Source organism: Elaeis guineensis, chromosome 1, assembly GCF_000442705.2.
Source record: "Elaeis guineensis isolate ETL-2024a chromosome 1, EG11, whole genome shotgun sequence".
In the NCBI taxonomy this organism is placed as follows: domain Eukaryota; kingdom Viridiplantae; phylum Streptophyta; class Magnoliopsida; order Arecales; family Arecaceae; genus Elaeis; species Elaeis guineensis.
Window position 1 is genome coordinate 144,331,929 of NC_025993.2, and position 144,179 is coordinate 144,476,107.

Below are 144,179 nucleotides of genomic sequence, written 5' to 3' on the forward strand. Positions count from 1 at the left end.
TTTCCTTAGATGAGATGGCTGGTAGGGGATGGGTACTCTATGGGCATCCCACATGATCTATGGATTAGAGACCTACTCTTCAGTCAGTGATCGACCTTCATTAGTGCTGAGGTGACGGACTTCATGAGAGTTGTGGATCTTCTTCGCATTGATAGTGGAGGGTGGGATCGAGCAGTGGTGTTCTATTTATTTGGAGAATAGTTGGGGGAGTGGGTGTCATCCCTTGTGACTCCCATTTGCAACAGTCTAGACGTCAGGGCTTGGGGACACTCCTGCATTCTGAGGGTTGTTATGCTGATCTCTATTGGATCTATTGGAGGGAGTCCTCCAGACACAGGGATGTTAGGTGGCTTTAGAGAATTGTGGTGCACTCGAGGGCGAGCCTTTTCCTCTAGAAAGTGGCTTGGGGCCAGCTCCTGACTAGATCCCTTCTGCCAGCTCGGGGTATGGACATTCAGCTAGCATGCCCTTGCTGTGACTCTGAGGAGGAGACCATGGAGCATGTTCTTTTTTGGCATCCAAGGGCGAGATCTGTGTGGTCCTTGGTGGGGATGTATCTACAAATCACTTAGGCAGAGGACCCCACCCAGACCTTTCTGGAGTTCCTACAATATGGCACTGGAGGTGATGTTCTAAGGGCAACGGGCATTTATGTGGCCCATATGGTCCTCCACATTTAGCTGGCTAGGAATAGCTTGGTGTTTGATTCCAGACGATCATTAGCAATGTTTATTTTTAAGAGAGCTTTGATCATGATAGTGGAGATCATCGATGTGACATCCAGACCTTCGAAGACTTGGAGCTCTCATCTTGCTCATGTAGTGATCCATCGGAAGTTTATCTCTTAGGAGTCCCCTCCTCTATTGTACCTGAAAGTCAATTTCGATGGGAGTGTTAGAGGCAGGCATGATGGGACTAGTTTTGTGATCTGTGGGCCTAACTCCAAGCTTGTGGTAGCTGGGGAGAGTCATTTATTAGAGCCTAAGGTTCCTGGGGTAGAGCTTCATGCAGCCTAGGCGGAGATTATGTTTGCTAGATGGACTTTGGGGGTGGGTCAGCTTGTTGTGGATGACTTAGCCATGGTGGTGTCCTAACTTCAGAGCTATATCCACGATGGAGCTACTCCCTAAAGGAAACCGTAGGTGTTTCATGCATACAATTTTAAAAATTTTTTGGTGGAAGCATATCAGATTAAACTATTTAATCTTATTAGCATGCTATAAATTAGATTTAAAAAATCTACTCTAGAATCTATGACATGATATAATATGCATATATAAATCTAAAAATAAAAAATCAGCAAGCATGATCATATCATTGCATGCAGTAGATCATATCTACAACAAGTATGAGTTCAAAACTCATCACCTGGTAGCTGATCTCCATAACTGAATCTTATGGAATTGAGGTTCTACAGTTGCTCACAGCCGCACAGGATGTCCGATCTCTATAGATTGTCTACTCAAAGTCCTATGCCGATCGGTCTCTTCGGAAGTGCTAGCTCACACGAAGACCTTCTTGACGGTCGAACTCTCAACTTCTTTGATTCTCTCAGACTCTTCCGAAAATGAGAAGGTCGCTATGGAGGAAGTGAGGTGCTGGAAGAAGAAAAGGAGAAGACACTCTTTACTCTCTTTTCTCTCTTCCCACAAAACCCTAGATGAAACTCTAGGGAACCCACACTAGAACCTCACACTCCAGAGAAAATGTATATCCACTTTCACATGCATAGAAGGACCCGCCCCCTCTCAGATTTCCATGCCCCACTCTCTAGAATTTTTCATAATAATTCACACACATAATTTGTTGCACAAATCTGATCCTTTTTATGGTTGGCATGGAGATGAGGACAAGATCAAGTTCAAATCAAATTTGAACTTGAATTTAAACTAAGATAAGGATCATCATCCAAGTTGAATTCAAATCCAATTTGAATTTAACTTGAAGCAAATTTTATCCTCATCCAAGTGGTGTTGAGAAGGGGTGAGAACTTTAGATATAGCACACAAAAGCTTCATGCAAATTCATAATTTGTGTGAAGAACTAATGGGCATGGGCAAGGATGTTGCATGGGAAGAAGTCCAATCACTTTGGACTCTAGATTGTTTCAATTTAGTTCAAACCAAAATCATTTGGTTAAACTCAAACACCTAATCTAATTAGACACTAACCAACTTGATTAAATCTTAATCTAATCAAAAATTAATCAAGCTTAAGTCTTGATCAAATCAGAAAATATTCTCCTTTAGCGATTAGGTTATCTCATAACCTAATCAGGTCAAACTTAACTGAATTCAATTTAATTAAACTTGATCCAAACCTCATTGCTTAATCAAATTGAACTAATTAGCAATCTAATTACTAATTAATTTTTCTATAATTCACTAATCCTTACTAAATTATTTCATTATAACCTTTGCATAAGGTCAATCATCAATCATATTGACAATTATACCCTTGAATGATTTTCAATCATTGATCAGCCATCTGATCAGATATAAATTTTTTTTGAGTGTGACCCCATAAGTTCGATCCTAAGCTAGTAGCATAGAAATAAATTTTTATACTAATCAAAATAACCATCTAGCAATAGTATCTGATGTCTGGATAGGCCGAATGATTGTAAAGCAACATTCAAGAATCCTGACATATGGTTACCGTATAATTCATCCCTTTGACCCTCAATGCTTAGGATGACTTTAGAGTTAAACTGTCAATTCTTAATAAATACATTCATAATATGTCTCAACTCTATAAATCCTATGACTCCTCACAAGAACTATCCTGACCAAGATTTTGCTGAATTAAAATATAATGTAGCATTATCTCTTGAAACCAGGAGTAGTCAATCCCATCTTGACTCACGCACCAACTTCATAAGCACTTGATTGTGTCCAAAAATATTTCATCACTGAATTAAAAATTTAGATAGTCTGACATCAAAGCACAATGAGTTGCTTGCAAGTCATCATGGTGATCTCAAATTAGAGAGATATTTATACCCATATCCTTCGCGAGCTACTCTTGACAGCTGAGTGCTCTGCAGTTGGATCACGTTTGGTGAGATGTATTCCTACATTTCATCTATATGTCATACCAGTATTTCTATACTCCTTGGTTAAGAGGACAACCAATGCATATGACACACAATGACCTATACTTGATAATCGTTATCATCCTAGTAATAGCGTATCTTTTGATCGTGAATAAGTTTAAGGACTAAACGATAAATCCTCCTTTATCAATTAAAATAGTCCTAAAGACTTCATCATAACATAGGAATTCATAAAAGAAGATGCACAACTTATGATGAAAAATATCAAATAATTTTTATTAATAAATAATTTATATATAATTTATAAATAGCACAATCGTCAAACGATTGGCTTTAGGATATAATTTCCAATAACTTTTTTTTGGACTAAAGCCAATCGGTACAGTATCGAATATCCATCTTCCACTTGTGATCATCAGACATCTTGATATCGAAAGCTTTAATGAATGGGTCGGCCAGGTTCTCCTGATCTTTTGAAGCTCGATGTCATCTCGATCCATAATTTTTCTGATAAGATGATAGCGGCATAGAATATGCTTGGTATGCTGATGGGACTTCGGTTCCTTCGCTTGAGCAATAGCTCCAATATTGTCGCAGTACAGCAAAATAAGACCACCAGTGGAGAGTGCCACTCCGAGCTCGTCGATGAACTTTCACAACCATATAGCTTCTTTGGTAATATCTGATGCTGCGATGTATTTCACCTTGCAAACTGAATCGGCCATAGTGTGCTAGTTAAAATTTTTTCAACAGATTATCCTACCATTTAGGATAAAAATATAATCCAACACGCTCTTGCTATCATCATGATCTGACTGAAAATTGAAATTAGTATATCCTATGAGTTTTAAGTCAGAATCTTCATAAATGAGCCACTGGTCTTTAGTATTTCTCAAATATTTAAGGATGGTCTTTACGATCTTCCAGTGGTTCTCATTCAGATCAGATTGGTGTCTACTCACTATTCCTAGTGAGTATGCCACATTCGATTTCGTATATATCATGACGTACATAATAGATCTCACTATCGAAGCATATAGAATTCTACTTATATGTTCTCTCTCTTGAGGAGTTGTCGGATAATTTCTCTTAGAGAGAAAAATTTTATAGCCTATCGGAAGATAGCTTTTCTTGAAATTCTCCATGCTGAATCATTTTAGCACAGTATCTATGTATGTAGATTGAGACAATCCAAGCAACCTCTTAGATCTATCTTTATAGATCTTCATTTTCAGGATGTAGTATGCTTCTCCCAAATTCTTCATGGAGAACTAAGATGATAGCCTAACTTTTATTCTCTGTAATGCAGGAATATCATTTTCGATTAAGAGAATATCATCCACATACTAAATAAAAAATATAATTGCAGAACCATTTATCCATTTATATATGCAGGGTTCCTCTCCATTCCTAATGAAGCCATACGTTTTGATTGTCTTATCAAAATGCATATTTCAACTCTGAGATATATGCTTCAATCCATAAATAGATCTCTGAAGCTTGCATATCTTAGACTCATCTATGGATGTGAATCCTTTAGGTTGTATCATATACATCTCTTCTTCCAGCTCTCCATTTAGGAAAGCGATTTTGACATCCATTTATCAGATTTTATAATCAAAGTGTGCCACTATCACAAGCATAAGCTGAATGAATTTGAGTATTGTCACAGAAAAAAATATCTCATCATAGTCAATATCAAAATGTTGATGATATCCCTTGACAACTAGATGGACATTATGGGTCTCTACCTTCTCATCTGTGCCCCTTTTTCTTTTAAAAATTTACTTACACACTATGGATTTTATCTCTTCAGGTGGATCAACTAATGTCCATACATCATTGATTTTTATAGACTCTATTTCAGACTTCATGGCTTCAAGCTACTTATCAGAGTCAGATCTTTGTATGGCATCTATGTAGGTGATTGGATCCTCATTATTCTCATTGAGTTCAACAGGATCACCATCCCGAAGTAAGAAATCGTAGTATCTATTCAACTGATGTGATACTTTACCAGATCTCCTCAAAGATGCCTCTACAATAGGCTCAGGATTTGATCTAATCAAATTTGGTTCAGTAGGTTTAATTGTTGGTGTCGGTTTTTCTACCTATAGAATTTTATCAAGCTCAATCTTAGTGGCATTAATTTCTTCTCCAAGAATTTTTTTTTAAAAAAGATCGTTCTAAGGCTGACGAACACCTTTTATTCATCAGTAAGGTAAAAATAATATCCCTTAATTTTTTTTAGATATCCAATAAAAAGATATTTATTAAACCTAGGTCCGAGCTTGTCTGTTTTCAAATGCTTGACATAAGCTGGATACCTCCAAATCCTAAGGTGTGAAAGTACAAGCTTACATCCTATCCATATCTCATATGATATTTTATTTACAGGCTTACTCAAAATCCTATTAAGTATATAACAAGTCAACTAGAGTGTATATCCTCAAAAGGAGATTGACAGACTAGCAAAGCTCATCATGGATCGAACTATGTCTAACAGGATCCGATTCCTCCTTTTAAACACTCCATTATATTGAGATATCCTAAGAGGTGTCCATTGTGAGAGAATCCTATTCTCTTATAGATATGTTAAAAATTCATTGAAGAAGTATTCACCTCCTCGGTTAGACCGAAGAGTTTTAATATTCTTCTCAGTTTGTTTTCCAACCTCATTACAGAATTGTTTAAACATTTCAAATGATTCAGATTTATGTGACATAAGATAGATGTACCCATATCTAGATAGGTCATCAGTGAACGTAATGAAGTGATAATACCCACCTCTATCACTTGTGTTCATGGGTCCACATACATCAATATGTATGAGACTTAGAACTTCACTGGCTCATTTAATCTTTTTTAGTAAAAAGTGAATTGGTCATCTTTTCAAGAAGACAAGACTCACAAGTTGGCAATGATTCACAATCATTGACTTCGAGGATTCCTTCTTGAGTTAACATATTTATCTTGTTCTTGTTAATATGACCTAGTCTACCATACCAAAGGTAGGTATCCATGATATTATCTAACTTAGGACATTTATTTGACATGTCATTACACTAACAAGCCATGATAAAATATAAATACCATTATTCATTTATCCATTTATCACAGTAATACTATTCATAATGATATCATAACGATTATTCTTTATTAAAATTTCATATCCGTTCATGGCCAAAAGGCCTACAGAAATTATATTCAATAAAAAACTAGGAGAAAAGTGATAATCACTCAAGATAATTACATAAGAATTAAAAATAAGCTTGACAATTTTTAAAGCTAGAACTGAAACTGATCTTCTGTCTCCAACATTTAGGAATCTCTCACCGTCTCCAAATCTTTTACTATCCTGAATGTTGGATGTATGTCCTAGAAGTCAATCTTGGCTGACACATATTATATTACTAGGACATAATTTTATACTTAATAGATACTTATATTATCATTCATATTTTATGTGCCTATGAATCATCCAAGAGATTAACAAGATGATGGCATATATTCTCAAAGAGTTAAAAATTTGAGACATGTGTCATTGATGGTTAATTCCTAAATTACTTCTGATCATAGGATTATCATGGAGATGGTGATTGATCCAGATAAATTGATGCACAGATCACTTCTTTCGGATAAATCAATCTCGAGTTTGCAGTGTAGTGATATTGGAGCGAGAGTGCAGGTGATTGTTAGAGAACAACTAACATTGTGCGTGACCAATACGAGAAGTCACATGAATATCTGCTTATTCATTAGTGACTTTTTTGATACCGCAGTAGTGTGACTGATCTTTTGACCTACGGTGCTACAGCTACTCGTAGTGAGGCTGCTGGAGTTTGACTATACATAAACATTGACTCAATGAGTCTTTATAATAGATGTTGGCGATAGTTGGCCTACTGTATGAGTAGGGTGTGCACCTAGATAGAATCTATCGATTCTAAAAGAAGAGAATAGTCCTATAGAATTTAAGAAGCTGAGTCTTTAAATCTATGGCCATAACAGTGTGATTGATGAAAAAAAATTTTTATGAGAATCATACATGGACTCAAGCTAATCTATCATATGATCGATGATAAGATTTGACGATTTATCCATGATCTGCCATCTGGTCGAAACTCACGATAAAGGGACTGTATCATACGTTAACAGCACCTAGACGTTCATTATCTTTTATTCTGTTAGATTGCCACTACATACTGCTAGGTGTTACTGATAGATTATGAGACCCACGAGTATCATCTCGATGATCGATGATCTTTGATGAACAGAGTTAGAATAGTTCCAACCTATTGAAAGAAGTTTTAATGATATTATGATAGGGATTACAATATATCTTACAACCAGACAGAATAAAATCTATGGGATCACACACAAAGAGACTTTTGACTGATCAGATGGTTGAATTATGATTATGAATCGTGATAGGATTTAATTATCAATTTGATTGATGATTAATCCAATACAAAAGTTGTAATTAAGTAACTCGCTAAAGAGTTAGTGAGTTATAAGAGGATTAATTAGCAATTAGATTGCTAATGAGCTCAAGTTGATTGAGCAATGAGGCTTACATCAAGTCTAATTGAATTAGATTCAATTTGACTGGATATGAGTTTGATTTGATCAAGCCTACTTGGGTTATGAGATAACCAAATTGTATGAAAGAATAAATTTTTTTTTGATTAGGATTTAGATTTGACTTAATTCCTAATCAGATTAGGATCTAATTAAAGAGTGTTTGGGTTTCTATTTGGACTACAAATTTTCTTCTTCATGGGTGCACTAAATCTTAATTAGATTAGGATTAAATTGAGTTTGACTCAAGCATTAAGAGAGAGTCCAAAAGGACTAGGACTCCTCTAATTGGGTGACATCTAATTTTTAATTGGATTAGTATTTTAATCTAAATAGTTTGGGCTCCTAATCAAATTAAAATTCTAATCTATTTGGGTCTAATTGGTTCCTAATATGATTAGAATTGATTAAAGTTTTATTTGATTTAACTCAACTACCTAAAAAGGAGTCCCATGTGGTTTGGATTCTCCCTCCTCTCATGCGCCAACTAGCCCCCCGCCTGTCAGATTTTTGGATGCCACATATACCCAATGCAATCTCCTCTTTTGTGTGTAAGAAATCATGTTAAACTTCTTTCTCCCATGAGATATCTTAGTGCAAAAGGGAAGGGTGGGCGGCATCAAAAATCGAGAGTCCAATGAGGTTTGGACTCTTACCTAAAACCCTATCCTCTTCCTATTTAAACGTGGGATCAATATAGGATGGTAACTAAGGTTGAGGTGATCAGTTTTGGATGCCAAAAATCAGAGGAATGTGCATGAAAAAAATCTTTGGGAGAGGGCGCGGCATGGAGGTGAAGGGCGTGAGGTATATATGGTCATATCTCTTCTTTCTTACCAACAAACAAAGGTTGGTTGTTAGGGCCTCTTCTCTCTCTCTTTTGTCCTTATTTTGGACATGGGTTTTTCTCTCCTTCTTATCCAAAAGTTGGACATATATTCTTATATCTCTAGTGTAGAGATTTGGTGCATGGATTTTAGAAAGAAAAGAAAAGAAAGTGTTCTTCTCATGATCTCTAGCGTAGAGATCATCATCCTCCTATTTTCTTCTTCTTCTCTAAGAGTATCTTGAGAGAAAAGAAGAATTTTCAACCATCAAGATGCGATCTCTGAAAGAGAGCTAGCATCTTGATGAGATCAAAAAACTTTTGATCAGATCAAAGTCTCATGTGGATATCCGTAGAGGTCGGATATTTGTATGATTTTAAGAGACCTTCAGAAGATATCCATGATCATCAGTTCATGGTGTAGATTGACCCACACCAAAGTATGAAGCTTAGATCTTCTCTATTTATTTTTTTATTTAATTTTTATATCTGAATCCTATCTCACAATGTCGATCTTGTTTTATGATTTTAAGATTTGATCTTATGCATGCTTAGATTAAATTATATTTAATCTGAATTTTAAATTTTTACTGCATACTCATTTTAAAAAAATTTTACATACATGAAATCATAAAATTCCAACAGTGATATTAGAATCACGTCATATGCATGAGATTAAGATTTAGATCTGAAATCTATAGAAAAAAATTTTAAATCTAAAAGTTTTTGATATCATTCTAACATAAGGTTGCTCTGGCATAACTTGTTATGCTGTATGGTTGTCCTAGAATAATATTAAAATTTTTAATTAAAATAAAATTTTAGATCTAATTTTTCAATATATATATGATATATATTTTATTGTTTAGATTTGAAAAGATTTTCAAGATCTATTTTGATTCATATATATGATATATGAAAATATGTTTAGGACTGAAATTAGTTTCTATAACCTGAACTTTATTCATGTATATGATATGTTTGTATGTATGATCTGAAAATTATTTTGAGATTAAAACTTACATTTTATATAAAGAATTTAGATCTAAAAATTTAGATTTAAGATATAAAATTAGTATTTATGCATGAGGGATTGATCATGGGTAGATCAAATTAGGTCATGTAATTGGATTACATCTAAGATTTTTGATTTGATCATAATGAGTCTAAATTGATTTAGCAGTTGATCAAACCAAATCAAGTGTTGATTAGAGTTAAGTCAATAAAGCTTAAGATCATACAATTATTGTTAATCGAATCAATTGACACCCATATATAGAATCGATTAACCTAAGGACCTAATTCGGCTCTATGGCTTGAATCTGATTCACCTAAACCAATTAACCAATTGATGTCTAAGGCAAGTAATTGAAAGGTGGTTATTTAATTGATTTTGTTCGCTGATCTGATCAATTTATTGGTGTCTAAAAAAAGTAACAGGGGGACCCCCACCAATCTCCACTTACCTAGCCAATATGGAAGATTGAGTCTCAAATATGGTTGCTTGGCAGTTTGGTTTAGCCCATGTCAATTAGATCAGTCACGTGATAACTAAATAGATGAGACCTAAACTCAAACCTCTCCATAAATATTAAGTCCAATGGTCTTCCATCGTTGTAGATGTACGGGCGTGCTATCGACGTTGATAGTTCATGGCTAGTCACAGTGGTTCAGTTACATCGAAAACATGCAACTACTCTATTAGCAAAGAGTTAATCTAGGATAAAGATGGGGTTGGTCTCAATAACTGTTAAGCGAGGGATCCAATGACAGCTTTGCATCTACTTGTGAATGGTGGGTCTGATTTAACTAAGGAGTGTGGACAATAACTGTTAGGTGAACCTATATGACTTAGAGATCAAATCGCTGCAACATATTTAGAGGAGCACTGGACAAAGAGTTATCCATGCATCGATATGCATGTTACCAATAACTATTAGGTGAGGTGCACGGCATCGGTGGAACTGCAGCACCCATTAAAAATTCAGTTGTTGCGTTAGGATTTTCGTTGCTCCATTTGGAGAGTGTGAGAGATCTAATAAAATAATGTGAGTTCTTTTGTATCTAAAAATTTTTAGAGTAAATTATAAAATAAGTACAAACATCTAACTAGAATCTTTGCTCTCTTCTATTTATTATGCCAGCTTTCAATCCTCTAGCTCAAATCCTAGATATCAACTGTTTAATCGAAACTAATTACATAGACTAGCTCATGAACCTAAGAATCATTTTTAATTTTAAAAAATTAAGCAATATTCTCTATCAGATTATTCTAATATTAACTGACTGTCTAACCTAAAGTTAACGAGCTATACTTAATGAGTGGATGGATAATGACAATAAAGGTAGATGCTATATGTTGAAGTCCATGTTAGATGAACTCCAATATATGCATGAGCACATGTTCACTGCCAACGACGTATTGATTCATCTACAAGTATTGTGAGGTGATCAGAGTAATACAGCGTATGAGATACATGATGGACAACTAGTCTATGATCACTATTTGATAATGATCAAAGATATTAAGGAGCTTAAAAGGCTCGATATGACCATGCACAAGGAATTACTTGTGAATTTGATCCTGTGATCTCTTTTTGATTTATATAGATAGTTTATAATAAACTACCATATGAATGACCATCTTGGCACCCTATCTGAATTGGTCAAAATATTGGTAACTAAAAAATCTTAAAAAGTTCAGAGGTACATACATGGAGAGCCTAAAGAAATAAGGACACGCCTTGAGTAAGCATGTCGAAATTGCTCAATACTATCCTTATAATTTTCTCTTCTCCCAGTTGAGTTTTAGACTCTAGTGATTTTTATGCACTTTAGTATAGAGCTATGGGAAGGTAGAGGGCTAAGGAAGTAACCCTTAAAAATCATAATAGGACAAGAGTTATTTTGTGGCCATGGGCATCTATCCTTTGTGATTATCGTTTGGATTTAGTTCTTAAAGATAGTCTATATCATTTGCATGGTGATGCATTTATGAATTTAATTGAGTAAGCAGTGAATGTCATTAGATCTGAAAGATCTAGAGTTGAGATAGACCTTAAGTATATGTGGAACCTTAAACTAGGTCGTATAGAAGAAGAAATGATTAACAGACTGAAAAAATATGGATTTTTGGGCTCATTGACTGTTGAGTCATGTCTAGTTTGTGTATCATCTCTTTGAGAAAAAATGATCAAGCAACTCCTGTGGAACAAGAGGAAAAGGACCACTGAGATACTTATCTTAGTACACATTTGATGTGTGTAGCTCATTTGATGTGTTAACAAAGGGAGTTGTCTCTACTTCATTACCTTTACTGATGATCAGTCATAGTATGGATAAGTATATGAGATACAAATCTAAAATTTTTGAAAGGTTCGAAGAATTCAGATGTAAAGTAGAAAAGCAAATCGAAAAAATTTTAAAAAGTACTTCGATCGGATCGAGGATGCAATATCAAAAAAAAAAATTTCTCGATTATCTCATAATATGATATCATTTCATATTAGACCCCTCTTGGTACATCTCAACTCAATGAGATAATTAAGAAGAGTCATGAGACTATATAAGATATGGTCTGGTACATGATGGACTTCACTAATTTATTTTGTTTCTTTAGGGACATGCTTTATTTTTATGAAATTAGGTTCTCTCTAAATCTTTTCTTACCACACTATATGAGATATGACATGGTGAGAACTGAATCTTAGTTATTTCAAGATTCAAAGATGTCCAGCCTGTGTCAAGGACAGCAGGTGGATATGTTAGAGGATAGATCTATAAATCTCATCATAAAAGAGTTTGGGATACTATTTTTCTTCTAAAAAGGTCATAATGTGATTATGATCCGACATACTATCTTCTTAAAAAATTATTTAACCAAGATGAAGTAGTGGGAGGAAAGTTAGCTCAAAGAGTGTCTCTGAAGAGCGGCAAGCCGTAGGACCTAAAGAACCTATTCATGATGAGCCAATATACGTATATTTTTTCTCCACCTCGTAGATACAGTAGGATCTTCCATCCTCTCGAAAGGCACTTGGGTATGCTTAATAGAGGATGTAGAAAAAAATTACTTCTCATGGGAGATAGGAAACACAGAGATGATCCCAAAATCTACGATGAGACGATGTCAGACATCGACTCTAAGAAAGAGATATGAAATAGCTTTTCTGAATGGATATCTTTTAAAGATTTTTGTATGGAGTAGCTTATGAATTTCACTTCTAGTGATAAGAGATCATAAAATCTACAATAGTCTTAGCGTTGGAACATTCATCTCGATGATATGATCAAATTGTTTGATCAAGAATGAGAAATTATGAGTTTCCAAAAGGATCAGTGGGAGTGTCCAATATTGACATCGGTTAAAATATGGTTGTATATAGAATTTTTCATGAAAGACCTAAGCAAGCATCTTATATTCTGAGAATATAAAGATCTATAGAGATAGATGCAATTGGACGCTTGTATTTTCACATATAAAATACAGAGAGTAGATGCTGAAAGGGTTCAGCATAGAAATCTCGGAGAGGGGTCTGCTACCCTTTTGGGCATAGATGTATACCACATAATGTACTTGAACTGATATAGTTAATGCTGTGAATGTCACAAGTAGATATCAATCGTATCCAGACTAAGAGTGTTGGATTGCTGTAAAAATATCTTTAAGTACTTGAGAATAACTAAGAATTTGTTCTTAAATTTTGAAGATGGTTCAAAGCTAGGAGTGGGAGGATACACCAATTCAGATTTTATGTCTGATGTTAATGGTAGAATGTCTACATCATGGGGTATGTTCTTGTGTAATCATGTTGATATCTTAAAAGGGTTCCAAGCAATAGATCGATGAAAACTGGGTATACTTTAGATGTGTAGAATGTATTTTGATTCCAATGTTAGTTGCAGAACTGAATGTCATACCATCAGATGCCATGATACTATACTGTAAAGATAATAACACCATCACCCTTGCCAAGAAGCTTAGGTCTCATCAGATATCTAAGTACATAAAGCAACAGAATACGCGACTACCTCAAGTAGAAATATATAAGAGGTGCAGAGAGCAAACTCTACATGAGATGTGGTTAACCCACAGGTAAGTCACTTAGCTAGCCAAAGACTAAAGTCTGTCTTGAGAAGATGGAGCTTGCTATATGACAGATTGGCTTTAATGGAAGTAAAAGATTATTGGATGTATATCCTAGAAACTAATCTTAGTTGACACATATTATATTACTAGGACATGATTTTATACTTAATGGGCACTTATATTACCATTCATGTTTTATGTGCCCATGAATCATCCAAGAGAATAATAAGATGATGATATATATTCTCAAAGAGTTGAGAATTTGAGATATGTATCATTGATGGTTAATTCCTAAATTACTTCTGATCATAAGATCATCATGGAGATGATGATTGATCCAAATAGATCGATGCATGGATTGCTTCCTTCAGATAGATGAGTCTCGAGTCTGCGGTGTAGTGACACTGTAGTGAGAGTGCAGGTGGTTATTAGAGAATAACTAGCACTGAGCATGACCAACACGAGAAGTCACATGGATGTCTGCTCACTCGTTAGTGACTTTCTCGATGCTGCAGTAGTATGACTGATTCTTTGACTTGCGGTGCTACAGCTGCTCGCAGTGAGATTGCTGGAGTTTGACTACATATAAATATTGACTCAATGAGTCCTTGTAGTGGATGTTGGCGATAGTTGATCTACTGTAAGAGTAAGATGTCCACCTAGATAGAATCTATCGATCCTAGCAAAAGGGAGTAGTCTTATGAAATTTAAGAAGCTGAGTCTTTAAGTCTATAACCATAGCAGTGTGATTGATGAAAAAAATTTTTTATGAGAATCACATATGGACTCGAGCTATATTGAATCTATCATATGACCGATGATGAGGTTTGATGATTCATCTATGATCTGCCATTTGATCGGGACTTACGATAGAGGGACTGTATCATACGTTAACTGCACCTAGAGGTTCATCACCTTTTATTCTACTGGGTTGCCACTACATACTGCTAGGTATCACTGATGGATTGTGAGACCCACGAGCATCATCTCAATGATCGATGATCTTTGATGGATAGAGTTGGAATGATTCCAATCCATTGAAAGAAGTTTTAATGATATTATGATAAGGATCATAATATATCTCATTACTAGACAAAATAGAACCTATAGGATCACACACAAAGAGGCTTTTGATTAATCAGATGATTGAATTATGATTATGAATTGTGATAGGATTTAATTATCAATTTGATTGATGATTAATCCAATACAAAAGTTGTAATTAAATAACTCGCTAAAGAGTTAGTGAGTTGTAGGAGGATTAATTAGCAATTGGATTGGTAATTAGCTCAATTTGATTGAGCAATTGGGCTTGCATCAAGTCTAATTAAATTAGATTCAATTTGACTTGACATGTGTTTGATTTGATCAAGCCTAATTGGGTTATGAGATAACCAAATTGTATGGGAGAATAATTTCTTATTTGATTAGGGTTTGGATTTGACTTAATTTCTAATCAGATTAGGATCTAATTAAAGATTGTTTGGATTTCTATTTAGATTAAAAATTCTCTTCTTCATGGGTGTACTAAATCTTAATTAGATTAGGATTAAATTGAGTTTGATTCAAGCACCAAGAAAGAGTCTAAAAGGATTAGGAGTCCTCCTCTAATTGGATAACATCTAATTTCTAATTGGATTAGATTTTAATCTAAATAGTTTGAGCTCCTAATCAAATTAGGATTTCAATCTATTTGGGTCTAATTAGTTTTTAATATTATTAGAATTGGTTAGAGTTTTATTTGGTTTAAATCAGCCACCTAAAGAGGAGTCCCATGTAGTTTGGATTCTCCCTCCTCTCATGCGCCAACTAGCCCCACACCTATTAGATTTTTGGATGCCACATATACCCAATGCAATCTTCTCTTTTATATGTAAGAAATCATGTTAAACCCCTTTCTCCCATGAGATATCTTGGCACAAAAGGAAAGGGAGGGTGGCATCAAAAATCAAGAGTCCAATGAGGTTTGGACTCTTACCTAAAACCCTATCCTCTTCCTATTTAAACATGGGATCAATATGGGGCGGTAACTAAGGCTGAGGTGATCAGTTTTGGATGCCAAAAATCAGAGGAGTGTGTGTGAAAAAAATTCTAAGGAGAGGGCACGGAATGGAGGTGAAGGGCATGAGGTATATATGGTCATATCTCTTCTTTCTTACCAACAACCAAAGGTTGGTTGTTAGGGCCTCTTCTCTCTCCTTTTGTCCTAGTTTTGGATGTGAGTTTTTCTCTCCTCCTTATCCAAGAGTTGGACATATGTTCTTATATCTCTAGCATAGAGATTTGGTGCATAGGTTTTAAGAAGAAAAGAGAAGAAAGTGTTCTTCTCATTATCTCTAGCATAGAGAACATCATCCTCTTATTTTTTTCTTCTTCTCTAAGAGTGTCTTGAGAGAAAAAAAAAAATTTAACCATCAAGATACGATCTCTGCAAGAAAACTAGCATCCCGATAAGATCAAGATGCTTCTAGTCAGATCGAAGTCTCATGTGGATACCTGTAGAGGTCAGACATTTATGCGATTTCAAGGGATCTTCAGAAGACATCCATGATCATTAGTTCGCGGTGTAGATTGACTCGCACCAAGGTTTGAAGATTAGATCTTTTCTATTTATTTTTTTTATTAAATTTCTGTATCTGAATCCTATCTTACATATGTCAATTTTGTTTTATGATTTTAAGATTTGATCTTATACATGCTTAGATTAAATTAGATTTAATCTGAATTTTAAATTTCTCTTGCATACTCATTTTGAAAAATTTTTGCATACATGGAACCATGAAATCCCAACACTGAAGTTTCTAAATAAATTATAAATATTAATAGGACTACCGGTATCTAATACTCAGATCATAGTATCACAAATAGAGAAGTTGCAAAGTGTTATCATATAATTACTTTGACCAGCAACTAATTGCTTCTTTCTTTTAGTCGGCCTGTTTGGATCAAGAGAGAATGTATTGAGGATAATTCCTCTTTCAATGACCTAGCTTCTTATAGTAAAAACACTCTGCCTGACTCTGGTCAGATTTGAACTTCTTGGTTTGACCGAGCTTAGACGCTCCAGCACGCTGCACCTTCTTATTTTTATTTTTCTTTTTTTCTTTCTTAAAGGGATGATGTCCCATCGAAAAAGATCCTCCCACTAAATTCATTGGCTCCTTGTGGAGCTGGTGATCCTTTTTGAAAGTCTGCAGCAACCCCAGCAAACTATGATAGTTGACTTTAGGCTTCATTATTTTATAATGATTGAGAAAGAGCAGGTAGGACTTAGGCAGAGAGTTCAGTATCGTATCTTTCTCAAGCTGCTCATGTAAGAAAAAGCTGAGCTTGCTTAAGCATTCAATCTATTCGATCATGTATAATACATAATCGGTGACTGATGTCCCCTCCCTCATTCATGCATTGAAGACGGCACAACTAGTCTTGTGCCTCTCAACATCATTAGGAGTGCCAAAGGATTCGTTCAACACTTGTAACATCTCCTCCGACTAAGCATTCTCAAACTAGCGGCTGAACTCATCATTCATGGCTGCCCGCACGATGCAATGCACTATGGTATGATCGTTGAGCCATTTTTTTATAAGTATCTCAGACTGCACCACGTGCGTTCGGGGTAGGCTCCTCTGATGCCAGATTTGTAAACACATACAAAATCCTCTCATGCTTCAGGACTATTTTCAATTTTTGATACCAGCTATCGAAATTGGATTCTGTCAGTTTATCACTATCGAATAGTGATCGGAGTGACAAAATAGTAGCCATAACTGAAAAAAATAAAAGCCTAATTAGTATATGAATTATTAAATCTTAAAGATTTGGACTTTAGTCTATAGGTTCTCCCATTATTTTATATGAATTGGTAGCCTCTACCTCCAATTCAAAAAATTATATTAATTTTTTAGTAGATACTAGAATTCACATAGACGGCACTCGGGTCTGAGTTTTACTCAGTCAACCCATGTGCACCTATGGATAGGTTCTTAACCAATTATTTTTCTAAATAATTTTTAGTAATTAGTTTTACCCTAGACATTTCTTCAGCAGGTGTTTGTGCCTCCACTAAAAATTTTGATTAGGTCCAATCATTAACATGATCATACTCAGCACATCTAACTAACGAATGATTAAGCTCAAGTTTGTTTGACCAACCTGACCACTCATTAGAGAGACACAATCTGAGTTATCATATTATGAATGATAATTCCATTAGCAGATAAGCACCTGATGTTTGCGTCTCCAATGATTATCAGACTAATGGACCTATTATTACCCAACTTAATGAGAGGCAATGATCTAGTTATCTCCATAACTATTTCATTTTAAGGACCTAATAATTTAGAAGATTTAATTAATATATTTTAGAAGATAGAGAAGAAATCAATCAGTAATCAATAATCCTTCCACTAACTTCACCAAGTCAGTGAATAGGACTAGAGACAAGCTGATCGAAAGGTACCTAAATCAGTCATATTGATTAACCTATGTAGCATGGGCTAGCTCAAATCAATGAGCAACTTAATCAAAAACTAATTGATCACATTGGCCAGGTAAGTGAGATCAGTAGGAGGGTCTGTCAAAGCTTGCCTTAGACACTATCGAAATGATCAAGTAAGTGGGCTATCAATTAAAAACCACCGGTCAAAATGCTAAACTTATCTTAGGCACCAATTGGTTTATCAATTTTGATTTGGTCTATCAAAAGACTCAGGTTTGACCACTGAGCCACAATCAGGTCCATTTGGTCTAATCAAAGGCATGGACTTGATTAATTACAACTATTGTATTTGATCTAGAGAAATTCTAATTTAATTTAATTCAATTTTTTGTTAGATGTAATCAATTTTTCTAATTAGTCTATTAACTTTTTGATTCTAATCCTAGGTCTAACCCAATTAAAAGAGACATGATCCAAGCTAACCCATTACATCATGTTTTATGCAAATATCATTAGATCTTAAATTCATAATTCTAGGTCTAAATGTTCATCTCTTAATTCTCAATTAAGTGTAGTATTAACATGGATCAAGGTTATTAATTGAATCTATTTTTATTTGTAATATAATTTTACAAAATTTTCATGCAAAATTTTTTGTTCATAAATGTGAGTTGACCCTATCTTGGAATGAGTCGACTCATCACAATGAGTCGACTCATTCTCAAACAGAGTCTACCCCCTGTAACAAACAGAAAGCATCAATTTTAGCCTACAAAGATTGAGTTGACTCATCTAGAAAATGAGTTGGCTCAACCAGAGTTGGAGTCAACTCCAATCAAGGATGAGTCAACTCTCTAGGGACTGGAGTCGACTCGAATAGGGGATGAGTTGACTCCACAGATGTGCTAGCAACAATTGCTGAGTTTCAGATCAGAAAATTTTTGCATGAAAAATAAAAATTAAATCATAAATCACTTTTAGATCCTATCTAAACTTATTTATGATTTATTTTCAATGATTAGATGTTACTTCTTTATTTACAAACAACGTTTGCATTACATACAACAAATCCTAGGATTTTACAGAAAAGTCAGTTCTCTTCCTTTCACGGTTTTTCTTCATGGAATATAATCACATAGCACCCATACACGCCATAAGAGAACTCCATCGAATGAAAAGTGAGGGTCTTTAAATCCTACTTGCTCTTATGACCGGACAGACCTAGTGACCAACCTAATCAGAGTATTTTACTACTCGGATATACAATCTAATATGACATATGAGACTGAACAAATATCAGATCTGAATGTAAAACCATTTAGATCAAATCTAAATAATAAGAAATCAGATTTAAAACTATATACATATATATACATGTTATAATGAACCTAGGGCTCTGATACCAATGAAGAAAATCGTAGGTATTTCATGTACGTAATTTTAAAAAATTTTTGACAGAAGCATATCAGATTAAATTATTTAATCTTATTAGCATGCTATAAATCAAATCTAAAATATCTACACTAGGATCTATAACATGATATAATATGCATATATAAATCTAAAAATCAAAAATTAGCAAGCATGATCATATCATTGCAAGTGGTAGATCATATCTACAACAAGTATAAGTTCAAAACCCATCATTTGAGCATGGGTAGCTGATCTCCACAATTGAATCTTATGGAACTGAGGTTCTATAGTTGCTCATAGTTGCATAGGATATCCAACCTCTACGGATTATCCGCTCAAAGTTCTACATTGATCAGCCTCTCTGGGAGTGTTAGCTCGTGCGAAGACCTTCTTGACGGCCGAACTCTCACCTTCTTCGATTCTCTTGGACTCTTCCGGGAATGAGAAGGTCACTATGGAGCAAGTAAGGTGCTGGAAGAAGAAGAGGAGAAGATACTCTTTACTCTCTTTTCTCTCTTTCCACAAAATCCCAGACGAAACCTTAAGGAACCCACACCAGAACCTCACACCTAAGAGAAAATGTATATCCTCATTCACATGCATAGAAGGACCCGCCCTCTCTCAGATTTCTACACCCCACTTTTTGAAAATTTTCACAGTAATTCACACACACAATTTGTCGCACAAATTTGATTCTTTTTATGGTTGGTATGGAGATGAGGATAAGATCAAGTTCAAATCAAATTTGAACTTGAATTTAAACTAAGGATCATGATCCAAGTTGAATTCACATCCAATTTGAATTTAACTTGAACTAGATTTTATCTTCATCCAAGTAGCATTGAGAAGGGGCAAGAACTTTAGATATAGCACATAGAAGCTTCACATAAATTCATAATTTGCATGAAGAACTAATGGGCATGGGCAAGGGTGTCGCATGGGAAGAAGTCCAATCACTTTGGACTCTAGATTGTTTCAATTTGGTTAAAACCAAAATCGTTTGGTTAAACTCAAACGCTTAATCTAATTAGGCACTAACTTAATGAAATCCTTATTCAACCAGAAATTAATCAAGCCTAAGTCCTGATCAAATCAGAAAATAATCTTCCTTAGCGATTAGGTCATCTCATAACTTAATTAGGTCAAACCTAATTGAATCTAATTCAATTAGACTTGACTCAAATCTCATTGCTCAATCAAATTGAACTAATCAGCAATCTAATTACTAATTAATTCTCCTATAATTCACTAACCCTTAGCTAATTATTTCATCGTAAGTTTTGCATTAGGTCAATCATCAATCATATTGACGATTATACCTTTGAAAGATTCTCAATCATTGATCAGCTATCTGATCAGGCAGAAATTTCTTTTGAGTGTGACCCCATAGGTTCAAATCTAAGCCGGTAGCATAGGAATAAATTTTTATACTAATCAAAGTGACCATCTAGCAATGGTATCCGATGTCCGGAAGGTCGAATGATTGTAAAGCAACATTCAAGAACCCTAGTATATAGTTATCATATAATTCATCCCTTTGACCCTCAATGCTAAGGATGACTTCAGAGTTAAACTATCAACTCTTAATAAGTACATCCATAATGTGTCTCAACCTCATAAATCTTGTGACTCCTCACGACGACTATTCTGATCAAGATTTTGCTGAATTGAAAAATAATATAGCATTATCTCCTGAAATCAGGAGTGGTCAATCCCATCTTGACTCGTGCACCGACTTCGCAATTACTTGACTGTGTTCAGAAATTTTTCGTTACTGAATTAGAAATTCAGGCGGTCCGGTACCAAAGCACAGTGAGTTGCTTGCAAGTCATCATGGTGATCTCAAATCGGAGGGACACTTATATCCATATCCTTCACAAGCTACTCTTGACAGCAGAGTGCTCCACAGTTGGATCACGTTCAGTGAGATGTACTCCTACATTTCATTTACATGCCATACTAGTCTCCATACTCCTTAATTAAAAGAACGACCAACGCATATAGCACACAACGATTTATACTTGATAATCGCTATCGTCTTAGTAATAGCATATCTTTTAATCGCAAACAAATTTAAGGACTAAACTATAAATCTTCCTTTATTGATTAAAATAATCCTAAGGATTTCGCCGTAACACAGGAGTTCATAAAAGAATGCACAATTTATAATGAAAAATATCAAATAATTTTTATTAATAAATAATTCATATATAATTTACACATAGTACAATCGTCAAATAATTGATTTTAGGATACAATTCTCAACAACCTCCTTCTGCATGACACCTCAATTTTGCTAGGAGGATGCACTACATTGATTATTAAGCATGTCTTCCGTGAGGTGAATACTATAACTGAGCATACTAGAGAAGCACTTTGGACTGGGGCAGGGATGATTCCTAGGCAACTTCGAGATATTTAATTTTTCGATTTTTTTGATTGTATTCATACAAGATTTATTTAAATGAACCATCTATCAAAAAAAAAGAAATTACAAAGTACTTGTACATCTGGCAGATTTAACTTGTGTTGCAAAGGTATTTAACATTAGAGATTTTAGATCGGAAAATCACCCAATTTCAAAAGAATCATTTTGTATTGACGATACAAGCCAACAATTTCCCTCAGGACAACAATTTTATGAGTAACAATTTCCTTCGGGACAACTAAGTTTATAAGCTTATGCGGCGGAGCAGTCCCGAAAGAATCACCTTCCATCACGGAAAGCTTACCATCTCTCCAAGCCTCAAAAGAACCTACTAGTCAACCTTAAACAAAAGGACCGAATGTTTACCCAAAAAAATAAAAAACAAAATATTACAAGGCAATCTGCTATGAAATACAGACAATACAACATTCTCTGTTTTTATAGGCAGGTTAGTCCCTCAAATAGCACTTTTTATTTACCATAAATCAGCGATATTGTTGGTTTTCTGTTCATAGGGCAATCCATGTCTAGAAAAGGTGGGGAAGGATGAACTTAATTTGAACAATGATGAGCATTATATTGAATTTCAACCGTTATGACCCTAGAAAAGGTGGGGAAGGATGAACATAATTTGAACAATGATGAGCATTATATTGAATTTCAACCGTTATGACCCCCAAAATGGGAGAACTTTCGGATAAATAATGTTGCGACTTTTTGACCATGATATGAATAATTGTACACGGTGTGAAGGCCGGTGGAATTGGCATGACTTGCAATTAAAAACCAAACTTGCTAGAGTCATGCAAATTTGCCAACCAAGCCCATGCCAAGCTACAACCCTGGCAACTGCTAGGTCACAAACACAGCCTTCCTGCCACTGCAAAGATGCCCCAATATGACCTTCAAGACATTCTTATACCCCGACTTCTCCAGGCCCCATTGAGTCATCCCAGAAGCCAAATGGGACTTTCTGCCGGTATTCTCAGATGAGTCATCCCCACAGCTGATGGAAAATGGTACATCACTGAACACCAACTCAACCATTTGGTTGGGGAGGTCTACTGTTTGGTGGGACATATGGGTTGACTTCATTGACAATTGGTGCTTGGAGACGTGGACTCCGCCGGTCAAAGATGATCCTTCCGCCTCGCCCTATCCTCCCTTGGAAGCGGTAAGGTGGTGCAGCTGGACCATTCTCGGCAGGAGGATCTGGTGGCTGCACGATGCCAGCAGAAGCCAACTTATCTCGATCTAGAGGTCTTGTGAATAGCAAAACAGGTTCATCCAGGTCCTGCATTGACACCACATTTCATATCTCCAACTAAACTGGATCTAAAGAAGGTTCCACATGAAAAGTGGAAAGGAAATACGTGATAGCTTTGGAGCTATTATATGACATAACAGAAGATCATGGTACCTTCTTGTGAAGCCATCGATGCGGTAAAGGTCTTCGTCTCATTTCATGCTTCATTCGTCCTGCAGGGACCACTATCAGCTTCGAATCAGTGAAGGGTGGCTTCTGCAATGCAGCTGATGGTGCATGTCGGTGACCACTTGTGGTGTCATCAGAGTCAAAAAAATCATCCTCACTTGATACAAATTTCCATGAATTAGATGGGAAGCCAGATAATGCAAATCCATCTTCGACAAGCTGTGCCTGATGCTGAAAGAAGTGCAGAGGTTGTTAATGATCCAAATGCTAATTCAGATCATCTCCACCAAAAAAAAAAAAAAGGGAAGAAAGGAGAAGAGGAAAGTTTTTTGAAGGGGGGGGGGGTGGGTGTGCAGAATTTATGACATATAAAAAAGAGGCCTTCCTACAATTACATCACAAGAATGAGAGAATGCCCCCGTAACTTCCATCCTCTTAATCTAAAAGCTGCATTGACATCCTCAGGAATTCATTCGGTGCATGTCATGACAAAAATGGCATTTCACAAGATAGGTTGGCATCATTGATGAAAATTATCTTTGCTTCATAACATAATAGTGGACTATAGGTGCATCATGCCCAAGAAAGATGCCTATAACCATTAATAGATATCTCAAGCTACAAATCATACCAAGGTGCTGTTTGGATGTGTGGTTCCCCAGTTCTGTGTGATAACCACCAGGGTGCAATGGTCAAAGAGAGGTGGGGAGTGGAGAAGTTGGCATGATAAATGGAGACTGCAAATCCCACAATCCTAGGGTTTTAGGCTCTACTGAAATGCACTTGTAAATTATGAAATTGCAGGACTAATGGCCTCCCCTTCTTCTACCGATTTCTCCCGCTACCCTCCTATTCCTTCAGTGATTCATTCAAGACAGACCCTAATGCAGAGGTAAGTGATATCATTATGCCCTAGTTGGAGAGGCTCTGATTGTCTATGCGCTAACCTATGTTGCTGGGTTCGATACATTTGAAGACCCAGAATACTGAAGCTTGAACATATTTTCTAGAAGAAATGAAGGCATATGATCCATGAACAGACAGATAAAGAATATAAAAACAGCACTCAGGATTTCAGGAATCAGGAGCATCCATCATTTAGTCCAGTGTAACCAAGTTTCCTTTTTAACACTCTTATGCAGTCCTTAAACTGTCAACTATCACTTCAGATTTTAGAAAGCTACCATGCCTAAAAATGTGCCGTGGGATAATATCAACCTAATCAGGATACCCAATTTCCATTGTGAATACATTTGTTTTCACCAATTGTGTACTCTAGTTGTCTTTATCCAACCTAATTAGGATACCCAATTTCCATCATGAATACATTTGTTTTCAGCTAGTGTACTCTACATGTCTACTGAAAGTACTACTACATGATGGAACCACATGGTTATTATCATGCTGATTAATGCCATCCAGATACATGAAACATAAGGGAGCCTTCTATTCTTCTAGTGCTATCAAAAGTGAACTACAAAGAAACAAGATTGTTGTGCAGAATGTAAAACTTGGAACATGAACTAAATGCTGATGCATTTATGCAACTTGCTCAAGTCTTGAGTCTGAACTCAATCTCACAAGTCATACATGATAATCATGAAAACTCTCATTTTCATTGCATGGGTCCATGACACTCCAATCTCTCAATGTTCTCGTAATTCAACTGTACTCTTAAAATTAAATAAAGGCACTCATGATCAACATTTGGTGTCCTTTAGACCACAGCTTGCAGGGTTCTAATCTTCTAAACATCTTCCTTACAAGAATCTCTACGATATTATTCAGTCACTCTGAATGAAACATTATTACACAGAAGAATTCCTCACATTTAACCTCCAAAAGGTAGTCATATTTTCCATCAAACTCTCTAAAATGAAAACGAAATACACTCCCAAGTTAAACAAACAAATAACAGATGCACTAAAAAATAACCATACAGCAAAACAAGACTAAAAAATATAAATGGTAAGCAAAGGATTCCAATTATATTTTGTTCTACAACAACCTCACAAGTGTAAATCGTGTTACTAAGAATGAAGGATCAACAACAGGAAGCATGCATTAGCCTATATGAAATAATGCAGTTACCTCAATGCTTTTTGACAGAATATGGAACTATGTGATCCTGAAATGAAAAACATATTTGCAATATATGTAAATAAGGGTCTCTATGTCCGGTCCTAATCTTATCATTCAAGGTAATGTCCCTAGAGTCTTGGAAAATGTGCAGGCAATAAAATCATATAACTATTTAGCCCTTGCCCACAAACTGCATGTGATGAAAAGATTTTTCTTACAAGAAAATAAAAGAGATATGACTCTGATTCTTTAATTTACATAGACTGACCAAATTGAAGAAAGCAAGAGACATACACAAGGGGTATACCTTATATTTGATTTGAATCCTTTGAAGGCTCACCTCACTCTCCATGACCTCTCGCTTCTTCTCTTCCCTCTGCATACAGAAGTAACATAAAAAAGTTGAATTTTGTGGGTTTGCATGACTAATTACCATTGCAATGTTATTAACTCTAGCACAATAAATAAATCACTGAAACTAAACCTCGATCAAAGCCCCCAATACTGTCCTTGCCTGATCCAAGTTACGCCTGACCTGAAGAAACTTTAAACATCAGCACTAATTGGATTTATGTATATTATTTAATGCTAAAATATGTGCACAGATGATGGATTATGTGATGAAAAATGCCATTGTTTGTGATGCTATTATTTCATATGAATAGTGTTAATATCCAACAACTAGCACTGAAAATAAGAGAAATATCAAAATAAGGCTAGTTTAGTCAACAAAATTGCAACCATATGAAAATATGATGGATGTGTATCAAGATTAAATTGCCATTATGAATATGTTTGCATGATCCTTAAAAAGACATTAAAAGAAGTCTTATGCCAAACTTCATGGTGTAAAGAAATAAACAAATAAGTTGTGAAAACAAATCTAAATTTAAAAATAAAGCAGCCAATTATTGAAGCCAAACACCTATAGTTTGTCCTTATTAATTTAAAAAAAAAATGACATTCCTTCAATAACAAACTTTAGAAAGGACTTACTCTTCATGAATAAGCAGGAAAAATCTACAAACTTATTAAATATGTGCTGAATATGAAGAGTTTGTCTGTAGATTTCGTAGAACTCAACATTTGCAAAAGCACTAGCTTGTTAAGAGGAAAAGCCGGAAAATCATTATGTCATTCCATAACATGAAATTTATTTTTCAATTAACAAATTTTACTTTTCATATGAACTTTGCAAAATTCTAATTTTGAGACCTAAAAACCACTATCAAAATTAGACTACACAAAGCAAAAAAGTGACAACACCTTGGCCAAAGTTTATTCATCTCTCTTTTGATTCTCTTGATTCTTTAATATTTTTCATTTATTAATACTGTGAAATTTCAAAAGTTTGTTTAAATAAAATTCTGAAGAGTCACAGAATCATTGCTAGTTGACAGAAGTCCCTTTAAATTGAAATGATAACATCTTAAATGTTTTAACGATATTATACATGGGTCATTCTGAAGTGATGAGATCTAGTAGATCTTACAAGTCTAAATTGAATAATAATCTTCTTTAGCAGTAGGTTCTGCATAGCTTTCTTCTTTGTCATGCCTTGCATGAACACCCACAACATTTATGTCATGTGAAGCAGGAATTTGTTGACAAGCAGCATTTTGACTCAGTGATAAAAAATACACATCCCAACACCAACATAAAGAATTGAAATTAATGGTTCATGAGATCCCAAGTTATGTAGGCAGCACAGTGAATAATTAAGCAGGTCACACCAGTTATAACAGTTACAACTAAAATAAATCCACATTATCAAAACCAAAACCAACAACCAAACTCATACGAGCAAAGGGCACACCGGTACCTATAACAAAGTCCGTGAACATTTTCGTTATTAAGCAATGTGCTGCAAGAAGGAAAAAAGTAGATTCTTCACCTGGCGAAGTTTTTCAAAGGACTGGACATTGTTCTCCCGCCTTTGCATCTGAACAAATTGAAAAACATGATAGTGTAAAATGACCTTAAAACTCTGTTTTGGGTTTAAGTTTGTACATGTCGAATGGGAACATTTAGAGGATACTGCATGGTCATCTTGGAGACCAATGAACATTTCAAAATTCAAATGAATATTTAAACCACTCTGCTTACCCTTCTTGTGTGAAGGCGGTGAGCTTTTTCTCTTGGTCTAAACACATTGTATGGATTTGTATCATTAACTGGTGGAGGAGGCTGCGCAAGCACAAAAAACATGATGAGAAAAGTAGGTTTCTCTTTTGCCAGAAGAGTTAAAAAAGGGATAAAACTCAAATTTGCTGAGAAAGTAAATGAATTAGATGAATCATCAACAACACAACAAGTATGAAGACTCGAGGGCAATGAATTAACATTTTCTTTTAGATTTAATCATCCATTTTATACAAGTACATCTGCCAAAAGAAACAAATCTAATAGAAAATAACAAATAAAGTGGAAAAAAATCAAAAACCAAACCTTAAAGAGAAGAAGGGATTAAAGCGAAGCCTTCAGGGTTAGCATCAACATAATCAAGCAATAAAAATATATTAGGAAAACACGATGATCCTGCAGGAAGGTTACCTTTCTCATGGAGATGGAGTTCGACTTTGTTAATAAGATAAAAAACAAGCTGAACTGATGATATTGATAGATGATAAAGGACAAAAACGGGTATATCCAGTAAACAGCATAAGAAAGAAGCAGAAATGTCAGAAACTACTACTGTTTGGCAGTTCTCTATTCACAGATACAAAAGTTTGACCAAATATTAGGGACGAAAATAGACCAAATAATATCCACCCAGATTTGTTTTCGTATTTGAATCTATCCAAATATAGATATCAATTTGAGCATCCGACTAATATCCTTATCCGTATCCATATCCGTTAAAGAAAAATGGATATAGATAGACAACCATCCAATCCATATCTAAATATCCGATTCTATTTATAATCCTATTTAATTTTATACAGTAATTATGAACTTTTAAGAGAAACAAATGACCACATTAATATGCCATTAACTTCATTTACCTTCCACTTAGTAATTTCTTTGATTCTGTGGGCATAATGTTTAATTATCTGACTTATATCCATATTTATATCTATACTTTAGTATTCGATGTATATCCATATCTATTTAAAACAAATATCCGTGTCCATATCTATATTCATCAAACAAAACAAATATGGCTATGGATATACTGGTATCCAATCTGGTTTCAGCCCTACCAAGCAAACTCCTTTGAAAGCATCTATTGGGCAAATATTGCCGAATTGTACTATAATTATTCAAAGCTGAAATGTAATGTATCTCCTTTTCTTTTATTGCAGGTCAATAATCATGTAGCAACCAACTTGATGTTTCCAATGTTTCTTAATGGCCTTCTCATAAAGTAGATTGGAAACATATGTCATCCTTGTTTGGATCTAAAATAGAACAATCAACTAGAAATGGGAATAATGAATGAAGAAATGATGAGTGTATTACTTAATAGCATAGCTACCCAGAGATCACAGAGCCCCCTACAAAATGAATTTATGCTATCTACATAAACGAAGCAGATGAGACTGGAAGAAATGGATTTATTTTTACATATTTAATAGTGGTCAGAAGACTCAGAACAAAGAGTGCATAGCTGCTATTTAAAGCAAAAAGTAGTATTTGGAGAGGGATGACTGCAGCTGCGAGAAACAACAAACCTGGCATCCATGCAAAATTTTTAACAGGTACTTATTGATGATTAAATGAATCATCCTAATTGATTCTACAATTTATTGAATACAATAATACTGCATTCCCAAATCTACTTTAACAACTAAAATTCCCTATATGTAATTTTTATTATTCATTTTGATTGGAAATGCTAACTTTCCGGTATCTTCTCCATACAACCTTAACCACGTCTCATATTCAGACAGAGAGGCTCGTTCTTCTTATCTTTTTGAGATTTTAGGTGACTGCTAAATTCAAATTCAGATTTAAGATATGCCCACCTTAATGTATTAGAGATGGAGTGAGTCTTTCTCTAAATACAGTGTTGGTGCAAAAATCCGCTTGCGTCGGAGAAGCTGGAGTCGGGAAAGTCGCGGTCGCCGCCGGGACCTGCAAGGGAAGTCTAAACCGGAGGTGGGGTTGCTCCGGCAAGACCCTCCGACGCTCAAGTCAGTTCTCTGCCTCAACAAGAATGGAGCACTCGAACGGAGAATTTAGCAAAGTTTTGAGATAAGAAATGAGCTTATAGAATAACGTATCTGGGTCCCCCTTTTTATAGGCGGGGGAGATAACGGATTGATGGCGGTATCTGTAACCGTCTGGCAGTGGGCTGCCCAGGGTCAGGCGGAGTTTGCTGCGAAGAGTAGTGAAATGGACCCGTGGCTATCACTGGGGCGTGCCACGTGGAGTCTGCCGCGTGAAGTGGGGCGGCGTTTGTTGTCGTGACTTGCCAGCGGATGGGAGAATCGCGCAGTATCCGTTGCAGGAGGTGGAGCAGGATCGCGGCCGTTTATCGTGGCCTGTCAGGTAGTAATGGAGCCGCGTGGGATCCGTCGTAGGGAGTGGAGCAGTGCTGCGATCGTTACTGCGGCCTGTCAGGGAGTGATGGAGCTGCACGGAATCCGCCACAGGAAGTGGAGCAGGATCGTGGCCGTTAAAACAGCCTGTCAGGGAGTGCAGATCCATCGGCTGAAGCTCGGAAGTGGTCGGAGCTGATGACGGAGTTCGGCTCCCGTAGGAGTCCGGGCGGAGTCCTCTGCAACTCAAGTCAGGTGGAAAGTCCGGCTCCCGTGGGAGTCCGGACGGATCTTACCGGCAATCGGAGTCAGCGACGGAGCCCGGCTCTTGTGGGAGTCCGGGCGGAGTCCCCCTTGCGGTTGAAGTTGTCGTCGGAGTCCGGCTCCCGTAGGAGTCCGGACGAAGTCTGTCTGCAGCCGTTGGAGTCGAGGACGAAGCCCGGCTCCCGTAGGAGTCCGAGCGGAGTCTTCCTGCAATCAAAGTTAAAGGCGAAGTCCGGCTCCCGTAGGAGTCCGGACGGGGCTTACCAGCAGTTGATGTTGAGGACTGAGCCCGGCTCCCGTAGGAGTCCGGGCGGAGTCAACTTGAGGTCGGAGTTGTCGGCGGAGTCCGGCTCCCGTAGGAGTCCGGACGAAGCCTGTCTGCAGCCGTTGGAATCGAAGGCGAAGCCCGGCTCCCGTAGGAGTCCGGGCGGAGTCTTCCTGCAATCAAAGTTAAAGGCCAAGTCCGGCTCCCGTAGGAGTCCGGACGGGGCTTACCAGCAGTTGATATTGAGGACGGAGCCCGGCTCCCGTAGGAGTCCGGGCGGAGTCAACTTGAGGTCGGCATCGTGGGCAGAATCGTTGATTCTGTTGAGGACTTCGGCTGTGGGTATTTTATACCCAACACCAGTCCCCCTACTTCCGAGTTTGAATTTGTGGCCCATTTTGTCAGCAGCCGGCGCCCCCGGAAGGGTTCGGAGTCCCTCATCAACATCAAGCAGAGGGAAGGGGAGTCCATACGGGCCTACATCAACCGCTTCAACATCGCGGCGCTGGAGGTCCGGAACTTGGACCAATCAGTTGCCATGGCCGCCCTGAAAGGCGGCCTTCAGAAGAATGATCTTTTGTTCTCCCTGGAGAAGAAGTATCCCAGGGATTTTGCCGATTTGCTGGCCCGGGCTGAGGGATACGCCCGAGCGGAAGAAGCCTTCAAAATGAAGGATGAAGAGACAGCAAGGGAGCGGCAAGCGGGAGATTCGAGTAAGCCCGCAGTTGAGAAAAGGCCAAAGGAAGTCCGGCCGCGTTCTCGATCCCCTCCTGGGCATAAGCGCGCCCATACTCCACCCCGGGCACGCAGGTAGAGAAGCCCGGACTGCGGGGTTCGGCGGGGTTCCCCACCAGGGAGATTCCGCAACTACGCCCCCCTCAACGCCTCGAAGGCCCAGGTATTAATGGAGGTCAGGGAGCAGCTCCCTAGGCCGGAGAGGATGCGCACATACCCCGGGAAGCGCAACCCCAACAAGTTCTGCCTCTACCACCGCGACCACGGCCACGACACAGAGGAATGCATCCAGCTCCAGGACGAGATCGAGGAGCTCATTCGGTGAGGTCGACTTGACAGATTCATCCGCCGCAGGCCTGAGGGTAGGGGAGACCGGCCAAGAGCCCTTCCACAGCCTGAACCGCCGAGAAGGGAGGAGCAACCCGGGGACCGGCCTCCCATCGGGACCATCGACTCCATCGCCGGAGGGCCTCAAGGAGGAGCGGGCCACCCGCGACCAAGGAGCTCGGAAAACCTGTAAATGTATCACTTACGATTTTGCCTTGAATCTAATTTTCTTTCTACTTAACGTGCTGGCATGGATTTATTATGACTGGATACGACCCCACCGAACGCTTAAAACATAGCCATGTCAGGAACAGGAGGAGAACCTCGTCCTGACATGAGCAAAGTCAAAGGCCCGGTTCTTTTAGATCGGATGGGGGGAGAGGCCTTACAACGCCCTAATGTGCCCCCACAGCCATGTCAGGAACAGGAGGAGAACCTCGTCCTGACATGAGCAAAGTCAAAGGCCCGGTTCTTTTAGACCGGATGGGGGGAGAGGCCTTACAACGCCCTAATGTGCCCCCACAGCCATGTCAGGAACAGGAGGAGAACCTCGTCCTGACATGAGCAAAGTCGAAGGCCCGGTTCTTTTAGACCAGATGGGGGGAGAGGCCTTACAACGCCCTAATGTGCCCCCACAGCCATGTCAGGAACAGGACGAGAACCTCGTCCTGACATGAGCAAAGCCGAAGGCCCGGTTCTTTTAGACCGGAGGGGGGAGAGACCTTACAGCGCCCTAACGCACCCCCACAGCCAAGCCGGGAACGGGAGGAGAACCTCACACTGGCTCGAACAAAAAGGAAGACTTCATCCGGACTCCTACGGGAGCCGGGTTCCGTCCACAAGGAAGACTTTACCCGGACTCCTACGGGAGCCGGGTTCCGCCCACAAGGAAGACTTCATCCGGACTCCTACGGGAGCCGGGTTCCGTCCACAAGGAAGACTTCATCCGGACTCCTACGGGAGCCGGGTTCCGTCCACAAGGAAGACTTCACCCGGACTCCTACGGGAGCCGGGTTCCGCCCACAAAGAAGACTCCTACGGGAGCCGGGTTTCGCCCACAAAGAAGACTTCACCCGGACTCCTACGGGAGCCGGATTCCGTCCACAAGGAAGACTTCACCCGGACTCCTACGGGAGCCGGGTTCCGTCCACAAGGAAGACTTCACCCGGACTCCTACGGGAGCCGGGTTCCGTCCACAAGAAAGACTTCACCCGGACTCCTACGAGAGCCGGATTCCAGCCACGACGCCAGGGAAGACTTCACCCGGACTCCTACAGGAGCCGGGTTCCGGCCACGACGCCAGGGAAGACTTCACCCGGACTCATACGGGAGCCGGGTTCCGTCCACGACGCCAAGGAAGACTTTCGGCACCGATTAGGAAGACAACGACATCCCCGAAATAATGTGGGGCCCGGACGGCCAAGCTCGGGCTTGCGGCCACGCACGACGAGAAAGACGAGCTAACGCATCGACGACCGGGCGCCCCCTGACGACGTCTACATCAGACAAGTCAAACGACAAGAAAGGTTCGGCAGACAGCAATATTAGTGCAACGCGCGGACGAGGTAACACAAAACGCTCTTTTTATTCCATTTCCGATATACACACTACAAAGCCAGGAAGGCCAAGGAAAGAAGGACAAAACGATAAAAAGGAAGTAACTACATGACAAGACAGAAAGACAAAAAGAGCTCTAAGAAGGCCCTGCTCCCTCCGACCTAGAGTTATCTATTCCGTTCCTCAACCAGGACTGCCTCAGATTCTCAATCTCCTCTTCTAGCTCTTCCCTCTTCCGCAGCGCGTCCTGGAGCGCCCGACGAAGTTGCTGGCTCTCAGCCTCCGCCTCTCGACGCCTCTTCCTCAAAACTTCGGACTCCGCCTCCGCGTCCGCGACGGCCCGCCGCTCGAGTGCCAGTTGGATCTTCACTTGTTGCAGCTCGGCTGTCTTTTCCCCGAGGGAGACAGAAATCCCCTCCACGGTGCCTCTTAGGGCTTGGAGCTCTTCAGAATCTTGGGCGGAAGTAAGCTGTGCCCTGCTGCCAGCTGTCTCTGGAGACAGACGACTTCGTCGGCTGCCGTCCTGAATCTCCCTTTGTATTCTTCCACTTGCCTGCGCCAGCTAGCCTGTTGCACGTCGTGGCTCACCTCGGCATCCTGAAGCTGCTGCTGAAGGTCGGAAACCTTCTGCGACCATCTCTGGTCATCGTCGACCCGGGCCAAGAGCCGGGATGAATTTCCTTCCAGCTGGCCGATCTTCCCCTTCGCAGCTGACAGTTCCACCTTGAGGGCGCTGATCCTGGCGGCCTGGACCCAAATCCGGTCGCTGGAGCTCTTCTTGCATTCCTCGAGCTCCTTCGCGAAGTTCGCCTTCCTCCGGCTATACTCCATGATCCCCTTCACATGGAGACTCCGAAAGTGGGCGGCCTCAGCGGCGGCTTCAGAGTGACCTTCTCTCGATTTGCGGAGCTCGGCTTCCGTCTTCTTTAACTTCTTCGTCAGGTGAAGGGTCTCCTTTTTCAACCGCTGGATCGTCGATTTCAGCGGGACCCCCAAGGGCAGGGGGAGTGCTTCTGCAGGACACTGCCATCGGAAGGTCAAGGCGTCAAAGAACGATTCCTTGCAGGAAGAAAAACAGAGAGAAGAAGGGAGGAGGAAAGAGAAGCCGTCCGCAACGAGAAATTCAACTTTATTGATTGAATGATTTTTAAAGACAAATGGAAAAGAAAAATTGCGACGAAATAAAGGTACAAGATCGGAGGTCTCAGACCTCAGGGGCGGGGGGTGGAGAACTCGGCGCGGGGGCTGCGACAGCAGTGGCGGCTGACGAGGGGCCGGCCTCGTCCTCAGACTCCTCGCCTAGGAAGCTGAGGTCGAGCTCTGGGAATTTTCTGGCCACCTTCTCTTGGCAGAGCTCGAACCCCTTAATAAACACTTCCTGGCCGAACTGGATATTCAGGTCCCTCATCTCCGCGGAGGCCTTGAATTCCTCCACCGCAAGGGCTCTGGCCTCCGAGACCAGGACCGGAGTTTGCTCGACCAAGTGGGCGACCTCGGCCTCCGCCTTCCTCGCCGATTCCTCCAAGATCTGCCTCTCCTCCTCCCGGGCTTTCTTCTCCCTTTCCAGGGCCTCCTGGAGGGCGGCTACTTCGGCCGTCTTTGCTTGGAGGCGAGCAACCTCCGCCTGACAGCGTTCCTCCACCTGGAGGATGTCCCTCCTCGTGCGGCTCATCGCCTCGATATAGGCGAGGAGCTGGTGCCCAATCTGCAAAGACAGCTAGGGAATCAGTACAAAGGCCGAATAGCCATGTAAATGAAGAGTCGCTCACCTCAAGGAAGGACCCCAAAGAATCCCAAGCCCGCTGCTCAGGATCGGCGTGGTCGATCCTCTCCACGACGTCAGGCAGAATGCAGCCGTCGATCAGCCGCCTGATCAAGTCCCTATCATTGAAGGGATTCTCCGACCCCTCCTCGGAGCAGAGGGACTCGTCCGCAGCACTTCGGCGGCTACTCGCCCTGCGGGCCACCGATTTCCTCCTTTTCCCCGCGGCGGGCGCCTTCGTGGGGCGAACCCCCGGGGCGGGGGCCCCAATCGGCGGACTCCTCGAGGAGGCCCGGGGAGCTGTTGGCTCGGCATCCGAGGGAATGTCGATGGCCGGGGCCGCCTGGACGGGTGCCGCTAAGCTCGTCTCCTCCGCCCTGGCCCTCTTCGCCGATCCGGAGGTCGTAGCGCCCTTTCTCTTGTGGACCCTCATGCCCCTGGCGAGCCTCCGCACTGCTTCGGCGTCCATTCCTAAAAAAAAAAAAAATAAAAAATAAAAGAAGAGAAGAAAAGGAGAGAGAAAAAAGGAAAGAAGAAAAAGAAGCAAACCAATCAATCAAAAAAAAAAAAAGGAGAGAAAAGAAAGAAGAGAGAAAGAAAGAAACAGAGGGGAAAGAGAGAGAGAGGGAAGAGGAGGTAAAAAGAAGAAGAGAAGGGAAGCATGAAAAGAGAAGATAAGGTAAAAGATGAATACTCGCTGGATCCTGGGGACTCAGGCCGATGTTGAAAAGAAACTGCTCCCTCAGAAGATTGGGAAGGGAAGGAGCGGAATAAGCTAGAAGCTTCTGGGTGGCCTGGAGGTCGTCCTCCCCCAGGCTGGGAGCCCGGCGGACAGAATCCCTCAGAGAGCCCCAAGGGGGCAGGCCCAGTTTCAAGGTCGAGCAATGGACGAAGAGGTATTTCCCCTTCCAATTGTGGATCGAAGAAGGGGCGCCTTTCAGCAACCCCTTCTTGCCGAACTGGGGGGAGAAGTACCACCAGTCCTTCGCCGAAGGATGGCGCTTGAAGGTATAGAAGTGCCTAAACAAGGAGAGAGACGGCTGGACCTCGACTACATGGCAGAGGGAGAGAAATCCTATCAAAAACCTAAAAGAATTAGGGGCCACGGAAGCCAAGGAGATGTCCAAGAAACGGAAGAGGGCAACGACAAAGGAAGGAAGCGGAAGCCGGAGTCCGGCACGGAACGCTTCCTGGTACAAGCAAAAGCGACCGGGAGGAGGAGTGCTGGCCCGGTCAGAAGGGCCAGGCAGCTCCAGGTCGTACTCCGGAGGAACTCCGTACTTAACCCTTATCAGAAGGAGCTCCTCCGGGGTCAGGGAACACGGAATGGTGCCCGGCGCAAAAATCGGGCGGAGCCCAGCCCCAGACGCGGGTTCGTCTGCAGAGACGGGGACCTGGGGGTTTGAGGCAGAAGAACTCCCGGAACTGCAGGGAGCAGAAGAGCCGGAAGACATTTCGAGTAGTTTCGAAGTGGGGGCTCTAAAGGATCCTAAGAAGGCGGACAGAAGGGGGAATGAGAGGTCACAGGAAGCTAACTCGGAGGGATGCAAAAAGATAATGACAGAAAAGAAGTCCCTAGGTGGTGAGAAGAAGGTTGGCGGTGCTGGAACTAACCTATATCGCTCTGAGGGACCTGAGGAATGAAAACAGGAGACGCCTACGACTCGAGAAGACGCCCACTGAAACAGGGCTCTCGAAGAAAAGGCAAACGCTGGTGAGAACTCAGGAACGAAGTAGGGCACCTAAAGGCGGGAGGACGGGTTTAAATAGACCCTGGGATCCAGCGCCATAATGATCACGAATCCCCCCAGGCCAGTCCGCATCCGACACGTGTCCCACTCCCCCTGGCAGGCGGCTAAAAGCGGCTAACGGTTGGCAGGGCTATTATTGCGCCGTACCTAGGCCAGTGTACCTGCGGGAATTTCGAAGAGTCACTTCGCACCGCCCCAATTCGAAAAGACTCCGGCACGCGCGCAATTAATGCCCGAAATATCTGGGGGCAGCAGTGCGTGGGATTCGAGGGGACGGCTTCGGCTGTACCCATCTCTCTGTACTTCCTTCGTTCGAAATTCAAACTCGGAAGTAGGGAGACTGGTGTTGGGTATAAAATACCCACAGCCGAAGTCCTCAACAGAATCAACGATTCCGCCCACGATGCCGACCTCAAGTTGACTCCGCCCGGACTCCTACGGGAGCCGGGCTCCGTCCTCAACATCAACTGCTGGTAAGCCCCGTCCGGACTCCTACGGGAGCCGGACTTGGCCTTTAACTTTGATTGCAGGAAGACTCCGCCCGGACTCCTACGGGAGCCGGGCTTCGCCCTCGATTCCAACGGCTGCAGACAGGCTTCGTCCGGACTCCTACGGGAGCCGGACTCCGCCGACAACTCCGACCTCAAGTTGACTCCGCCCGGACTCCTACGGGAGCCGGGCTCAGTCCTCAACATCAACTGCTGGTAAGCCCCGTCCGGACTCCTACAGGAGCCGGACTTCATCTTTAACTTTGATTGCAGGAAGACTCCGCCCGGACTCCTACGGGAGCCGGGCTTCGTCCTCGACTCCAACGGCTGCAGACAGACTTCGTCCGGACTCCTACGGGAGCCGGACTCCGACGACAACTTCAACCGCAAGGGGGACTCCGCCCGGACTCCCACAAGAGCCGGGCTCCGTCGCTGACTCCGATTGCCGGTAAGATCCGTCCGGACTCCCACGGGAGCCGGACTTTCCACCTGACTTGAGTTGCAGAGGACTCCGCCCGGACTCCTACGGGAGCCGAACTCCGTCATCAGCTCCGACCACTTCCGAGCTTCAGCCGATGGATCTGCACTCCCTGACAGGCTGTTTTAACGGCCACGATCCTGCTCCACTTCCTGTGGCGGATTTCATGCAGCTCCATCACTCTCTGACAGGCCGCAGTAACGATCGCAGCACTGCTCCACTCCCTACGACGGATCCCACGCGGCTCCATTACTACCTGACAGGCCACGATAAACGGCCGCGATCCTGCTCCACCTCCTGCAACGGATACCGCGCGATTCTCCCATCCGCTGGCAAGTCACGACAACAAACGCCGCCCCACTTCACGCGGCAGACTCCACGTGGCACGCCCCAGTGATAGCCACGGGTCCATTCCACTACTCTTCGCAGCAAACTCCGCCTGACCCTGGGCAGCCCACTGCCAGACGGTTACAGATACCGCCATCAATCCGTTATCTCCCCCGCCTATAAAAAGGGGGACCCAGATACGTTATTCTATAAGCTCATTTCTTATTTCAAAACTCTGCTAAATTCTCCGTTCGAGCGCTCCATTCTTGTTGAGACAGAGAACTGACTTGAGCGTCGGAGGGTCTTGCCGGAGCAACCCCACCTCCGGTTTAGACTTCTCTTGCATGTCCCGGCGGCGACCGCGACTTCTCCGACTCCAGCTTCTCCGGCGCAAGCGGATTTTTGCACCAACATACAGCATCAACATACATTTCTCAATTGACCCAACTGATTCTTTATTGTTTTTGGACAAAAAGATAAGTGGCATATGATCATTTTTCCATTTCATTTTAATATTTTAGCACTTCAAATTGCAATAGATTTTGAACATTAAAGAGCAGTAGTTACATTCAGAGAATATGAAGTGAATAGCTAACATGAACATAAAAAAGAATACCAAATGTAAGCAAACACAGATTTTGCATTCAAACACATGGAATATACAACTAGTTTCATGTTTAAGATCTTATAGCAGCTCTGCACCAAATGCAACAGAAATCTTAAGAGAACAGGTGCCCTTCCTTGATATATAAGATAGTCTACAAAATCTCACTTCCTAAACATGGTATCAAATATACGTGAATGAGATGCTAAAGATCACATCAAACTGATGACATTATTGTGTTTTACATAAGAAAAAGTGATGGTACTAACCTGCAAGCGCCGCAGGATAGGTTTTTGCCATCGCTCTCGCTGATAAAAGATAATAAAGCATGCATAAGAATACAGGCTACAACAGAAACAATACCTTTTAGTAAAATCAGTATATGTAATCTATATAACATTAAGCTAAAGTTCAAATAAGTCCATCACAATGTCAGAAAATATACATACGAATTCACCAAAAATAGTGCTTGCAGGATATGCTATATGACAAAGAATGTGATGAGCTAATCACCCCACAGAACATGAAACATACCTTTGCTTTCCAATAATTGTATACAGACTGGAAAACTGCAGATCCTGCTGACTGGACTTGCAAGGCCTGCAACATGAGGCAACTCTAAACAATTGCAGGGCATGATTGAACAAAATGATATTAGGAAGATCTTAATCCAAAACACTCAAACATCATAGTTGATAACAAACTGTCATAGCAAACAAATGAAACAGAGCAAGCTCTGCCACCAAAAAAGCTTGACATTGCCATGCAACTTGGTACTGTTGCTAGTGCATGCCAAACATGAAGGTTAGAGGACAATGGTAATTAAATAAAGTTGAGATGAAGGAAAATCACTGGCTTAAGACTATAATGCTTCAATTTTGGCATGCACTAGAAATAGTGAAGGATATCCTTCAATTTTGCCAGATGCCATGCAACAATTTGAAGAGCATCCCGGTAAAAGGTTTTGCCTAGACATTGTCATTTCAAAAGTTTTCAGATGAATGAAGCCTGCATGTGCCTTTTTGACAACCACAAGTTCATGCTACACTAGGAGTAGCCGTATTATGTCTTATTATCATCCTAGCTTTTCTTCCATTGAAATAGGGTCTGATATGGAACAATACTCTTAAGTTGACTAAGCTCCATGGAACTGTTGAGTAAATTTTCGTGACAGATTGCAAACCTGACTTCATACTTCCAACACAAGGCAAGCTTATGCACAGGAGGAGGCTGCAACCTAGAAGGCTAAAGGATGGATAGGACCTACCCTATTGGTTGCAATTTAACATTTTTTCTTGGAAAGAGTCTCGACCAGGAGGAAAGAGAATAATATTTTAAATTGGGAAACATGCTTGACTTTGACATAAAAACTGCAAACTACGCACCAATGGGACAAGAAAACTGAAGTAGTCAAACTACATGCTAAAGGAAATTCCATCATAAAACAGGTAGAGAGTGTAGAGAGGGAAAATGTGAAATGGTCACTTACTTCAACTTTACTTTCAGTTCATGAATATAGCTATGTTCACAATTCTGGTTATATATAAAACTGAGATTTGTGCAACAACGAAAGAACAATAGCTGATATAGATATCATTCAATATACAAGTCATCCATCAAACAGTGGGCATGCAAGGCCCCACTCCAAACCAGTGAAGCCTCCCTATTAGCACACTTAATGTTATTGTGCAGAGAGAGATCATGCATGTCAAAGGCATTTGTTTGCTTCCCATTTCTGAGTATCCATGCATTGCATGTGCAAAGACTAGTCCATTTTAAAAGTCTACCATGTGTTCTGTTTGAGCAATCTAGAACAGCAGATTGGAAATTTTGGTCAATATAAATACACCTTTTTTCACATATAACCCAGTAAAATTTAGAAAGGCACCAACTAGATGGAGTATATTTGTTACAAACAGAAATATATTTATTACAGAGAAAAGCATCAAAACTTGACAGACTTCACTATTGATCCATGATAGAAAACCATGTACAATGTATAGCACCAATATGCTTTAATCAGCTTTCACACATATAGAGGATGAAGTAAAAAGAAATCAAATATGTTTAACAATAGTAATTTCTGTTTTGTACAAGGGAAGGTCTGCCAGTAACAAAAATTTGACAGTCATATACATGAATATTCAAAAGGTGAGTCCATAAGATGACCAAGAAGTACCTCAGCTGCGGAATATAGCTGTAAAAGAACAGGAACAGGAGAACCAAAAGTAGGAGCAATGATTCCTGCTCTTTCTCGAGTTTTATGATCCAAAACCTCCAACTTAAACAACAAAGTCTCAAACCTGAATTATGACCATACGTGGATGACCGTTAGCATCAAGAAGATGAGAGGATGTAATGTGAAATAGATACATGAAATATTTTGAAATGTTTTAAATAAACAATTGCTAGCATATTGTGAGGAAAATATTTAATTTTCCCTTAATTGGGCACAATTCTGACAACAGACTACCACACTAATGCTGAGACACTAACATAATATTCCATATAATTCCAAAAAAGACTGGAAAATGTGTACAAAGACCACCTCATCTCTAAACTGCAGAAGTATGGTGCATTCCAGAAGCCTGATCACCGTGTTTAAATTGTGAGTTTCAAAATACGCTCTATATGCGAAGAAACTAATTACATCCAGTAGATTTATCACTCATTTCTACATGTGAAGAAAATAGTTACATCCCTATGACAGAGAAACTTTGAGAAACCTCACACCGTAATGGCATTTAGACACTATAGCTAAGTGACCACCAAAACAATCTTTCAAATATTGAGTAAAGTTCTCAGACTCAACCATTGACATCGGCAAATCAGAATGAAGCATTCAGAACATAGGTGCACATCCAGCTTATTGATCGCCAATTCACCTTGGATTTACAAATAAGCATCATTTCATAGATTTTACATTTTGTCCAACTCAAAACCTTTTTACCTTCTAGAAAAAAAATGATTCCTTTTCACTTTTAGCTTTATGTTGGACACAGAATGATGTTTACATAGGAAATAAGATTTTGTTAAGATATCACTACTTAAACACAGAGATTTCCTTCCCTCATCTTATTTCTTGCTCAACTATTTATTAGTTGATGCAGAATTAGGAAGTCAAATACAAGTGATTAAAGAGCCATATTGAATGGTAAATTTGTTATTACGGACACAGAACTTTGATCAACTAAGAGTTTTAAATGTACTTTTCAGGTGCAAGGATTTTCTTTTCATGGTTGAGCTCTTGAAGCCAATCCTCATCCTCATTGTCCATGTCATACTCAACAAACTCCCCGATCTCTGCCCTGGCTGCAAGGATGAAGCAACTCCAAATATAGTTAGCATCATTATACACAATGGAAGGACAATTTCCATTTGGAGAATGTCACTAACAAACCTCCTCTTCCACGTAAATACGACGGAGGCTGTGTGAAAGTGCGAGAGTAGTCTCTTTCATATGTATCCGCAACACTGAATTGTGGAGTAGGTATCTCGGGTGAACTTTTCTTGAGAGAATTCTGATGCACCTGACAAATGTCAACAAAGTTAGGTAAATCATTATTCTCATCAAACACATAGGAAATTCTAGGAAAGATTAAATGCTTTGTGCTTATTCTACTTTGTGTTTCCATATATACTCACATCCACAAACCGAAGTGAATAATGCACTTAGAATTTCCAAACATGGCATTCATGAAAATAAAGGATTTATCAACTCTAGAAAACCTCTCCACAACCAGAATGATCCCCTTAAAGCTATATGAAGGACAGAGAAAACCATAGAAGGTCTAAACAACATATGAAAAAAATGAAAAGGCAAAAGAAAAGGAAGAAGAAGACACTTCCCACTCAAAGCATCATATTTGGAAAGGCTGACTGATGGATGTATAAAATCTATGGCCATTTTTAACATTGTCTCAACTACAAAAGAAAAGAAAGGAAAAAAAAAATGAAAACCTATATCTAACCTTGTGAGTTCAGCCTAGATACGCTACAAAGTACAGCATGAGTTTTCAGTAGGGGTCTGCCTGCAATAGAAACTTTGACATCCATGTTCTGCATGATGTGCTGAGCCTAGCACTGAGAAGTTATGATGGAACAGTATGCAATTCTGAGAGTCCACTGTCTATAGCTGGCAGGCCCCTAGCAGATACTCAGCTTCTACTTGGCAGCAGACCTGAACTGCACTCCTCTCTTGTTACTTTTGAAAATAATAGGACTTCAAGCTAGAACCAAAATTAACACATAATCAGATAGCTGTATAACATTACAAACTACTCATAAAGGACCATTAAAAAAAGGTTTCTCTAAATTATCATTAGCTGTGGCTTCTTTTAAACATGATAGAGAGCGAGAATACAACAAACAAATCCTTAGATTTGGGCAATGTCATGGCACTCTGCTTCTCACAAGACCACCATTTAAAACACTCTTTTAGGAACCTGGCACTTGTCAGTTAACCAAAGGTGTTTGCAAGCCTCCAAGAAGGTCATTTGCCTTTTGCCCACTTCTACAGTGAGACAATTATCACATGCAGTGCTAAATTTCCAGACAAAAAGCAAAGCAACTATACTAAGAGCTAATATTTTGTCACTAATACAGTTCATCTCTCCAATAAATCAGAAAGAAATTAAACATGGGCCTAGTTAAAGCTGCAAAAGGAGATCACTCTCAGAATTTAATTAAGTTTATGAAAAGTGCGCCCTTAAGCATTTTGTAGCCATATAACATGACTGTTATAGCGTCATGCTTACCAAGGATTTAATGCAATTACAAGCAAAAGAAGAATGGTCAAGAAACTCTTCACCATCCAAGGAGCCAGCAAGGCTACAAGGGCATTTAGCCGAACCGCCCCTCAGACATACCATTTCAAAATCCTCTCTCACCAACAAGAAAAGATATTGCTTTCTGCTAATAGACTATGTCAATCCAACCAATATACAAGCACTCGAAAGAGGAGTCACCAGAATTACTCATGTCACAGAAAGAAGTACCTGAATTCCATCTAAATGTGCAGCTGCATGTATGTAAGTCACTTGCTAGCACAATTAATATGCCATAAGAGCAAAAGAAGAAGCAAGATGGAACTAAGGAAGATAAACTCTAGCAAAGTTACCATTCAAGACATCAAAAGTTCAATCAGCATTACCTCATTGTTGGCCTCAGGAGCAAGCCGGAGCAACTGGGAGTTGCGGGTAGAGGAAGAAGTGCTCGGTGCCTCATCATCCTCAAAGTCCTTGATGGATTTGAGGATTGGGAGCTTCTTATGGATGTCAAGTGGACGAGGCCTGAACGACAACCTACTCATCTCCTGTGCAATGCTCCCCTCACTCCTCCCCTGCTCATGCCAACACCTCCAATGCCGCACGACAAACTCAGAACCAAACACAAGCGAGCAATTCGCCACTCCAAAGCTACTAACAAACCCAGATGAAATGAACAAAGCACAAAAGCAACTCAACAGCACGCTACCTCAGCATTCCGATCATTACAACAGAGTGCAGAGCCTACTAGACACCAGCTGATTCTAAAAACGAATAGAGAAGCAAACCTAATAAGCCCCTAGTTAAGAACTTCACGCCCAATTCCCCAAACGGGAGAAGAAGGCCTTAAAATGCGAGTTTTCCCCTGTTCGGGGATGCCCTAGTTTTCAAAAAAAACCGAGAAAAAACCGCACAAGGACCGTTTGTTTTCAAATTTTCGACTCCGAGACAAATCCCAACACCGGAAACGAATCGAGAAGACGAAAGAACAGATCCCCCGCTCCAAATTGGGGTTTCCCGGGCCGCACCGGCCCCAATCGAGGAAATTAGGGCACGGGATCTTGCGGGGAGGGACTCAGCGTTCTAGGGATATAAAAACCGAGACGAAAATCGATATATTTATCACAAAAACAAAGAGAAATAAGGGGAGGAGGTGGAAAATTTCTAGGGTTTTGAGTTGCTGTTTCTAGGGTTTGAAAGGAGGGAAAAGGAGGGAAGCGACGCGGGGAAGAGCAGGGAGAAAAGAGGGTGGTGTCCTCCGGGACCTCTCTCTCTCTCTTCGATGCGTCGAACGACTCCGAGAGATCTACGGCTGGGATACGAGTATCTACGGTAGCGTATGAGGATCGTAGGGCTGAGAATGCTCGATGCAGGACGTATATAAATACGACGGTGATTAGAAATAGACAAATGGGTAAATTTACCTTGGGAGCGTTCTCTCTCCTTGTCCGGACCGGTTTGGTAAGCAAGGAGGCTGTTTTGATGAATGGATGGATGGGTAACGGCCATGTAAGAGGGCCTTTGAAACTTCATATTAATAATGCTTGCATCTCTTTCGTCAAAAAAAAAAAAAAAAAAAATTGCTTGCATCTTTTCTTTGTGGTGCCATTGGGGCCCTCTATATTTCTAATTCCTCTTGGATCTTAAATATTGAGGAAGATACTGTTTTTTTCCTTTTCTTTGATAAAAAAAGAAATTACTTATTCTCAAGGCTTGTAAAATATTTTGAATATGTTTTAGTTTGTTTTACAAAACTTGTAAAAATATGTCGAAATATATGTGTGTTGAGGATATCTTTATAAGAATGTTGTTCAAGTTAGGAATACCTAAAGAAATGCTCATGTGAACAATGCAAGTGAGGAATGCTATAACAAACCTTTTCTCTAAGACTACTCATCTTGTCAATTTTGTACAAGAGAATGTTGTACATATTTCTATAAATTCATTTTAAAATAAAATTATTCCACTATATTTGTCTCAGAACCTTAATTACAATGCATTTGTGTTTCTTATTGTACAGATTACTAATTCTTGACATATGTTTTTGCATGAAAATTAGGAGCATAGATTATGCAATCTTTCCTTTTGCTCAATGAATAAATAACAATGTAATCCAAGATTTGCTTCCATGCTTTACTGTTTTATTCTTAAGTATTCAATAATATCAATCTCACCATTGATATTAGGATAGAAAAGAGATTTTGATTAAAGATTTGATCAATTAATTATTAATGCTAAGCCTATTAATACCTTGCACAACTTTAAGCTCATAATTTGTGCTACAAAGACACCAACCACTCTTTTTCCATGTCACCACCAACCATCCCTAATGTTGATCTTATTATCAGCTCCCCCACCATCCCAACGGACCCCCTCCTATGTGATATTATGGGTCCTCATCTCCTTTTGGATCATGGAACACCACCCTTCCTCCACTCGATGCTTAACTATAAATTCTCTTCTCAATACATTAATAACCATCATCTTTGGTATTCATACATCCGGAATACTCCATCCACTATGGCTCTGGCATACAATGGCGGCCTTCTGTGTGTCTCTATTGAGAGGTGTCAGAATAGCCAATAAGCCGCTGCCACATGGACTCCCACAACCACGCCGAAAGAATTTCAAAGTTTCATTCACTAGGCAATAAATTACCAAATCTGCTCCTTCACTATGCAACTATAATAAATTTAAAATGTACAAATCATTATTTCCTAACAATCTAGGCATGCCTTTGTGGCCCCTAAGGGGAATAAATGGCACCCATGCATCCTTTAGATAATAGGTGCCCATCTTCGTCTATAACTTTCTAGTTCTCTAAAATCTTCGAAGTGAATACTCACTTTGTATGCCATTTCTCAAATATGGACTCCACACGAATTGGATTCGTCTCTCCCACCAAGCTCTGAGCATCTCGGAACCCACCGGAATATCCTGTGTACCACCCGGGATCCTTAAGATCTCCACATTCCATCCCTCCATCCGTGCACCAATCCCTCCTCATACTCGGCTCTGCCCCTCACTAAACTTATCTTGAAAGCTCAGACTTCTTCTGTTTACTTTTGTAGAAGACTTAGGCATTAGAAGGTCCATCACTAAGGATCCTCTAGTGTGAAGACTTTTTCTGTTTTTGATAGTTTTATAGGATTCAATTTGTAGGATCAATCGAAGACCAAATCTCGACTCGTGTGCTTCTCGAAGGCCTCGACCAGCCCTCTAGAGATTGCTTCATTTATTCTCCCCTGACTCCAGCTCAGCAACCCAAGTCAAGTCATCTTTTCGGTGGCAACAAGTACCATCTCTTGTAAATTCTCCAACTCTTTACCAGCCTCCGCATATTCTATTTTAATCACTATCAAATATTGTTAAAATAAGAAGGAAAAAGGGACCAAAATGATGGAAGAGAAATTGAATAATATAAATATTAAAACTCTATCCCAATATTTATTTTGGAGAAACTAAAAATTAAATAGCATAATTTGTCTCATGATTCTATTTATTGAATTTGAAATCTTTTAGAAATTATTTAGCATCTTGATTTTGGAAGCAATACAACATCAGGGAGTGGAGGGAGGGAGAGATGGAGAGAGAGAGGGGACAAAGAAAGGGAAGACAAGGGGTACTAGAAAAAGTTTTCTAGAAGAAAAAAGAGAAAGGCATAATATAGGTATTAAACCTTTAAGATTGCATTTGGTGCATCGTCAGATAATCTTGAAAGGTATGTGGATTACTTTTAAGATAGATTGCACTATTAATTTGTCAGTAATATTAATTACTGTATTTGGTATCTGCAGATAATGTTGCAGTAAAATTATTGAGAATTTTGATTGACATATTTGGTATGACAATCGATTACCTGTATGTCAAATCAAATTTTCAAAATATTTTCATAAAATTTTATGAAATTTTGAATTATTGAAGAAGAGTTTGATTTTATTTTCTAAATTTAAATCAAAATTTTCAAAATATATCTAGTGAAAAAAGAAGGTGGCAGCTGGATCATCGGAGGAGGGGGCGATGGTAATGGAGGTGAGGGAGAAGAGGTTGATGCCATTGTAGACGTAAGAGCCATGGCCGGAGATGACGAGGGCATGGGCGGAGGGGAGGCGGTCAAGGATGGCGAGGGCATAGGGGAGTTCGAAGAAGAATGAGAGGGTGAGAGTTGCTGGGGGAAGGGGTAGAGGGGTGGGTTCTATGTGATTTTTTTGAGGAGTAATTTTGTCTAAAATTTTTTTTGCAATATTATCAAATAAGTGGTAATCTAGATAGCCATCTCTTTTTAAAATATCTGAATTGTCTCCTGAGAGGCAATTTAGATTGCCATCTAAAAAGCATATCAAATACAGTAATCTGATGGGCTCACTTTAAACTACCAGCAATTTGGATAGATTACCAACTACCAAATGCAACCTAAGTGTTATCTCAAACCATAACTATTTACCATTGCTATAGATAAAATAAGAGGCATCAATTTTAAAAGTATGAACCATCTAAAAAAAATAAGGTAATGAAGCGAATATATTGTAACTCAAATAAACTTATTGCCAAACCGTTGATAGTGCCTTTACCCAAAATTAATAACTTAAAATTATCCTCTTATTAGTAGTTTATTTTTTTTATTTTAGTCTTTGAATTGCAATAAGATAAATTAGTTTGCACTTTGCTTTTTTAAATTAAATGAGATTCTATTTTTTTAATTCAATCTTTCTACCTTGAAAATTCATAATAGTTATCTTTGACTCGGCCAATGTACATGAAAGTAAAATTCTTTCGAAATCCTAAGAATAAGGTTGAGAAGATTATATCATCTAATTTACAAAGAGTATATTTCTTTTTTTCATTTAAACAAGCATGGTTAAAGTAATTATAATCATAGTTATCCATTTTTTCCCAACTATTTGAGGTTGGCTCTATACATCCTTATTTGTAGGTATTCCTATTTGGAACCATTTCTGGTAAAAAATTCTATATTTAATGATATTGATGGAAGAAATGGTTTTGACCAAGAAAATAATGCATGTCTACCTGTGATTATCATCCATCTTTTTCATGTAGTACGAGGTGCATGTATGACTTAGTTGCTTTGAGTGCTCCGTGATAAGAAAAGGTAGAAAATATTATATTATCACTAAATTTAAAAATATTTTTATTTCATTTTTTATCATGCAAACATCTATTTATAATCAATTATTTCTTTTTGTAGTTGTTACATGATGTACATAGCAACTTATTGTGCTAACCGAATAAAAGGTAATTGGTACTCTACAGGAACATATAAATCTCAAAACTATGGACATCCCTCACCTAGCAATATCATTAGTTTCGGCTATCTTGCTTTTATATACTCTTTCCACTACACTTTCGAGAAAATAGGTTCGCAGTTGTATATTTCATCTCTTTCATATGGATTGCTAAAACTATTTTCCGTAGATTGCAATGGATTCAATTTTTGTATATTTTTCATGCCAAAAATGTTGCTAATTATTATATTCATGTTATATATTTCTCTCAATGGATCTCGTCCATGCTTAGAACTAATCAAACAATAATCTTACCACATAGCATAATGCATGTATTATAATGATTTCAATGTTATTACCTTATATGTGGCAGTCATAAGTCATAATATATAACTACTGATTATTTAGAAGAATTCCCTGTTGGTTACACAGTTTATCAAGAAAATAAGTACTTAACCTTTCATTCCCATTAATTAATTCGAGTTATGAACTATAGCATGAAATGAAAGCATCAAATGATTATATCAATAATATATATAGCTTCTTCAACACTTTGATCTGCTGTCCATCTATTCTTCTAACATAGTGACACGAATAATGTTTTCCTTACATTTTCTACTGGATCCTATGATCATCACCAGTCTTGGCAATACAAACAACTTGTGCACATTCTTTTTTTTAAGAAAAAACCACCTAACATTATCCAAGCAATCCTACAATTGGTACTATTGTAACTATTATGTGTAATGAGCTAAATTAATGAACCATCTTCCAATCTTCTTGTCGGATTCGGATCTTAGAATTACCCAAACCTGACCGGATAAGTAATCGGATCCTACACGTTAGGTTTACCGGATGTTAACTCAAAATGCAACGGAACCTCCTGCCGCCAGAGTGAGGTTCCAAATGCGACCCCCGGCTTCCTCCCGCCACGTCCAGACCCTCCTCCGCCCCTGCTGCGCCGCCCACCACCTCCGCCCTCTCCTTGCCCGCCTCGTCGTCTCCGGCCTCGTCCTCCATCCCCTCGCCCTCGCCGCAGGCCACCACGCCGCTTCCCTCCTCCCCCGCCTCAACTTCCGCCTCGCCCTCGCCTCCACAGCCTTCCTCTACAACCGCTTCACCCGCGCCTTCTCCCGTAGGCCTCCACCCCGGTGAGACCGTCACCGCCCTCGTCTTCCTTCTCCACCATGGCGGCGGCTCCCTCCCCAACCGCTTCACCTTCCCTTCCTCCCCAAGGCCAGCTCCAATCTCCGTCTCCTCTTAGAAGGCCAGTTGATCCACTTCCAGGCGCTGAAACTCGGGTTTTAATCCGATGTCTATGTTGTGAATACTCTTCTCAGCTTGTATTGTTCTTCTCGGATTATGGGTTCGGCTCAGAAGCTCTTTGCTTCGGCTCCGAGGCGTTGGATGTCGTCTCTTGGAACGCGATTATTGATGGGTACGTGAAATCCGGGGGAATCTAGGCCGCCAGACGGGTTTTTGTTGAAATTCCAGTGAAAAATACGAGAGTGATCATTTCGGATTATTCCGGGAAGGGTGAGCTGGACGGAGCTCAATCCTTGTTTGATAGAATGCCAGTTGGGAGGAACATCGTGACTTGGAATTCGGTGGTGTCCGCGTTTACAAGGCATAAGTTGTTGCTGCTGGCAAGGAAGCTGTTTGACAAGATGCCAATGAGGAATGATGTCATGGGATTCGATGGTTTCAGTGTATGCATTGAATGTGTATATGGATTTGGTGAGGGGGTTATTTGTTCCAATGCCAGAAAGAGATGTTGGTTTCTTGGAGATGTATTATTCTAGGCTATGCAGAATAACAGGTTCATGGAGGCACTACAACTCTTTAAAAAGATGCACTTGGAGGAGAGTGCAAAGCCCAATGAAGTTACAATGGTCAGTGTGCTCGCAGCTTGTGCACATCTTGCAGCCTTGGATCAGGGGAAGTGGGTCCATGCTTACATTGACAAGAACCAGATGACATTAGACAATGACTATAATGTAGGTGCTGCATTGATTCAGATGCATGCCAAGTGTGGAACATGAAGGCAATGGTTAAACTCTTCCATGCATTGTCTAGAAAGAATGTTTCTATCTGGAACGCTCTTATTATAGGGTTAGTGATCAATGTGGCAGCTCGTGAGACTCTTGAAGCCTTTGACTTGATGCAGAGATCAGGGACAAAGGCCACTGACATAACCTTTTTGGGATGTTAACTGCATGTACTCACATTGGGTTGGTGGATGAAGGGTGCAAGTGGTTCGTGAATATGTCAAAGTTCAGCTGCGATGAAGCATCATGGTTGCATAGTTGATTTGTTGGACGAAGCAGGGTTATTGGAAGAGGCAGAAGGGATCATCAGAAGCATGACAATGAAGCCAGAAGTGATGATATTGGGTGCATTCTTTGGTGCTTGTAGGATTCACATGGAGATTGTAATTGCAGTTAAAATGAGGAGTCAAGTTCTCCAACTAGAGCACCAGCAATCTGGTTGCCATATTATACTATCTAACATCTATGCTGCTACCAGTAGATGAGATGATCCCTCAGCTGATGTGGGGTTTATTGAAGCATAGTGGCATCAAGAATGAATGAGGGTCTAGTTTGGTTGAATTAGATGGAGTTGCTGAAACCCATATTTTCTTGCTTGGGTTGCAATAAATTTCAAAGAATGTATTTGGTGGTGCCAACTGCTGCTAGATGACTAGATTCTGCATATGCGCTTGAAGTTTAAGATGCTCTTTTAGCCAGCAGAAGGAACCTGGATCTATGACTGCCCTTACGAAAAGGCAATGAAATCAATAGCTTCTGCCGATCTTTCATCAAATAGTCTACTACAGTCAAAGATGATCTACTTGGACAGCTGAAGGATTTTACTTAGTACCCCATTTCAAGAAAGCTGTCGACATCTTTAAGATGTTTTTGAGAGGTTATGGTTTCTGAGAAGATGGTAAGCAATGAGGTCTTGAGGCAAGTGTGCCAGTTGCTCATATTTTGAGGATGCAATGATGATATTCTCGATAACCTAATGTTAGGTCACCTCCCATCCATCGTGGATGTTGATATTGATGAATGGTGGCAAGCCACTCGGGTACATGTTTTTTTTTGGTGTCTGGTAACTTCATCTCTTGTTCATAAATATGCAAGTGGCTGAGCAGATTTTTACTGGAGTTGTGAAGGAGGCTTAAATGATGAATAATGCTTCCAGTGTTGATTGTTTTTGGGATACTGTTTGAAGCATTCCAAACAAAAGGCACCAGATGCTTTCAGCAGCAGAATGAGGTCTGCTTTGTGGCTTAAAAGTCAGCAGAAGACAAACTATCCTAGAAGTTTTTTGAAGCTGCAAAGAGATGATGCATCTCTATCAAAAGCAATAATACAAATCCTGACAAAAAGCAATAATTTTGAGGCTTGATCTCTAGGGTGGGTAGAAGAATGCAATGAAGTCTGCTTTTCCTGTTCCTGAAATATCCGTGTGTCACTGTTGACATTCCATGTGAATTATGATGGAGGAAGATTCAAGGAATGTAACTTCCTAAGATTCTATTGCTCGATTGAACATCTTAAAATGATGGCTTAATTCATAAATAGGTTGAGGTAGCAATGTTTTCGCTATATATTACCTTCAGATGATAAAATTTAAATTTTGACATTGTTTAATACCAAATGCACTATCTCAGTATCGGATCCCATGCCGGTACCATGTTGTATTTTATCAGTACATTTAATATGGGGTCAATTTGGCATACGGAGACTCAACATGCCTTCTGTATTGAGTCTATGTTCAGTATTGATACGCTATGGTACACCCAGCATAGGACGGTATGTACGAGGGCTGAACCTTGGTCTAGCATGTATTTCCTCTCTTGTATCTTCCCATCATCTGAATGAACTTTCTCCACCTAAAAGGTAAAAGAACAATGGTAATGGCAATGCAGTTGTTTGGTATCTGTTCACCATAAATCCTTCCATTTTATGCACATATTTCACAATTCAGCATATCTGATTTTTCAATGTACGTGGTTCATCACACCCTTGAATGCAATACAAGATTGCCAAATTGTCACTGCCACCTAATAAAGCAGTGATTCAGAAGATGAGTTTGGTAACTCCAAATCACAAAAGGAGATCCTGTGCATCCCTGAGGCCATTTTAGTTCGGCAACAAGCTGTATCACAAGTTTCAGTATCTGGTCCAGGGAGTTCCTTGTGATGCATCTTCAGAACAATAGAAAGCAATGGAACATGGTAGCTGGAAGCCTGGATCCGTGAAAACTTAATAATATAGTAGCTCAACTGATCAGTTATTATCTCAATATCCAATCAGAAGAACTGATTTTTATAAGAACAAAATGGAAATCACACTTGCAATGTCATGGCTCTACTAGTAAGTTTGTTTAATAGACATAACATTAGAGGGGGAAAAAAATCATGTGACTGCTTACTTCCCTGACATTGAGTGACAAATGATGCTACAAGCTCTCTTCCAGAATTGATGTCATTTCTAGACTGCTTGTTTCTGAATGCTCAGCCAGTGATTCAACAATTCCTTCCAGGGCAGCTGGAAGGGCATTTGGAATAACTGCGGAGGCCTCAGAGGCCATCGTCTGCATCTGGACCTCATTGCCAGACTTGTCTTGTCTCTTGCTTTTGGAGCTAAACTTCTTCAGGAATGAAGAAATACCCGGCCTCTTTCTTTTCCTTGCACCCTCGGCCCAACCATGCAGGGTCAATCTCAATTGCTCATCAAATATAGCTTTTTTAAACATGTCACCCATCTTCATCATTTATATATAGAAACATGAATAACTATATGGATCCAGGCACTGAATATAGGAAAGTTTGGAAAAGAAAGGGATGCAAGATCTTACCTGAGTGACAATAGCATACAGAGGAAGAGTGCTATAGCTGCAAAGCACTTGAACAGTCACACTGTTGAAGTGATCAATCTCATCATCAGTTAAAACAACAGTGTGAGATAAGAGAATTAGCAGCATCTATGCATTATATTGAATGACAATGGTAGGTAAAAATAGAGAGTGCTCTGAGGTGGCTTGCCACCATTTTGCTTTTTTTTTAAAAAAAAATAATATATATATATATATATATATATATATATATATATATATATATATATATATATATATATATAGGAGAAAGGAGAGTACTCAGAATGGAGCCAACCAATACTATATCCTAAATCTAATATTCATGAGAAACTAGAGAATGAAATAGAGAAGTAGATGCCCCAGTTATTACCCTATAATGAGTCTGGGAATGATGTAACCAATTTTTCCCATGATGCAGGAGTCAAAGCCATAGGTGCTCTGGGCATACCAGGATAAATTAGTGACCCAAAATGACATTTAATGTTTACATTTTTGTCTGAAATTTACTTACCCAGATCCAGAAGAAGAATGCAATCTCAAAGGAATTCTGAAATAAGATGAAATGGATTAAGTAAAGGATGATGCCAGGCCGACGAAACCAGAAATGGTGATCAGATGGCTTGACACTTGGTGCTTCCTGCTCATCAGCATGCTTCTCTGCAGCCTCTTGAGTCAAACGAGTAATAATGTGCTCGAGCTTTGTACCCACAGCTAGAAGAGGCTGAAATTTCCCACATCATTGATTAGCATGGTACTTTTAACATGATTGAAGTTAACCTAACAGCTTATGCACACGATTCAGTCAGAACCCAGGAGCTTAGTTAAGAACTCCAGGTTGTAACTTGAAGTGAACTAGTGCACATTCAGGCTGAGAAGAGCTATTCATAGACAACTGGTGCTAATTACATGGTTCATTGTACTTACAATTAGAGGCAAGAAAGATAACCAGAAATATGTGTGCCATCCTGGAAAACATTAAATATTCAAATAATCAAATGGACATCAGTATATGAAAAATAAAGTATGAATTTAGGAATGACAAAATATATTCACTTGTGACTTGTGATAATATACGGAAACCTCCATAGCTTTCATCAAAATGGAAAGAAAACAGCAATCACAGGTTAAAAAGAGCCCAAAAAAAAAAATGCTGCCTTAGATCACAGAATTTAATGATCTACTTTAATTTTGTACAAGAGCTTATCAATATCTGCAGCTGAACTACAGCTTTGATAATTTTCTACTTCGAAATGGATGATGGAAAATCAACTATAACTAAGCTGCCTTCCTCAAGCTGTCAAATCCTTAGACTAGAATCAGTCCAAGCAATCCAGTTGCAGTTGGTAATCAATCAACATGCCGAGTTTCCATACTCATAATGGTTCCCTGTTGTAGCAGAAGAAGTGCACTATAAGGAATTGCTAGTGCTTAATGGAAGGTTGGATTTTTCCTAATAAATGGTACAAACTTCATTAAAACCATCGTTTGCTGAACTGGACGGTTCAGGGCATGCCGAACCATACCGACGGCTAACCGGTGTGGTTCGATCGTTGGATTCGGAATGCCGGCAAAAATGAAGCAAGGGAGAAGGAAAGAGAGGAAGAGAGAGAGAGGAAGGGAGGAGAGGAAAGTAGCGGAGAAGGCCGGCCAAGACTCCAGATCTCTAGGGTCCTCTGCGAGAGATCGAGAAAAGAGAGAGATAGAGAGAGAGGAGAAGGCAGTGGGAAGGCCGCCGGAGGGCCGTCGTGGCTATCGGATGGCCCAAAACCCCCTACAGCCGGCGCCGTCGGAGCCGTCGTGAGGGATTTTCGGCCATCTGACGGTCCTCTGACGACCTCCTTGCTGCCTCCCCCCTCCTCTCTCTTCTCAGTCTCTCATGGAGGATCGTACAGCCCAAGAGACCTCGATGGCCCTCTAGTGGCCACCGCAGGCATCTCTGTCGGCCACCCATTCCTTCTCTTCCTCCCTCCTCTCTCTTTCCCTCTCTTTTTCTCCCTGATTCATCCCCCATTTTCGTGTTAGTTCGGGCTCGGTAGGGGTGCATATTGACTCGTACCGCTGGTCAGCTGGCCAGCATAGAGTTTGGCTTTCAGTCTGCGATCCTTGATTAAAACTACAATTTTTTCCTTTTTTTGCAGGTGACAATAACTATTTTGGAAATGATTTTGGGCTTCGGGCCTAAGTTTGGGCTCAATTTCAGACTTTGTTAGGCTTTGGCTCAAGCTTGATCCAGGAATAAATCAGGCCAAGGATATGACTGAGCTTGACATGAAAAATATATGAGCTCTACACTTAAACCCAAATCTGATCTGAACTCTCTTAAGCCTTAACACATGCCCAACCCGAAGTTAGCCCAGCCTGATGAGCCATGGGCCGACCCAAGCCTACTTCTAGATGATAATTGTTAGAACTTAGTCAAAATGGAACTTTGGTTACCTCTAATTGAAACAAGAACTTACATACATAGAGAGGAGCATTTATGTTACGTTATTAAGCCATAGAGTGATGATAAAAGATTAATGGTTATTAGCCATTGGGACTTGAGGTATGATGATTGGCACTCCTATCCTAAATGCATGTGCTGAGAAGGGATTCAAAGTTAAAATCTTCACAAATTTGTGATAGGTGGCACTCCCATTGGTTCTCTCTCTCACTCACTCTCTCTCACACGCACATAAAACACACAAAAAAGCAAAAATTACCAAACTATGCCTAACTAGCTGATGGGGGTATCAAATTGGACCGATCGTTTGCCGGCACAGTTCAGCCTATATATTTGAGAAGTGGCTTCTTCGAATTTGTTTGAGAATTTTTGTTCATCGCTCAGTTTCTCCTGTTTGCTTGTGCTCATCTCACCCTCACCGATCGATGCGATTATCCCAGGTAAGCATTTCTCCTCCACCCCCCTCTCTCCTCCCCATCCCTCCTTTCCTCTCTCCCTCCCTTTCTGTCGACACTACTGTCTTCTTCTTGAGCATGGTTTGCATATTTGCCTCTGTTGCGGTCAAGGGGTTGAATGGCTCGGATGGTCAGATTAACTCCGCTCCCACATACGTGAGGTGTTGTCCGCTTTGGCCTACGGCCCATAGTCCGAGGATTGCGATCGTTTTTATCAGCCTCATGGTTATGGCCTTTAAAAAGTACTTCACAGGAGAGAGAATGTTCCAATCCATATAAGCCATACTCCCTTTTGACTCAGAACCGATATGGGATTAAAGATATCGTCCCTCCACAACATTAGCCCCTAGTTAAGGAGTATGTGTACATGGTGTGCATGGGCAAGAGGTGGCCCCATGGTAGGTGCCAATATTGCGGTCAAGAGGTCGGATGGCTCGGATAGTTAGGTTAACTCTGCTTCTGCATATGTGAGGTATTGTCCGCTTTGGCCTACGACCCACAACCAGAAGATTGCGGTCATTTTTATCGGCCTCACGATTTTGGCCTTTAAAAGGCTACTCATGGAGGAGAGAACATTCTAATCTATATAAGCCATACTCTCTCTTGATTTACAACTGATGTTGGACTAAAAATGCTGTCCCCCCACAACAGCCTCTATGACTACCGCATCTTGAGCCATCTTCTTGGCGGCTGGAGCTCATATCTCTGCCCTTCTAGTGGTCTCCATCTCTCTCTCCTTCCCCTTTCTGTCCCTCTCTCTCTCTCTTCCTCCCTCTCCCCTTCCCTCTTCCTATTTTAGTATGCTCTGGCAAGATGCTGTACGGACTTGTACCATACTAGTAGGCAACTAGCATGGGCCATGGTACCAGTTCAGAAAATCTTGCAGAAAAGAGTAAATACAATAGCAAGTAAAAGAAAGATATATATACACACATGCACACACAACCATTTTACCAATTTTGGTATCTGAACTACAAAAACAACAGTATAATTATCCAAGTATGGACACCTTAATAACAACATTATATAAGAATAATAATGAATAACTCTAATTATTATTCCTCAAACATACAAAGAACTATTTACTTGTAGATATGGTAAATTATCAGTGAACTTATAACCAAGCAGTTACATAAATATCGTTCTGATAATTGCACTTTTAATCTGTAGAACTGTGCTGTTTCAGAACACCACTTCCAGAAGAAAATTAAAGAAAGCAAAGATGAGAAAATTGTGCATCATTTGAAATCTTACAAAAGAGATATTGACAAATTATATGATGTTAACACAATGGAAGCTACAGCTCATTGCTTTCAACATACCATTCACATTCAGCAAAAGGAATATGATGACAAAGAGCCAGAGATACCAGCTGCATGCAGAGAAAGTTTAAATTTAGTGAGGACTGCAATGTCAGGGTTAGAAACAGAATTCTTTCTTATGGATTAGTTACCTTATACCAACAACTATCTTAAAATCATCCTCAAGCGTGCGCATCATGTACTTGTGAAAATCAAAGTTTAGGTTTGAACTGCAGTGTCTCTGGATTCAACCAATATATATAGTTTATTGTCTAAAAGAAAAACTAAATGAGCATAGTATTGGCAACGGCAACAAAAGGAGGGAAAAAAATAAAACCAATAATCACCATTCCAATAATCAAGGCTTACCATGATAAACCCTGATCGTAGTGCTCTATAATCTGATTTGGTAACAGAGGCATAAAACTGCTTGATGAATGACATCTACAATGCAATATGAAATTAAAAGAACCATATCTCAGAATCAAATTATTTCCCTATTCGATGAAGAATTATATTATGCAAGACAGATCTATATGTTATGAGAACTATTTATCCTCAGTAAATTAAGTAGCATATTAGAATGTCGCCTGAAAAAAAAATGACTGCCAATCAAAAGAAAATATAAGGAAGGGTCATTAACTATGCTTTGCTACAATACCATGGTTCTGTTTCATCATTGCATGTATACGAAGTAATTAGCAAATTAATAACAATATTTTATTTGTTTACAATATAAATATATTGAGTCTCTAATAAGGCCCACAATAATATATGAAAAGAAAAGACTCAAGAAAATTTGGATGACATATTTACCGAAACACAGAAAATCTATTGGAAAAATTTAAAGGATTCCCTATGGGGGCATGGGCTATCATCTACAATGAAATGCTCCCAATCTTCTTGTGTGTTTAAACACCTCATCTCAAGATTACAAGGGATTGATTTCAAGGGATGGACTACCCAAAAGAAAAAGTGTATTCAGGAAAATAAGACATGGATCATAAGATGACCCACCTCCATATTCTAAAATACTCAGAAGAACAAAATTCTAGTTCCCCTAGGTTAACATGAAGTGATTCAATGAAACTAACAATATTCTAAGGTGTCTTTTCGTATAAAATTTTATTTATACACTATTACAGCTAAGCAATGACCTTTTGGTGTAAGGATTCAACAAATACTTCAATTAAAGAAAAAGAATTAGCACTATCATTTATACATAATCAATTATCAAGCAAGACAAGTATGGTAACTCACTGTCCAGCTTATGACCATTGTCTTTCTCCTAACTCCGACAGCACTCTCCATACCAAACTCATGGTGAGAATGAGCACGGCTTGATGCTACAAAATGATGTCATCAGGCATCACATATAAAACAGCCACTCATCCGAAAATGTCTAAAACGAATTTAAGGGTCACAAACAATGCACAAAACACATTACATTTTTCTCCCTTTGAATTCCCTTCCCTGATTTTGTCCTCCCAATGCTTCCATTTTCTGATCTACAGAAATTACCAAAAAATCGAGTCAATTCCTATAGAAGGGAAGGAGATGTATGTACATGTCGACCCTCCATTACCTTTGCTCCTCCTAGAACCATGGTAGTGGCACAGAATGTAACATGGACAACTGCGAGGACAAAGATAAAGATGTGCAGCTGATGCAATGCTTCAAGGGACAGCAATGGAACTTTGCCCTGAGATCAGATCATGCAGGATCGCTGAAATTAGTCAATACTCACACTTATCAGTTCTGTAGAGATTATAATATAAAAACATGGTAACGTTGATAAACACAGGCAACATCAGTGTAAGACATTCCTCTCTTGCATTGATATGGAACACTGGACTTACTACATTATTTAAGGGATCCTCTCATGCTTAGTTACTATGTATATGATAAAGAAAAATGATATAATACCCAGGTACTACAAACCTATGCAACAAAGCAGATACATATAGATCTTTCTTTTTAAAGTACTTTTATGTATCTAGCAAGCAGATACAAATCAATTTCTTTTAGAAACAGCTCCTTGTTATGTTTAATATAAAAGTTTGACGAAAATCCATTGTCAAAAAAATCATACAAAAGAACTGATACGAGTGTCACATATTCAGATATTCTTAAGTGATGAGGGAAAGGTAAACTCCCAGCTACATGCACATGCATACCATAACTTCACCATGCATAGACAAACAGATAGATACGCATGGATGTGGATTATAACATTCTTGTCAAAGCATTGAAACATCATCTCACATAAAACACTGACAGTTCCCATGTCAACTAATTATTCTTTAAATAGATAACATATACCAGACCATATTCAGGAGAAAGCAATCTTTGTGCATTTGATGGACCAAAAAATAAACCATTCTATGCAATTTATTTGAAGATTTTACAAAATAATCGAGGTAACACACACAGAGAACTATTGATGTGTTCAATATTATATGAAACTTTCAGTAACCAAGTAACTAGCACGAAGCAACATCATCAGACAATTTCCAATCAGCATCAACTTTTAGCTCTAATTATCACAAAGAGAACTTCCTTTATTGGAAAATAAAAAAAAAAAGAAATTAATTTCAACTTGTTTAAGTTAATCTACTATCTTCATCCATCCTCGAGAAAGGAGCATAAAACTGTTGACACAAAGAAGACATTAAAATTTTAAATATTTTGATATTTCAATTTTGAATTGCCAAAATAAATTTAAAACTTTATTCTTGTATGCCGTGATTTAATTTATGTCGTCTTATCTGTTGTTACTTCAAGAACTGTTTCATCGCATACAGAAAAAAAGTTTCCTGAAGTATCTTGTCTTATCATGAAGTATCACATTATTTAATATTGCCAGTTTTCTTCTCTCAAAATTATTGCTAGTTCTCTGCATAATGCAAATTCTGACATTTGACGGTAAAACAAGCTTGGATACCATCGTTAGCTGCATTCATCCTTGACCTGGGAACAAGAAACTCGTAGAAACAAAAACATGTTATAAAACATAAAACTTCTGATATTTAAAGTTGAATTGATTAAACTATAATTGAAGTAAATATAGATGCAAAAACTATGTGTAAATCACTTCACATAGAACATAATTGTGTAGAAGTGTTTCATTGTATCATGAAGTATTGCAATATCTAATATCATTAGCACTCTTTAAACCCATCTTCTGAAGTGTCTTTATAATACAAGCTTGAATGCAATGCACCTCCTTTGCTAAAGCGCCTTACCTTTCCATAACATATTAGTTGCCTCACTGATATGCACATATAATATGTTGCATCTGAAACATATTTTCTTTTTACCATTTCATGCAGATAGACCAGTTATTTACCAGATAACCTATGATAAATACTTATATTTATATGGTCCATAATAGACATTATTTCATTTAAAAATTTGTTCAGAAATCCTTCCAAATAATGTTATTCCTTTCACAAGAATCCAGAAACAAGCTAAGTTCTCAAATGTACCTTTTTTTTGCAAAATTCAGAATCAGAACTCTCAGACAAAAGCCTCTGGCTATGCTTTCTTAGTCCATGTGACAAAACCTTTCCACGATGAAGCTCATGCTCAGGGGCAAAGCCTTCCTTCTTGCAAGGAAGCATGTGCATTGAAACACTTGTTGGGATGCATATTTGGCGGATTGTATTTTGCAAGACAGTTAACAGGAGGGATATAAAACCAAGAAGCATTAACTCTGCATCCATACAAGCATAAACGAGTATTTTGTCAGCGATGGTCCTTATGTATCATTGGCACAAAGGAAGTTATGCACCATGAACTCACTTACTATGCTGGAGCATTGGTTACCAATATAACAAGACTTGCAAGATAGTTGACAGTATTATCCAATGGTAAGCTAATTTATGATTCCAAGCTTTCAAGAACATGTAAAGGTGCTTAGTTCTGTAAGGACAATTTTCATTGTGTCGTCTAGAAGTTGAAATCCTTACATGCCTCAAAAGTTAATCTAGAATAAAAAGCAGACAAAGAAAAGTGATCCTGCTCCTAGTCCCACATATTAAAACAAGAGTTACATTATTCCACTATGAATTTGACTCGAATAAAATATAACAATACAGATTGAACATTGGGCTGCCTTGGATCAGATTCCTGCATTTACAATTAGATCAAGCATGCCAAACTAACCGAGCCAAACAACATAATGGAATCGCAAGAAGATTGCAATCTTAAACATTGTGCATGATAATTGAATGTGACAACAAGGAATTCAAAATGGGAAACTTAAGGAATGACAAGAGAAAGCACCATCCACCTCTTTTCATTTTCTTTGGAATTAAAGAATCAGGACAGTATGGAAGTCCCAAGAATGTGAGAGAGATTTCTTGAGGCTCTTCATCCCCCCACTAAACTCATTTCTTTTTGGTACACCCCAATAAACTCATTCAATTTTAGATAACAGCTGTCTGTGTATTTTTTTGAAGTTCATCTTTCTTTTCTTATCCCAATTGAATCACTTTCAATTATTGGATCAAAATTGCCATCACATACTGATCTTCGAGAGTTATTCACATATTGCACGTGGCAAAGCTCTAGTATAAATCAATATGCTAGTACCTCCAATCACCCCAACTTAAGGAGGGTGCATGTGGACGCCAAAAATGAAACATGAATCAGCCACCTGCATAAACAATAGACCCACCACGAAAAGAGGCATACGATCCAACTGAAAAGGATGATACAAGGAAGGTAGTTTAGAGAACAAAGTACAATTAAACAACAAATCAACATTCCAGAAGAGAATTCAGCAAATTTTCCCAGGACCTGATCTGCAAGAGTTCCATGGGAAACTAATAGGTTCATAAAGCTCATGTTATTGATCAAGTATGATATAGATGGCAGTTTTATCTGGAGATGTACTTAGATTCCAGTTTTCTTAGCTATAGCTGAATTAAGGAAAAGCAGTATGAGACAGTAAAACAAATGATTAGCTGAGGTAAAAAACTGTTAGCTAACCATTAACACTCCAAAAGCTTAAGCTGTTAGAGAAGAGGTCAACAATCCTGGACCATGCACATGAAGGCATGAATTGGTCAAGAATGATTCGATGTAGAAACAAGTCAAGAACAACTCAACCAGGAACAAGTCAAGGGAAGAAAAGACTCGAGAAGATTACATTAGGTAACCACTAGATCCAGAAAGCGTAAGCTGTTAGAGAAGGGGTCTACAATATATATCAGGCCTTAACATAAACAATGGATGGAGGCTGTGAAGTTCCAGAAACACAGATTTAAGTCACAGATACAATAAGCAAGATGTGTGCAGGCAATAATTAAACAACAAGAGACAGGGTCCAGAAATAAGAGTGTGAATAAAGAGAAGCTCAAGAAATCTTAGAGCCCAAAAGGTAGTGGACCACAAGTAGCGGAGAAATGAGTTTTGCAATAGTCAAAATGCAAGACCAGGGACCAACATGTGAATCACTATTCTAGCTTTGTGAATGTTGCAGGCAGCAAGAGAAAGTTAGGATCTCAAAACTAGTAGTAGGGGATTTGCTGTTATCAGAAAAATACAAGGTCCAGAGGAACATAGAAACCCCAATGAAGATGGTTAAGCATCAGAGAGACAGTTCATGCATGAGGACAGAATTCACTGCAATAAGCCAATGATGGGAAAGAGTGCATATCATATCGGCTAAAAAAATCATGGGTTTTAACAGTGGGTTCTGTCCCATGAAAATTGAGGATCAATGCTAAAATTCCAGAAGGAAAAACGAGATGTACATGTAGTTGGGATTTTTTTATTGTTTAAGAACAGTAATTGTTATCAGAAAGGGGTTGGATGTTTTTTACTGAATTAGAACTGAAAATTTTGCCAACGGTCAAAAAGGTAAGAAAAGTGACAAGCACTGGGTTCAAAATTAATGTAACTCATCATTCGGAAAAATGGAAGAAAGGGAGATAAGAGGGTTTTAATACATCAAAACAGACCAAATGGTTAAATTTCTCACGAATTGTATCTAAAGTCCCATCAATACAATTCCAAGATTTGATACAATGAAAGTTGAGGAACAAGCATTAGAGTGAATGCAAATGTTTTGGGCAACATGTAGTAATACAGACAGCAACAATTCCAAAAGCATTTTCCCCTGAACTAGGACTTTATATATCCACAAAATAGTGAACATACCTGCAGACTATAAATACAGACCATATATAGACACATAAAAGGAATAGAATATTAAATCAATAATATGTAAGCATAGATATCTTGTAATAAAAATGCAAAACATCAGGCTACCCTGCTAGCTATCTGTAACCATGAGAATACTACATCAGAATTAGCCACAAGGCAAGAGCAGTGCTTAAGGGAAAGGGGGTGGGGGAGTAGATTGTCCCCATCACAACTAACCTTCCTTTAGTTTCTGTAAGGCTTCAAAAAGTGCATCTTGTTGGTTATGCTTCAGAAACTGAAAGGTAATGTGAAACAAGATAATTAAAGAAGGGCTAGAAGATGACAAAAAATGCCAGGAGGAGATTAACAGATAAGGACTGCAAACACATGGTAAAAAGATTTTTTACATCAATTAAATGCATGATGACTTCATACTTCTCATGCACTCCAATCACATATGAAACATACAAAATGACCTGATCACCATCAAACTTTGTGTTGAACATTTCTGTAGTTTGTCAAGGATGTGTGTGGACAGAAAACAGCCATATCAGACAGATGTGTCATCCAAGTTGAAATCTTCACGATGGATCAAGTTCTAGTGAACAATTATGAGAAGGTTTACTGGATCCTTTCTTGCCACTTCCAACAATTCCTCCTAATTTTCTGCCGACCTTGTTATTTTAACATCCACAATTGTCTACTCATGTTATTTTAGAGTTTACCCATAAATAACCAACTAATAAATTAACGCATGTTAGCTTTTGTGCTCATCCACTGGTCTGCCTCACTACAGAATCATGGTTGTACATGCCATTATGTCTCTTTGGGGCCTCTCGCTTCTGTAAGAACATCCACATACATTGTACTAAAATTGCATTCAGTATGTAATCTTTTGGTTAATAATGATAAATTTTAATGCTTATGATGATACACAGTTAAATCAACTAGGAAAAATTTACAAATTCATAAAGATGAAGCAAAGGAGTTGCATCTATCAGAGTTTAAGATATGATTGGCTCTACTAAGGAAAGCAAGGGCTGTTGTACTATCCGATATAGGGTGTACCATACCATACTGTTGCTGTACCAATACGGTGTATAGTACCATACTGACACTGTTGTATCGCACCGAACCATGTACAGATGTTATAATAGGATGGTATTGGTACATGATCTAGTACTGAGATGACAAATCTTGAAGGAAAGAGTCTCAAATTTATTTGAAGTGGGAAGGAAATGAGAAGATGCAGACCTAAAATCTATTTAAGTGGAAATTGCGAAGTATGATTTACAAAAATATGCATCGAGAAACGATGTAGCCCTTGATGAAAGGAATTGTTTCAGCAAGGCTCAAAATCTGGATTAGAGTAGATCGACTCGAGTGAGATTGGGCTGGAGCAATCCTTGCGACCTGACGAGAACTCCTCCAATCTGCAAAATCAGTTAAGAAATCGGATGGAAATCCTCCGGTTCTTGACTCTCAGATGCTTAAGTCAGTTTGAGCCTTGAGAGGGGTGGAAAAGAGTGGAAGAACAAGAGAAATTGAATAAAACTGAAGGAGAACTTGGTAGGAGCCAAGAGTCTGGCTTAATTTTCTACCGACAGAGTTTCTCTTAGTTTCAGAGAACAAAACTTACCGATGGAGGATCCCTAACCCTCTATTTATAGAGGGGTTGAAGAGACTGTTCGAGAGTTTATTAGGCCATTAGAGGAGTTTGTTAGGCGGTTAGAGAGCCATCTATAAGTCAGCTCGCATGCAGCTGTGCATACGAGCTGGACATGAGATCGTGGCTAGCTGTGGCCTGTTTGAGGAAACCATCGTGAGCATTTACAGAACGATTAAGTCCGTCACTACAATAACTCACCTCGATAGATAATCGGGGTGAAATAGAGATGCCATAACATTCATCCCGAATAAAGAAGGCATTAGGGTTCAGGTTGGTAGATACCTGATCTGAACATTTCTTTGTCAGTTGAGACATCGTCCGGAATAGAATATAAGGGTATCTTTTATCCAGCTCGATAAAATATCGAGCTAAATCTGCCAACAGGTAAATTGGTATGCTGGGATCTGACGCTTTAAGATTGATATCTCTTTGATTTTGTATGATGATGCCACGTATCTTGAGACTGATTTAATGCACCAATACTTTGCCCCCCACTTCTTATATCCGAGGTGATAATTTTTTGATCGGATTAGAAAGTAAGAGTATCTTCATAAAGTAGAATTTTCATCAATTTGAAAAGCATTTGCCATAGAGACCGAAATTTACCGGTCGGGATATCTTATTTTTGCATTAACCTTTTTGGCCCAATTACCTACCATCCAGGAGATCTTATCTCCATATTTGTCTTTGATTCGATCATTCATCGATCAGAAGATTTTATCTCTGTTCTTGAATTTTTGATTCAATTCTTACTGACCAGGAGATCTCATCTCCGTACTTAAATTTTCGATCCAATTTTCACCGACCAGAAGATCTTATCTCCACATTTGACTTTTGGCTAGATTTTTCACCGATCAGGAGATCTTATCTTTGTACTTCAATTTTCGATCTAGTTTTCACTGATCAGAAAATCTTCTCTATATTTGACTTTTGGCTCGATTTTTCACTGACTAGGAGATCTTATCTCCACATTTAATTTTTGACTCGATTTTTTATCGATCAGAAGATCTTATCTCCGTACTTGAATTTTCGATCCAATTTTAACCGATTAGGAGATTTTATCTCCCCATATTTGCTTTTTGGCTCGATCATTTACCGATCAGGAGATCTTATCTCCATACTTGAATTTTTGATCCGATTTTCACCAATCAGGAGATCTTATCTCCACACTTGAGTTTTGACTCGATCGTTCACCGATCAGGAGATCTTATCTCCATATTTTATCTCGAGATTTTTCGAGCTGGTGTTGTCGTTACCTGAAATAAATGCGCCGCACCTTGAGAGCATAAAAATGAATTACTTGATTAAAAACAAAGAGATTTGACCTTTTAGGAAATGATCCATCAGATCTTCTATCATCATTGCTTGGATGGAAAATTTGAAAATATCAAATAAGAGTGTGACATCTATCAACGTCTGATTGGCTTATCAGCTTGGGCACGAATCGATCTGTCGTAGCAGAATCTGGAGGGAGATGTGCCTAACCGCCATCTGATCGAGCGTCAGATTAACGCCAGATGTCACAAATTGACAAGGAGATCAGTTAATCCAGACTGTCGGTTCGTCTATAAAAGGCTTTTGGCCCCCGATCACTATTCATTTCTGCTGTTATCATGCGAAGGTGCTATCAAATTATTTCCAGAGGCTTCTTAGCGTCGAACGGTCATCAGAGACAGCAAGAAGCTTCACCGGAGCAGGAGGAGAAGAGTCCATTCTTCATCTCTTGGAAGGATTTCATTTGTGTCTCTTAGTTATGATCCTCCCTCATTTGTTCTCTTCAGCCGTAGGGTAGCCTTTCTTTCTCTTTCGATTTTTTTCATTTTTTCCCTCACATTTTCGCCCGAGAAACATATCCAAGAGAGGTAGAAAGGGGGAAGAGACCGTAAGTGACTCACCGATTAGATCGACCTAGCTTTTACTGGCTATTGAGGTAGGAAATCCACCTCAGAAGGATCCTGAAATCGGTTCCATAGGTGAAGAAAGTTCAAATAAAAGCGCAGAATCTCTTGTGCATGATCTCACGGACTACCTCGATCCGAAAATAGAGAGATCTATTTTGACCGAGGAGAACCTCATAATCCTTAAGGACAAATATGACATACCCGACGAGTATGAGATGATAGTGCCAGATCCGAAAGCTCGAGTGACTGAACCTCCCGAAGGTTGCATAGCTTTCTACAACGAGTCCCTTCGATCTGGCTTACGATTTCCATTGCACTCTTTTTCAGCAATATCTTTAATTTCTATAGGATCCCACCCCACTCAGATAACTTCGAACGTAATTAGGATGATTATAATATTCATAATCATGCATAATTTTCTCCACATAGATCTTAGAATCTCCTTGTTTAGGTCTTTGGTCCTTTTGAAAAGGCATCCAAGTAAGAAAAGTTGGTGGTACTTCTCATCTTGAAAAAATCATAAATTTGGACTTAGCCTTCTCTTTTCGATTCATGGCTGGAAAGACCATTTTTTCTTTATCCGGGCTCCCAGTCAATGTGGTTTTAGGACTTCCTAGGGGCGTCTGGACATCAAACATAACTCCAATGATGAAATTCTCTCCGAAGATGTGGTGGCTCATTCAACCCTGATTACCACCAAAACACCCAAATTATCTTCTCTGATAAATGATCAGACGTTGTATGATGCCAGTATCAACTTGTACTCTCCTCGGGGTAAGATCGAAGTATTTTACTTTTTAACTTCTCCCTTTCTTTTTCATCTTCATTATTCTGAAACACATATCTAATATAAAAATGAAGTTCAATCCGATGAAGGTGGAGAATAGAAAGAGGAAGGACCAACCAAAATCATCTGCCATCGATCCCGCATCGAAGAGAGTCAAAGATGCGGTGCCTCCTCCTGCCCAAGCAGGGTCCCAATCTTCTTCAGCGACCCCTTCTCCAGCTAACTCGGGGAGAAGTGAAGCCTTCTGGAGACCACAAAATTCTCTCCGAACCTTATCACTGGAACCCCCACCTTGCCAACCTACTGTGGTGAGGACAAGAATAACAATGCCCGACCTGCGTCGCCCTCCAAAGAGATCGGACGCAAGCAACCACAACTTCCGCGGCCCTATCGAGCTCGTCCAAGGGAGATACCGTGACAAGGATCTCACTCTTGGAGCAGCCCCGATCGGGCCACGATCTTCTCGAATCGGTGATGCCAACCGTCAATTTAGAGGTGCATCGAAAAAAGAAACTAGATGAGATCGCCAACCATGGATTCGAACAGCTCATGCATCTGAGTTTTTCTTTCTTTCTTTTTTTTTTTTACTTCAATGAATGACCGACCTGAACCTTTGTCTTGCAGGTCGCCATCGACTTCAAGATCATGTATGGGAACATGGCCTACTTATTGAAGAATAAAGAGACCATGGATGCCAATCTAATCATTCTCCAGGAGGAGAAGAAAAAGGAGTCCAAACTCGCTGCGGGACTCAAACATCAACTTGAAAAAAAGCTGAAGGCACTGAAGGAGAAGAATCAAAACCTACTAGATCTTCAGCGAAAAGTCAATGAACAAGAGAAAAAGATTTTTGATCTGCATACTATCGCCAAGAAGAATAAGAAACTGGAGCCAAAGCTTAGAGAGGTGGAGCCAAAGCTTAGAGAGGCGGAAAAGGCCAATAAGGCTCGTGAGAAAGCCATAGAGGCCTTAAAAAGGCAAGTTAAGGAGGAGCAGGACAGAGTGGCTAAGGCAGTGGAGCTATACAAAGCCTCCGAGAAGTTCGAGGATGAATTATTTGAAAGCTCCAAGAGTGCATATGATTACACCTTCAGTTAGTGCCACAACCTGATCAAAAAATTATATCCCAAGATAGATATCTCCAAGATCACTCCAAAGGAGGCTGTCGAGGACTTAGAGCAAAGCAAGCTTGCGAAGCAACCGAGGCAAGAGCGTGAAGCAGCTTTTCCCAAACCAAAGGATCCAAGTTCTCTTGAAACAAAATATCCTGATCCCTTAGCATCAGGCGATGTGTCAGTATCATCTGCATCCAAACCAAAATTTGACTCCGAAGAGGAACAACTCACTTTTTCATAATCACCCGACAAGTCGAATCCATATCATTAGAATAGAGGGCCTAAAAAAGCAAATTAATAAGAACCAAAAAGCCCACCCTTATGCCCTGAGTGCTTAGCTTCACCCCAGAAGTAGAACTAACTGGAGGGTCAGTATGCGAAGAGAGGTCTCCCTTGTCACAAGAGTGAAGAATGACCTGACCCAAGAAGGACCACAAGAAGACAGGCAGAGTGGCTGGGCAATGGTACCAGACGTGAAGGAGAGAGTTGTGAGTTGGTCTTGATGAGAGCCCAGGCGAGTAAAGGGAGATCTTGAGTTGCCCCCTGAAGCGGCAGAGGAGCCAGTGAAGGAATCTGGTCGGTCTCCTATCGGGGTGAACACAACTGAAGCCATTGCCACGGAGCCTATATCTGTGGTGTCTCTAGTAGAGATTGAAGTTCTCGAGGCCGGCAAGAAACTGGAGTCCACCCAGCCGCAGAGCCTGCTACCATCGATACTATTGGAAAGTTGGAGCAAACCAAAAAAGAACCAATCAAGGAGAGCTCCGATGTGCCGGTGATCATTCAGTAGAAATTTTTCTTTCTTCTTGGAGTGTACTGACCTGATACATGTCTTCTTTTTTTTTTTCTTTCTTTTCTTTTCTTACAACGTGTAAACCTGATATGGGTTCTCGCTTCTGTACTTTCTTTCCATATCAATGCAAGAAATATTTTTTTCCAAGCGTCATGATTTAATTCGTGTATTTTAGTAAATATCATTGCTTTCCAGGATAAAATAACCATATATATCTTTATAATTCAACAAAACTGAAAATTGATAACTTTAAATTCACCCATCATCAATTAATTAAAAATTAAGATTCGGACGTATCTTTATTTGTATGACCGTGGATGGATCAAGTTTTAAGATTCAATTCGGAGACCGATGTTTTCAAGAGAACCCGAAGACAATCTCGCTCCAAAGATTAATATAATATCATATCAGTTCGAAATCGATGTAAGATCCTTTCAGTCTCGTGCTTGACATAAGACTCATCGATTGATGGGGGGATCAAGCCCTTCGGGGCTTTTTCAGATTGAAATCCGGATTAATAGGTACGCCCTTCGGGACTATCGGATTGGAATCTGGATTGATATATATGCCCTTCGAGGCTTTATCAGACTAAAATCTGGATTGATATATGTTCCCTTCAGGGCTTCATCAGATTGAAATCTGGATTGATATGTGTGCCCTTCGGAGCTTTATCGGAATGGAATTCGGATTGATATATGTGCCCTTCGGTGCTTTATCGAATTGGAATCCGAATTGATATATATGTGTCCTTCGAAACTTTACTGGACTAGAATTCGGATTGATATATATGCCCTTTGAGGCTTTACCGGATTGAAATCCAGATTAATATATGTGCCCTTCAGGATTTTATCGGACTGAAATCCGAATTGATATATATGTGTCCTTTGGGACTTTACCGGACTGGAATCCGAATTAATAGATATGTGCCCTTCAGGGCTTTACTGGATTGAAATCCGGATTGATATATGTGCCCTTCGGGGCTTTACTGGATTGAAACTCGAATTGATATATGTGCCTTTCGATGCTTTATCGAGTTAGAATCCAGATTGATATACGTGCCCTTCGGGATTTTATCGATTTAAGGACCGAATCTCGATAAATAAGAGGACATGACATACAAGAAAGAGCTCATTAGAGCATTTTTATTAATAATATTTTTTGAGATTTTCAAAATTTCAGATGCAGGGAATAACAGACCTATCTAAATTCTCAATTTTATAAGCCCTTAGGCGAATTACATTAGTGATCCAATAAGGTTCTTCCCAGTTGGGAGCCAGCTTACCTTGCTCAGTAGGTTTTGAGACTTCAACTCATCTTAAGACGAGGTCGTCCTTCTGAAATGACTTCGGTTTCACCCAGATATTGTAATATTTAGCAATTCTCTGCTTATAAATCGCCATTCTAAAATGGACTTGTTTTCTTACTTCATCAAGAAGATCCAGGTCGGTCCTCAACCGGTCAGAATTGGTCATCTCATGAAAATTTCTGACTCTATCAGATAATAGACCAATTTCAACTGAAATCACAGCTTCAGTCCCATAGGTAAGCCTGAAAAGAGCCTCTCCTGTTGGAATCTGATATGTGATTCAGTATGCCCACAGTACACTCTGTAGCTCTTCAATCCACAACCCTTTTGCATCAGTGAGCCTTATTTTCAAATCTTGAAGGATAATTCTATTGGTTACTTCAGCCTCACTATTTGACTGTGGATGTCCAACAGAAGTGAGTCGGTGATCAGTATGAAATTTGGAGTAGAATTTTTGAAACTTGAGGTTATCCAACTGTCTACCATTATTAGTGATGATGACCTGAGCTAAACCAAATCGGCATATTATAGATTTTCAAACAAAATCTTACATTTTTTTCTCCATGATTTGGGCTAAAGGTTCTATCTCTATCTATTTTGTGAAATAATCAATGGCTACCATCAGAAATTTTTTTTGGCCTGCCGCTGTCAGAAAAGGCCCCAGTATATCCATCTCCCAAATTACAAAAGGCCCCAATATAATCAATGGCTTTCTATGTTTCCAATAATGCTCTAATCTTTCAGGATTAGCTTCTATTCCTCTTTGATTAATGAGAAAGCCAAGAAACTTATCTAAGCCAACCCCGAAGGCACATTTGTTAGGATTGAGCTTCATCTGGTGCCTCCTAAGTTCTCCAAATACTTCCTTCAGGTCGGTAATATGCCAATCTTCTTTGGTGCTCTTTATTATCATATCATCAACATAGACCTTCATATTTCGATCAATTTATTGCTTGAAAACTTTGTTGATGAGGCACTGAATGTAGCTCTTGTATTTTTAAGACTAAAAGGCATCATTTTGTAACAATACAAATCTCTTTCAGTGACAAAGGTAGTATTTTTTTCATCTTCTAGGGCCATTTGGATCTGATTATAGTCTAAGAAGGCATCTATAAAATTGAGAAGCTTGTGACCACAAATAGCATCTACGAGCTGATCAATTCTCGACAGAGAAAAATGATCCTTCAGACAAGCTTTATTGAGATCTTGATAGTCCATGCATATCCTCCATTTGCTATCGGCCTTCTTGACCATACCAACATTGGCTATCCATTTCGGGTAATGAGCCTCCCTGATGAATCTTACTTTTAAAAGCTTGTTAACTTTTTTATCAATGACTTTTTGCCTTTCTGGAGCGAAACTTCTTTTCTTCTATTGAACTGGTTTGAAATTTGGATCCATATTTAATTTATGAATAATCACATTGACGAGATGCCAGGCATATCAGAGGCCGACCAAGCAAATACATCAATATTTGCCCATAGAAACTTGATCATTTTCTCTCTTAAATCAGGCTTAAGGTTTATGCCAATCTAAACCATTTTTTTTGGATTATCTCCTAAAAGAATGGCTTCGAGCTTTTCTGTCGGTTCACCTCGGATTTTTTCGATCTCATTCAATGCATCCGGTATATCAATAGACACAGTTTTCGCCGGTCGGTTTATCTTGGCTAAAATCATAAAATACTATTGAGCTATTGTCTGATCACCACGTATTTCACCAACTCCTTTCTTAATCGAAAAATGCACCAGCAGATGGTAAGTAGAGACAATGGCCCTGAGGGCATTGAGATCAAGTCGGTCGAGAATAGCATTATAAGCAGATGGGACTCTGACCACCAGAAAAATGAGCTATACAGTTGACTACCTTGGTTTCTGTCCCGCTGTAATCGGTAGAGTAATTTTTTCCTTAGCTACCATCAGATTTTCTAAGAACCCGACAAAGGGAGTACCGATACGTCTGAGCTGTCCAGTCAGGTTTATTTTTTGAGAAAGCATCATAGAATAATATATCAGCAAAGCTTCCATTATCAACGAGAACTTTTTTTACATCATATTTTGCTATCATCATAGAGATGATGACAGCATCGTTATGAGGGGTTTGGATCTCCTTTACATCATTTTCAGAAAAAAAAAATAACATCTTCAATTCTCTACCTCTTAGGAGATGGGTCATCAGTGCCAGGTAGGACGCCGGATATTATATTGATAACACTAGCAGTTGGTCGGTTATGATCATCAGAAGTTTCTTCTGCTACAGGCCTATATTCTCTGATTGTGGCCGGTCTAACATATTTGCCAAGATAACCCTGACGCACCAAGGTTTCTATCTCATCTCACAGCTGCCTGCATTCCTCGGTGTCATGATCATGATCTCTGTGGAAGCAGCCATACTTCCACTTGTCTCTCTTCTCTGGAGGGGCGTTCAAAGGACCAGGTCTTCGGAGATATCTTTCTCCTTCAATCTCCATCAAAATTTGAGCTCGGGGAGTAGACAGGGGCATAAGAATTAAAGCGCTGAGGTGGGCTTCTTGACCTCGAATTTTTTCGAGATCCATTTGAATTTTCAATCTGCTCATCATTCTCCCTCGATCATTTTTTCTCATTTTTATCTTTCTTTGCCTGCCTAAGATAGCCTCCTCCTCGATGTGGGCGTACTTACGCATCCGATCAAGCATCTTGTCGTAAGTATCCAGAAAGTTCTTGTTCAGAGAAAAAATCAGATGATTGCTTTGGAGTCTCCTTTTCAAAGCAGACATGGCAACTGATTCATTAAAATTTTTTACTTCTAAGATGGCTGTGTTGAAATGAGCCATGTATTTCTGGAGATATTCTCCTTCCTACTGTTGAACAGAGAAAAGACTATCCACATACCTTAAATGAGGTCTGTTAGTATCAAAATAAGTGACGAACATCCTCCCAAGCTACTCAAAAGAATAGATGGACCCTTGTGGGAGTCTGAAAAACCAAACTCTCGTCGCTTTCTTGAGGGTTGCAGGAAAAGCAATACACAATAGGGCATCAAAAGCCCCTTATAAAGCCATGAGGGCCCTATAACTCTCGATATGATCCATTAGATCAGCAGAGCCATCAAAAGATTCGATGGTGGGCATCTTGAACTGGTTCAAAACTGATTCACTTAAGATTTTATGAGAAAAAGAAGATCAAAGATTGAAACTATCTTTATTTTGAGATCGACCTCTTACTTGGAGCTCCATTAGATGCCTTTCAAGATCCAGGACCTGGTGCTCTAGGTCGCCTTTTCTTTGAACTTTCAGAGTATTGAGGACAAATTCGCTATTAGCCTCATCAATATGGTTGATGGGCTGGTTAAGGGCTGTGCTGAGACAAAGCATTTGGGGGAGGAGCTTCTTTAGACGGTTGCTCCTCTTTTTTTTGAAGCTGCTAAACAGCTGCTGTCAGGGCTTGGACTTGCTGAACAAGAAAGCTGAATTACTGAGGATCAACAGCAATTGACTGTTGTGGTGGCACCTCAGGTGCTTCTTCTTTAAGAGCAGAGGGAGAGGGATACTGAGCTCATGCTTTGATCATCTTTTTCATAAAAAAAATCAGGATATCCTTCCTCTAGCGTCAATCTGTTGCAGCAAGACTCAAAATCTGGAGTAGAGTAGATCAACTAAAGTGAGATGGGACTAGAGCGATCCTTGCGACCTGGCGAGAACTCCACCAATCTGCAAAATTAGTCAAAAAACTAGATGGAGATCCTCCGATTCTTGACCCTCCGATGCTTAAGTCAGTTCTAGCTTTGAGAACGGCAATGAAAAAGAGTAGAAGAGCAAGAGAAATTGAATAAAACTAGAAGAGAACTGGGTAAGAGCCAAGAGTCTGACTTAATTTTCGACAGACAGAGTTTTTCTTAGTTTTAGAGAGCAGAACTTTCCGATGGAAGATCCCTGACCTTCTATTTATAGAGGGGTTGAGACCGTTCTAGAGTTTGTTAGGCCGTTAGAGGAGTTTGTTAGGCGGTTAGAGAGCCACCTGTAAATAAGCTAGCGTACAACTGTGCATATGAGCTGGACATGAGATTATGGCCAGCTGTGGTCTGGTTGAGGAAACACCGTGAGCGTTTGCAGAATGATTAAGTCTGTCATTATAATAACTCATCTCGATCGATGATCAGGGTGAAATAGAGATGCCATAATATTCATCCCAGATAAAGAAGGCATCAAGGTTCAGGTCGATAGATATCCGATCTGAATATTTCTTTGTCAGCTGAGACGTCCTCCGGATGAATATAAGGGTGTCTTTTATTCAGCTCGATAAAATACTGAGCTGAATCTGCCAACAGGTAAATTGGTATGCTGCGATATGATGTTTCAAGATTGATATCTCTTTGATCTCGTATGATTTACTGAGCTGAATCTGCCAACAGGTAAATTGGTATGCTGCGATCTGATGCCTCAAGATTGATATCTCTTTGATCTCGTATGATGATGCCACGTATCTCAAGACTGGTTTAATGCACCAACAGAAATAGTTGAAACAATAAACAAAACACAAACTTGAATAGACATATGATGATGCAATGCCCGTATAGATCATGATTTGGTTATGATATAGGACCGTAGGGGGAATAATCTCATGTTCAAGGTTCACGCAGTCTCATGGTCCATCCTCCTTCCACCAAATTGGCATTTTTGTCAGGCATTAAAATAGCAATTAGCTAGTGGTGGTGTGGGGCCATTCTTGCACCACTGTTCATTTGTCAGAGAATCTTGACGTCATCCTTTATCACACGAGCAAATTCTACGTTCGGGATCCCACCGCTCAGAACCTGGAAGTACTACAGAGAGCCTAAAAGTCCCTGCTGGTGTCCAATAAGGACCACAAGTTCCTTCTTAACTCAACATATCGAATAAATTAGTCCTGCCAGCTTAAAAAAACGACAACTTTTTGCTTCTGAGAGAAGAAAAATGAAAACTTTGGTAGCGAAAACATCAGAACTTCAAGAACCTAGTTCACATTCAGTTAATTTCAGCTCAGCAATTCACCAAAAAGATAACAAACACTGAAAAAAGCAAGGAAAAGAAGAAAAATGGTAGCTTTGAGCGTACGTTTCCAAGGTAGTGAAGGAACCGCTCGGCTAGGAGAGAAATGATGACGATCACGGTGCAGACGGCGGCCACGACCCATGTGGCGGTGTACTCCAGGGTCTCCGCAGGCTCCGAAGAAGAAGAAGCCGCCATGCCCTTCCTCCCTCTCTCGGAGCCCAAAACTGGAGGGCAAGAAAAAAAAAGCAAAGAAAAGTTGGGGAATTTCTTCGTCTCTCGTTAGAGCTCTATGTGGGAAATGAGTGAGTGAGGAGGAGAAATAAAGGGAATGGTAGGAGTGGTGGGAAGGAGCGAGAGCTTGTGGTGCAGCACGGGATATTGTGGGGAGGTTTTTTCCTTTCTACCATACGCTTTTTGGTCGTGTGGTCTACAAAAAGCGTGGACTAGGCTGATGGAGACCACTGTCTAGCCTTTCGTGGAGGAAACGATGGTGACAGCGGTGGGAGGAGGGTTTTTTTTTCCTCTTCAAAAGTACCAATTCTCCCCGCTTATTATTAAAAATTTTAATAGGGTTGGGATAAAGGGTTGCTCCTCAGTGTCCTCACATTTTTTAAAATTATTTTTTTAAAAATAATATTTTATCATTATTTTAAAAATCTAATTATTTTTATTACAAAAAATAATTTATTTTTAAATATTTTTAAATATTTTATTTTATTTATCATTATTATTTTTAATACTTATTGTTATTTTTATTATTTTTATTAATAAATTATTAATTTTTAAAAAATAAATTTTAAAAATAATTCTTTTTATTTTTTCTCCTTCCTTTTCCTTCCCCTGCATGCCACAACCCCCACAACCCTCGGCCGCTCCGCCCCTGGCCCCCCGACCGTTCGTCTTTGCCCAATCGACCGTCGCATCTCTAGCACCGTTCCCAGCCCCCTGACCGTTCGAGCCACCCACTGCACCAGCCCCTGGTCCCTCGATGATTTCTTACTCAACTTTCTGATCTATGTTGCAGCTGTAGCAGACTCAGATTCATCATGGGCGAGTGATATCAGAGAAATCGCCACTTGCATGGGTGGTGCGGATGGGTGAGGGTGGCGGTGCGGGTGGGTGAGTGTGACAGTGCGGGTGGCTGGGTGAAGCGTGGGGGCCACGGGAAGTGGGGTGCGAGGGACCAGAGGGTGGGTGAGGGCGGCATTGCGGGTGGGTGATTTCTTTTAAAAAATAATTTTAAAAAATACATCAGGCATCTCAATTCATGATGAGTCTGAGTCTGCTACGACTACACAAATAAGAAAATTGACTTAGAACCGTGATTGTCGCTGTACCTTGGCATAGTAATAAAAAATTGAGTAAATTATGTCTGTAGTCCTTAAACTCTATCGGGTTTTTTTAAATGATCCCTAAACTATAAAAATCTAAGTTTTAGTCTCTGAACTTTTTGAACTATTTTAATGTTATCCTTCTAGCAATTTTTGGCAACTTTCTCTCACCGGTACTTACATGGACAATTAGGCACTCCGCACGAATCGCAAAGCATAAAAAAAAGAGGAACAAAGAAGACCTAGTCTTCTCCTTCCTCCTGACCGACCTATCTACCCGCACTGCCACCGCACCCTCGCTCGCTCCGGTGCACACCCCCTTCCTTCGCCCGCCTTGGTTCCCGCCCCGCCGCACCCCCTCTGGCCGCACCCTCGCTCCCCCAGTGCACACCCTCTACCTGCCCTAGCGCTCGCCCCACCACATGCCCTACTTTGGTTCCCATCAAAATAGGGGAGGGAGAAAGTGAGCATGCATGGGGGAGGTAGAGAGGGAGAGATAGAAGGAGAGAGGGTGCCAGAGAAGAGGGGAAGGGGGTTTTCTGTTTCCACTGAATAGGGGAGGGTGAAGGTGGGTTTGTTTTTTTGTTTTTTTTTCTTTTTTTCTTTCTTCTACGATGGATCCGCACGGTTGCCCCTGCATCCTTCCTCCTCTCCAACCTCCCTCCCTTCACCTCACTGCCGTCGTCGCTGCTCACCTCCTTCGCCCTTCTTCCATCCTCATTATCATTAGAGATCGCCTGCATTGGGATTTTGAGCGGCGATGACCGATCATTCACCCTCAATGTCAGAGAGGGGGCTAGAGGGAAGGAAGGAGAGGGGGGTCTGGCATCGGAGAGGGGGGTCGGGGCGGGCGGGGGTGTGGTCGGAGGGGGTGTGGCTGGAGGGGGCGGGGGGCGGGGGTGAGATGGGGTGGGGGGCATCGGAGCAGGCGGGGGTGCGGTTAGAGTGGTCGGTTGAGAGGAAGGAGAAGAAGAAGAATGAAAAAAAAATAAAAATAACAACAAAATATTATTTTTACACATCAAATTTATAAAAAATAAAAATAATAATAAAATATTAGTTTTATTTCAGATCAGTATCGGTGACTACCACATAGGCATTGATGACTGTCACGTAGGATTTTTGGTGGGAGAAAGGTGCCTGAAATGGGTGAAGGGCAACATTAAAGCAGTTCAAAAAGTTTGGAGACTAAAATTTAGATTTTTATAGTTTAGGCACCATTTAAAAAAATTTGATATAGTTTAAGGATAATAGACATAATTTATCATAAAATATTTTATTATTATTTTAAAATTTATTATTGAAAAAATAATAATTTATTTATTATTATTTATTATTTTTTAAAATAATAAATTATTTTGAAAAAAATTATTATTTTTAAATTAGTAATAAAATATTAGTTTTAAAAAATAATTTTGAAAAATGCATGGATGGGCATGGAGGAGCTGCAGGTGGCATCAGAGGGGGCGTTGTGGGTGTTCGGCACAGAGCCGTGAGAGTTTAAAATAGATTTTTAAAATAATAATAAGTTGTTAATTTTAATAAATAATTTTTAAAAAATAAATTTATTTACAAATTTTTTTAAAATAATTTATTTTTAAAATAATTTTTTAAAAATAATATTTTATTTTAAAAATATTATTACTGAAATTGCTAGTCTAAATGACGATTTTACTGAAATCGTCGACCCAAATGGCAATTTCAGTGAAATCGCCGATCCAATTAGCGATTTCAGTGAAATCGTATGCCTAAGTAGTATTTCAATTAATAATAAATTATTAATTTTAAAAAATATTTTTTAAAAAATATTTTTTTATAAAAATAATTTTTAATTTTTTTTCAAAAATATTTATAATTTATATTTATCTTTATCTTTATTTCTTTTCTTTCCCTTGTTTCTCCCTTCCCTTCCTCCCACCCCTCCGACCGACTTTTCTCTATCGGTGGCTGACCCGTGCGGTGCCACTACCGCTCCTACGTGCCTACCCTCCCCCTCGTGTGGCGCCATCGCTGCCCCTCCGCACCTCCCCTCCCATGGCTGCGTCGCCCTTCACTGCCCTATGCTCCCCTCCCCCCATAGCCCCTTGCCCGTCGTGTTTTTGGCACCGCCCCCCGGCCCTTCGGTTGTGTTCCCCTCCTGGCATCGCCCACCAACCCCCCACCGTGCTCCCCTCCCCTCCGTCCCCCTCCCCCCAAAAAAAAGGGAAACAATATCGGTGCCAACGTGGCCGTGAAATCGCCGGTTGAACCAGCCATTTCAACATGGACGGTAATCTCGAAAATAAGATGGGGGAGGGGTACTTTTAGAAATATGAAAATAAATAACAAAAAAAAACCCAAGAAGGAGAGCACAAGGTACAGCGAAAGAGCCAAAAATTAAACAAGTATTTAATTACCAATCTCTCAATTGACGTCGCTATAATAAAAACTTTTCGTTAACCAAAACTGTAACTCTTGATCCCTACTTATCATGATCCAATGGTTTTGGTACGAGATGACTTTAGATAATACCCAAAATATCATTTCAAACCTCAAACCCCATGAGGCAATAAGAAAAAAAAAAAAGGAGACAAGACGAAGACTCCTATGGTTGCCGTGCCCGAACCCCATCTTCCTCTCCCTGATGATCGCCTGTGACGGCCTCCCCTTTCCAGCCCACAATGCGATGGTACCCCTCCCCTCGCCGGCCCCTGAAACCCCTCTTTCCCTCCCCGGCGACCGCCTATGACGGCCCCCCTCCCCTCCCCAGCAACCGCCAGCGATGGCCTCCCCTTGTCGGCCCATGACGTGGCGGCCCTCCATCCCCTCTCTGATGCTCGAAACCCCTCTTCCCCTCCTCGGCAACCGCCCGTGACGGCCTCCCCTCACCGGCCCACTCACGACGGCCTCCTCTCGCCATGCTCCCCATTGTCATAAGCATCGGCCTTCGTCGATCTACATAGAGGATCATGAGCCGTGAAAAATGGGCCGAAAATGCCTTTCGATCCGTACCTCACTATATGGACCGTACAAAATATTATTTTAAAAAATAAAAAAATAATTTAATAAAAAATAAAATATATAAAAAATAAAAATAATATAATATAAAAATAATATAAAAATAAAAAATAAAAAATTGATCGATTTTACAATCGATTTTGAAAATTAAAATATTGTAAAAAAATAAATTATGACTAATTTCAAGATCAATTTTTTAATTAAAAAATTTAAAAATAATTAGCTATCGATTTTACGATCGATTTTATTAATAAAAAATATTTTAACAAAATTAGCGATCGATGTTATGATTGATAAATTAATTAAAAATATTAAAAATAGTTATCAATTGATTTTGTAATCAATTTTATTAATAAAGAATTTTAAAATAATTAGCGATTGTTTTTGTGATTGATTTATTAAAAAAATATTTTAATAAATTTAGCAATCGATTTTAGCAATCAATTTTGCAGTAATTTTTAACAAATAAAATATTATAAAATTTAAATTATTCTTTATGGTTACTTGTTCACCAAATAGAATGGTCTTTAAATTAACATAGTATATAGTTAACTAACTACGATACATGATTTAATTAACATGGTATATAGTAAATAAATATTATACACAGTTAACTAAATATGGTATACAGTTAAATTAGCACAGTATGCAGTTAATTAAATATGGTACACAGTTAAATGAATACTGTACACAGTTAAATTAATATGGTATATAGTTAACTAAATATGGTACACAGTTAAATTAATACGATATACAGTAATTTAACACTATATATAATTAATTTAACACCGCACACAATTAAATTAACATTGCACACAGTTAATTTAACATTGTACATAGTTAAATGAACCCTACACATAATTAATTTAACACTGCACATAGTTAATTTAATACTACACATAGTTAAATGAATTCTGCACACAGTTAATTTGACACTATACATAGTAATTTAATACTGTACATTATTAAATAAATTCTGTACATAGTTAATTTAACACTGCACATAGTTAAATAAACTCTGTATATAGTTAATTTGACATTGCAAATAGTTAATATTGCATATAGTTAAATGAACCCTATGTATAGTTAATTTAATATTGTATATAATTAAATAAATCTTGTACATAGTTAATTTAATACTACACATAGTTAATTTGACACTGCACACGGTTAAATGAACCATGTACATAATTAATTTAACACTATACATGATTAAATGAACCCTGCATATAGTTAATTTAATATTACATATAGTTAATTTCACACTGCACATAGTTAAATGAACTCTGCACATGGTTAATTTAACATTGCACACAGTTAATTTTTATTATTATTAAACTATAATTTTAAAAATATTATTTTATTATTTTTAAAAAATAATTTATTATTATTTTTAAAAAATAATTTTAAAAAAATAATTTTTTATTTATTATTGAAATCATCGAGGGAGCAGACTCAGGCTTTGGCTCTAAAGGGGGGTCGTGGGTGTTTGGTATAGAGCCGCGGGAGTAGACTCAAACTCATCATGTGCTGAGGTGCCTGATGTATTTATGCCTCTCCTATGTAGCATCAATGTTTCATCAAATTGACTAAACAGGAATTACTGTAAAAATTATAGTCAAAAATATTACTTTTAAAAATAATTTTAAAAGCATAGGCCACCACTCTCCAGTGCCCCCCCGCATATTTTTTAAAATTATTTTTTAAAAAAATAATATTTTATCAATATTTTAAAAAACTTAATTATTTTCATTACAAAAAATAATTTTTAAATATTTTTAAGTATTTTATTTTGTTTTATCATTTTATTTTTTTATTTTTAGTTTTTTTAAAAATTATTTTTAGAAAGAATTTTTTAAAACTATTTTTAGAAAGAATTATTTATTAATAAATTATTAATTTTAAAAAATAAATAAAAAATATAAATAAATAAATAAATAAAATATATAAAATATTTTTTTGAAAGGGTGACCCACTAGAAATATTTTAAAAATATAAATAAATAAATAAATAAATAAATAAATAAAATATTATTATTATTGTTTAATACTTATTTTTATTTTTATTATTTTTTATTTTATTTTTTTCTCCCTTCTCCTTCCCCCTCACGCCACAAACTGCCCCCTCCCCTCCGTCCCTCGGTGGTCCTGGGCTCCTCCATGCATGCCACCCCCTATCGCACCTTCGGCACCACATGGCGACCCTCCGCGGCCTTGGCGCTGCCCTCTTGCCACCCGCATTGCCCATCAGCTGCCCGCGTAGCCCCTGGCAACCCGCACTGCCCCCCAGACGCCCATGTTGCCCTCTGGCCACCTGCACCGCCTCTCGATTGCTGCTCCATGTCGTCGGCACCGCATCCCGACTGCCCATAATGCCTCCAACCACTTCCTCTGTTCATCCCCTCCGTTCGCCCCCAAAAAAAAAAGAATATGATTATAACTGTGTGCAGGATATTTTTGGGGGACACTGTAAGCAGATTGGAGACGTTTTTTGACTGTGTAGTGAAACAGTGCCTCTCAAGTAGTCAACGGGGAGGGAAGAAGGAAGAAGGAAATTTTGGGAAGGAGATTAGATGGAACAGTTACTGTATTAAAAGTGAGGATATTTTTGTCAAATGAGGGACTTAAAATTAAACATCCAAGTCTAATGGATTGGAAGTTATATTTTGGGTCAACAAAGCTTAAATGTTAAAGTCCGGTCCATTTGTGGACCGGGCATCAAAATTAAATTCGGGAAACTAATGCAAGAGCGAAGAGCTTTTGTTGACAAGAGACCGAATTGTCCATTCTATGCCGCGCACGCGGTTGACCTTCACGCTCGCTGCATGCTGGCGCCGTAAGGTGGTGTTGGTGAAGTAGCAGCAAGCGGTGTGAGGACTCAAATATGCATCACTGATGGTTGCCAGTGAGAGAAAAGAGAGAACGCTCATACGGAGAAGGGAAAATGTTATGGTCAAATAAGCAAAAAATAAACAGAAAACTCTTCTTTAAGACAAAAGTTTTTTCTTTAAATGGTGAAATTAAAAGAGGTTCATAAAAATTTTCCTCTATCTTATTTTAAACGAAGATGTGATGTTGGCTGCATTTTCTTTTTTAAAATATAATTAAAAATATTACAGCCAATCTCCTATTGTATTCATCATCGGAGAAGAGCACCTACAAAAAAAATCCATACTGATCGGAGTTGTATCTGGCAGAGATCCTCCGATGCTTAAATCAGTGAGGAGTGGTGAACAACAGATAGAATTTTGAAAATGATAGAATCTCAGCCCAGAAGTACCTTATCAAGTACTGTTCATTTACCTCCTTTTATAGATGAATAGCTAGTAACAGTTTGTAACGGTTAGATCGTGGGTCCCGCATATTCTGGCATTATGTGATTGTGGGATGGGTGGTTATGCCCATCACTGATCATGTTTTGGCCATCATGCACTTTCTGCGCTGCCAGTTTCAGGTAAGCCGACTATATGTCGGTAATAATAGTATGTCGATTGTATGTTAGTAGTCGAAGAGATCCAAATAAGCATCGGTCGGTAATTCTGATATGCCGATGGTCATTGGTCTGAGATTAATCGAGTTATCATGGTTGTCTGTCGATGGCCGAAGATGGCCGACTGTATGTCGGCCAACTAATTGTTAGTCGGTATTTTGTATTCATGAGGTCGATTTAGAGTCAGAATTGGGGATCGATTGAATTGTCCCAACAGTTATCCCCCACTTTTAAGTTCAAGATAGTCTGACATGCATATTGTCACATGGTCTATCACGTTGGACGAAGGGAGTTGTCACATGCTGTTTCAAGTCCCAATTCGACTGTTGGCATTAATGACTTTTTGAAATACGAGAGGTCTCCTACTATTTTGTTATTTCAATAACTATTTGTTGTGTGATCCCATAAGTTCAAGTCTATCTGGTAGTGAGATATACAATGATCTCTATCAAAGTATCATTGAAACTCTTTTCAATGGGTTAGAACAATTCTACTTTAACTCATCAAGGACTGTCGATTCAGAACAATCCTAGTGAGCTCTCACAATCCATCAGTGACACCTAGCAGTATGTAATGGCAACCTAGTAGAACTGAAATGAACCTTTAGATGTAGTTAATGTGTGATTCAATCCCTCTATCATGAGTCCCGACTTGATGGCAGGTCATGACAAATCATCAAACCTCAACATCAGTCATATAATAGATTCGATTAGCTTAAGTCCAAATGTGATTCCTATGGAAACTCTTTTCCATCAATCACACTACTATGGTCATAAATTCTTAGACTTAGCCTTTCAAATCTCATCATTGGGATGTCATTTCGAAAAAATAATTCGACGCTCAGAAAATCTGGATGATTTGACTCTGACTAGTAGATCTTGGCCACATATCCAGATGTCATTGGCTCTGTATTGTTTAAGCGGATTATGGTGAGGTGGCACGATCTGGGAGTAGGTGCGTCGAACCGTCCGATCAATGGTTGGTCTTGATGTAGCCACGTGTCGTCATCTGAAAAGATCTTGATTTGAATGATTGCATCCAAACCGTCGAGAGATCCTATATATATAAAGTCTCTTTTATCTGGACTCTACTTTTGCATTTGTCACTTGCCTCTGCAATAGAAGGTTTCGCCCCAGTGTTAGGAGCTTTCGAAGCTTTCTTGTTCTTTGCATCATCTTTGGCTCCAAGTCGAGTTCCGTTTCCTTCTCTTAGGGTTTTCCTTCTCTTTTGGTTCTGATTTTTAATGATAAGTAAGAAGGCTTCATCTTCTCGAGATAGTTGGTTGGAGAATCTGACTGACGATTCTTCTTTAGGTCCGGAGATGAAAGTCTCTTCCATATCGTTCTATGTCGAGGACCTTCGGGCCAATTTTCGATTTTCAATTCTAGAGTTCATCCAGAATCTTCTTGACTATTATGATCTTTTCTTGCTCAGCTGGCTCTAAACTCTATCTGATTGATTATTAGTTTTACTTTGTTATGTCATCTTATTCCGACTGATCCTCGTTCTTCTTTATTTCAGATTTTCTTTATTTTCCATCCTCACCCTAAGGCCAAGGGTTGGTGGTTTTTCAATCCGAAGAAAGATCTTTCTTCATTTTCTCTTTGGTCCAACTTATCGACGGACAAAGAGTCTTCAGATTGATAATTTTGTATGGAGATTAGGAAGCAATGTTGAGTAAGCTGTTGATCTTCATGCATTTCTCCAACTCTATTTTTTATTAAAAATTAGATCAGTAAATAATATGTTGAGACTACTGCTCTCAAGACATTAAGTCCAGATCATCCAAGTATGGCATTATAAGCTGACAGAACTCAGACGACAGTGAATGTCAGGAGAACAGTGCTTTATTGTGGATCTATTCCTACAGTTAGTGAGAAAGTGATTTCTCCTTCCACAGTAACTGCATCTTCCGTAAAATCGACTAATGGCGTTGAGACTCTTCTGAGTTGATCAGTTGGTAGTCGCATTTGAAAGAAAATCGAATAAAAAAATATCAGTTGAGCTTTTATTATCAATTAAATTTTTTTTTACATCATAATTTGCTATTATCGTCGAGACAACGACAGCATCATCATGGAGAGTTTGTATTTTTCGGATATCATCTTTTGAAAAAAAATTATATTGTCAAGTCATTATTCCTTCACTGACTCTTCTTCGAAAGTTGCCCTCCAATCCTTCGATCGTCCGGAGATCATATTAATTACTCCCATCATTGATCAATTGTTGATTATTTTCTTAGCTTGTGGCTGAGATTGTTGGTCGGTGGGAGGTTGAGTAGGGCGATCTCGTCAAATTTTTTTGAGATAGCCTTATCAAATCAGGACCTCTATTTCATCCCTGAGTTGGATGCACTGTTCGGTATCGTGTCCATGATCACGATAAAATCGACAGTACTTCTTTCTGTCATGGCTCCTCGATGGTGCTTTCATTGATGGAGGATGTCAAAGATACTCCTCTCCTTCGATCTCCATTAAAATCTATGTATGGAGAGCAGAAAGAGGAGTATAGGAGTCATACTTGCCATAGCTGTTCGATTTTGGATTTCATCGTCGAAGTGAAGCTCGCTTATTGGTGATTGTCTGACTTGATTCGACTGGAGCTCCACTTTTCTTTCGCTTTTTTTTTTCTGACCTTTTCCTTCTGTCTAGCGTCAGTCAGAAGCACCCTCATCTGTGCGAATATACCTATCTGAGCACTCCAAAAGTTTGGCATAGGTCTGGGGGAGAGTCTTATCAAGAGAATAGGTGAATCTGAATCCTCTCAGACCTCTTTTCATGGTCGGTATGGCCATATCTTCATTGAGATCTCTGACCTCAAGTATGGCCATATCTTCATTGAGATCTCTGACCTCAAGTATGGCCATGTTGAAGCAAGCCATAAAACCTCTCAACATCTCTGTCTCATCTTGTTTGATGGAGAAAAGACTGTCTGATATCTGTGGTATCTTTCGACTAGTGCTGAAATAGGTCATGAATGAAAGAATGCTTAAGCTGCTCAAAGGAATTTATGCTCACCGACTGCAGTCCAGAATATCAAGCTCGAGTAGCTTTCTGAATAGTTGCTAGGAAGCCGATGCATAGGAGGACGTCGGTTGCCCCCTGAATTATCATGAGAGCCTTGTAGCTCTCTAGGTGATCAATTGGGTTGGAGGAGCCATCATATGGCTCTATCTACGGCATCTTGAATCGATATGAAATTGGCTCATCCAGGATGCGCTGAGGGAGGGTTGGGCAGTGTGGAAGTCGTAGTCGTTGAAAAATTTTTAACCTTCCATTTGAAGTCAGGCAAATTGACAGTCGATTTTTTTGAACTTACGCTCGTAGTCGTCGAGCCGCCGTTGCTGAAAAAATTCAGGGGTAGAATCTCCTGAAGAGCTTGAAGATGGAGAAGCAGAAGGCGTATGTTGTCTTTTCCCCTTCTTGGTACTATGTACATGGGAAGGAGAGAGAGAATGCTGCAAAGGATGGGCGGCATGATGGGAGTGTCGAGAATGTGGTTGTCCATCTCGATAAGAGTGTCTAGACGATCGTCGCTCTGAAGATGAGGAGGGTGAACGTCGTGGAGGACAGTGGCTGTGCCTAGATGGCACTGAATGAGCCACCGGCTTCTCCACCGATGGTTGATGCTACTATTGTGTTTGTTGCTGTTGGAGGCTGTGGACTGCCTCCGTTATACTTTCATTTGCTGCATTAGGGCAGCAATTTGTACATCTGTAGTGACTACAGGACACGAAGAACTGGGCTTTGCCAATGGAGGTGGGGGAGGAATATCATTTCGATGGAAAGACTGTCTCATAGATCCTGTAGAATGTTGAGCTCTAATCTTTGCCATAGTTGCTCATATTTCTCTCTACCTGGTGCGTCAATCTGTTGCGGCCAATTTCTTGTTGCGTCCGTCACCAAAAAAGAGCACCTACGAAAGAAGTCCGCACTAATCGGAGTTGTCCAACGAAAATCCTTCGATGTTTAAGTTAGTGGGGAGTGGTGAACAGTAGATAGAATTTTGAAAGTGAAAATCTCAGCCCAAAAGTATCTTACCAAATGCTGTTCATTTACCTCCTTTTATAGATGAATAGTTAGTAACCGTTTGTAACGGTTAGACACGTGGGTCCTGCATGTTTCAAAATTATGTGATTGTGAGATGGGTGGTTATACCCGCCACTGATTATATTTTGGCCATCATGTACTTTCTGCACTGGCAGTTTCAAGTAAGCCAACTATATGTCGGTAACAATAGTATGTTGATCGTATGTCGGTAGTCGAGAAGATTCGAATGAGCATCGGTCGGTAACTCTAATATACCAATGATCATCGATTTGAGATTAATCGAGTTATCATGATTGTCTATCGATGGCTGAGGATGGCCGACTGTATGTCGGCCAACTGTTTGTTAGTCGGCATTTTGTGTTCATGAGGCCGATTTAGAGTCAGAATCAGGGGTTGATTGAATTGTCCCAACAAGAAACAAAAAAATTATATTTTATTTTTTTAACAGATTTTTTAATTACAATTGAAAATATGTTTGGTTCCTATTTTTAAAACAATAATATTGAAGGTTGGTATGTTACTTTTCTATCAGTCGGTAAAATAACTTTCTTATTTTCTTCCTAAAAACCCCTTACCCTGATATATATCATAACATATATTAGGCTTAATTATGCAAAAATATCTAAATTTTTTGGACATTTTCAATTTCATTATAAATTTTTATTTAGTGCGATCAGGTCATCAAACTTTTAAATTCTTTCAATTTAGATCTTGGCTCTAAATTTCGTGCTTGCAATGATCAGATTATTACATGATACATGTGACTCGCTTATATGGCCTTTTTTTGTTGATCTGAAAAAAAAATTTTAGAAGTCTTTCTCTCTACTTTTTCTTATCTTCTTTCATCTAGGGTTTCTATCAGTGGGATGATGAAAATAATCCTTTCTCTCTAGATCTCTATCTTCTCTTCTCTCTATCTCCTTGGAATAGAAAGAAGAGATTTCATTTTTAAATTGATAGAGGTCAAAGCTAATATAACTCTATCTCCTCCAACCCCCTTTCATCCTAACTTCATCATTCGACTCACTCTAATCAATGACTTTGGCCACTTGTTGCTCAAAATCACTATCAATATTTGATACTAAAGCAATTCTTACATCATTTTTCAAATTAACTGAGGGATCCATGGTACGAGGATTAGGGATTATGAGGAAAAAAATACCTAAAATTATAACACATTTATAGGTACAATCTAATACAAGCTAAAAATATTACCTCCATCATTGAAATTGAGGACCGGTCACTGATGCTTGTCATCGAAGGGAAATACTACCTCTCTCAAGGCCATTGCGATGCTCAGGTGCTAAGAATGTGAGAATAACTTTCGATCAGAATGGATCAAAACTCTAACCGAAGAGAGGCTAATTTGGAGAATAAAAGCTATAATTCTATCTCATCATCATTTTTTGCACATAAGCAAATTTTTATTATATAGACAAGTCACGTCATAACGCCGTCACAACAGGTCAACGAAAATTACAATCAAGGTCAGAATTAAAGAAATTTAAAAATTTGATGATCTGATTGCACTAAATAAAAATTCAGAGTGAAATTGAAAATCTCCAAAAAATTCAAAATATTTCGTATAATGAAGCTTAATATATTATAATATATAATATAATATGATACTATACTGTATAATATATATTATATTATATAAGGTGGAAGGGTGGTGCAGAGATTGAGAAGTTGGGTAGAGAGGGATGAGGGAGAAACAAAGCCTATTTTTTAAGAAAATATAGAAATAAAATTTTTCACTTTAATTTGTTTTTTCTAAAATTAAGTAAATATTATTTAAAAAAAGATATAGAAATAGAGTAACCAAATATATTTCTAGTATTAGATTCTATGTTTCTATTTTTTAAAAAAATTAATAAAAAGAAAAGTTTACCAAACAAGGCCTTGGCTTTTCCTCTATCTCATTCTAGTTTTTGAAGTTTGAACTAGCAGTGATCGGCGAATAGGAAGGGGTGGCAGTCGGTGGGGACAGGCTATGAATTGGGATGAAGAAGGTGGCAGGATAACAGCCTTGCCCTCATTCTCTGGTCCTCCTTTTCTCTGCATCGTCATCCATGAACAATGATGCGGCGGAGGTAGGACTTGTCATCCCCTCCTTGTTGGCCCCTCCACGAACAGTGATGGACACAGGCAGTAAATAGCAACAAAAGCTGGTTGGAGGGGGGCGACGACGAGGACTGCTTACTATGATGAGGGGTTACTGTAGGACCAATGAGGCATCACCCCTCCTCCCCTACTACAATGTGGAAATTAGAATCAAACATTCTGAACAAATTTTCCAGAAAAATTGTGGTAAGTTATTATCCAGAAACCACTTTCCTGGTAACTACAAGGCTAAATAAAAGAAAAAATTACTTATAGTAATTGCCATTATTTTCTCAACATTAGGTATAGGCCTTATTTGATAACGTAAAAATAGTAATAGAAAATAATATATAATTATGAAAAAGATGGGTTTAGCTCCTCTCAGGATAATAGATATCAATTACTCTTAATTTCAAAATTTATGATACGAGATTCAAGCCAAAGATGCATACCACTAATCATGATATCTACTATTAAAAATATCTAAAAATAAAAAAAAATTAAGTGTTCTAGTGATCTTTTGTCTAGTTATCAAGTGGGTCGTAAAAATAAATGGTTAGAATAATGTGATTTTATGTTTTGTTATATCCAAGCACTAAAATATATTGGTTCTTAATCTATACATATTTATTATGATGTCCAATAAGATGGATTCTTATTTAAATATTTTATTAAATATTTTTTATATATTAGCACAATAAAAATAGCCTATTCTTGTATCAACATTATGTGTAAGTTATAGATGACCAAAATACGTGATTTTTGGTTTTGTAAATATTTTTAGAAGTATAAATCATGATTAATAGTATGAATCTTTGATTTGGATTTTTGGGCTTATTAACATGGATATGATAACTTAATTCTCACGCAACCACCTATTTAGCAAGAATTTCATAAGTTATACTAATCACTTTATCTGAAAGAATTAAGGGAGACGAGAGTGCGGCTTTGTTATATTTAGATTAGGATGAGGATCCAACCTGAACCAATCACCATAATAGAAGTCCAATTCAATTTGACTATTTCCAACAAGGTGTAATCTGATTTCAAAATATTCAGCTGAAACATATTTGGTTATGGGCTATCCTAGGTGAAATTTGGGTGTCAAAATCGAACCCATCTATAAATGGGCCAATTTGAGGATAGAGAAATTCTTTGTGCACCACGGGCGGTGTAGAAAATCCGATGTAGAGCACATTAATTTATGTGATTGGTCCATATAGCCACCATTTTTCAATGCATATTTAAAGTCTACAGTTTCACTTTTTTATTTAAAAATTTTATATGATGAAAATATCTCTATTTTTTTAAAAAATTATGATATCCTGTGGCATATTATGACTTTCTACATGCAGAATGTCATAATATGACAAAAAAAATTATGACATCTTGCATCAAATTATGATTTTTTGCATGCAGAATGTCATAATATGGTCCAGGATGTCATAATATGGTTTAGGATGTCATTATATAGAAGGAGAATTTTTGTCCAATCACTTTTCACCATATATTTAATATCTGCAGTTCTACTTTTTTATTTAAAAATTTTGAATGACAAAAATGCCCTTACTCTTTGAAAAAAATGATGATATTTTGTGGCATATTATAACATTCTACTGATGAACACTTAATTTAAGTCACTAGAGACATTAAACATTATGGTAATTAATATTATTTTATTAAAATTTAATGCTCTCTAGTCTATTTTATAGGTAATTAGAAGTTTGAATTCATATGATTAAAATTGGACTCAAATCGGATTAGAATTGAGTGAACCAGGCAATCAGCTCCTATTCAAATATGAATGCAATTTAAAGATCAAGGGCCAAGAAGCAACTTCTCCAATCAAATATTCATATTAGAAGAGAAATGGAATTAATTATGAACATGACTTAAATATCAAAAACTCAGATTAAAAGATCACTCTTCATAAAGATCTAGTGTGAATGCGATTTATTGATCAACGGAGGAGAAGCAATATGAAGATCTTAGGGTTCTTATTCATGCTTCCACCTCTCTTCTCATGAAATCCTAGAGTCTCCAACACCTAAAACCCTAGCCTCCACTCTATAAATATACACCCCCTTCTCTTCCAAAGGGACATCAGCCCTCTTTGTGGGGTTCTTCATCTTCTTTCCTCTCTCTTCTTCTTTCTCTCCTCTATCAAAGCTCTTCCCTTTCTCTCTTTCCATCAAGCCAATGCCTAAGTTTCTCTCCAAGCTGCTGCCCTCATCTCTCTCTCTCTTTTTCATAAGTCTAAGGGAGGTATTAATCCTAGTACGACACTATATTCCTCCATAGATCCATTCTCCATATCCTAAAAAGTCTAGGGGAGGTCGTAATCCTAGCATGCCTTCCATCGAATCTAGAAGAGGTCCTAATCTTCATGCTGCTATCCTTTTCATATTCCTATATCCTCTTCTATCTACCTTTCTTTCTTAAAATTTATAGACCAAACCTTCCAGCCATTCTGTCGCAGTCTGCATGGAGGAAGATGAAGGATTCAAAGAGGCACATCCACCATCGGATGCAGCGAGAAGTTCAACTTGGTTTAGTTGTCTTATATCGCACTTTTATTTCTTTTTCATTATGTATGCTTCTTTATTTGATTAATAAAAAATATTTTTATTGCAATCTCTATATTTTATTTTTAGTTTCTTGCAATCTACTATTCTTTTCGTTTGTATTTTTAAAATAATTGACATAAGATTCTTGTGGGTATGATCCTGATTCATCCTATCTACACAGTAATGAGTAGAATTAATTTTGATGTACTACAATACACATCAAATTTTGATGTTGTTGCCAGAGATCTTGGCACGATTGTTTTTAAAAAAATCAAAAAAATATTTACTATTTTATTTTTTTAGTTGATTATTTTCTTCTTTTGTACTCTTATTTTTCATACTTTATTTTGCTGATTGATAATTTATTTTTTATTATTAAGTAATTTATTTTAATTACTTAATTATCTTCTATTTATTTTTTAAAAAAATTTTATCTTATATTGCTTTTAATATATGATAGATTTATTACTCTCTAGCTAGATTACTTTATTTGCATGTATAGAATTTTTTTTGCTTTCTATAGTCTAGTGATTTACTGTATTCTATAGCTTAGAATAATTTACTACTTTATATAATTAGTAATTTTTTATTTTTATAGTAGATTAGACTCTTTTCTTTTTATTTAGGTAACGTAGTTACCTTTTATTCTTAACTGTGAGATTATCTTATTTGCATAGTTAAGTAGTTACCTTATTTATTACTGCTCATTATTCCTAGTGATTTAGTACTTTTTATAGCTTAGAATAATTTATTATCCTAAAGTAGATTTGAATTTGTTGCTTTATTTGTAGGTTACCTACTTGCTTTTTAATCTTAGCATTATTTACTTTCTATTTAGTTAGATTCACTAGATCTTCTCATACCTAATTAACCTAAATTAAAACTTATCTCTTATTCCTTCTTGCTTAAAGATAATATAAAATAAAAAGAATATAAAGATACCATAAAATATTTGATTAATATAAATAAACTAATTAAATCTTAAAAGCTACTTAACATATTTGGACATCTTTCTTTTTTACATTGTATATTTTCATAAAATACTTTAAGGGCACCTAATCCAATTAAATAATATAAGGTGGAGATATAATCACCCTTCCTTAGCTCACAAATCATAATCCTGTATTTGCATTGACTTAAGCCTCTAACTTAAAATTAATTAGACGTTAACCTCTAAAGACTTTCGAGCTCAATAGGATAAGGAACCCCAAGAGTTGGACCAGATTAAGGTTGATAAATTTAATTGATATCTAAAAAAATGGTTCAAAAATTACGTTTCGAAGAAAGGTGGTTCATTAATTAATTCCATTCGTCAATCTGACCAACTTAGTTGGTGTCTAAAGAAAGCAATGGAGGGACCCCCACCAACCTTACACTTATCTGACCAGTTAAGTGGCTAGTCTTTTACTTGGAGTGCTCAAAGGTGACTTTGACAATTAGAAGCTGTCTAGATCTAAGGTAACCTTAGGATAGAGTTGGTTTGATTGCATTATTTATTTAAAAAATTAAAAAAATAATTAAAAATAATCTTTTCATCTATCGTCTTTGGGTCTAGGACTCTCTTAAGATTCTTATCTTTAGAACTTCTCTCTTTCTCCATTTTCTCTTCTTCTTCTCTCCCTATTTCTTAAAAAAAAATTAGAAGGAGATTATTCTTATTTGGACCCCTTGATTGCATATTAAAATAATTAGAATAATTTGATAAATTAGATCGGTGCTAGGAATATAAATTTCTATAGTAGAGAGGATGAGCTATCTCATAGATTAGATCATCTACTAGTTATTAGACATACTTTCTCTATATCTTTTCTTCCTGCACAACAAGTTAAATGCCCAGTTATGCACCAATTTTTTGAGTTTAGGTATGAGCAAGTTCATCAAGATCAAACCCAAATAGACTACGAACTAGGAAATAACCCATTCTTTAATGACTACAATCCAAGTTGTGGGGTTCAACCAAATTTTTTGTGAAAATCATAATCAGTGGTTATCCTAACAACACAACGATTTATATTTGTAGAAGTACCCTGTTATGACATGCCCTATTTACAATATCAACCTTCTCCAACTATCTATAGCCCATTATTTGAAGAGAAGATTTTACAAGCGCTAGATAGGATTGAAAGCACCAATCAGCTCCTTCACTCCTTTATACAATCCTTAGCCGAAATAAAAATTCAAGTCGATCAATCAATAATTGCAATCAGTAGAAAAGAAGAAGGAGAGCTACTTAGTCAGTCTGAGAGTAACCCAGAGGGACAATACTTGACTAGAAATTTTAATATCTATGTAATTTTTTTTGAACAATCGATTATGACTCTTGAAAATAAACTAGTCATAGAACAATTCTGCACAACCAAAATAACCAGCACAGATAATTCGACTAAGATAAAAATATCTAGAGAGAAATTCAAATGATGGGATGAACCAATTCCATCATCACCTTATCTACCTATGATCCCATTCCCAAGTGTCCTAGAATCATCCATTCCTTATAACGGGAAGGAAGATAAATTGGTGAAATAAAATTAATTGAGACTTTCCAAAGACTACAAATGAATAACATAATAGAGAAAGTTACACCTATAATTCTCCCCCAGGATTCCTTAGATCCTTGTTTAGCTCACTTTAGGGTGGATGATTTTGATAACGATGGGTATATCACAAAAATAAATGATCTAGTCAATACGCCCTACCCTAAAACCATCATATTTTGGATCGAAAAATATGACCCATCACCTAACCCCCCAATAGCTCTCTTGTTAGATCACTACCTGCTCTAGAACTAAAGCCACTTCTTGACGCACCCACTGACATCCTTCTAGTGATCTCTAATCAGGAAGCCCAATTTGTAGGTATTCTAAAAGCACATAAAGAAGTTATTGAGTGGGATATCTCTGAAATGAGAAATAATAATATTGAGATTTTTATGATTGATTTTTCTATTTTTGATACTATTTTCGAGGACTGTCTCCAAAATCTTTTTATGGTGCTAAAACAATATGTGAAGATAGATTTAGTATTAATTTGAAAAAAGTACTATGCTATAGATTGAGAAGAGATGATGTCGAAACATGTCATACTCGAGATAGGGATTAGAGTAGATTAGGTTATAATTGAAGAAACTCTTAAACTATCAATCCTAATCTCGGTTCAACAAATACAATCTCTTCTTGATCATCAGAAAAATTATGAGAATATTGTTAGTCTCTGGTATTGCATGCTTGCCTAGTATATTCTATTGGTTTGGACTTATCATTGTAGAGCATTCCACAAACATTTTTTGGCTATGATGACAAGGCCTCCTGATTGGTCTTGTCCTTTTGAAACCTTGAGAGACATACCCAAGTTGGTTATAGGTAGGACTCCCTCATAGCGTCCGGCTAAAGACATTAAACTTAGCATTTGTTGGGAGGCAACCCAGCTTATATAATATTTTTAGTTTTTTTTTATTTTATAAGAATATTTAGAAAGATAATTAGCCAAGTTAAATCTCTAAGGCCTCCTGATTGGTTTTGTCCTTTTGAAACCTTGAGGGACATACCCAAATTGGTTATTGGTAGGACTCCCTCATAGCGTCCGGCTGAAGATGTTAAACTTGGCATTTGTTGGGAGGCAACCTACAATATTTTTAGTTTCTTTTTATTTTATAAGAATCTTTAAAAAGATAATTAGCCAAGTTGAATCTCTATAGTGAAGTGGATGAGTGATGCTACTAGCCAAATTGGGGGGAAAGCCACGTTCATGCCAGTTGGAGTCATGAGCACATCACACCCAATAATGAAGGATCTCTTAATAATGAATGCGCATATAAACTCAGATGGTATCCTTCCTTGTTATATTTTATTATGGTTCTCTTCTTCCATTGGGGACAATGAAAATTAAGTTCGGAGGAGAGAAAAACTAATTTAATTGAATCTTCAAATATGATCAGAAATAATTAGCTTTGTGTATCTAAATTTTATCTCGATTTTGAGTTAATCAGGCATCCTAATCAATGAGTGATTAATGGTCAAGATAATTTTAGAGACACTGAGGGGCAAATTATTAAAAAAACCTAATGAATGGTGGGGTTTAGACCAAACCAAATTTTGAAGTATTTTCAGAACCCTCTTTCTACCATCTCAATGAAGAATCTACTTCATGGGGGTATGGGTGGAAAGGGTGAAGGTATGTACAATATTTTTTTTATTGTAAAAAAAAGGAAGATAAAAAAATGATTTAGCATTATCTCGCTGAGTAACCGGACTCCTTCGCTTAAGTAAGCATTGTAGTTCGCATCAAAAGATGAGGATGCTAAAAGACTATTATAAAGTCTGTCTCACATCATAGCTTTTTTTGGACTTGAGTCAGTAAGTCTGAGGGATGTTCTACACCTAATATTCTAAAGTTAACTGATTTGAGAGTCATTAGCTGAAAGCTTGCTACAAAAGTCAGCTAGAAGGCTCAAGAGGCTAAGATATTGCACTAAATGTTTTTTGAAAAAAAAAAGATAATAAGGGGACTAAATTGTAGGAAGACAATAAACCTTACTCACATCAAGTTAGAGGACTTAAAAAATACAGTGGAGAGTTGGTGAAAGAATATCTCTAAAATTTTTATGGCTAATACTCAAGCACTAATTGGGTTGAATTAGTAATCTAATAAAGTACCTCTTTAATAGTTCAGCCGAGTATCCACTACAGTTAAGAATGCCTAGGATAACTTTCAATTCAAAGATAATTTGGTGTATAATGCTACTGTATCTATTTTACTCAAAGACGAATAAAGTTCAAATTGAGAGATGTAATGAACACTTAATTTAAGTCACTAGAGATATTAAATATTATCATAATTGATATTATTTTATTAAAATTTAATACTCGCTAGTTTATTTTGCAGGTAATTAGGAGTTTAGATTCATATGATTCAAATTGGACTCAAATCGGATTAGAATTGAGTAAACCAGGCAACCAGCTCCTATTCAAATATGAATGCGACTTAAAGATCAAGGGTCAAGAAGTAACCTCTCTAATTAAAGATTCAAATTAGAAGATAAATGGAACCAAATATGAACACAACTTAAATATCTAGGGCTAAGATTAAAAGATCACTCTTTATAAAGATCTAGTGTGAAAGTGACTTATTGATCAACAGAAGAGAAGCAATATGAAGATCTAACAGTCTTTATTCATGCTCCCACCTCTCTTCTCATGAAACCATAGAGTCTCCAACACCTAAAACCCTAGCCTCCACTCTATAAATACACACCTCCTTCTCTTCCAAAGGGACATTAGCCCCCTTATGGGGTTCTTCATCTTCTTTCCTCTCTCTTCCTCCTTCTCTCCTCCATCAAAGCTCTTCCCTTTCTCTCTTTCCATCAAGCCAATGCCTAAGTTTCTCTCCAATCTGCTGCCCCCATCTCTCTTTCTCTCTTTTCCATAAGTTTAGGAGAGATACTAACCCTAACACGATATCATATTCCTCCATAGATCCATTCTCCACATTCTAAGAAGTTTAGGAGAGGTCCTAACCCTAGCACGCCTTATATCAAATTTAGAAGAGATCCTAATCCTAATACTGCTATCTTTTCCATATTTTTATACCCTCTTCTATCTACTTGTCTTCCTTAGAGTTTCTAGACTAAGTCTTCTAGCTATCTTGCCGCTGTCTGCATGGAGGAAGACGAAGAATTCAATGAGATGCATCCACCATCAGGCGCAGCGAGAAGTTTAACTTGGTTTAATTTTTTTGTATCATACTTTTGTTTCTTTTCCATTATGTATACTTCTTTATTTGATCAATAAAAAATATTTTTATTGCAATCTCCATATTTTATTCTTAGTTTCTTGCAATTACTATTCTTTTCGTTTGTATTTTTGAAATAATCGGCCTAAGGTCCCTATGGATACAATCCCGACTCACCCTATCTACATATTAGTAAGTAAGATTAATTTTGATATACTACGATACGCATCAACGTCAAAATTATGGCTTCCTATATGTAGGGTGTCATAATATGGACATAAGATGTCATAATTTTTTACAAAAAATAGGAATACTTTCGTCATTCATAATTTTCAAACAAAAAAGCGAAACTGCAGGTATTAAATACGTGTTGAAAAGTAGTGACTATATGGATCAATCACATAAAATGGTGCGCTCAACATCGGATTTTCTATACCACCCGCTGTGCACAGAGAATTTCGCTTTAAGGATAACACCTGCACCATCCAAATGGGCCAATCTAAGAATGGCCTATCCCTAAGCATGCACACAAAAAGAAAGCTATTTAGAAGGAGTAATTTGAGTTTTTTGATCACATATAAATACTTGAGATCTACATATTACATAGCTGATATGGAATTAAATATGTGTCGGCATGAGTCCTTAAATGTTCGGATCCTGTATGGTGTATCTCTTGCACTGCAAGAGCCGTGCATACTAAGATTGCTGCCACTTCATCTACTTCAGAAAATGGAGGGCCCTTGCTCATCTTGAAAAAAGAGCGTCACTTTAGGATGCCAAGATATAGGGTAGTTGCTAAACAAGTCAGATAAAGAGAGTGTGAGATTGTGCGAGAGCCCTCCGCATCCAAGATGGGTGACATGGTGGTGATTTTTTTTTTTTGCATACTCTCTCTCTCTGGTGCAAAAGATGCACCGCAAGGGATCAGAATCCTAATGAAGATGATAAGAATAAGGTGCTCCACTTGACGGTTCTCGTTGCCAGCCCCCCAGCTTCACTCAACTATATAGTGCTGTCATTTCATCTCTTCTTTATTCCTTTCCAAGCAGTTCTCAAGTCAGGATGCGAATCAAACCAGGTCTGCCGCGGTTTAAGATATTTAATGATGATTAAAATGTACATTTGAATAAAATAGATGGCTATAAATTTAGGCTGTTGCTTCACCCTAAACCTACCGGATATGGTTCAGGAGTGGTATCTGAAAAAGGAAAGTAGTACTTAAATTGATGTAAGGTTGTGCGCGCAAAAGTTTAGGTTGGAAGACCAAAATTAGTAAATAGAATTGGAATCAAATTTGACAAGATTGTTTAAGAATCAGATGAAACCAAGCGAAACTTTTTGATCCAAGCCTAGCCCATTATTATATTGTGGCCCATATAGATTGTGAGAGAGGCCAGAAGGATATTGAGTGGGGCTAAAAATGGGCCAGGCCACATCTTTACCTGAGTCCGGTCCGAAAAAATTTTCGGGCTTTGGGCCGGCTTGTGCTTGAATTTTTTTAAAAAAATTCAGGTCTAAGCTTGGCCCGCATCCAAGCTCGAGCCCGGCCAGCATCCAAGCTTAAACCCGGCCCAAACCCAATCGGGCTGGCCTAAATTATCTGTTTGGGCTAAGAATTTTGGCCTGAATTGTCCACTGGGGTTCCTGGTCGGCATGGAGTCAAGGAGGCCATGGACGGCATGGAGCTCACCGACGCGGCAAAGGCAATTGAGGAGGGTGTCGTAGGTGATGGGGTCAGGCTAACAGCCGTGGTATGGCATCTTGCAGAAAAAGTATAAGGCGGAAGGGGTGGGAGGCTGGCATAGGGCGAACGATAGGGTGCGGAGGAGCATTTTGTTCAATCAAGAACTGCCGGCGTGGGTGCGACCATGGCGGAGGAGGGAGTTGAAGGAGTACACAAAGGGGGAAGGGAGGAGGTGGAAGAGGGAGATGGCGGAGTGGAGGCGGCTGGCACGGTCGAGGGAGCGGAGAGGGCGTTGACAGAGTGGTCAGGGAGGGAGGAGAGGGGAAGACAAAGGGCAAAGTGGAGGGCACGATGTGGATTGCCAGAGCAGAGAAGGAGGTGGATGGTTTTGGGCCTCTTGGTGATGGGGTTGGCGCAGTGGTGGTCGGAGAGAAGGGAGAGGAGGAGGGGTTGAGCCCAACAAAACAGGTGGAGTGCGGTAGGTGGGGTGCGGTCAAGAGAGTACGGAGGGGGTGAGCCGAACTAAGGCATGAGAGGGTGGAGTCGAGCGGCCAGCTGGCCATGGGAAATTGGGAATTGAGAGAGATGGGTTGGAGATTTTAAGGCTTAAAGTTTTTTTTTTTTTTGGTCGAGGTGCGGTCAAGAAGGCTTAAATTGAAGTTGGCTAATTGATCCTATTGATCAGGTTAAACCCATTTAAGATAGGACTTGATCAGACTATTAATTAGATTTTTTGGGCTATTGATCAGACTTAAATTTGGGCTTGGGTCCAGACCGGGTCAAAGATATATCTAAGCCCAGTCCAAAGGAAAAACGGGCTTTATAATTAGGCAGAAGCTAGGCCCGAAGTATTTCGGTCCGAGTCCGAAGTCTGGCCCGAAATCAGTCCGACCCTAGCCCAATTCTAGCCCTAATACTGAGCTAGATAAACCCAGTCCAAGTTCAATTTACATCCTTGGAAAATATTGGAAAAATATTTCTAGATATTGAAACATGTGGAACAATGGCCGGTAGCCCAATCCATCAATAGTTCGCTTTGTGTAAATGCTTGTGTATAAATAAGATCAAGAGAGTAGATATGAAGGCCCAATGGCCGTAACCTATTTTAGATGCAAGGCCTCGTAGTTCTTTTGCACTTGTGCCAAATCCATAGGGCTCCATTTAGATGTTGTTAGGATGGGGCACTAATTGTATCTCTTCCACGCCTTGATCTTGCAAATGGGCCAATCGCTGGTCAAACTCAAAATCACGCTTCCACAAGGTCAAGCTCTCTCATCCTTGCAATGCCATTTGGTCACCCAATGGGATCACTAAGATAATCTTATATCACTAATGATTTTATTCTAGCATAATTTGATCCGAATGATCTAAGATCACCGCATCTGGTATGCTATATTCTAGTGATTAAAGGTTCTAATATATCTACGAGCAACTTCTTTGGTGTTCCACAGGAATCCAAAGATTATTGATCATATAATACCAAAATTATCTCTAATATATTTTATAAAAATATTTTTATTAATCATATAAAATATATTATTAAAATATTAATACTTTTATTAGTATATTTATTATTAATATATTACATAAAAAAATTTTTGTTAGTCTTACAAATTATTAATCCTATAAAGATATATTAATTATTATTATAGAATTAATGTTTTATTTATACTCATAATATGTTAGAAAAAATAAGGCAAATAGAAGTACTATATTAAATAATTTCATTCTAGAAATATCATGTACAATAATATATTTTTACTATAATTTGAAATTACCATCAAAAAATAATATGATAATAATATGATTAGTAATATATTATAATATAATATATCATAAATAAAAAAAATATAATATAAATATAATATAATATTATATTTATATAATGTATTAAAGGTATATTGATATATCAATATTTTTTGCTAGTTAAAGAATATTTTTATCCTCAAATTTTATCCCAAAATAACCGTTTTGGGATGATCTTAGATTTTCGATCTTAAAAATGGATATCCCATTGCTAGGTTGGGTAATCATTTGAAGAGTGGAGGTGATTGGAGATCATTGCCATATAGAATTATTGTGGTGCAACCAAATATGGTGATTTCATTACCTTCATGCATAACATCCTTGATATCGGGATAATCACTTCACACCAATTCCCTACAGGTTTGCATGTCAATATAATAGTTTTAGATATTGAATGCACATAAAAGAAAACATGGATGGCTATTATATGCCAGAGGAAGTATTGATAACTGCAATACCTTATAAAATAAATGTAGTCCTAATTTTAATTGGTCCACTTAGTTTTTCTTATGAAGCTAGAGCCACATTGATAAAGGATGCATACATGCGCGCGTGTGTGCGTGCGTGCATACACACATGTATCCACTCAGATTTGGTTGGATCTATATTGAACTATGGAGATCTCAAATTAATAATGCGAGTTATTGGATGTGATCTATTATCTTTAAATTGTTTATATGTAAATGTGTATATGTGCATATGTATATATATATATATATATGTATGTATGTATGTACTACACAAAAAAGGGCTATGCTGACTTAATATTGATGGCAATTTGTGATGTAGAGAAGCATTGATGGAGACCATTAGATGTCGTCAAAATTCAACTCCCCCGATATACCTGTCCCTTCGTCCTCAATTGAAAACCCTAGACCCCTTCTCTGCTGATAGCCGACTCTCTACCTCATCACCATCAATCCCGAGCAGCCTCCCCGATCTCACATCTCTTGCTGACATCAGTCCACCACCTCTCTCGCTCTCTTGCCTTCATCCCAAGCCCCGATCACCATACACCGCTTGAACCTCTTATTATTTGTGCCTTCTCCTTTGTTTCCATCAACATCGACCTCGCCGATCGGCCTAAGGTATGCCTCTTCCTTCTTCTCTATCTGTATGCCACCCATCGCTATCTCTCACCTCTTCAATCAAAACCCTAACCTCCTCTTCGAAGTGCCCTCATCCTCCTCCACCCCCACTGCCCTCCAATGTCTATAACTTCCAATCATATGCTCACTTCACCTACACTCTATCAAAATCCTAATCATACCTGACAAGTCACTCTTCTTGTAGAGAAATTTGCATACTATTAGGGGATCTACATCGCTATATATGATTTATTCTCTTTTGTTAGGTGAGCTTTGCTCTGGTCCTCGATGAGGCCAGTGTCATCCTCCTCTTCGGGGACGGGGTCTACCTCCACCAAAATAAGGTGATTGAGCTCTCTCTATTCTCCATTGTTTTGTTCTCAATTCCTGCTACAGTTATTTGATTTTTGAGTTACATGCTCCCCACACTTAAAACTTGACATATCTAGTTTGCTTAAAAGCTCTAGATATTTAGTTGAAAAGATACAAGTTAGATCATCTATTTATTAAACAGATATATATTTGGAATCAAAGCATTTCTGTTGTGCCAAATACTGATTAGCTGATCGGAGGTTTGTAATTGATGTTATATCATATTGCTTGCTAAGGAGTTCTGTATGGCTAATTCAAATTGCTCTCTCATATTTGAAGCACATTCATTACCTAATAGATGGCATTGTTATTGTTGGCTTTATATATAATTATAGAATAATAAAAAAGTTTTAGATCTCAATGGTTTTGGAGAATAATTCAAATATGAATATATCAAACTTTCGATACCATTGTCTTGATGCTTGTTTAAGCCCATATAACATCTTCTTGAGCTTACATACAAGATGCTCCTTGTCCTTTTCTATGAAGCCTTGAGATTGATGCATATAAACCTCTTCCTCTAGATCACCATGCAAGAATGCCATTTTCACATCTAATTGCTCAAGTTCTAAGTCATTAGTAGCAATAAGACTAAGAACAAGCCGAATAGAATCCAACTTAACAACGGGAGCCAACACTTCAAAGAAATCCATACGTTCCTTTTGTGCAAATCCTTTGGCAACTAATCTTGCTCTACACCTTTGGATCATCCCATCGGTTCCTCTCTTTATTTTATAAATCCACTTGTAATCAATCGCTTTCCGGCCCTTTGGTAAATCCACCAAATCTCATGTTTGATTTTTATGAAGTGCCATCATTTTCTCCTCCATAGCCCCTTTCCAATGGTTTGTATCGGTAGCATTAATGGCCTCTTGAAATGTAGACGGCTCTTCCTCTGCAATTAGTGTCCGAAGTATACTTGGATCCACAAAATCCTTTAGATATATAGGTGTGCGTCACTCTCTTATTGAATATTGAGACATATCATATACTTCTTCACCTTCATGAGAACTCTCCTCCTCATCGAAACCTTGCTCAACCTGCTCTTCAACCTCTATAAACTCAACTGATGCATTCTCCAATTCAACACCTTCATTTGGTGCATAACTTGTAGATGGAAGTTCAAAACCTTGAGTCACATGTCGGATTTTCTTCCTTCTCTTTACTTTTATTTTTCATGCCTCTTCTTAATACATTTGATTCATCAAAGTGCACATCACATATTGTGATAATTTTGCGGGCCATCAGATCCTATAATCGAAATCTTTTCCCACCTTTTGTATAGCCAACGAAGACACACTTCCTTGATTTTGGATCTAACTTTGTTCTTTGACAACTAGGAACCAATGCATAAGCATGACAACCAAAAATTTTTAAATTAGAATAATCACAAGGAGTTTCGAACCATACCTCCTCCGATGTCTTTCCATCAAGTGCCATGGAAAGTGAGCGATTGATAAGATAACATGCCATAGATACGGCCTCGGCCCATAACTTGTGCTCCAAAACGGCACTACTCAACATACTACGAGCTCGCTCCATTAATGTATGTTTTATCCTTTCTATAACTCCATTTTATTGTAGATCATAGGGGTTGATGTAGTGCCTCAAGATACCCTTCTCCTTGCAAAAGAGTTCAAACTTTTTAGATTTATATTCCAAACCATTATTCGATTGGAGAACTTTAATGTGATGCCTGATGAGATTCTCTACTTCGGCCAATACTTCAAATGCCTCACCTTTCGACTTGAGAAACTTAATCCAAACCTTCCATGAGAAGTCATCAATAAATGATATGAAGTAATTGGAACCACCATATGAAGTAATAGAACTCCACACATCCGTGTGAATGTAATCAAGTATATCTTTACTTATATGAGACCTAGCCTTGTAGCTTCATTTATGATACTTCCCATAAACACAATGCTCGTAAAACTCGGAATCACCAAAAGTAATATTTGGAATAAACTTCCTCTCTACTAAAATCTTCATACCCTTCTCACTCATATGACCCAACCTCTTATGCCATAATCAGAGGAGAAGGTCATCATTTTCCATCACATAAGCTTCATCCATCATCGTGCTCCCCAATAGTTTGTACAAATTTCTAACTTGGATACCCTTCATAACAACCATTGCACCTTTAAAAACTCTAATAACTCCACCTTGCCTAGTGAATTTGTAGCCTTTTTTGTCTAATTTGAAAAGAAAATGCAAGCTTTTCTTCTAATTCGAAACATGACGAACATCTTCAAGCACCCGAACCATTCCATCAAACATCCGCAAGTGCACCATACCAACACCAACCATCTTGATACTTGAGTTGTTTCCCATTCAAACCGTACCACCTTCACAAGCCTCATATGTGCTGAACCATGAACGATATGGATACATACGATGGGTTGCACCACTATCAAGAATCCAATTTTGATGAAATGCCGAACTTGAACCCACCATCAAGACCTCTTCATCAATAACATCTGATGTTGACTTTTCTACTTGATGTATTTTATTATTCAATTCGGAGCCATTCTTTACACTACTTGATTCACTAATATTCTTTTCGAAATTTGAATCTTTTTGATTTCTACAATCTTTCTTAAAGTGCCTGGTTTTACCACACAACCAACAAACCCCTTTGCCATTTCGGCCTTTAGATTTTAATCTGTAATTGGACTTACTTTCTAAAAGATTTTTTGATGTGCTTTCACATTCTCTTTGAAGACCTCTTACCAAAAAAGCATCCATCTCACTTTTCGATCTCCTCAAAGTAGCCTCTCTTTGGAGCTCATCAGCTAATAAAGCACTAGAAATGGTATCCATGTCAAGAGAATCTTCTTTGGTGCAACTTAGACTTGTAATTAATATATCATAGAAATTCGGTAATGTGCATAGCAAAAGTATGGCCTCATCCTCATCTTTCATCTTCTCTCCTATACTTTCAAGCTCACAAATGATGTTGTTGAAAATATTCAAGTACTCGAAGATTTTGGTACCTTCTTTCATTCTCAAAGAGTACAATTTTCTCTTTAAGAAAATTTGATTGGTGATTGACTTTATTTGGTATAAACTTTCTAACTTCATCCATAAGCTTAAAGTCATCTTCTCTCCAACGATAATAAAGAGAATTTCATCTGCCAAATACATGCGAATAATAGCTAAGGCTTTCAAGTCCATCTCCTCCCAATCATCATTTGATATCAACTCCAGCTTTTTATCTTTTCCAACTAGAGCCTTATAATATCCTTGTTGTCCTAGCAAATCATGAACTTTCAAAGCTCAAAATTTCTCTTTCCATCAAATTTCTCTACTTCTAACCTACTTATAGCCATTGAGATAATTCATTGAACACCTTGTAGTCATAACCTGAAGCTCTGATACCAATTGTAGAGGATGATAATGGTGGAACCAATGCAACAAGATCACAACTCACTAATAAACTAGTGAATTAGATCAAACCATCTACAACCAAGATATGTAAGTGTATGGAGAAATAAGAGAACTAAATAGAAGGCCACAAGCATAACAACACAACATAAGAAATTACATGGTTCACCCACTACCGGGCTACATCCACGGGCACGAAGAAGATCAAAATCCACTATCAACTTGGGAGATTACAAAAGGTTTGGGAAGAGATTACCACTCAACAACAATGGGCTTACAATTTTTCAATAAATTTTTTTTTTCTTGCTACATCTTCTAAGCACCCTTCCGATCCCGCGAAGCCTGCTTCAGAATGCTCTAGGAATGCTTCCAAACAACCTTGGAAGCTTGGACAAGTAAGAAGAATAAGAGAACTCACCATCATTAAAACTCTCTTATCATCTCTCTTCTCTGCACTAAAAAAAGAGAACACTAAAAAAAGAATACAAGTGACCTCACCCACTCAATACAATAGAAGTTCTCTTTTACCAACCCACCTTAGTCCAACAAGCTAAAGCATCAAGTAAGCCTAAACCCAACTAACCCATTACATGAGTTTTGAACCAAACCCAACAATAAACCCAATAAATAATTGGTGAATTTGATACCACCAAACCCAACACCCAAGACCTTGGACCGTCTACCTTTTCTTTTGTTTCAAGAAATTGAATGCTTGTTGCATAAATTTGTTTTTTCCAACTGTTTAAAATTCTATTGACACAAAAAAATTGTTCAGCATTGAATAGCTTATAAACCAAGATTACCCCATACTACATGTGCGTCACATGCACTAGATTGATATGTTAGCTTGTGGCAGTATCTGCAATAAATACATAATTTGCACAATTTCTTGTTAATACACACGAACACATTGTCTTGCAGTTATATCACATATTTCCAGTTTATTCATATGAGTAAATAATTGCAGTTAAATAGTGTTAGATTGTAACAGAAAAAAATAGTGTTAGATTGTGCCCAACAAATTAATCAAGACTATGCAATGCACATTTTAAACAAAAATGAGTACATATTTCTGAGATGGTTTATGATCGCAAGTTTCTATCGGTTGGCCAGATGCTATCCTTATTTCTTTATAAATATCCAGATACTAGCATAAAGGTGTATATCTTGATATGCCAATTTTGCATCTATGCTGCTGTCAAAAGCCATCCATGCAATATGCTTTCCACTTATGCATTGTTTTGATCCTTCTATTTTGCACATGGATTGTATATCATAATCTATTTACAGATTCTTGACATTATGTGCTATTGTAATGCATACTTCATTGTGCCCTCATAACCCTATATGATGGGGCTTTAAGATGAAGGTTGATAAAATGCAAAATAGGTGGTATGCCATAATATTATGTAAATTTCTTGACATTATGGCAGTAGTCCATTGTTTTATATTGTTTGCATACCTGATTGCATTTATGAACTGTTGCTGAAGTTGTAGTTCATTTGGTGAGTATTTTTTTGTAGAATAATTTCTGTCTCTTATTATAGCAATATGGAGAAACAATCAGTTATCTCTATTCGGTGTATATTTTTAATTTTTTATGGAAAGCACCCAGCTAATATTTTATTTATATATATATTTTTAAAAAAATATTATTCAATTATTGTTCTCATGCAATAGACAAAAGTTAGATAAACAAGCCAAGGTCCAATAAAGATTATTTTGAAGGAGTCCAAACTTTTATTAAATTTGCTGTTGAGAAAAGATCAATAGATAGAAAGATTTTTTATTTATGTCAAAAATGTGTAAATAATTTTTCTTGCAATCCACAAATTATTGAAGAACATTTGATGTGGAATGATTTTGTAAGAGGATATACTAAATGGATATTTCATAAAGAATCCATATTGCCATCTCCATATAATCAACCCTCATATATAGAATATAGATATGATATTGGAATCAGTAATCTACAAAGAAATCCTATAAGACAAAATAATATGAGGGGTTTGTTCAGAGATGCTCTAGGATTTGGTGCAGAAAATTTAGAAGATTTCAGTGAAAGATAAGAAATAGGTGTGATGTCTGAGGGATCTATATTTACTAATCCTATACATATTGAGAGGCCCCAGCATTCATCCAATGATGAGTCAGAATATCGGTATCATAATTTGTTGAAAGATTGTAATCAAGAACTATATCTGGGTTATACGAACTATTCAATTTTTTTTTTGTGCATCCATTTTATTTGAATTATTTGAACGGATGGTCTGATAATTAAGAATTTGACTATGCTGCCCCAATTATTAAAGAATGCATTTTCTAAGGGCATTGTTTTGCCAATTTTTTCTTATGAAGCAAAAAAACTAATAAAAAAATTGGATCTAAGATACGAGAAAATTCATAATTGTCCAAATGACTGTATATTGTATCGGGATGAAAATGCTAACCAAGAATCATGCAATATTTGTGGATCTTCATGATCGGCTTCACATAAAGAAGATGAGAGTGATGTATTAAACGAAATAGATGCTACTTGGAGTAAGAAAAAATTGACTAAAATTTTGTGTTACTTTCTTTTAATAACTAAATTAAACAAGATCTATGCATCATCAAAGATAGCTTTATTGATGAGATGGTATAATAAAGGTCGTACAAAAATAGAATATTAAGACACTCAACTGATAGTTTAGCATGAAATACATTTGATGATAGGCATCCTAATTTTGCCTTAGATGTTCACAACATTGGTTGGATTTAGCTACCGATGGCTTCAATCTATTTCAGATATTGAGTTCTACTTATAGCACTTGGTCAGTTGTTTTGATTTCATATAATTTGCCATTATGGATGTATATAAAACAATCTTGACTTATCTTATAATAATTATTCTAGACGATAAGGGTCCAAGCAATGATATTGATGTCTTGTTGCAACCTTTAATAGAGGAATTGAAATAGTTATGGGAGGATGTCGATGCATTTGATGCTTGTAGTGGTCAAACAATCAAATTGAGGATAGCTCTTATTTGAATTATCAATGATTTTTCTGTATATACCAATTTATCCAGATGGAGTACAAAGGGGAGTATTGCATGTCCTTCTTGTGGAGTTCTACCTATTCACATTGGTTAAAATATGGAAGAAAGTTCTGATATATGGGCCATCATTGATAGTTGGAAGCTAACCATTGATTTCAGTTTTGACAAGATATATTTGATGTTAGTATATAATTGCGACCTAGTTCTGTAGCACTATTCGGAATTGAGGTTGTTATACAAATACATGACATCAATCATAGGTATGACAAGATTTTTAAGTATTCTAAGAAAAGAGGAAGGAAAGATATTGAAAGCTTAATGAATAAAGGATTGACGGAGGATGTCATTACTCACAATTTTGATAGTGATGTCTGAGGATGCTGACAACTTCTATGATGATGATGATTATGTAGATGAAAGTAGAAATGATAATAACATAATGGAGGCATCTACACATAGAGTTGTTAAGCAGTTATGGAAGAAAAAAAATATTTTTTTTGATTTACCTTATTGAAAGTATAATCTTTTTAGGTATAATTTTGACACGATGCATATAGAAAAAAATATTTATGATAATTTAATTAGAACATTGTTAAATCTTGATAGAAAGAGTAAAGATAATCTAAAGGCACATTTAGATATGAAAGAGATGAAGGAAAAACCATCTTTTTCCTGTGTAGTATCTTCCAGATTTTATCAAATCTGGGGCGGAATAAATTAAAATTAATTATCCTACACTATTTCAGATCTAATATCTATTAGATCTAATTTTATTATCTGATATTTAAAATTTAAAATTAAATCTAAAAGTATGAGAAATATAGACATACCTCAAGGGTAATCTAATTACCCTATAGATGATCGCAGCACTGCCTGAGGTTCTGATGTAGCCACGCAAGCGTCTGGCCTCTACCAATATCCACTCAGGTAGGATCTGGAACATCTTCTCCTCATTATTCTACGCTCCAAAAATTAGATCAATATCTGATTTGAAAGTACTTCAGAACTCCTTCTGAAGTTGGAGCAGTAGCCTGTCGAAGATGTCCTGCAGCCTTCTGTTCCAGGCGTCACCACGCCTTGTACCTTTGCCAGATGAATGTCCAACTTCTTGGATGTGAAGAGGGGAGAAAGGAGAGCAGGGAGGATATAGAGAAGAGAGAAGAGGGTGGCAGCTAATGGGCTTTTTTTGTATAAAACAAGTTCTATCATGAAACCCTAGGTGCAGCAGGGTTTACATTGATCCTATATGCTGCGCAGTGCCACATCATTCGATCAATCAAAAAATTCTAATAAATTTTAAAAAAATTTTGATTGGTGGAGTGATATCATCTGATCACATCAGATAAAAATCCCCATGCTCTCTCCTATGTTGGTGCCAACATTGGATAAGCACAAATAAGGTGGCGCTAAAGAGTCCAAGTTTATCAGGACTCTTTGATTCTTATCCATTTGAGGCGCCCACTTAAATCCAATTGAGCTCATGCCATAATCTGATTATGGTGCCCAATTTGAAGTAGTTTGGACATGTGGACTTGTAGCAGCTCAGGATTTAGAGCTGGAGCAGATGGATGTCAAGACGACATTCCTCTATGGGCATTTGGAGGAGAGGATTTACATGGAGCGGCCATCCGGTTTCAAAGATCCAGGATCAGAGGGAAAGGTTTGTTTATTGCAGAAGTCGCTATACGGGCTGAAGCAGTCACCGAGGTAATGGTACAAGCGGTTCGACTCCTATGTGCGCAGCATTGGACTTTTCAGGTGCGAGTTTGATCCCTGTGTTTATGTTCAGTCTCTTGAGGATGGTTCTAGGGTGTTCCTACTCTTGTATGTGGATGACATGCTTATAGCATGCAAGAGTAGGAAGGTTGTGCAGGATCTGAAGGCATCCTTATCTCAGGAGTTTGAGATGAAGGATTTGGGCCCTGCAAGGAAGATCCTAGGCATGGAGATTTTCAGAGACCGAGCTCGGAGGGTGCTGCATCTATCTCAGGGGGGCTACATACAGAAGGTCTTAGAGAGGTTCAGAATGAAGGGAGCAAAGCCGATGGAGCTGCCACTTGTCGGTCACTTCAGACTCTCGAAGATCATGGCACCACAGACTGAGGTGGAGGCTCAGGAGATGGAGACGGTTTCTTATGCTTCAGGAGTTGGGAGCTTGATGTATGCGATGGTCTGTTGTAGGCCAGACATCGCTCATGCAGTGAGTCAGGTTAGCAGGTTCATGGCGCAGCCTGGCAGGGAGCACTGGAGAGCTCTGAAGTGGATATTCAGATACCTGGCGGGTTCAGTTGGATTTGGCATCTGCTACGGACAACGAGGAGGTGCAGTGGGATACTCTGACATGTCTAGAGAGGCTCAAGGGCTGATTGGTGGTTATGTAGATGCAGACTTCGATGGAGATTTGGATATCCGGAGGTCTACGACAGGCTTCATCTTTAGCCTGTATGGAGGTCCTATTTCTTGAAGATCGATTCTGCAGCCTATCACGGCCCTATCCACTACAGAGGTGGAGTACATCGGGCTGACAGAAGCAGCTAAGGAGGCAATTTAGTTGAAGAGTTTGTTGACGGAGATGGGCCTTACTCAGGAGGCCATTAGAGTGCACTGTGACAGCCAGAGTGCACTTCTATTAGCATAGAACTCAGTCTATCATGCAAGGACAAAGCACATCGACATTCGGTATCATCGGATCAGGGAGCTTGTGGAGGATGGTGAGGTGGAGCTGGTGAAGGTACACACCAAGGAGAACCCAGCTGATGCACTTACGAAGGTTCTTCCACGGGACAGCTTTCAGAGATGTGTTGGGCTGATTCGGCTGATGGACAGAGTGGGGCTGGTTGAGGCCTTGGGACACCAAGGTGGAGATTGTTGTGATCCAGGTGGTGTGCCCAAGGCCTAGGGGACCAAGGCTAAGGCCAAGGTCCATCATTCATGAGGGCTTCATGGAGGTTCTAGGGTTAGTTGGGCCATAGGTTGAAAGGCTGTGGGCCTTTCGGGTTCTTGAGGTCTAGGTTATGTGGGCCTCAAGGGATCAACTCTTTATGGGTCAGGTCTGGGCCCAGGATAGGTGAGATTAGGTCGAGTCATGGGTGTACATGGGCTTGGGTTAACCTAATCTCCCATAGAGTTGGTCAAGGGAGTTTTGGGTTTGGGTCACTTGACCCTGTGTTTATATATACATGTACTTGTATAGGTTTGATTAAGCCAAGTAATACACAACTCTTTCTCCCAAAACTCTCTCTCTCTTCTCCCTCTCTCCCCAGCAATTCTCCATGCCCCAGGAGCAAGAAACCCTAGGGTTTCTTGCCGTCAGGTCCCAAAAAGGCAGGTGAAGCAAGGAGGCGCTAGACCTCCTCCCCCTTGGTGCCGCCTACCATATCTGTTCTCCCCCTCTTGCAGCTGCCCAAGCATCAGATTCAGGATCTAAAATCTCTTGAGAAGAGGTTGGTACATGTCTCTCTCAGATCTGGAGTTGATCTGAGGTCGTTTGAGGTGCAGGTGAGATCTCCATCAACAGATCTACAGGAAAGGCTGCAGCAGGACAGATCTGCAAGGTCTGTCTCCATCTATCTTCTTCCCTATCTAGAATGCCCCGATTCAAGATCTACAAATTGAAAGACCTCGATCCAGGCCTTATCTGGTTGGGTACCAGATCTTGAATTTTTCACAGATGATTTCAGAGGCGTTCTTCATCTGGAACGAAAGGCTGATGAAGAAGACAACAACCAGGCTGATTTCGTCAAGGGCCTTCAATCGAGTCCAGAAGCCTCCAGATCTGTTCGTTGCTGGTTCCGCTGCACCCAAGGTCCGTGGGAGGAGCCGGAATTGTGCTCCAATATTTAATTCCTATGGCATTCATATTTTGCTCAATATTAAAAATAGATACATCAACATGTAACTGATAGAGACCATTAATAACAAAACCATTTGCAACTATATTATTTTCATAAAATATGTTACAATGGTCCTTATGAAAGCTAATCACATAGCTTTCTTGTGCTAAACATGAAATAGAAATCAAATTTTTGCTTGCTGCAGGCACATAATAACAGTCTCTTAAAACTAAATCTAATCCTAACGGTAATCGCAGAGGATAGGTTCCTACGGCCACAGCAGCAACTCTTGCTTCATTTTTGATATGTAGGATCATCTCCCCATCCCTCAGCCTCCTGCTCTCCTCAAGACCCTGCATAGAAGTGCACAAATGAGCACTAGAACCAGAGTCAAGAACCCAACTGGATGCAGAAGAAATCATAAGATTAGATTCGATAATGAGCATACCTCCAGAAGGACCATCCTTCTTGTTCTTCAGGGTGGCCAGGTACTGAGGACAGTTCCGCTTCCAATGGCCTTCTGACTGACAGTAAAAATACTTTCCCTTTTCAGAAGCCTTATTCTTCGGTCCTGTCTTCTTGTTCTTGCCATCCACCTTCTGCTTCTTCACGGACTTCTTTTTCTTTTCAAAAGACTTTCTCTTGGAAGAAGTCCACTCCACAGTAAGAACTGAGCCTTTTGAATCTTTCATTGAAAGCTTAGCCGTAACCAGCATATTCATTAACTCGGCCAAGGTACATTGCATCTTATGCATATGAAAGTTCATGATGAACTGACCATATGTATCGGACAAGGACTAAAGGATCACATCAATCTGAAAATCCTTGTCTAAGATGATACCGAGCTTCTCAAGCTCCTTAAGATCTTTGATCATTGTCAAACAATGATCTTGGACTGACTGCCCATCACGCATCTTGACCTTAAAAAGTCTTTGACAGACTTGATACTTGGCCGCACGACTCTGTTCACCAAACAACTCTTGTAGGTGAGCCAACATTTGACGGATAGTCAAAATATTTTCATGCTGGTGCTGCAAATCATCAGACATTGCACCCAACATGTAGTACCTGGCTTTGTTATCATTATCTGTCTACTTTTTCAGAGACGCTCTCTGTTTAGCAGTCGGACGTGCTGGCATGGCAGGTGGGTCCTGGTCCAAGACATGAGTCAATTTTTTAGAATCCAGAATAATTCTATAGTTCCTCAACCAGTCCTTAAAATTTAGTCCAGTCAGTCTATGAGTGTCTAGAATTTTGGTTAGGAGGTTTGAGGCAGACATGTTTCCTGTAGAGAGTCAAAAGTTTCTAGTTAAATTTTGTAATCAGACTCAATCAATTTGTTTAGGATTTTTATTTTTAAACAAATTAGGCTCTCACTATTTTCTCAGATCCCTACACTCCCTTGGTAGAGATGTGAAAATCTCCATGATTAGTGATTTCTAGTGGGTGGTGCAGTCTCACTGACTGGCTCATCACCTCACCTAACAGTTATTGGTGATGGGTCAACCGATGAGTGGACAACTCTTGTCCAATGATTCTCTAATCATGATGCATCCAAAACTTGATCTCTAATTCATGAAGCTCACCGTATCTGGGATATTGCTCCAATCCTTAGTTAAGCTAAACCCACCATTTGCACAAACTAGATTTCTGATTGGATCCCTCACCGTATCCGAAATATTGAACCCAACCCATCCTCTAATCCGTAGCATCCAATGCCTAATGGACATGGTTGCATCTTTCCGGTGTAATTGAGCCACTGTAACCAGCCGAGAACAATCAACCTCGGGAAGGGCCCGCACATCCACAATGGTGGAAGACCTATACTTAATATTTTCTTAGAAAGATTTGATTTAGGTCTCTTTAAACTTGACTTGACATAGTCATTACAATTATGACTAACCTAGTGGCATGGGTCAACTCGAATTGTTAGCCACCTCAAATCAGAACTGGGTCGACACATATGGCCAGGTAAGTGAGACCGGTAGGAGGGATATGCCATTAACTCGACAAGAATGCATTCGAGTCGAGTAGCTCCCAATTAAAAATCAGTCGGTCATATCTGCCCAACTTACCTTAGACACCAAATTGTCGAACCAGAACTAATTGGATTAGCCTACAATCTAGGCTCTAACCACTGAGCCAAATTAGGTCTTAACTTGATTGAGTCACATCTAAATATAATTCGACCTTGACCCAGACTTAATCCTATTAGGCTGGTCAATTATTAGCTTTCATGATCCCATCTAACCAACTCTTGATTCGGTTTGATCAACCGCTAGACTTAATTGAGCTACCCAAGTCTGAACCCAATCTTATGAAAATATCTTAGATCTGAAATTTTCAATTTTAGACCTAACTTAATTTCATAAGCTCAATACATTAATTAAGTTTGGGTTTATAAACAAAGCATGTAAAATAAATCCTAGAGTTTCAGGATCTAGGGTTTTGCAGAAAAGTAAGTTTTAATTTCTGATTAAGGATGAACGCGCGGCACCCCTACACGTCATATAAACATCCCATTGAATGGGAAGAGAGGGTCTTAAAATCCTACTTTATTCTTATGACCGGACGGCCATGAGGAACACCTTAATCAGAAATATAAATTTAACTACAAAACTAGTTAGATCTAAATTAACATATCATATATACAATTTAAGATCTAACTAATACATGCTTTGCATACATCTCATGTATCAAAAATCAATCTAATTAATATGCTTTCAGATCTGATACATCACATGTAATATCTGAAAAATAGAATTTAAATTGAACTATTCAAAATAAAAACTATTCTAGACAAGTTACTAGAACAATTCTACAACTAGTCTAGGCATGCAACAGATCAATTTTATGAAATAATTAAAATTTTATTTTTTATTTTCTAATTATATTATAATAATTATAATATTAAAAAAATAGAGAATAAATTATATTTAATTTATATTTTAATCTTATTAAAATATAAAACTTAAGACTATTCATGGATTCAATTAATCCTAGTCTAGTTATGCATCTCATGCATGTTAGATCTTCTTAGATTTAATTTTAAATATTTTGATTTCAGATCCTATCATATCTGATGTGATATCTGAAATCATTTAATATTAGATAAATTAAAATTAGATCTAAAATAGATCTGAAATAGAGCCAACAACCTGGCTCTGATACCACTTGAAGAAAAAACCATCTTTTTTCTGTGTAGGATATTCCAGATTTCATCAAATCTGAGATGAAATAAATTAAAATTAATTATCCTATACTATTTTAGATCTAATATCTATTAGATCTAATTTTATTATCTGATATTTAAAATTAAATCTAAAAGTATGAGAAATGTAGACATACCTCAAGGGTAATCTAATTACCCTGTAGATGATCACAGCACTGCCTGAGGTTCTGATATAGCCACGCAAGCACTTGGCCTCTACCAGTATCCACTTAGGTAGAATCTAGAATGTCTTTTCCTCATAATTCTATGCTCTAAAAATCAGATCAATATCTAATTTGAAAGTACTTCAGAACTCCTTCTGAAGTTGGAGCAGCAGCCTGTCGAAGATGTCCTACAGCCTTCTGTTCCAGGCGTCACCACGCCTTGTACCTTTGCCAGATGAACGTCCAACTTCTTGGACATGAAGAGGGGAGAAAGAAGAGCAGGGAGGATGTGGAGAAGAGGGGAGGGGGTGGCAGCTAATAGGTTTTTTTTGCATAAAATAAGTTCTAACACAAAACCCTAGGTGCAGCAGGGTTTACATAGATCCTGTATGCTGCGCAGTGCCACATCATTCGACCAATCAAAAAATTCCAATAAATTTTAAAAAAATTTTGATTGGTGGAGTGATATTATTTGATCACATTAGATAAGAATCTCCATGCTCTCTCCTATGTTGGTGCCAACATTGGATAAGCACAAATAAGGTGGCGCCAAAGAGTCCAAGTTTATCAGGACTCTTTGGTTCTTATCCATTTGGGGTGCCCACTTAAATCCAATTGAGCTCACACCATAATCTGATTATGGCACCCAATTTTGAAGTGGTTTGGATATGTGGACACTCCACAAAAATCCTCCAATGAATCCTTTTCAGTTTAAGACCCATATGTCAACTTTTGACAGATATCCTAAAATAAAATTGGCAGGTGCTAGAAATTAGCAGGTGTTGTCTTAAATTTATCTCATGAATTAAGATAAATCTTTTTTGAGCTGGACAAGCTTCAATTAGACTGAGAAAAATCTTCTCAAGGTTCTTTGGATGAGCCAGATCATATTTGGCTCAGTAAAGACAGAAAAGATTACACAAGGAGAAAGTTAGGCTCAATCGAGTGCTAGCACGATTTTCTTGAACCTAATTGGATCTTATCCAAATCAATTGGGATAGCCCAATTGATGACATCCAGATCCTAACCCTTATTTGTGTGACCCAGTTAGGTTCAATTCTGTATGGTAATGAGACATGTCGTGATCTCATCATCGACATCATCGAAATTTCTTTCGATAGACTAGAACTCTTCTGATTCAGACAATTAGAATGATCGATCATCAAAATCATTCTAATTGCTTTCAAAATTTACCAGTGATACTTAGCAGTACATGGTGGCAACCTATCAGAACTGAAGATGAACCTCTTGATGCAGCTACCTGTGTGATTGAGTTCCTCTATCATGAGTCCCGACTGAATTAGGGTTAAGGTGAACTCGTCAAACCCAACATCAGTCATATGAATCAATCGATCGATCTGAGTCCGATGTGAAATCCAATGAAAAATTCTTTTCCATTATTTCACTCTATCATGGCCATGGGCTTAAGGACTCGATCTTTCGATCATCATAGGACTACTCCTCTCATCTACCGAGGTTGATAGATCCCATCTTGGTGCGATCTGGTTCCTATAATGGATATGCTACAGCCAACATACACCTCAAGATTCTGAATGGCTAAGAGATCGAGTTATGGTGTAGTCAAACTATAACACACTCAAGGTGAACCGTCGATGCACCTCAGGTCAAAGAACTAGACATACAACTACAGCATCGAGCTAGTCATCGACGAAATGGTAGACTTCCTTATGACTGCTCGAGGTGGTCATGCTCAGTACTCTCGTTCTCAATGAATACCTGTACTCTCACTCTGGTGTCTCCACACCATAGACTCAAGACTCATCTATCCTAAGGAAGTGATCGCATACCAACCTTTCGGATCGATCACCATCCTCGTGATGATCCTATGGTCAGGAGCAGTTTATGAGTTAGTTATGTAAATTCATACCTTAAATTTTTAACTCTTAAAAATATGAATTTACATTCCTACTAACTCAAAGGATGTATCGCAGACACAATGTACACAATGTGATAGAAGAATAATTCTTTTATTCATTTATAGTCAAAATTATAAATTTGCCCTTAGATCTGTATAGGAATGTGTCAGTCGATCTGGCATCTAGGGCACACATCTAACAAGAGATAGGCATAAGACATGACTTTCATCCTAAAGAGCTTTCTAATTATAAAGTTTATATACCTCCTGTATATTGCATAATGTCCACTTGATAGCAAGATCTTTTTATAACATTTGTAAAGAATATCAAGATTCTTGATGGATATGCATTGAATATTCTAAAATGTGTAAATATCAAAGAGAGAAAAATTTCAAATCTTAAAAGTCATGATGGTCACATTTTGATGTAAGATATTTTTTCATTGGTTTTAAGATTATCAATGTCAAAATAAGTTGTTGCTATTATTGCTCAATTGTCATTATTTTTAAGTCATCATATTCTAAAATCCTTGATCTATGAGAGCTTGATCAATTAAACTCTGGTGTTACACTTACATTTTATAAAGAAGATCTTTCCCTCTAGATTTTTCACTATCATAGTTTATTTACTTATTCATTTAGCTGCGGAAGCGAAACTTGATAGATTAGTATACTATAGATGGATGTATCCTATTGAGAGGTGATATTACTAAACTTCATAGTTATAATTTAAAAATCTTTAGTATAAGTAGTGTCATACTTATATTGATAGTTTAATAAAATTTTAATTTTTGAAGGTATTTGGTATGTTTAAAAGATTATGTATGAAATAGAGCTTATTGTTGGAACCAGATCTAGGGTTTCAGGGTTAGATCTTGAAACTTTTTCAAGATCATACAGCGGAAGACTAAAATAAATCAAAATTTATTTTTTAAAACCAGAGAATCTCTAGATCTAAAATCCTATTACATGATTATTACATAACATTAAATCAGAAATTAAAATATATAAATATAGCATGAACTACATGTTGATCATATCAACATGTTTCTATACCACATCTAATGTATGTATTAAACAATAGATCAGATCTATTACCTTGCAAGTTAGATGCTCTAACCTCACTGATCCGAGCTTAAGGATGATGTTGCAAGCCGTATATGCATCCGGCCTCTAGGAGTCGTCCACACGAGCCCACGAATCTCGATCAGAAGTCATGCTTCAGAAAATCAGCACAGTATGCTAGTACTGCGCTGATCCTTCTTTGATGGTTGATCAGGTGCCTCCTTCTTCTTGATTTGGACTCTTCCAAAGATGGAAAGTAAAAAGAGGAGTTTCAGATCTGAGACGCTCTTAGAAAACTCAAGATGGAGGGAGGAAAGATATGAAAACAAAAAACCTTAGAAGAAGACCCTCTTCTTCTTCACATTTTTCTCTCTAGACACCCTAACTTGCGTCTTTTATATCTTCATGACCCAAAGGTCTTTCTCTCTAATTTTTGGATGACACAAAGGACTCTCAAATATCTATCTTCTTATAAAATTTTATGAAGAAACTCATTTTATACAGAGAGATATGATAGAGTCCTTGTCTAGGTCAAATACCTAGTCAAGGCTTATCCAAACATAGCAAGTTAAGGGGCGCCCAACTCTTGAGCACCTCCTCCATATTTTCATACATGGATCATCAGAAAAGGGTGCACAATATATACCCTAAAAGCCATAAAAATTTTAAAAAAAATTTGGATAAATTCGGTGCAAAATTGAAAGAGTTTTGGATTTCTAAAACTCTATCGCATAGAATTCGAAATCCAAACTTATTCCTTTTTGATTTGATCCAAACCACCTTCCATGTAAGAAAGAAGAGAGAAAACCTTTTGTGAACGTGGGAAAGACCTGGGAGAGGGCTTTTATCGCACAAAATAAGTGGAGATTGGCGTTGAATAAGAGAGAGGGCGTGGGGAAGGTTTATGTGGCGCAAGGTGGAATCCTAGTCTTACTAGGATTCTATCTTATGACTTGTTTTAATTTGGTTTCCCAAATCAAATTAAACCAAAATTAGATCAAGCTAATTAAAATAGGTCTTAATCTAATTAAGAACTAAATTTAATCAGATTAAATTAGATTTAAATCTGATTTAATTTTCTAATCAAATTAGAAATTAGATTGACCTAAGTCCTAGTTGAACTAGGACTAGTTTTTTCTTGCACTTGGCTTATCCAATAAATCAATTGGACTTGATCCAATCAAGCCCAAACTAAATCTAATTAAATCATATTTAATTAGACTTAATCTCAACCCATTGACTTAATCAAATTAAGTCAATTAGCAATCGAATTGCTAATCGATCCTCCTGCAACACTTGCACTGGGTTAAATGTCAATCGTATTGATCATTTAACCCTAGAATGATTCTTAATCGTTGATCAACCATCCGATCGGATCATGAACTCTAATGTGTGTGACCTCATAGGTCTGAACCTAAGTCGGTAGCATAGGAATAAATTTTTATACCAATCGAAGTGACCATCTAGCAATGGTACCTGACGACCGGATAGGTCGAATGTATAGAACAACATCCTTAGAACCCATGCGGATATAGTTTTCATATAATTCATCTCCTTGACCAAAATGATCATAGGACACCCCAGAGTTCAACTGTCAACTCTGATCAGGTTGTCCACATTGTATTTCAAAATATCAAATCCATCTGATGGATTATCCAGGCCAAGATTTTGCTAAATTGAAATACAGTGACTCATTCTTCTCCAACTCTTGGAGTGGTCAATCCTATCTCGATCACACTCTGACTTCGCAAGTACTTGACTGTGTCCAGAAGCCTTCCATCCCTGAATTAGAAATTCAGTTAGTCCAGTACCAAAGCACAGTGAGTTGCTTGCAAGTCACTGAGGCGATCTAAAGTCTAAGGGACACTTATACCTATATCCCTTCAGAGACATTCTAGACAGCAGAATACTCTGGAGTTGGTCACCTTCAATGATGATGTACCCTTACATCTCACCTGTATGCCATACCAGTGTCTCCACACTCCTTGGTTAAGAGGACAACCAACCCTATGGCCTACAGCGACTTATGCTCGATAGATGCTGTCGTCCTTATTAACAGCTTATCATTTGGTCGTGAATAGTTTTAAAGACTAATCGATAAATCCTCTCTTTATCGAACTTAAATAGTCCTAAGGACTTCATCATAACAACGAAGTTCATTAGAAGATGAAAGCTTATGATGAAGATGCCAAATATATTTTATTTATTAACAAATTAATTACAATACTTGGTTGCTCAACCGTCAACAGCTTGACGATTGGCTTTTTGGGACATATTTCCCAACAACTCCCACTTGTCCTAAAGCCACTCGGCATAGTATCTAATACCCATCTTCGACTTGTGGTTGTCGAACTCCTTTATCATCAGGGCTTTAGTGAAGGGGTCGGCTAGGTTCTCCTTTCCGTCGATCTTCTGAAGGTCGACGTCACCTCGATCCACGATCTTTCGGATCAAGTGGAAGCGATGCAAGATGTGCTTCGTCCGCTGATGTACTTTGGGTTCTTCGCCTGAGCTATGGCACCAGTGCTGTCGCAGTAGAGCAGGATCGGACCATCGAGGGAGGGTGCTACTCCGAGCTCGTTGATGAATTTTCTCAGCCACACAGCTTCCTTCGCGGCATCCGATGCTGTGATGTACTCCGCTTCACAAACAGAGTCTGCCACAGTATGCTGCTTGGAACTCTTGCAGCAGATGGCTCCACCATTCAGAGTAAAGATATAACCCGACACGCTCCTGCTGTCATCATGGTCAGATTGGAAGCTGGAGTCTGTGAACCCCACAAGTTTCAGATCTGACTCGCCATAAATCAACCATTGGTCCTTAGTATTTCTCAAATACTTAAGGATGGCTTTAACCACTTTTCAGTGATTTTCTCCAGGATCAGATTGGTATCTACTCACTACTCCTAGTGAGTATGCCACATCTGGTCTTGTACATGTCATGGCGTACATGATAGATCCCACGACTGAAGCATATGGGACTCTACTCATACGCTCTCTCTCTTCAGGAGTTGTCGGACAATCCTTCTTAGAGAGAAAAATTCTATGGCCTATCGGTAGATAGCCCTTCTTGGAATTCTCTATGCTGAACCTCTTCAGCACAGTGTCTATGTATATGGACTGGGATAACCCAAGCATCCTTTTAGATCTATCCCTATAGATCTTCATCCCTAGGATGTAGGATGCTTCACCCAAGTCCTTCATGGAGAACTGTGATGACAACCAAACTTTTATTCCCTGTAGTACGGGGATGTCATTCCCGATTAAGAGAATGTCATCCACGTACAAGACAAGGAATACCACAACTGGACCATTTGCCCATTTATAGATGCAGGGCTCTTCTCCATTCTTAATGAAGCCATACGTTTTGATCACCTTATCAAAACGCATGTTCCAACTCCGAGAAGCTTGCTTCAGTCCATAAATGGATCTCTGAAGCTTGCACACCTTGGACTCATCTGTGGATGTAAACCCCTCAGGTTGTATCATATACACCTCTTCAGTCAGCTCTCTATTTAGGAAAGCTATCTTTACATCCATCTGCCAGATCTCATAATCCAGATGGGCAGCTATTGCAAGCATTATTCGAATAGATTTGAGCATTGCCACAGGGGAAAATATCTCGTCATAGTCAATACCATAACGTTGACGATACCCCTTGACGACCAGACGGGCTTTATAGGTCTCCACTTTTTCGTCTGTGCCCCTCTTCCTTTTGAAGATCCATTTACACCCAATAGGTTTAACCCCTTCAAGTGGGTCAACCAATGTCCATACATCGTTGACCTTCATGGACTCCATTTCGGATTTCATGGCTTCAAACCATTTCTCAGAATCAGGTCTCTACATTGCATCCATATAGGTGATCGGATCCTCATTATTCTCATCAAGTTCGATGGGATCACCATCCCGGATCAAGAAACCATAGTATCTGTCCGACTGACGTGGTACTCTACCGGATCGTCTTAATGGTGCAGGTATATTGGGCTCCGAATATGATCTAATCATATCTGACTTAGGTTCAGCTATTGGTGTCGGTCCTTCTACCTCTTGAACTTCATCAAGTTCAACCTTAGAGGCAACGGTTCCTTCACCAAGGAACTCCTTTTCTAAAAAGATTGCCTTAAGGCTGATGAACACTTTTTGTTCATCAGCATGGTAAAAAAAATATCTTTTTATCTCTTTGGGGTACCCTATGAATGAGCATTTGTCAGACCTAGGTCCAAGTTTGTCTGTGACTATCATTTGACATAGGTCGGGCACCCCTAGACCCTAAGGTGTGAAAGTACTGGCTTACGTCCTGTCCATATCTCATATGGAGTCTTAATTACAGACTTACTTGGAACCCTATTTAACAGATAATAGGCCGATTCGAGTGCATATCCCCAGAAGGATATCGGCAAGCTAGCAAAATCCATCATGGATCGGACCATGTCTAACAGAGTCCGATTCCTCCTTTCAGACACACCATTATGCCGTGGTGTTTTTGGAGGAGTCCATTGGGAGAGAATCCTATTCTCTCTTAAATATGTGAGAAATTCACTAGAAAGGTATTCTCCTCCTCGATCAGATCGAAGAGTTTTAATACTCTTCCCAGTTTATTTTTCTACTTCACTTCGGAATCGTTTGAACATTTCAAATGAATCCGACTTATGTTTCATCAGATAGACATATCCATATCGGGATAGGTCATCTGTGAAAGTTATGAAGTAGAAATATCCACCTCTAGCACTGGTGCTCATGGGCCCGCATACATCAGTATGTACTAGGCCCAAGAGCTCAGTAGCTCTCTCACCTTTTCCAGTAAAAGGTGACTTGGTCACTTTACCAAGAAGACAGGACTCACAGGTTGGAAGTGATTCACAATCACTAACTTCGAGGATTCCCTCTTGAGTCAACCTGTTTATTCTGTTCTTATTTATATGACATAGCCTACAATGCCATAAGTAGATATCTGACACACTATCTAATCTAGGGTGCTTGCCAGTTGAATAGACTATATTAACAGGTTGTGATAACATATACACACCATTGTTCAAATATCCATAAAAAATAGTAACACCATTCTCAATGATATTACAAATTTGTTTCTTTATTGAAATTTCATAATCATTTTTGGCCAGAAGGCCTACAAAAATAATATTTAAAAGAAACTGGGACAGAAATGATAATCATTAAGAACAACGATATGGGATTCAAATACAAGTTTCAAGATTTCTAATGCTAGAACTGGAACTGATCTTCCATCTCCAACGTTCAGGAACCTCTCGCCTTGCTCGAATCTCCTACTGACCTGCAACCCCTGCAACGAATTGCAAATATGGTAAGGGCTACCGGTATCCAATACCCAGTCAGTTATATCACAAATAGAGAAATTGTAAGGAGTTATCATATAAATACCTTGCCCAGCAACAACTTGCTGCTTTCTCTGCCTGTTCAGGTCTAGGGAGGCAATGTACTGGGGATAGTTCCTCTTCCAGTGCCCCCGCTTCTTGCAAAAGAAGCATTCAGCTTGACTCTTATTGGGTTTGATCTTTTTGATCTGACACTGCACAGATCACAGATGTCCCAGCCTGAACTTGCACCTTCTTCACTTTCTTCTTCTTGTTCTTCTTCCCTTTCTTAAAGGGTCGAGAATCAGAAGACGAACCTCCCACTAAGTTCACCGACTCCTTATGGAGTTGGTGATCTTTCTCAAAGTTCTGAAGCAACCCCAGTAATCCGTGGTAGTTTACTTCAGGCTTTGTCATTCTATAATGAGTGAGGAATGGGAGATAAGGCTTGGGCAGCGAGTTTAGTATTGCATCTTTCTCAAGCTGCTCATGCAAGGAAAAGTCGAGCTTGCTCAATCGTTCCATCAGCTCGATCATGTACAATACATGATCAGTGACAGAGGCACCATCCCGCATTTTGGCGTTGAAGATGGCACAACTAGTCTTGTGCCTCTCCACGTCATCGGGTGTGCCAAAGGCATCCTCCAACACTTGAAGCATGTCCTTTGGCTGAGCCATCTCGAATCTGCGACTGAACTCGTCGCTTATAGCAGCCAGCATGATACAGCGCACCGTGGTCCGATCACTGAGCCACTTCTGGTAAGTGTCTCTGACTGTTCCACGTGCATTGACAGCTGGCTCCTCAGGTGCAGGATCCATTATCACATATAGGATCCGTTCATGCTCCAGGACTATCTTCAACTTTTGGTACCAGCTACCGATGTTGGATCCCACCAACTTATCATTGTCCAACAATGATCGGAGCGATAGGGAAGTGGCCATATCTGCACAAAAGAAAATCATAACCTAATTAGTAATTGATTCATTAAACCTAAGGATTTGGAATTTAATCGAAAAGTTTCTCCCACTATTTTATTCGAATTGGTAGCCTCTACCTCCAATTCGAGGAATTACCCTAATTCCTTAGTGGGTACTAGAATCCACTTAGACTGCACACAAGCCCAACTTTGGTTGGCCAACCCATGTACATCTAAGGGTAGGTTCATAACCAATTATTTTTCTAAATAATTTTTAGTAATTTTAATTTTGCCCCAGAGACCTAATCAGTAGGCTTTGGCCTACACTGTAAGGATCCAGTTAGGTCCAACCATTAACATGATCATACTTGGTGTATCTAACCAACGAATGATTAAGCCCAACTTTGGTTGGCTCACCTAACCACCATTAGAGAGACACTTCCAAGTCGTCATATGATGAGTGATAATTCCATTAGTCAACAAGCACCAGGCCTTTGGGTCTGCAATGATTATTGAGTTAATGGACTCATTATCAAACACCTTAATGGGAGGCAATGACTCAGTTATCTCCATAACTTTGTCATTTTAAGAACCTAATAATTTTAGAGAATTTAAATAATATAGAGGATGAGGTCAGATGAACCAGCTTATCATGATCCTCTCACTGGCTTCACCAAGTCAGCTTAAAGGAGACCATTAAAAGGGCTGGTCTAGGAGCACCTAAATCAGTCATACTGATTTACCTAGCTGACATGGGTCAGCTCGAATAGTCAAGTGATCTGATCAAAATATAATTTCACCAAGAGGCCAGGTAAGTTCGATCAGTGGGAGGGTCTGTCAAAGCTTGCCTTAGACACTATCAGAAATGGCCAGGTAAGCGGGCTCCCAATTAAAAACCACCGGTCTGGTTTACCTTAGACACCAACTGGTTTAATTAGTTTCGATTAGATCAACCTAACAGTTCGTGCTAGATCGCTTAACCAAGAATCAAGTCCATTTGATTCTCGTTAAAGACATGGACTTGACCAACTATAACTATTGTAATTGATCTAGAGAATCCTTGACCTAATCTAAGACAACAATTGATTAGATTTAGTCAATTCTCTAATTAAGTCCATCTTTAATCTAACCATAGGTCTAACCCAATTAATGGACCTAATTTTCACTAACCCATTAACCCAATGTGTTATGATTTGTGTCTTAGGTTCTTCAATTCACAATCCAAGAACCTAATCAAACAACTTCTTAATTCTTAATTAAGTTTTGGGCTGAGGGTTGGGTTCGGCTTTTCAAAAAATAATTTTTATATTTATAAAATAATTTTATAATATGATTCTACCAACCATATTGCATGTTTGATTCGTAATCAAGATACAAGTGAATTAAACATGAAACTACATTAGATCTAATCTAAACAGGTTCATGTAATTGAAATAATTTCAACTTTAAACAATTTCTTTGCACAAAAATTATTAACAAAGTGATTTTATTTCAGATTTAAATATCTTTTAAATCTAGTAAATTATAAATTTAATCTAGATCATATCTAATAAATTTATGATTAAAGATAGATCAACACAAACTAGGACAATCTTTGCACTGTAAGGGGTAAACCTTACAGCAGGACAACCTTGCAGTTTGTGATTGATCTAAAATTTTAATTTTAGATTTAATAATCAGATTATAAATTAGATCTAATCTAATATATAATCTAAGCATGTATAAATAATCATATAATAAAGAACCTAGGCTCTGATACCAATTGTTGGAACCAGATCTAGGGTTTCAGGGTTAGATGTTGAAACTTTTTCAAGATCATACAGCGGAAGACTAAAATAAATCAAAATTTATTTTTTAAAATTAGAGAATCTCTAGATCTAAGATCCTATTACATGATTATTACATAGAATTAAATCAAAAATTAAAATATATAAATATAGCATGAACTACATGTTGATCATATCAACATGTTTCTATACCACATCTAATGTATGTATTAAATAATAGATCAGATCTATTACCTTGCAAGTTAGACGCTCTAACCTCGCTGATCTGGGCTTAAGGATGATGTTGCAAGCCGCACATGCGTCCGACCTCTAGGAGTTGTCCACACGAGCCCACGAATCTCGATCAGAAGTCCTGCTTTAGGAAATCAGCACAGTATGCTAGTACTACGCTGATCCTTCTTTGATGGTTGATCAGGTGCCTCCTTCTTCTTGATTTGGACTCTTCCAAAGATAGAAAATAAAAGGAGGAGTTTCAGATTTGAAACGCTCTCAGAAAACTCAAGATGGAGGGAGGAAAGATATGAAAACAAAAAACCCTAGAAGAAGACCCTCTTCTTCTTCACGTTTTTCTCTCTAGACACTCTAACTTGCGTCTTTTATATCTCCATGACCCAAAGGTATTTCTCTCTGATTTTTGGATGGCACAAAGCTCTCTCAAATCTCTATCTTCTCATAAAATTTTACAAAGAAACTCATTTTATATAGAGAGATATGATAGAGTCCTTGTCTAAGTCAAATACCTAGTCAAGGCTTATCCAAACATGGCAAGTTAAGGGGTGCCCAACTCTTGAGCACTTCCTTCATATTTTCATGTATGGATCACCAGCAAAGGGTGCACAATGTATACCCTAAAAGTCACTAAAATTTAGATAAATTCGATGCAAAATTGAAAGAGTTTTGGATTTCTAAAACTCTATCTCATAGAATTTGAAATCCAAACTTATTCCTTTTTGATTTGATCCAAACCACCTTCCATGTAAGAAAGAAGTGAGGAAACCTTTTGTGAATGTGGGAAAGACCTGGGAGAGGGCTTTTGTTGCACAATATAAGTGGAGATTGGCGTTGAATAAGAGAGAGGGCGTGGGGAAGGCTTATGTGGCGCAAGGTGGAATCCTAGTCTTACTAGGATTCTATCTTATGACTTGTTTTAATTTGGTTTTCCAAACCAAATCAAACAAAAATTAGATCAACCTAATTAAAATAGGTCTTAACCTAATTAATAACCTAATTTAATCAGATTAAATTAGATTTAAATCTGATTTAATTTTCTAATCAAATTAGAAATTAGATTGACCCAAGTCCTAGTTGAACTAGGACTAGTTTTTTCTTGCACTTGGCTTATCCAATAAACCAATTGGACTTGATCCAATCAAGCTCAAACTAAATCTAATTAAATTATATTTAATTAGACTTAATCTCAACCCATTGGCTTAATCAAATTAAGCCAATTAGCAATCGAATTGCTAATCGATCCTCCTGCAACACTTGCACTGGGTTAAATGTCAATCGTATTGATCATTTAACCCTAGAACGATTCTTAATCGTTGATCAACCATCTGATCAGATCATGAACTCTAATGTGTGTGACCTCATAGGTCCGAACCTAAGTCGGTAGTACAAGAATAAATTTCTGTACCAATCAAAGTGACCATCTAGCAATGGTACCCGACGATCGGATAGGTCGAATGTATAGAACAACATCCTTAGAACCCATGCGGATATAGTTTTCATATAATTCATCCCCTTGACCAAAATGATCATAGGACACCCCAGAGTTCAACTATCAACTCTGATCAGGTTGTCCACATTGTATTTCAAAAAATCAAATCCATCTGATGGATTATCCTGGCCAAGATTTTGCTAAATTGAAATACAGTGACTCATTCTTCTCCAACTCTTGGAGTGGTCAATCCCATCTCGATCACACTCTGACTTTGCAAGTACTTGACTGTACCCAGAAGCCTTCCATCCCTGAATTAGAAATTCAGTTAGTCCAGTACCAAAGCACAGTGAGTTGCTTGCAAGTCACTGAGGCGATCTCAAGTCTAAGGGACACTTATACCTATATCCCATCAGAGATATTCTCGATAGTAGAATACTCTGGAGTTGGTCACGTTCAATGATGATGTACCCTTACATCTCACCTGTATGTCATACCAGTGTCTCCACACTCCTTGGTTAAGAGGACAACCAACCCATATGGCCTACAGTGACCTATGCTCGATAGAAGCTGTCGTCCTTATTAACAGCTTATCATTTGGTCGTGAACAGTTTTAAGGACTAATCGATAAATCCTCTCTTTATCGAACTTAAATAGTCCTAAGGACTTCATCATAACAACGGAGTTCATTAGAAGATGAAAGCTTATGATGAAGATGCCAAATATATTTTATTTATTAACAAATCAATTACAATACTTGGTTGCTCAACCGTCAACAACTTGACGATTGGCTTTTTGGGACACATTTCCCAACACTTATCCCAAAGGCTCAATTATGGAAAGATATATTGCTGAAGAGTATTTGACATTTGTTCAAGATATCTTGAAAGTATAGAGATCATTTTTAATCAAACTAAAAAAAATTATGATATTATCGATAACTTAGAAATTTATAAGTTTTCATCTACTAAAAGAGTTTTGGGAAAGATTGAAAGTGTGGTTCTTGACAAAAAAATTTTGGCACAAGCCTATCATTATATACTACTTTATAGTGATATAATATCTTAGTATCATAGATTAGTATAGTCATATATGTTAATTTATGTCATTATCATAATATATAATATTTTTAAGCAATGAATTATATTTTTTGTAGTGAATTTTTGGTTGCTCAGAGATGAGCAAACCATAGTATTCAATCCAATCCAAGGATTGAACAATGATGGTTGATCGAGTTAAATGACTTTTTAAATAGCTTAGTCATATATGTGAGGGAAAGGATTGATTCTAGAATATATTTATTAACATCAAATAATGCATTAACAATTTTATCATGGTTTTTAGGCATCAATGATGATAGAAAGTAACTATTCAGATGAATTAATTGTCATTGTTCAAGATCGTAATAATATTGTCAATAGATTTAATGGTTTCATGATTAATGAATTTAAATTTCATATAAAAGAACATAAAAAATTTTAAAAAATCCAGAACAGTGGAGTCATGATGGAAGCATATGGAAAGACTTATTATGGTGTACTTATAGATAATTTTGAGTTGAATTATTATGGAATATTCAAAGTAGTATTATTTCAATGTAATTGGGTGGATATAAACTTACCAAGAGGCTTGAAGCATGATATGAATATGTTTATACTTGTAGATTTTTAAGATTGATATATACTATTGCATTATTAAAGGATGATCCATTCATTTTTTTTATCTCAAGCTCATCAAGTATTTTTTATACAAGACTTGAAAGATAAGAATTGGACTGTTGTTGTGAGAATAAAATCTAAGGACTTGTATGATATAAAAAAAGGATTGGAAGTAGAGGACGATGAGATTTATACATAGTGTATACCTTACAATCTTATCTCGACTGATGATCTAAATGCTACGAGCTTGGTTAGGATGGATATTGAAGAAGAAAATATTGACTAATTAGTATGAGATATTTAAGATGTCTACATTCTATATGAAATATTATATTATAGTATCATGTTCATTTAGTAAATCTTATTTCTTTTTAGCAATTCAATCAGTATTATATTTATTATTTAATAATGTATGTTAACTGATTTTTATTTCTATTCATGAATGCTAGGTGTCATTATGCCTTGATGTAGACAATTTGATAATATTGAGTTATAGACTTCCCATGATGGATCGTGTTTGGATTAGCCCCGATAGTTGAGGTGGTCACAGCAGTCTGAGATCTATCTTGAAGAAAAATTAGGTGATTTGCGTATAAATTTTTCATCACATTAAAGTAAGCAGTGAAAGATAAATATTAAAATAATTTTAATATTAAAATTATGCCTTGATCTAATTAAGGAATCATCTAAAGATCGATTAACATGCATGAATAAATTTTTGACATAGATCTGAAATCAGAAATAAAGAGGAAATATTGATTACCTTAATTACTTTTCCATCTTCTTGTCAGATTGGATCCTACGGATGCCCGGGGGTTTGTCGGAGCCACGCACGTACCCGACCTATGTTGGTATCCATAAGGAGATAATCTGATTAAAGCATCGAGGCTATCGGAGTACTAGTACCTTGCAGACCTCGCTTCTCGTTTGGATCTGGATCTTCTTCTTTTAGATCTTAAAAATAGGATTGCAGCACGAACTCTTTGCGTTGATCTAACAGGTTCTCTTTAGGACATCTAGAAGAGAAGAGAAATGCTTTCTCCTTCTCTCCCTTTCTCTTTGATGTCTCTCTCTCTGATCTAATCTAAGGAGAATTGGGCATGGAGATGTGGAAGAAAAGTGGTTTTTTAGCGGTGAGAAGAGAAAGGAGAGATAAAACTTGCGGCAAGATCTCTTTTCTTCTCAAACCTCATGCACGCCCACCCTTTCCTACTAATTTTGTCGCACAAAATTCTGTCAATTCCCATGCCCACTTCTAGATAAGGATCTGATCTAATGTAATTCAAATCAAATTAGAATTTGATCCTTATCTAGAAAGATTCCTAATTCAGAAGGGGAGGTGCTAACTTGCACCTCCTCTCCTTTCACACATGCACAAGAGAAGGGCATGAAAATCAGCACCCCACTCTCTCTTTCTATGTGAAAGATGAGAGAAAAGTCCAGTAAAAGTGGGCTTAGGTGACCTATTTTGATTGAGTTTAATTTAGATTTAACTTGAATCCAATTCGAGCTCGATTTGAATTAAATTCGAAAAGATAGTCAAATTGATCCAATCAGGATTGAAATCCTAGTCTAACTTAGATAATTAAATCCAATTAGCCTTAAATTAAGTCAAACTTAATTTAATTTAATTTAATTTAAATTAATTAAGATTTGATGCATAATTTAATCAGGTTCAATTATATTGCAACACTACAATTAGGTCCCTTATGCTAACAATTAGCAGTTTCTAAATTTGTAACTCTTACAAATTGATCTAAATAATCAATCCAATTGATAATTTGATCGTGATCCAAGCTATTGATCAGGATGATCTCTATTTATGTGTGATTCTTCAGATTCTATTCTGTCTGGCAGTGAGATATACCGTAATCTTCATCACAGTATCATCAAAACTTCTTTTGATGGATTAGAATAATTCCAACTCAACCCAACTAAGATTGTTGATCCGAAAATGATCATAATAGATTCTCACAATCTATTAGTGATGCCTAGTAGCATGTAATGGTAACCTAGCAGAACAGAAAGATAAATTTTTAGTTATCATGTGATCAAGTTTCTCTATTAAGAGTTTCGACAGGATGCAGGTCATGCAACCTCGTCAAACCCTAAGCATCTGTCATATACTAGACTTAATTAGCTGGAGTCCAATCATGAATCCTATGGAAACTCATTTCTATAATCACACTATTGTGGCCACAAATTTATTGACTCAGTCTCTTAGATTGCATAGGACTACTTCTCAACTACTAAGGTCAATAGATCTCCTATAAGTACACTTCTACTCCTACAGTGAATCTACTGCAGCCAACATCTACTACAAGAATCCATATGGCTAGAGATCATGTTTATGTGTAGTTAAAGTATAGAAACTCTACTGTGAGCAGTCGAAATATTGCAGGTCAAAGAACTACTCACACAACTGTAGTATCAAGAAATCACTAGTGAGTGAGTAGGCATCCATGTGACTTTTGATACCAATTGTTGGATCTTAACCCCTAACCAACTTTCTAAAAGATAATTGCCCAAGAAAAGGTAGGGTTTATTAGTCTTTATTAACCACACAGGACCCAGCATCCCTGAGTTGATCTGTATCAAGCCAGATCATTCTCATGCGGCAGGCTAGGTGGTCAGTCCCATTTAATCCCTACCAATCCATAAGACTTGTTGCCATATTATCAGCCATCTTTTGGCTATCATCAACCACCCTCCAACTGGCAACCCCTCCCTGGGTCCCATCGAGTGTGCGCTGGCGTATGGCCAACAATCTTTCCCCCAATGACACTCGGGGGGCCTGTTGAGTTTCGAACCTGCAACCACATTCTGATACCAGTTGTTAGGATCAATTTGGATCTTAGAACTAGGATGAATTTGATCCTAACACATTCTTGATCACGCTCAATACTATTATTCTCTAACAACTATCTGCACTCTTGCTCCAATATCCCCACACTATAGACTCAAAATTTATCTATCCAAAGAGAAGCGATCTGTGTCTCAGTCTAGTCAGATCAATCACCGTTTCCATGATGATCGTCGATTGGGAGAAGTTTAAAAAATAACTATAATGACTCATGTCTTAAATTCTCAACTCTTGAAAATATAAGCCATTGATCATTAACTCCTTAGATGATTCTAGGATACATTATTTTAAAATAAAAATAATTATTCATAATTTTTAATTTCAATAAATTAAGTATAAATATATATCTTAAAAAATTATAATGTATCAGTTAATAATTGACTTTTTAGATTACACATCTAACAATATCCCACTTGATCTAAAGCCAATCTACTGCAAACCTAAGTCCCATCTTCTTAAGATGGACTTTAGTCTTTAGCTGACTAAATGGCTTAGTCAATTGGTCCACCATATTTTCATGGGATCTACTCTCTTTATCCTAATATCTTTCATGTCGAGGTAGATGCGTATTATTAAAAGTCATCTTTTCCATGTGCTGGGTACTCTGGTAAGACCAAGGCTCCATTAGCTAAGGGCTATGATACTAATATTGTCACTATGATGATATCTCATGACATCAATTGCAACAAAGATACTTGGACTCGAAGATGTTACCTAGCATTTTTGAAAATGGTGACTAACTCAGCTTCTTGCAATGATTGATTATTTGAAACTCTTCCAACCTATCAATTCTCATATTACACACATCCTGATGTAGACTCTCTACCATCAGTGTTAGACATAAGATCTAAGCATGTGTACCTATAAATCCTATAACTCAAAATTTTTTTTTCAAAAATCAAGAACAAATTCTTAGTGCTTCTCAAATACCTAAGGATGTTCTTCATAGCCATCCAGTATCATACACTTGGATTCGACTGATTTCTACTTGTGACGCTCACAGCAAAATCAAGTCCAGTGCATTGCATGGCATTCATGAGACTCCCTATGGCCGAAGCATAAGGGATGTAGCTCATGAGCTAAATCTTCTTAGATGTGTTTAGACATCTTCTTGGAGAAATACATACCTTGCTTAAGGGGTAGAAGTCTCCTAATAGAGTTTTCGTGCTGAACCTCTTCAGCACCTCCTTTATATACTTTACTTGTGAAAGGCTTGGTATCCTATCAGATCTGTCTCTACAGACCTTCATTTCTAGATGCTTTCCCTTGATCTTTCTGGAGGATTCTTTTTAACAACTCTTGACCAAAATTAGCATGGGAACAACTTTTCCAATCAGGAGAATCTCATCCTCCCACTGACCCATTTGAAAACTCAAGGTTCCTCTTTGTTTTTGATGAAATCAAATATTTTGATCGCATCAATCCAACTCCGAGATACTTGCATTAATCCAAAAATGAATCCATGCAACTTGTAGATCTTGTGATCTCCATCATTGAAAATAAAATCCATCAGGCTTCTTCAGGTAGATATCTTCTCAAGATATCCATTAAGAAAATAGTTTTCACATCCGTCTACATCTAATTCCCTTTTGTAGATCCATTTACATCTAATAGGTATCATACCCTCTAGTGGATCCACTAAGATTAGATTTGGTTAGAATGCATCAAGTCAACCTTTGACTTTATTACTTCCATCTATGTTTTGGAATTGATGTTGTACATTGCCTCATCATAAGTCTTAGGATCAACTATTTGATCTCTATCTCTTATAAGGAACACTTCCTCTACATCCTCTGAAAGTACATCTAAGTATTTTTTATGAGGATGGGAGATCTTACTAGATCTATGAGATGGTAGAGGTCCTACACTAACTGGCTGAGAATGAATATGTACAATCAAATCTCTAACTTGTTACTCTTTAGAGACTTTCTCTTTGAGCTCAATTTTCTCCCACTACCACCATCTCCAGTAAACTATTTTCTTAGAATATGGTATGATGGATCATAATCACATTGTAGTCCACTGAAAAGTATAATTAGTATCCTCTTCAACAGATTAAAGTATGTCCCTAAAGAAGTAAGGATTAGTGAGTGAGCCTCATTATGGATCGGACCATATCCAATAAGATCCTAATCCTCCTTTTCGATACCCCATTGAGCTGAGATGAACCAGGAGTCCATGTAAGACTATACCATTTTCATGAGATAATTCCAAAATTTCTTCTAAGGTATATATCTCCTCGATCCAATCGAATAACCTAAAGAGGTTTTTCATCAAATGGGCCTGTATGTAGTGGTCCTCTCTCATGTCCCACAAGAGATAGTTTGATCAATTTTTTTTGAAGGTAGAATCCACAAACTCAGAATTTATGCGCCAAGGAGACATTTTCTTTTCAAGTTTGTATATCCTATCCTCTTCAAAATGACTGTCACACCTTCGATCGAGATTATGAGTCGAAGGTCATGGCAACCGCCGCATACTTATAAAAAACTCTCCCCACAAGCATGCAAGGCATCTTATCACGCTATCATAAAATAACAGCAGAATAATTAGTCAATAATTTAAATTAAAAATATAAAAATCTAAATTCTAACTTAATATCTCAATAAATTCAATAATATTTAATAGACCTTACATCAAATTCAATAAGACTTTCAATCTAAAATAAAAGTATGGAGGTTCTGCTTCTAATTACTTTTTCATTCATATCTTGTATCTTTTTAATTTTTTAATATCTATAAAATAATAAAATAAGAGATAATGAGCTAGACAGCCCAGTAAGAAATGATCATTTTTAATAGATTTCATCAGGTATTAAAGTAAATAATTATTTATAAAAAATAAGCATATAGAGTTTATCAATTCAAAATTAATTTTAATTATGCAATATAGTTCATGCTAAATTTATTTTTTTAAAAAAATTCAAGTTTCTTTCGAAATTTTAATTTCTTTCATTCTCAAGTTCTTTTCATCAACCATGAGCTATGATCATATTTTTTCTGTGGTAAGGTCATAACACTGCATATCATCTTACGGTGAGCTACGAATCATCTGGTAGCAAAATCTTTTGGAACCGCTGGTCTCGCTAGTGATTTATCGCTGATCTTTCTGACGACATAAATCTTTAGGATAAATCAGTTGCCAACGTATTTGCCCTCATTGGTGGGGTCTTTTACTAGTCAGATTGTTAGTTCATATCATTCTTATATCAAAATTCTTCATAATTCATATTTTTTATTCTAGTTCGATAGGAATACACATAATCATGTGGTATCAAAATCAATCAATATAATGTATAATAAAATTAATATATTCAATCATGCTTCATCATAACATTTCAAAATAAGATATTTTTCATAATAAAATATCATTCATCCAATTCATGCATCATTTCATAAATCATGTTATAAAAATATATTATAATTTATCAATAAATCTAGAAAAAATGAAGTATTACTTACCTCATACGTATTCCAACAAATTTACATGATTGTAAAAATTTTCTTCCAAAATCTTTTATTCATAAATCATATTGTGATATCCCATGATCAATTCTAATAATTAGAAAAGACATGAATAATTAAGAACGATAGAATTGATGGATATCTATATCCTATAGTCTAGATTGGTTCGATCATCTAATTTCATCCGATCAAAAATCCAACTAAAATATAGATGGTCCAGAGTTTGGCTACTAGATCAAATTAGATTTCAAAGTGATAGGGTCAAGATTCTTTCATTGAGTTCATAAATCAAGTAGAGAGAAAAAGTCAGAGGAGAGAGAATTCATGAGGTATAATTCAAATTGATCAGGTGACACGATCTAACATCTCGATTGATCCAATTAAAATAATCTAATCAAGTCATAGTTAAATCAGTATACAGATGATTTAAAATAAAATTATGAATGATCAAATCTAGTGGTTCGTGATCTGATCAAGATGGATGCTAGCATGCTGTCCAACGACTATAGATCAGGATGCTTTCACTAGAATCATTCAAACTCATCATCACTCTTCTCATAATTCTAGAAAATCTTAGGAGAGAAAAATAATCTAGAGAGAGAAAATTTTAGAGAGAGAAAGTGGAGAGAGATACTAGAGAGAGAAAGAGAGGAAAGAGAGAGGATAGGAGAGAAAGTCTATTTCTTTATTTTTTTTCTTTTTATTTTTTTTCTTTTCTTTCTTTCTCTCTTTTTTTTTCTTTTTTTCTTTTTCTTTCTTTTCTTTTTCCTTTTCTTTTTCTTCCTTCTTCTTCTTCCTTCATTTAAACAGAACAGGGGACCGTGGTTCTCCTTTTTATTTTTTGGATCGAAATTTGCATCTGACATGATGGTGGCCGACAGCTATGATAGCGCAGTCCAAGAAACCCATACTGACGGTCGACGGTGACCATCGACATCGAAAAATCAAAAAGAAAGAAGGGCAGAAACAATCGAAATAAGGGATGATTTTTTTCAAAAAAATCCAGCGATTGTCGATCGAAATCCATGATCCAAATAGTTATAGAAGATAGGAAAGAGGGTAAATCAGCAAGGGCCGGCTTTGTACCTATTTCTCTGACGACATTTGGGGTGAAATCCTGCAACTTGGTGAAGAGGAAAGCGGCTTCTTTCTGACGACGATTAGCAACCGGAGTTCATGGGGTCTGAAGGGGAGGGTTGGCCTCTCTTTAAAGAGGATCAAAGGAAGGAGTCCGACTCCTCCCCAGCTTCCGTCTCCGTCGTGAAGCCATGCGCAACAGGACTTATGCTGGGAGTCCGATTCCCCCACACAGCACGTGCACAGCACGTGTTGACCATTTTTTTTATTTTTCTATGCTTTGAGATCTATGCTTGTGGGGGTTGGGATCAAGTGGATTAGGTCCGATTGAGCTGGATATTACATTCTTCCCTCCTAAAAAAAAAATTATTTCAAATTTTTTTTATCAAAGATTTTCGAACTTTATAGTTTTATAATCATGATCTCATTTCTTATAAGAATAAAGTTCAATATCTCATGACTTGACTCTTCTTATAGATGATCGAAATCAAATCCATCTCTTGTAAATGGAAGAAAATCAACATCTTAATTTTAAATAAGAATTTTATTTTTTTTTCTCATCAAAATATCAATCATTCTTAATTAATCAACCCATCATAAGATTGGATAACATGCTTATATGAATCATATGGTGACATCCCAATCAGTCAAAATTTGAAAATATTTTTTCTTATTTGTGCTTTCAAAGGTTAGAGATTCACCCTTTTAATCTCATCTTTGAATTTTTGATATTTTAATTCTCGATGCAACTTTATCATTAAATCATTTCATGAAGAAAAGATCAATATCATCGATGTTGATTCGAATCAAAATCACTATTTCTGATCATCAAAATTAGTCTCTTAATTCTAGATAAGGATATCAAATTTTTCATCAAAAATTTTTAACTGCTCATGATTTGATCAATTTATCATAAGATTATAAACAAATTTTACTATACTCTCCATAGATAAACATTTGAGTATAAAAATCTAAGATCAAAATCAAAGATCGATAAACCATCTCAATTTTTTTTTTAATAGATAAAAAAGTATAAGCTTCAAATATTTCAAGTCTAAGATCAAGAATCAATGGTCCACTCATCCAAGATTCAAGATGCTAAAAATTTTTTTAGCATAGTAAAGAAGAGATCGACTTGTGAAAATCACATAGTGACACCAGATTATTCAAAATCAAAATATCATCCTTTCCATTAGTGATGAACTTTCTCTATAAGGGATATCAAATTATATCTTCTATTATAAATTCTTAACTTAAAAGATCAATATTGTTGACTAGCTCAAATAATCCAGGTCATCATCGCTATGCACTCTGAACTAAACTATCAAAAGTTCATAGGATGTAATAACTTTCAACAAAATATTACTTCGTATTGAGAAGATTCAAAATTTAACTTCTAAGTAGATTAAAAGAAACTTTCAAGTCTCATCTCTAATACGCATCGAGCACATTTATCTAAATCAATCTTTAAGTCAATTGACATCCCAAAACCATCATATAAGTTTACTATAATTCAATATGAATCAAATCTTAATTCTCTTGTCAATTCAATGCGACAATTCTAAATAAAAATCATGTAAATAAGATCAATAAGAAAAATCTTATGATACTTAACCAAGTTAGGACTTAAATCAAAACATATAAATAGAACTGACTCAATCATCTCTTCTATAATTTTTCTCTATTGAGATCTTTAACATCTATCAAAATCTTTTCATAATAATCATGCAAGCCTTTTAAAATAAAATCTCTATATAATGCCAAATTTTGTCAAGGATCTCAATAAGAATGTCAAAGAACTCCAGATCAGTTCCTCAATCTAAAATTTTGAATTGCAATTTCATAGTTATCCCAAAATCCCAAATGGCTATAAATATAATCTTTTATCATGATCTAAATACAGAAATCAAGGATTTCACTTGCAATCTCAATAATAATGGTAGTAATGGTAGAAAATCTCTCGATCAACTTAGATATGTAATTTTGAATTGAAGTTTCATATGTATCATATAATCTTCAATAGATAAAAGTAAGATCTATTATTTAGATTCAAAGATACTAATAAAAAACTCCACCAAATAAATATCTACAATCTTAGAATTAATTTTTTCAATGACAAATAGACTTCTTTAAAATATCCACAACTATATATTTGTTCTATATGCAAGCTTCGTATATGATCAACATTCTGATATAAACTTTCAAAAAATTTTGTTGCAATCAAGTATCATAAAAGATATTCTTAGTCCAACATGAAATAACATATTATTAATGAATCTTTATCTTGCCAATAATTAATTTCAAAATCAAGAACAACATCACAGTGTTCTCCTAAATTAAATTTTTGAGCTTGCAATTTATTTAAACAAATTAATGATTGACTTAATAATAGTATTACATAATAAAATTTCAAAATCAATCATCATGCAATTACTTTGCATCAAATCCAACAAATCATAACATGATCCTTAGATTGTCCATCATATTTTAAACTCTATGTATCATAATTTTTTGTGGTCCTTTCATACATAATCTTAATATTTAATCAAAAATTATAAAGATTTCTCACACTATAATCATCATAGATCTACACCACAATGTCCCTAATATCTATCGACTTACACTAATTTTATATTTGATTCTACACATCTTAGTTCATCTACTAATACTCTGATTTTATTTTAATTGTCACACCCCTGATCTGAGATTATGAGTCGAAGGTCATGGCAACCATCGCATACTCATAGAAAACTCTCTCTACAAACATACAAGGCATCTTATCATGCTATCATAAAATAACAGCAGAATAATTAGTCAATAATTTAAATCAAAAATATAAAAATCTAAATTCTAACTTAATATCTCAATAAATTCAATAATATTCAATAGACCTTATATTAAATTCAATAAGATTTTCAATCTAAAATAAAAATATGGAGATTCTGCTTCTAATCACTTTTTCATTCATATCTTGTATCCTCTTAATTTCTCAATATCTATAAAAATAATAAAATAAGAGATAATGAGCTAGACAGTCCAATAAAAAATGATCACTTTTAATAGATTTCATCATGCATTAAAGTAAATAATCATTTATAAAAAATAAGCATATAGAGTTTATCAATTCAAAATTAATTTCAATTATGTAATATAGTTCATGCTAAATTTATTTTTTTTTTTTAAATTTAAATTTTTTTCGAGATTTTAATTTCTTTCATTCTCAAGTTTTTTTCATCAACTATGAGCTATGACCATATTTTTCTTATGGTAGGGTCATAACATTGCGTATCATCTTACGATGAGCTGCGAATCATCTGACAGCAAAGTTTTTCGAAACTACTGGTCTCGCTGACGGTTTGTCACTGATCTCACTAGCAACATATCGCTGGTCTTACTAGCGACATAAACCCTTAAGATAAATCAGTTGCTAATGTATTTGCTCCTATTGGCGGGGTTCTTTACATAGTCAGGTTATTAGTTCATATCATTCTTATATCAAAATTCTTCATAATTCATGTTTCTTATTCTAGTTTGATAGGAATACACATAATCACGTGGTATCAAAATCAATCAATATAATATATAATAAAATTAATATGTTCAATCATGCTTCATCATAACATTTCAAAATAAGATATTTTTTATAACAAAATATTATTCATCCAATTCATGCATCATTTCATAAATCATGTCAAAAAAAATATTAAAATTTATTGATAAATCTAAAAAAAATGAAGCATTACTTATCTCATACGCATTCCAACAAATCCATATAATTTTAAAAATTTTCTTTCAAAATTTTTTATTCATAAATCATATTGTGATATCCCATGATCAATATGCACAACCCTATACAGGATCAATTTCAATAATTAAAAAAGATATGAATAATTAAGAAAGATAGAATTGATGGATACCCACATCCTGTAGTCTAGATTGATCTGATCATCTAATTTCATCTGGTCAAAAATTCAATTAGGATATAGATGGTCCAGAGTTTGGCTATTGGATCAAATCAGATTTCAAAGTGATAGGGTCGAGATTCCTTCATTGAGTTCATAAATCAAGTAGAGAGAAAAAGTCAGAGGAGAGAGAATTCATGAGGTACAATCTAAATTGATCAGGTGACACGATCTAACATCTTGATTGATCCAATCAAATCAAGTCATGGTTAAACCAATATACAGATGATTCAAAATAAAATCATAGATGATCAAATCTAGTAGTTCATGGTCTGATCAAGATAGGTGCTAGCATGCCGTCCGATGATCATGGATCAGGATGCTTTCACTAGAATCATTCAAGCTCATCATCACTTTTCTTGTAATTCTAAAAAATCCTAGGAGAGAGAAATAATCTAAAAAAATTTAGAGAGAGAAAGTGGAGAGAAACTAGAGAGAGAAAAAAAGAGAGAGGATAGGAGAGAGAGTTTATTTCTTTTTTTTATATTTATTTCTTTTTCTTTTCTTTCTTTCTCTCTTTTTTTTTCTTTTCTTCTTTTTCTTTCTTTTCTTTTCCTTTTTCTCTTTCTTCCTTCTTCTTCTTCTTCTTCCTTTGTTTAAACAGAACAGGAGACTATGGTCCCCCTTTTTGTTTTTCGAATCGAAAGCTGCATCCAGCATGGTGATGGCTGGTGGCTGTGATGGCGCAGCCCAAGAAACCCATACCGACGGTTGGCAGTGACCATCGACATCGAAAAACCAAAAAGAAAGATGGGTGGAAACAACCGAAATAGGAGATGATTTTTCTCAAAGAAATCTAACGACTGTCGGTCAGAATCCATGATCCAAATAGTTATAGAAGATAGGAAAGAGGGTAGATCAGCAAGGGCCGGCTTTGTACCTATTTCTCTGAGACATTTGGGGTGAAATCCCGTAACTTAGCGAAGAGGAAAGTAGCTTCTTTCCGACGATGATTAGCGATCGGAGTTTATGGGTTTGAAGGGTTGGCCTCTCTTTAAAGAGGACTGAGGGGAGGAATCGGACTCCTCCCCAGCTTCCATCTTCATTGGGAAGCCATGTGCAATAGGGCTCACACTGGGAGTCCGATTCCCCCACACAGCATGTGCACAGCACGTGCTGACCAAATTTTTTTTTTCTATTTTTCTATGCTTTGAGATATGTGCTTGTGGGGGTTGGGATCAAGTGGATTAGGTCCGATTGGATTGGGTATTATAATAATCTTGCCGTGGTATCACATATACTTAGGTTTATCTCATCCATAGATCTCTTAGATCTTACAGCACATTCATTGTTCGAATACATCAACATGTAAATAGATCTGACATATTTTCATAAGGTGTGTCATCTTTTTTCTTTAGAATATCTAAGTAGAAGGATAATTTTCATCTGAGTGGCCATCTGTATTGCAGTAGAAATATTTTTTTTTGACTGACGATTTCTCCTTGAGAAGATCC

General features: G+C 37.9%; 2 protein-coding genes and 2 pseudogenes across 5 annotated transcripts; 2 read left to right on the forward strand and 2 right to left on the reverse strand.

The window, feature by feature from the left end:
- Positions 1-22,457: 22,457 nt before the first annotated feature.
- On the reverse strand, positions 22,458-44,457 carry LOC105038983 (uncharacterized). 2 transcript variants are annotated; one of them, XM_029262692.2, is made up of 12 exons: positions 43,542-44,457; positions 41,790-41,919; positions 41,599-41,701; positions 40,569-40,692; positions 38,924-38,989; positions 38,659-38,697; positions 27,454-27,534; positions 27,242-27,289; positions 25,832-25,882; positions 25,655-25,723; positions 23,251-23,496; positions 22,458-23,124 (listed from the first exon to the last, which is right to left on the reverse strand). In XM_029262692.2, exons 1-12 carry the CDS (start codon positions 43,698-43,700, stop codon positions 22,870-22,872), a joined length of 1,371 nt encoding a protein of 456 aa, XP_029118525.1. In that variant the 5' UTR covers positions 43,701-44,457; the 3' UTR covers positions 22,458-22,869. The 2 variants fall into 2 exon arrangements, with proteins under 2 accessions (XP_029118525.1, XP_010913238.1); XM_010914936.4 differs by lacking the exon at positions 43,542-44,457 and having other exon boundaries at positions 25,832-25,877.
- A 4,710-nt stretch (positions 44,458-49,167) lies between these two features.
- On the forward strand, positions 49,168-52,336 carry LOC114913891 (pentatricopeptide repeat-containing protein At2g29760, chloroplastic-like; annotated as a pseudogene).
- A 306-nt stretch (positions 52,337-52,642) lies between these two features.
- On the reverse strand, positions 52,643-76,594 carry LOC105038980 (MLO-like protein 13). Of its 3 annotated transcripts, XM_010914926.4 has the most exons (14): positions 76,280-76,593; positions 63,872-63,929; positions 60,970-61,196; positions 59,067-59,183; positions 58,929-58,989; positions 58,742-58,827; positions 57,851-57,925; positions 57,634-57,722; positions 57,503-57,552; positions 54,207-54,247; positions 53,794-54,003; positions 53,653-53,720; positions 53,265-53,325; positions 52,643-53,171 (listed from the first exon to the last, which is right to left on the reverse strand). In XM_010914926.4, the coding sequence occupies exons 1-14, from the start codon at positions 76,409-76,411 to the stop codon at positions 52,866-52,868; spliced, it is 1,581 nt and encodes a 526-aa protein (XP_010913228.1). In that variant the 5' UTR covers positions 76,412-76,593; the 3' UTR covers positions 52,643-52,865. The 3 variants fall into 3 exon arrangements, with proteins under 3 accessions (XP_010913228.1, XP_073098877.1, XP_010913229.1); XM_073242776.1 differs by lacking the exon at positions 63,872-63,929 and having other exon boundaries at positions 76,280-76,594; XM_010914927.4 differs by lacking the exon at positions 57,851-57,925 and having other exon boundaries at positions 76,280-76,594.
- A 23,753-nt stretch (positions 76,595-100,347) lies between these two features.
- LOC140856611 (uncharacterized) lies at positions 100,348-131,825 on the forward strand (annotated as a pseudogene).
- The last annotated feature ends 12,354 nt before the right edge of the window (positions 131,826-144,179 follow it).

Bases quoted from the DNA above. Each gene is read 5' to 3' on its own strand.
- LOC105038983 (XM_029262692.2), bottom strand. From the start codon at position 43,700: ATGAGTAGGTTGTCGTTCAGGCCTCGTCCACTTGACATCCATAAGAAG. The intron at 38,698-38,923 runs GTATGTTTCATG...ATCTTTTATCAG, and splicing joins ACAATTATTGGAAAGCAAAG to CGAGAGCGATGGCAAAAACC. The intron at 27,290-27,453 runs GTAAGCAGAGTG...CAATTTGTTCAG, and splicing joins ACCGCCTTCACACAAGAAGG to ATGCAAAGGCGGGAGAACAA.
- LOC105038980 (XM_010914926.4), bottom strand. From the start codon at position 76,411: ATGGCGGCTTCTTCTTCTTCGGAGCCTGCGGAGACCCTGGAGTACACC. The intron at 58,990-59,066 runs GTAATGGAGGGT...TAATTTCTGTAG, and splicing joins TGGTTCTAGGAGGAGCAAAG to ATCAGAAAATGGAAGCATTG. The intron at 58,828-58,928 runs GTAATGTGTTTT...ATCATTTTGTAG, and splicing joins GAATTCAAAGGGAGAAAAAT to CATCAAGCCGTGCTCATTCT.